At 39.9% G+C, this 144,179-nt stretch overlaps 1 non-coding gene across 1 annotated transcript; it reads left to right on the forward strand.

Moving 5' to 3' along the window:
* Positions 1-72,945: 72,945 nt before the first annotated feature.
* On the forward strand, positions 72,946-73,019 carry Trnat-ugu (transfer RNA threonine (anticodon UGU)). The gene has a single exon. It is a non-coding gene; the product is annotated as a tRNA-Thr (tRNA).
* The last annotated feature ends 71,160 nt before the right edge of the window (positions 73,020-144,179 follow it).

The following is a 144,179-nucleotide window of genomic DNA, read 5'->3' on the forward strand; positions in this document are numbered from 1 at the left end:
ACATGTTTCTTCCCTCTCAACAGGAGGATTCCGTTTTATGCCTGCTATGTTTGTTCTACTTTTGAGTGTGATTTTGTTGGATGGGAAGCACTAATTCGTGCATTCTGACAATTGGAGTTATTAGGAAAGACTTCTTTCTTTTGATGAGTCCTTGTTTTGATTGTTACTCTCATCACATATATTCATCAATTTCACAGTATAGTAATATATTTGAATCGTGAAATGTGGGTAAATGTTTGTTGATTACAGCAGGGTCATCTGGCTGTATGGCCAGAAAGCAGATTCCCCATTCAATCGTCTTTTGGTGCATATTTGACAGCACATGCACAAATTGTGGTACATGTTTCTTGCCTCTCAACAGGGAGATACTGTTTCATGACTGCTATGTTTGTTCAAACATCGAGTGTGATTTTGTTGGATGGGAACTACCACTCCAAGCAATCTGAGTATTGGAGTTATTAGGACAGACCTCTTTCGTTTCCTAGGTGCTTCTTTTGATTGTTACCCTTATAACTTATATTCATCTGTTTCGCAGTGGAGTAATGTATTTGAATTATTAAAAGTGTATAAATGTTTTTTGTTTAGAGCAGGGTCATCTGGTTGTATGACCAGAAAGCAGATTCTCCATTCAATGGGTTTTTGTGCAGATTGGACACCACTTGCATTTTACTGAATAACAATTGTTAGGAATTTTATAAATATTCTTGTTTTCATAACTCCATCAATTGCTTTAAATTTTTAAAAATCATATTGCAATGGTCACTAAAAATAATCAATGTGCTGCACAAATTGTGGTACATGTTCCTTCTCTCTCAACAGGGAGATTGCGTTTCATGACTGCTATGTTTATTCAAACATCGAGTCTGATTATGTCAGATGGAAATCACCATTCCAAGCGTTCTGACGATTGGAGTTATTAGAAATTCTGTTTTCTTTTGCTAGGTGCTTCCTTTGATTAATACCTTTATCACTTATATTCGTCAAATTCACAGTGGAGTAATGTATTTGATTCGTGAAATGTGGGTAAATGTTTGTTGTTTACAGCAGGGTCATCTGGTTGTATGGCCAGAAAGCAGATTCTCTATTCAATGGTCTTTTGGTGCAGATTGGACACCACATGCACTTTACCGAATAACGAATGTTCGGAATTTGATAAATCTTCTTGTTGAGGTATCTCCTTCTTTTGCTTTATATTTTTAAAAATATTATTGCAATGGTCACTAAAAATAATAAATGTGCTGCACAAATTGTGGTACATGTTTCTCCCCTCTCAACATGGAGATTCGGTTTAATGCCTGCTATGTTTGTTCTACTTTTGAGTGTGATTTTGTTGGATGGGAAGCACTACTTTGAGCATTCTGAAAATTGGAGTTATTATGAAAGATTTCTTTCTTTTGCTGAGTCCTTGTTTTGATTGTTACCGTCATCACGTATATTCATCAATTTCACAGTGGAGTAATATATTTGAATAGTGAAATGTGGGTAAATGTTTGTTGATTACAGCACGGTCATCTGGTTGTATGGCCAGAAAGCATATTCCCAATTCAATCGTCTTTTGGTGCATATTTGACACCACATGCACAAATTGTGGTACATGTTTCTTGCCTCTGAACAGGGAGATACTGTTTCAGGATTGCTATGTTTGTTCAAACATCGAGTGTGATATTGTTGGATGGGAACTACCACTCCAAGCAATCTGAGTATTGGAGTTATTAGGAAAGACCTCTTTATTTTGCTAGGTGCTTCTTTTGATTGTTACCCTTGTACCTTGTATTCATCTGTTTCGCAGTGGAGTAATGTATTTGAATCGTTAAATGTGTGTAAATGTTTTTTGTTTAGAGCAGGGTCATCTGGTTGTATGACCAGAAAGCAGATTCTCCATTCAATGGGTTTTAGTGCAGATTGGACACCACTTGCATTTTACTGAATAACAAATGTTAGGAATTTGATAAATATTCTTGTTTTTGTATCTCCTTCAATTGCTTTAATTTTTAAATATCTTATTGCAATGGTCACTAAAAATAATCAATGTACTGCACAAATTGTGGTACATGGTTCTTCTCTCTCAACAGGGAGATTCCGTTTCATGACTGCTATGTTTATTCAAACATCGAGTGTGATTATGTTGGATGGAAATCACCACTCCGAGCGTTCTGACGATTGGAGTTATCAGAAATACTGTTTTCTTTTGCTAGGTGCTTCCTTTGAATGATACCTTTATCACTTATACTCGTCAATTTTACAGTGGAGTAATGTATTTGATTCGTGAAATGTGGGTAAATGTTTGTTGTTTACAGCAGGGTCATCTGGTTGTATGGCCAGAAAGCAGATTATCTATTCAATGGTCATTTAGTGCAGATTGGACACCACATGCACTTTACTAAATAACGAATGTTCGGAATTTGATAAATCTTCTTGTTGAGGTATCTCCTTCTTTTGCTTTATATTTTTAAAAATAGTATTGCAATGGTCACTAAAAATAATAAATGTGCTGCACAAATTGTGGTACATGTTTCTCCCCTCTCAACAGGGAGATTCCGTTTAATGCCTGCTATGTTTGTTCTACTTTTGAGTGTGATTTTGTTGGATGGGAAGCACTACTTCGAGCAGTCTGACAATTGGAGTTATTAGTAAAGACTTCTTTGTTTTGCTGAGTCCTTGTTTTGATTGTTACCCTCATCACATATATTCATCAATTTCACAGTGGAGTAATATATTTGAATAGTGAAAATGTCGGTCAATGTTTGTTGATTACAGCAGGGTCATCTGGTTGTATGGCCAGAAAGCAGGTTCCCCATAAAATCGTATTTTGCTGCATATTTGACACCACATGCACAAATTGTGGTACATGTTTCTTGCCTCTCAACAGGGAGATACTGTTTCATGACTGCTATGTTTGTTCAAACATCGAGTGTGATATTGTTGGATGGGAACTACCACTCCTAGCAATCTGAGTATTGGAGTTATTAGGACAGACGTCTTTCGTTTCCTAGGTGCTTCTTTTGATTGTTACCCTTATAAGTTATATTCATCTGTTTCGCAGTGGTGTAATGTATTTGAATTGTTAAAAGTGTGTAAATGTTTTTCGTTTAGAGCAGGGTCATCTGGTTGTTTGACCAGAAAGCAGATTTTCCATTCAAAGGGTTTTTAGTGCAGATTGGACACCACTTGCATTTTACTGAATAACAAATGTTAGGAATTTGATAAATATTCTTGTTTTTGTATCTCCTTCAATTGCTTTAATTTTTAAATATCTTATTGCAATGGTCACTAAAAATAATCAATGTACTGCACAAATTGTGGTACATGGTTCTTCTCTCTCAACAGGGAGATTCCGTTTCATGACTGCTATGTTTATTCAAACATCGAGTGTGATTATGTTGGATGGAAATCACAACTCCGAGCGTTCTGACGATTGGAGTTATCAGAAATGCTGTTTTCTTTTGCTAGGTGCTTCCTTTGATTGATACCTTTATCACTTATACTCGTCAATTTTACAGTGGAGTAATGTATTTGATTCGTGAAATGTGGGTAAATGTTTGTTGTTTACAGCAGGGTCATCTGGTTGTATGGCCAGAAAGCAGATTATCTATTCAATGGTCTTTTGGTGCAGATTGGAAACCACATGCACTTTACTATATAACGAATGTTCGGAATTTGATAAATCTTCTTGTTGAGGTATCTCCTTCATTTGCTTTATATTTTTAAAAATAATATTGCAATGGTCACTAAAAATAATAAATGTGCTGCACAAATTGTAGTACATGTTTCTTCCCTCTCAACAGGAGGATTCCGTTTTATGCCTGCTATGTTTGTTCTACTTTTGAGTGTGATTTTGTTGGATGGGAAGCACTAATTCGTGCATTCTGACAATTGGAGTTATTAGGAAAGACTTCTTTCTTTTGATGAGTCCTTGTTTTGATTGTTACTCTCATTACATATATTCATCAATTTCACAGTATAGTAATATATTTGAATCGTGAAATGTGGGTAAATGTTTGTCGATTACAGCAGGGTCATCTGGCTGTATGGCCAGAAAGCAGATTCCCCATTCAATCGTCTTTTGGTGCATATTTGACAGCACATGCACAAATTGTGGTACATGTTTCTTGCCTCTCAACAGGGAGATACTGTTTCATGACTGCTATGTTTGTTCAAACATCGAGTGTGATTTTGTTGGATGGGAACTACCACTCCAAGCAATCTGAGTATTGGAGTTATTAGGACAGACCTCTTTCGTTTCCTAGGTGCTTCTTTTGATTGTTACCCTTATAACTTATATTCATCTGTTTCGCAGTGGAGTAATGTATTTGAATTATTAAAAGTGTATAAATGTTTTTAGTTTAGAGCAGGGTCATCTGGTTGTATGACCAGAAAGCAGATTCTCCATTCAATGGGTTTTTGTGCAGATTGGACACCACTTGCATTTTACTGAATAACAATTGTTAGGAATTTTATAAATATTCTTGTTTTCATAACTCCATCAATTGCTTTAAATTTTTAAAAATCATATTGCAATGGTCACTAAAAATAATCAATGTGCTGCACAAATTGTGGTACATGTTCCTTCTCTCTCAACAGGGAGATTGCGTTTCATGACTGCTATGTTTATTCAAACATCGAGTCTGATTATGTCAGATGGAAATCACCATTCCAAGCGTTCTGACGATTGGAGTTATTAGAAATACTGTTTTCTTTTGCTAGGTGCTTCCTTTGATTAATACCTTTATCACTTATATTCGTCAAATTCACAGTGGAGTAATGTATTTGATTCGTGAAATGTGGGTAAATGTTTGTTGTTTACAGCAGGGTCATCTGGTTGTATGGCCAGAAAGCAGATTCTCTATTCAATGGTCTTTTGGTGCAGATTGGACACCACATGCACTTTACTGAATAACGAATGTTCGGAATTTGATAAATCTTCTTGTTGAGGTATCTCCTTCTTTTGCTTTATATTTTTAAAAATATAATTGCAATGGTCACTAAAAATAATAAATGTGCTGCACAAATTGTGGTACATGTTTCTCCCCTCTCAACAGGGAGATTCGGTTTAATGCCTGCTATGTTTGTTCTACTTTTGAGTGTGATTTTGTTGGATGGGAAGCACTACTTTGAGCATTCTGAAAATTGGAGTTATTATGAAAGATTTCTTTCTTTTGCTGAGTCCTTGTTTTGATTGTTACCGTCATCACGTATATTCATCAATTTCACAGTGGAGTAATATATTTGAATAGTGAAATGTGGGTAAATGTTTGTTGATTACAGCACGGTCATCTGGTTGTATGGCCAGAAAGCATATTCCCAATTCAATCGTCTTTTGGTGCATATTTGACACCACATGCACAAATTGTGGTACATGTTTCTTGCCTCTGAACAGGGAGATACTGTTTCAGGATTGCTATGTTTGTTCAAACATCGAGTGTGATATTGTTGGATGGGAACTACCACTCCAAGCAATCTGAGTATTGGAGTTATTAGGAAAGACCTCTTTATTTTGCTAGGTGCTTCTTTTGATTGTTACCCTTGTACCTTGTATTCATCTGTTTCGCAGTGGAGTAATGTATTTGAATCGTTAAATGTGTGTAAATGTTTTTTGTTTAGAGCAGGGTCATCTGGTTGTATGACCAGAAAGCAGATTCTCCATTCAATGGGTTTTAGTGCAGATTGGACACCACTTGCATTTTACTGAATAACAAATGTTAGGAATTTGATAAATATTCTTGTTTTTGTATCTCCTTCAATTGCTTTAATTTTTAAATATCTTATTGCAATGGTCACTAAAAATAATCAATGTACTGCACAAATTGTGGTACATGGTTCTTCTCTCTCAACAGGGAGATTCCGTTTCATGACTGCTATGTTTATTCAAACATCGAGTGTGATTATGTTGGATGGAAATCACCACTCCGAGCGTTGTGACGATTGGAGTTATCAGAAATACTGTTTTCTTTTGCTAGGTGCTTCCTTTGAATGATACCTTTATCACTTATACTCGTCAATTTTACAGTGGAGTAATGTATTTGATTCGTGAAATGTGGGTAAATGTTTGTTGTTTACAGCAGGGTCATCTGGTTGTATGGCCAGAAAGCAGATTATCTATTCAATGGTCATTTGGTGCAGATTGGACACCACATGCACTTTACTAAATAACGAATGTTCGGAATTTGATAAATCTTCTTGTTGAGGTATCTCCTTCTTTTGCTTTATATTTTTAAAAATAGTATTGCAATGGTCACTAAAAATAATAAATGTGCTGCACAAATTGTGGTACATGTTTCTCCCCTCTCAACAGGGAGATTCCGTTTAATGCCTGCTATGTTTGTTCTACTTTTGAGTGTGATTTTGTTGGATGGGAAGCACTACTTCGAGCAGTCTGACAATTGGAGTTATTAGTAAAGACTTCTTTGTTTTGCTGAGTCCTTGTTTTGATTGTTACCCTCATCACATATATTCATCAATTTCACAGTGGAGTAATATATTTGAATAGTGAAAATGTCGGTCAATGTTTGTTGATTACAGCAGGGTCATCTGGTTGTATGGCCAGAAAGCAGGTTCCCCATAAAATCGTATATTGCTGCATATTTGACACCACATGCACAAATTGTGGTACATGTTTCTTGCCTCTCAACAGGGAGATACTGTTTCATGACTGCTATGTTTGTTCAAACATCGAGTGTGATATTGTTGGATGGGAACTACCACTCCTAGCAATCTGAGTATTGGAGTTATTAGGACAGACGTCTTTCGTTTCCTAGGTGCTTCTTTTGATTGTTACCCTTATAAGTTATATTCATTTGTTTCGCAGTGGTGTAATGTATTTGAATTGTTAAAAGTGTGTAAATGTTTTTCGTTTAGAGCAGGGTCATCTGGTTGTTTGACCAGAAAGCAGATTTTCCATTCAAAGGGTTTTTAGTGCAGATTGGACACCACTTGCATTTTACTGAATAACAAATGTTAGGAATTTGATAAATATTCTTGTTTTTGTATCTCCTTCAATTGCTTTAATTTTTAAATATCTTATTGCAATGGTCACTAAAAATAATCAATGTACTGCACAAATTGTGGTACATGGTTCTTCTCTCTCAACAGGGAGATTCCGTTTCATGACTGCTATGTTTATTCAAACATCGAGTGTGATTATGTTGGATGGAAATTACCACTCCGAGCGTTCTGACGATTGGAGTTATCAGAAATGCTGTTTTCTTTTGCTAGGTGCTTCCTTTGATTGATACCTTTATCACTTATACTCGTCAATTTTACAGTGGAGTAATGTATTTGATTCGTGAAATGTGGGTAAATGTTTGTTGTTTACAGCAGGGTCATCTGGTTGTATGGCCAGAAAGCAGATTATCTATTCAATGGTCTTTTGGTGCAGATTGGAAACCACATGCACTTTACTAAATAACGAATATTCGGAATTTGATAAATCTTCTTGTTGAGGTATCTGCATCTTTTGCTTTATATTTTTAAAATTAGTATTGCAATGGTCACTAAAAATAATAAATGTGCTGCACAAATTGTGGTAGATGTTTCTCCCCTCTCAACAGGGAGATTCAGTTTAATGCCTGCTATGTTTGTTCTACTTTTGAGTGTGATTTTGTTGGATGGGAAGCACTACTTCGAGCATTCTGACAATTGGAGTTATTAGGAAAGACCTCTTTCTTTTGCTGAGTCCTTGTTTTGATTGTTACCGTCATCACATATATTCATCAATTTCACAGTGGAGTAATATATTTGAATAGTGAAAATGTCGGTCAATGTTTGTTGATTACAGCAGGGTCATCTGGTTGTATGGCCAGAAAGCAGGTTCCCCATTCAATCGTATTTTGCTGCATATTTGACACCTCATGCACAAATTGTGGTACATGTTTCTTGCCTCTCAACAGGGAGATACTGTTTCAGGATTGCTATGTTTGTTCAAACATCGAGTGTGATATTGTTGGATGGGAACTACCACTCCAAGCAATCTGAGTATTGGAGTTATTAGGAAAGACCTCTTTATTTTGCTAGGTGCTTCTTTTGATTGTTACCCTTGTACCTTGTATTCATCTGTTTCGCAGTGGAGTAATGTATTTGAATCGTTAAATGTGTGTAAATGTTTTTTGTTTAGAGCAGGGTCATCTGGTTGTATGACCAGAAAGCAGATTCTCCATTCAATGGGTTTTAGTGCAGATTGGACACCACTTGCATTTTACTGAATAACAAATGTTAGGAATTTGATAAATATTCTTGTTTTTGTATCTCCTTCAATTGCTTTAATTTTTAAATATCTTATTGCAATGGTCACTAAAAATAATCAATGTACTGCACAAATTGTGGTACATGGTTCTTCTCTCTCAACAGGGAGATTCCGTTTCATGACTGCTATGTTTATTCAAACATCGAGTGTGATTATGTTGGATGGAAATCACCACTCCGAGCGTTGTGACGATTGGAGTTATCAGAAATACTGTTTTCTTTTGCTAGGTGCTTCCTTTGAATGATACCTTTATCACTTATACTCGTCAATTTTACAGTGGAGTAATGTATTTGATTCGTGAAATGTGGGTAAATGTTTGTTGTTTACAGCAGGGTCATCTGGTTGTATGGCCAGAAAGCAGATTATCTATTCAATGGTCATTTGGTGCAGATTGGACACCACATGCACTTTACTAAATAACGAATGTTCGGAATTTGATAAATCTTCTTGTTGAGGTATCTCCTTCTTTTGCTTTATATTTTTAAAAATAGTATTGCAATGGTCACTAAAAATAATAAATGTGCTGCACAAATTGTGGTACATGTTTCTCCCCTCTCAACAGGGAGATTCCGTTTAATGCCTGCTATGTTTGTTCTACTTTTGAGTGTGATTTTGTTGGATGGGAAGCACTACTTCGAGCAGTCTGACAATTGGAGTTATTAGTAAAGACTTCTTTGTTTTGCTGAGTCCTTGTTTTGATTGTTACCCTCATCACATATATTCATCAATTTCACAGTGGAGTAATATATTTGAATAGTGAAAATGTCGGTCAATGTTTGTTGATTACAGCAGGGTCATCTGGTTGTATGGCCAGAAAGCAGGTTCCCCATAAAATCGTATATTGCTGCATATTTGACACCACATGCACAAATTGTGGTACATGTTTCTTGCCTCTCAACAGGGAGATACTGTTTCATGACTGCTATGTTTGTTCAAACATCGAGTGTGATATTGTTGGATGGGAACTACCACTCCTAGCAATCTGAGTATTGGAGTTATTAGGACAGACGTCTTTCGTTTCCTAGGTGCTTCTTTTGATTGTTACCCTTATAAGTTATATTCATTTGTTTCGCAGTGGTGTAATGTATTTGAATTGTTAAAAGTGTGTAAATGTTTTTCGTTTAGAGCAGGGTCATCTGGTTGTTTGACCAGAAAGCAGATTTTCCATTCAAAGGGTTTTTAGTGCAGATTGGACACCACTTGCATTTTACTGAATAACAAATGTTAGGAATTTGATAAATATTCTTGTTTTTGTATCTCCTTCAATTGCTTTAATTTTTAAATATCTTATTGCAATGGTCACTAAAAATAATCAATGTACTGCACAAATTGTGGTACATGGTTCTTCTCTCTCAACAGGGAGATTCCGTTTCATGACTGCTATGTTTATTCAAACATCGAGTGTGATTATGTTGGATGGAAATTACCACTCCGAGCGTTCTGACGATTGGAGTTATCAGAAATGCTGTTTTCTTTTGCTAGGTGCTTCCTTTGATTGATACCTTTATCACTTATACTCGTCAATTTTACAGTGGAGTAATGTATTTGATTCGTGAAATGTGGGTAAATGTTTGTTGTTTACAGCAGGGTCATCTGGTTGTATGGCCAGAAAGCAGATTATCTATTCAATGGTCTTTTGGTGCAGATTGGAAACCACATGCACTTTACTAAATAACGAATGTTCGGAATTTGATAAATCTTCTTGTTGAGGTATCTGCATCTTTTGCTTTATATTTTTAAAATTAGTATTGCAATGGTCACTAAAAATAATAAATGTGCTGCACAAATTGTGGTAGATGTTTCTCCCCTCTCAACAGGGAGATTCAGTTTAATGCCTGCTATGTTTGTTCTACTTTTGAGTGTGATTTTGTTGGATGGGAAGCACTACTTCGAGCATTCTGACAATTGGAGTTATTAGGAAAGACCTCTTTCTTTTGCTGAGTCCTTGTTTTGATTGTTACCGTCATCACATATATTCATCAATTTCACAGTGGAGTAATATATTTGAATAGTGAAAATGTCGGTCAATGTTTGTTGATTACAGCAGGGTCATCTGGTTGTATGGCCAGAAAGCAGGTTCCCCATTCAATCGTATTTTGCTGCATATTTGACACCTCATGCACAAATTGTGGTACATGTTTCTTGCCTCTCAACAGGGAGATACTGTTTCAGGATTGCTATGTTTGTTCAAACATCGAGTGTGATATTGTTGGATGGGAACTACCACTCCAAGCAATCTGAGTATTGGAGTTATTAGGAAAGACCTCTTTATTTTGCTAGGTGCTTCTTTTGATTGTTACCCTTGTACCTTGTATTCATCTGTTTCGCAGTGGAGTAATGTATTTGAATCGTTAAATGTGTGTAAATGTTTTTTGTTTAGAGCAGGGTCATCTGGTTGTATGACCAGAAAGCAGATTCTCCATTCAATGGGTTTTAGTGCAGATTGGACACCACTTGCATTTTACTGAATAACAAATGTTAGGAATTTGATAAATATTCTTGTTTTTGTATCTCCTTCAATTGCTTTAATTTTTAAATATCTTATTGCAATGGTCACTAAAAATAATCAATGTACTGCACAAATTGTGGTACATGGTTCTTCTCTCTCAACAGGGAGATTCCGTTTCATGACTGCTATGTTTATTCAAACATCGAGTGTGATTATGTTGGATGGAAATCACCACTCCGAGCGTTGTGACGATTGGAGTTATCAGAAATACTGTTTTCTTTTGCTAGGTGCTTCCTTTGAATGATACCTTTATCACTTATACTCGTCAATTTTACAGTGGAGTAATGTATTTGATTCGTGAAATGTGGGTAAATGTTTGTTGTTTACAGCAGGGTCATCTGGTTGTATGGCCAGAAAGCAGATTATCTATTCAATGGTCATTTGGTGCAGATTGGACACCACATGCACTTTACTAAATAACGAATGTTCGGAATTTGATAAATCTTCTTGTTGAGGTATCTCCTTCTTTTGCTTTATATTTTTAAAAATAGTATTGCAATGGTCACTAAAAATAATAAATGTGCTGCACAAATTGTGGTACATGTTTCTCCCCTCTCAACAGGGAGATTCCGTTTAATGCCTGCTATGTTTGTTCTACTTTTGAGTGTGATTTTGTTGGATGGGAAGCACTACTTCGAGCAGTCTGACAATTGGAGTTATTAGTAAAGACTTCTTTGTTTTGCTGAGTCCTTGTTTTGATTGTTACCCTCATCACATATATTCATCAATTTCACAGTGGAGTAATATATTTGAATAGTGAAAATGTCGGTCAATGTTTGTTGATTACAGCAGGGTCATCTGGTTGTATGGCCAGAAAGCAGGTTCCCCATAAAATCGTATATTGCTGCATATTTGACACCACATGCACAAATTGTGGTACATGTTTCTTGCCTCTCAACAGGGAGATACTGTTTCATGACTGCTATGTTTGTTCAAACATCGAGTGTGATATTGTTGGATGGGAACTACCACTCCTAGCAATCTGAGTATTGGAGTTATTAGGACAGACGTCTTTCGTTTCCTAGGTGCTTCTTTTGATTGTTACCCTTATAAGTTATATTCATCTGTTTCGCAGTGGTGTAATGTATTTGAATTGTTAAAAGTGTGTAAATGTTTTTCGTTTAGAGCAGGGTCATCTGGTTGTTTGACCAGAAAGCAGATTTTCCATTCAAAGGGTTTTTAGTGCAGATTGGACACCACTTGCATTTTACTGAATAACAAATGTTAGGAATTTGATAAATATTCTTGTTTTTGTATCTCCTTCAATTGCTTTAATTTTTAAATATCTTATTGCAATGGTCACTAAAAATAATCAATGTACTGCACAAATTGTGGTACATGGTTCTTCTCTCTCAACAGGGAGATTCCGTTTCATGACTGCTATGTTTATTCAAACATCGAGTGTGATTATGTTGGATGGAAATTACCACTCCGAGCGTTCTGACGATTGGAGTTATCAGAAATGCTGTTTTCTTTTGCTAGGTGCTTCCTTTGATTGATACCTTTATCACTTATACTCGTCAATTTTACAGTGGAGTAATGTATTTGATTCGTGAAATGTGGGTAAATGTTTGTTGTTTACAGCAGGGTCATCTGGTTGTATGGCCAGAAAGCAGATTATCTATTCAATGGTCTTTTGGTGCAGATTGGAAACCACATGCACTTTACTAAATAACGAATGTTCGGAATTTGATAAATCTTCTTGTTGAGGTATCTGCATCTTTTGCTTTATATTTTTAAAATTAGTATTGCAATGGTCACTAAAAATAATAAATGTGCTGCACAAATTGTGGTAGATGTTTCTCCCCTCTCAACAGGGAGATTCAGTTTAATGCCTGCTATGTTTGTTCTACTTTTGAGTGTGATTTTGTTGGATGGGAAGCACTACTTCGAGCATTCTGACAATTGGAGTTATTAGGAAAGACCTCTTTCTTTTGCTGAGTCCTTGTTTTGATTGTTACCGTCATCACATATATTCATCAATTTCACAGTGGAGTAATATATTTGAATAGTGAAAATGTCGGTCAATGTTTGTTGATTACAGCAGGGTCATCTGGTTGTATGGCCAGAAAGCAGGTTCCCCATTCAATCGTATTTTGCTGCATATTTGACACCTCATGCACAAATTGTGGTACATGTTTCTTGCCTCTCAACAGGGAGATACTGTTTCATGACTGCTATGTTTGTTCAAACATCGAGTGTGATTTTGTTGTATGGGAACTACCACTCCAAGCAATCTGAGTATTCGAGTTATTAGGGCAGACCTCTTTCGTTTCCTAGGTGCTTCTTTTCATTGTTACCCTTATAAGTTACATTCATCTGTTTCGCAGTGGAGTAATGTATTTGAATCGTTAAATTTGTGTAAATGGTTTTTGTTTATAGCAGTGTAATCTGGTTGTATGACCAGAAAGCAGATTCTCCATTCAAATGGTTTTTAGTGCAGATTGGACACCACTTGCATTTTACTGAATAACAAATGTTAGGAATTTGATAAATATTCTTGTTTTTGTATCTCCTTCAATTGCTTTAAATTTTTAAAAATCTTATTGCAATGGTCACTAAAAATAATCAATGTACTGCACAAATTGTGGTACATGGTTCTTCTCTCTCAACAGGGAGATTCCATTTCATGACTGCTATGTTTATTCAAACATCGAGTGTGATTATGTTGGATGGAAATCACCACTCCGAGCATTCTGACGATTAGAGTTATCAGAAATACTGTTTTCTTTTGCTAGGTGTTTCCTTTGATTGGTACCTTTATCACTTACATTCGTCAATTTCATAGTGGAGTAATGTATTTGGTCCGTGAAATGTGGGTAAATGTTTGTTGTTTACAGCAGGGTCATCTGGTTGTATGGCCAGGAAGCAGATTCTCTATTCAATGGTCTTTTGGTGCAGATTGGACACAACATGCACTTTACTATATAACGAATGTTCGGAATTTGATAAATCTTCTTGTTGAGGTATCTCCTTCATTTGCTTTATATTTTTAAAAATAATATTGCAATGGTCACTAAAAATAATAAATGTGCTGCACAAATTGTAGTACATGTTTCTTCCCTCTCAACAGGAGGATTCCGTTTTATGCCTGCTATGTTTGTTCTACTTTTGAGTGTGATTTTGTTGGATGGGAAGCACTAATTCGTGCATTCTGACAATTGGAGTTATTAGGAAAGACTTCTTTCTTTTGATGAGTCCTTGTTTTGATTGTTACTCTCATCACATATATTCATCAATTTCACAGTATAGTAATATATTTGAATCGTGAAATGTGGGTAAATGTTTGTTGATTACAGCAGGGTCATCTGGCTGTATGGCCAGAAAGCAGATTCCCCATTCAATCGTCTTTTGGTGCATATTTGACACCACATGCACAAATTGTGGTACATGTTTCTTGCCTCTGAACAGGGAGATACTGTTTCAGGATTGCTATGTTTGTTCAAACATCGAGTGTGATATTGTTGGATGGGAACTACCACTCCAAGCAATCTGAGTATTGGAGTTATTAGGAAAGACCTCTTTATTTTGCTAGGTGCTTCTTTTGATTGTTACCCTTGTACCTTGTATTCATCTGTTTCGCAGTGGAGTAATGTATTTGAATCGTTGAATGTGTGTAAATGTTTTTTGTTTAGAGCAGGGTCATCTGGTTGTATGACCAGAAAGCAGATTCTCCATTCAATGGGTTTTAGTGCAGATTGGACACCACTTGCATTTTACTGAATAACAAATGTTAGGAATTTGATAAATATTCTTGTTTTTGTATCTCCTTCAATTGCTTTAATTTTTAAATATCTTATTGCAATGGTCACTAAAAATAATCAATGTACTGCACAAATTGTGGTACATGGTTCTTCTCTCTCAACAGGGAGATTCCGTTTCATGACTGCTATGTTTATTCAAACATCGAGTGTGATTATGTTGGATGGAAATCACCACTCCGAGCGTTCTGACGATTGGAGTTATCAGAAATACTGTTTTCTTTTGCTAGGTGCTTCCTTTGAATGATACCTTTATCACTTATACTCGTCAATTTTACAGTGGAGTAATGTATTTGATTCGTGAAATGTGGGTAAATGTTTGTTGTTTACAGCAGGGTCATCTGGTTGTATGGCCAGAAAGCAGATTATCTATTCAATGGTCATTTGGTGCAGATTGGACACCACATGCACTTTACTAAATAACGAATGTTCGGAATTTGATAAATCTTCTTGTTGAGGTATCTCCTTCTTTTGCTTTATATTTTTAAAAATAGTATTGCAATGGTCACTAAAAATAATAAATGTGCTGCACAAATTGTGGTACATGTTTCTCCCCTCTCAACAGGGAGATTCCGTTTAATGCCTGCTATGTTTGTTCTACTTTTGAGTGTGATTTTGTTGGATGGGAAGCACTACTTCGAGCAGTCTGACAATTGGAGTTATTAGTAAAGACTTCTTTGTTTTGCTGAGTCCTTGTTTTGATTGTTACCCTCATCACATATATTCATCAATTTCACAGTGGAGTAATATATTTGAATAGTGAAAATGTCGGTCAATGTTTGTTGATTACAGCAGGGTCATCTGGTTGTATGGCCAGAAAGCAGGTTCCCCATAAAATCGTATTTTGCTGCATATTTGACACCACATGCACAAATTGTGGTACATGTTTCTTGCCTCTCAACAGGGAGATACTGTTTCATGACTGCTATGTTTGTTCAAACATCGAGTGTGATTTTGTTGGATGGGAACTACCACTCCAAGCAATCTGAGTATTCGAATTATTAGGACAGACCTCTTTCGTTTCCTAGGTGCTTCTATTCAATGTTACCCTTATAAGTTACATTCATCTGTTTCGCAGTGGAGTAATGTATTTGAATCGTCAAATTTGTGTAAATGGTTTTTGTTTAGAGCAGTGTCATCTGGTTGTATGACCAGAAAGCAGATTCTCCATTCAAATGGTTTTTAGTGCAGATTGGACACCACTTGCATTTTACTGAATAACAAATGTTAGGAATTTGATAAATATTCTTGTTTTTGTATCTCCTTCAATTGCTTTAAATTTTTAAAAATCTTATTGCAATGGTCACTAAAAATAATCAATGTACTGCACAAATTGTGGTACATGGTTCTTCTCTCTCAACAGGGAGATTCCATTTTATGACTGCTATGTTTATTCAAACATCGAGTGTGATTATGTTGGATGGAAATCACCACTCCGAGCATTTTTACGATTAGAGTTATCAGAAATACTGTTTTCTTTTGCTAGGTGTTTCCTTTGATTGGTACCTTTATCACTTACATTCGTCAATTTCATAGTGGAGTAATGTATTTGGTCCGTGAAATGTGGGTAAATGTTTGTTGTTTACAGCAGGGTCATCTGGTTGTATGGCCAGGAAGCAGATTCTCTATTCAATGGTCTTTTGGTGCAGATTGGACACAACATGCACTTTACTAAATAACGAATGTTCGGAATTTGATAAATCTTCTTGTTGAGTTATCTCCTTCATTTGCTTTATATTTTTAAAAATAATATTGCAATGGTCACTAAAAATAATAAATGTGCTGCACAAATTGTAGTACATGTTTATTCCCTCTCAACAGGAGGATTCCGTTTTATGCCTGCTATGTTTGTTCTACTTTTGAGTGTGATTTTGTTGGATGGGAAGCACTAATTCGAGCATTCTGACAATTGGAGTTATTAGGAAAGACTTCTTTCTTTTGATGAGTCCTTGTTTTGATTGTTACTCTCATCACATATATTCATCAATTTCACAGTATAGTAATATATTTGAATCGTGAAATGTGGGTAAATGTTTGTTGATTACAGCAGGGTCATCTGGTTGTATGGCCACAAAGCAGATTCCCCATTCAATGGTCTTTTGGTGCATATTTGACAGCACATGCACAAATTGTGGTACATGTTTCTTGCCTCTCAACAGGGAGAATCTGTTTCGTGACTGCTATGTTTGTTCAAAAATGGTTTGTGATTTTGTTGGATGGGAACTACCACTCCAAGCATCCTGAGTATTGGAGTTATTAGGAAAGAACTCTTCCTTTCCTAGGTGCTTCTTTTGATTGTTACCCTTATAACTTATATTCACCTGTTTTGCAGTGGAGTAATGTATTTGAATCGTTAAATGTTTGTAAATGTTTTTTGTTTAGAGCAGGGTCATCTGGTTGTATCACCAGAAAGCAGATTCTCTATTCAATGGTCTTTTGGTGCAGATTGAACACCACATGCACTTTACTAAATAACGAATGTTCAGAATTTGATAAATCTTCTTGTTGAGGTATCTCTTTCATTTGCTTTATATTTTTTAAAAAAATATTGCAATGGTCACTAAGAATAATCAATGTGCTACACTAATTGTGGTACATGTTTCTTCCCTCTCAATGGGGAGATTCCGTTTAATGCCTGATATGTTCTAGTTTCGAGTGTGATTTTGTTGTATGGGAAGCACTACTTCGAGCATTCTGACAATTGGAGTTATTAGTAAAGACTTCATTCTTTTGCTGAGTCCTTGTTTTGATTGTTACCCTCATCACATATATTCATCAATTTCACAGTGGAGTAATATATTTGAATCGTGAAATGTGGGTAAATGTTTGTTGATTACAGCAGGGTCATCTGGCTGTATGGCCAGAAAGCAGATTCCCCATTCAATCGTCTTTTGGTGCATATTTGACACAACATGCACAAATTGTGGTACATGTTTATTGCTTTCAACAGGGAGATACTGTTTCAGGATTGCTATGTTTGTTCAAACATCGAGTGTGATTTTGTTGGATGGGAACTACCACTCCAAGCAATCTGAGTATTGGAGTTATTAGGAAAGACCTCTTTATTTTGCTGGGTGCTTCTTTTGATTGTTACCCTTATAACTTATATTCATCTGTTTCGCAGTGGAGTAATGTATTTGAATCGTTAAATGTGTGTAAATGTTTTTTGTTTAGAGCAGGGTCATCTGGTTGTATGACCAGAAAGCAGATTCTCCATTCAAAGGGTTTTTAGTGCAGATTGGACACCACTTGCATTTTACTGAATAACAAATGTTAGGAATTTGATAAATATTCTTGTTTTCGTATCTCCTTCAATTGCTTTAAATTTTTAAAAATCTTATTGCAATGGTCACTAAAAATAATCTATGTACTGCACAAATTGTGGTACATGGTTCTTCTCTCTCAACAGGGAAATTCCGTTTCATGACTGCTATGTTTATTCAAACATCGAGTGTGATTATGTCGGATGAAAATCACCACTCCAAGCGTTGTGACGATTGGAGTTATCAGAAATACTGTTTTCTTTTGCTAGGTGCTTCCTTTGAATGATACCTTTATCACTTATACTCGTCAATTTTACAGTGGAGTAATGTATTTGATTCGTGAAATGTGGGTAAATGTTTGTTGTTTACAGCAGGATCATCTGGTTGTATGGCCAGAAAGCAGATTCTCTATTCAATGGTCTTTTGGTGCAGATTGGACACCACATGCACTTTACTGAGTAAGGAGTGTTCGGAATTTGATAAATCTTCTTGTTGAGGTATCTCCTTCATTTGCTTTATATTTTTAAAAATACTGTTGCAATGGTCACTAAAAATAATAAATGTGCTGCACAAATTGTGGTACATGTTTCTCCCCTCTCAACATGGAGATTACGTTTAATGCCTGCTATGTTTGTTCTACTTTTGAGTGTGATTTTGTTGGATGGGAAGCACTACTTCGAGCATTCTGACAATTGGAGTTATTAGTACAGACTTCTTTCTTTTGCTGAGTCCTTGTTTTGATTGTTACCCTCATCACATATATTCATCAATTTCACAGTGGAGTAATATATTTGAATAGTGAAAATGTCGGTCAATGTTTGTTGATTACAGCAGGGTCATCTGGTTGTATGGCCAGAAAGCAGGTTCCCCATTCAATCGTATTTTGCTGCATATTTGACACCACATGCACAAATTGTGGTACATGTTTCTTGCCTCTCAACAGGGAGATACTGTTTCATGACTGCTATGTTTGTTCAAACATCGAGTGTGATTTTGTTGGATGGGAACTACCACTCCAAGCAATCTGAGTATTCGAGTTATTAGGACAGACCTCTTTCGTTTCCTAGGTGCTTCTATTCATTGTTACCCTTATCAGTTACATTCATCTGTTTCGCAGTGGAGTAATGTATTTGAATCGTTACATTTGTGTAAATGGTTTTTGTTTAGAGCAGCGTCATCTGGTTGTATGACCAGAAAGCAGATTCTCCATTCAAATGGTTTTTAGTGCAGATTGGACACCACTTGCATTTTACTGAATAACAGATGTTAGGAATTTGATAAATATTCTTGTTTTTGTATCTCCTTCAATTGCTTTCAATTTTTAAATATCTTATAGCAATGGTCACTAAAAAGAATCAATGTACTGCACAAATTGTGGTACATGGTTCTTCTCTCTCAACAGGGAAATTCCGTTTCATGACTGCTATGTTTATTCAAACATCGAGTGTGATTATGTCAGATGGAAATCACCATTCCAAGCGTTCTGACGATTGGAGTTATTAGAAATACTGTTTTCTTTTGCTAGGTGCTTCCTTCGATTAATACCTTTATCACTTATATTCGTCAATTTCACAGTGGAGTAATGTATTTGATTCGTGAATTGTGGGTAAATGTTTGTTGTTTACAGCAGGGTCATCTGGTTGTATGGCCAGAAAGCAGATTCTCTATTCAATGGTCTTTTGGTGCAGATTGGACACCACATGCACTTTACTGTATAACGAATGTTCGGAATTTGGTAAATATTCTTGTTTTCGTATCTCCTTCAATTGCTTTAAATTTTTAAAAATCTTATTGCAATGGTCACTCAAAATAATAAATGTGCTGCACAAATTGTGGTACATGTTTCTCCCCTCTCAACAGGGAGATTCCCTTTAATGCCTGCTATGTTTGTTCTACTTTTGAGTGTGATTTTGTTGGATGGGAAGCACTACCTCGAGCATTCTGACAATTCGACTTATTAGGAAAGACTTCTTTCTTTTATTGAGTCCTTGTTTTGATTGTTACCCTCATCACATATATTCATCAATTTCACAGTATAGTAATATATTTGAATTGTGAAATGTGGGTAAATGTTTGTTTTTTACAGCAGGGTCATCTGGTTGTATGGCCACAAAGCAGATTTCCCATTCAATGGTCTTTTGGTGCATATTTGAGACCACATGCACAAATTGTGGTACATGTTTCTTGCCTCTCAACAGGGAGATTCTGTTTCATGACTGCTATGTTTGTTCAAACATGGAGTGTGATTTTGTTGGATGGGAACTACCACTCCAAGCATCCTGAGTATTGGAGTTATTAGGAAAGAACTCTTCCTTTCCTAAGTGCTTCTTTTGATTGTTACCCTTATGACTTATATTCACCTGTTTTGCAGTGGAGTAATGTATTTGAATCGTTAAATGTGTGTAAATGTTTTTTGTTTAGAGGAGGGTCATCTGGTTGTATCACCAGAAAGCAGATTCTCTATTCAATGGTCTTTTGGTGCAGATTGAACACCACATGCACTTTACTAAATAACGAATGTTCAGAATTTGATAAATCTTCTTGTTGAGGTATCTCTTTCATTTTCTTTATATTTTTTAAAAAAATATTGCAATGGTCACTAAGAATAATCAATGTGCTGCACTAATTGTGGTACATGTTTCTTCCCTCTCAACAGGGAGATACCGTTTAATGCCTGATATATTCTAGTTTCGAGTGTGATTTTGTTGGATGGGAAGCATTACTCGGAGCATTCTGACAGTAGGAGTTATTAGTAAAGACTTCATTCTTTTGCTGAGTCCTTGTTTTGATTGTTACCCTCATCACATATATTCATCAATTTCACAGTGGAGTAATATATTTGAATCGTGAAATGTGGGTAAATGTTTGTTGATTACAGCAGGGTCATCTGGCTGTATGGCCAGAAAGCAGATTCCCCATTCAATCGTCTTTTGGTGCATATTTGACACAACATGCACAAATTGTGGTACATGTTTATTGCTTTCAACAGGGAGATACTGTTTCAGGATTGCTATGTTTGTTCAAACATCGAGTGTGATTTTGTTGGATGGGAACTACCACTCCAAGCAATCTGAGTATTGGAGTTATTAGGAAAGACCTCTTTATTTTGCTGGGTGCTTCTTTTGATTGTTACCCTTATAACTTATATTCATCTGTTTCGCAGTGGAGTAATGTATTTGAATCGTTAAATGTGTGTAAATGTTTTTTGTTTAGAGCAGGGTCATCTGGTTGTATGACCAGAAAGCAGATTCTCCATTCAAAGGGTTTTTAGTGCAGATTGGACACCACTTGCATTTTACTGAATAACAAATGTTAGGAATTTGATAAATATTCTTGTTTTCGTATCTCCTTCAATTGCTTTAAATTTTTAAAAATCTTATTGCAATGGTCACTAAAAATAATCTATGTACTGCACAAATTGTGGTACATGGTTCTTCTCTCTCAACAGGGAAATTCCGTTTCATGACTGCTATGTTTATTCAAACATCGAGTGTGATTATGTCGGATGAAAATCACCACTCCAAGCGTTGTGACGATTGGAGTTATCAGAAATACTGTTTTCTTTTGCTAGGTGCTTCCTTTGAATGATACCTTTATCACTTATACTCGTCAATTTTACAGTGGAGTAATGTATTTGATTCGTGAAATGTGGGTAAATGTTTGTTGTTTACAGCAGGATCATCTGGTTGTATGGCCAGAAAGCAGATTCTCTATTCAATGGTCTTTTGGTGCAGATTGGACACCACATGCACTTTACTGAGTAAGGAGTGTTCGGAATTTGATAAATCTTCTTGTTGAGGTATCTCCTTCATTTGCTTTATATTTTTAAAAATACTGTTGCAATGGTCACTAAAAATAATAAATGTGCTGCACAAATTGTGGTACATGTTTCTTTCCTCTCAACAGGGAGATTACGTTTAATGCCTGCTATGTTTGTTCTACTTTTGAGTGTGATTTTGTTGGATGGGAAGCACTACTTCGAGCATTCTGACAATTGGAGTTATTAGTACAGACTTCTTTCTTTTGCTGAGTCCTTGTTTTGATTGTTACCCTCATCACATATATTCATCAATTTCACAGTGGAGTAATATATTTGAATAGTGAAAATGTCGGTCAATGTTTGTTGATTACAGCAGGGTCATCTGGTTGTATGGCCAGAAAGCAGGTTCCCCATTCAATCGTATTTTGCTGCATATTTGACACCACATGCACAAATTGTGGTACATGTTTCTTGCCTCTCAACAGGGAGATACTGTTTCATGACTGCTATGTTTGTTCAAACATCGAGTGTGATTTTGTTGGATGGGAACTACCACTCCAAGCAATCTGAGTATTCGAGTTATTAGGACAGACCTCTTTCGTTTCCTAGGTGCTTCTATTCATTGTTACCCTTATCAGTTACATTCATCTGTTTCGCAGTGGAGTAATGTATTTGAATCGTTACATTTGTGTAAATGGTTTTTGTTTAGAGCAGCGTCATCTGGTTGTATGACCAGAAAGCAGATTCTCCATTCAAATGGTTTTTAGTGCAGATTGGACACCACTTGCATTTTACTGAATAACAGATGTTAGGAATTTGATAAATATTCTTGTTTTTGTATCTCCTTCAATTGCTTTCAATTTTTAAATATCTTATAGCAATGGTCACTAAAAATAATCAATGTACTGCACAAATTGTGGTACATGGTTCTTCTCTCTCAACAGGGAAATTCCGTTTCATGACTGCTATGTTTATTCAAACATCGAGTGTGATTATGTCAGATGGAAATCACCATTCCAAGCGTTCTGACGATTGGAGTTATTAGAAATACTGTTTTCTTTTGCTAGGTGCTTCCTTCGATTAATACCTTTATCACTTATATTCGTCAATTTCACAGTGGAGTAATGTATTTGATTCGTGAATTGTGGGTAAATGTTTGTTGTTTACAGCAGGGTCATCTGGTTGTATGGCCAGAAAGCAGATTCTCTATTCAATGGTCTTTTGGTGCAGATTGGACACCACATGCACTTTACTGTATAACGAATGTTCGGAATTTGGTAAATATTCTTGTTTTCGTATCTCCTTCAATTGCTTTAAATTTTTAAAAATCTTATTGCAATGGTCACTCAAAATAATAAATGTGCTGCACAAATTGTGGTACATGTTTCTCCCCTCTCAACAGGGAGATTCCCTTTAATGCCTGCTATGTTTGTTCTACTTTTGAGTGTGATTTTGTTGGATGGGAAGCACTACCTCGAGCATTCTGACAATTCGACTTATTAGGAAAGACTTCTTTCTTTTATTGAGTCCTTGTTTTGATTGTTACCCTCATCACATATATTCATCAATTTCACAGTATAGTAATATATTTGAATTGTGAAATGTGGGTAAATGTTTGTTTTTTACAGCAGGGTCATCTGGTTGTATGGCCACAAAGCAGATTTCCCATTCAATGGTCTTTTGGTGCATATTTGAGACCACATGCACAAATTGTGGTACATGTTTCTTGCCTCTCAACAGGGAGATTCTGTTTCATGACTGCTATGTTTGTTCAAACATGGAGTGTGATTTTGTTGGATGGGAACTACCACTCCAAGCATCCTGAGTATTGGAGTTATTAGGAAAGAACTCTTCCTTTCCTAAGTGCTTCTTTTGATTGTTACCCTTATGACTTATATTCACCTGTTTTGCAGTGGAGTAATGTATTTGAATCGTTAAATGTGTGTAAATGTTTTTTGTTTAGAGGAGGGTCATCTGGTTGTATCACCAGAAAGCAGATTCTCTATTCAATGGTCTTTTGGTGCAGATTGAACACCACATGCACTTTACTAAATAACGAATGTTCAGAATTTGATAAATCTTCTTGTTGAGGTATCTCTTTCATTTTCTTTATATTTTTTAAAAAAATATTGCAATGGTCACTAAGAATAATCAATGTGCTGCACTAATTGTGGTACATGTTTCTTCCCTCTCAACAGGGAGATACCGTTTAATGCCTGATATATTCTAGTTTCGAGTGTGATTTTGTTGGATGGGAAGCATTACTCGGAGCATTCTGACAGTAGGAGTTATTAGGAAAGACTACTTTCTTTTTCTGAGTCCTTGTTTTGATTGTTACCCTCATCACATATATTCATCAATTTCACAGTGGAGTAATATATTTGAATCGTGAAATGTGGGTAAATGTTTGTTGATTACAGCAGGGTCATCTGGCTGTATGGCCAGAAAGCAGATTCCCCATTCAATCGTCTTTTGGTGCAATTTTGACACCACATGCACAAATTGTGGTACATGTTTATTTCTTTCAACAGGGACATACTGTTTCAGGATTGCTATGTTTGTTCAAACATCGAGTGTGATTTTGTTGGATGGGAACTACCACTCCAAGCAATCTGACTATTGGAGTTATTAGGAAAGACCTCTTCATTTTGCTAGGTGCTTCTTTTGATTGTTACCCTTATAACTTATATTCATCTGTTTTGCAGTGGAGTAATGTATTTGAATCGTTAAATGTGTGTAAATGTTTTTTGTTTAGAGCAGGGTCATCTGGTTGTATGACCAGAAAGCAGATTCCCCAATCAAAGGGTTTTTAGTGCAGATTGGTCACCACTTGCATTTTACTGAATAACAAATGTTAGGAATTTGATAAATATTCTTGTTTTTGTATCTCCTTCAATTGCTTTAAATTTTTAAATATCTTATTGCAATGGTCACTAAAAATAATCAATGTACTGCACAAATTGTGGTACATGGTTCTTCTCTCTCAACAGGGAGATTCCGTTTCATGACTGCTATGTTTATTCAAACATCGAGTGTGATTATGTTGGATGGAAATCACCACTCCTAGCGTTCTGACGATTGGAGTTATCAGAAATACTGTTTTCTTTTGCTAGGTGCTTCCTTTGATTGATACCTTTATCACTTATATTCGTCAATTTTACAGTGGAGTAATGTATTTGATTCGTGAAATGTGGGTAAATGTTTGTTGTTTACAGCAGGGTCATCTGGTTGTATGGCCAGAAAGCAGATTCTCTATTCAATGGTCTTTTGGTGCAGACTGGACACCACATGCACTTTACTAAATAACGAATGTTCGGAATTTGATAAATCTTCTTGTTGAGGTATCTCCTTCTTTTGCTTTATATTTTTAAAAATCGTATTGCAATGGTCGCTAAAAATAACAAATGTGCTGCACAAATTGTGGTACATGTTTCTCCCCTCTCAACAGGGAGATTCGGTTTAATGCCTGCTATGTTTGTTCTACTTTTGAGTGTGATTTTGTTGCATGGGAAGCACTACTTCGAGCATTCTGACAATTGGAGTTATTAGTAAAGACTTCATTCTTTTGCTGAGTCCTTGTTTTGATTGTTACCCTCATCACATATATTCATCAATTTCACAGTGGAGTAATATATTTGAATAGTGAAAATGTGGGTAAATGTTTGTTGATTACAGCAGGGTCATCTGGTTGTATGGCCAGAAAGCAGGTTCCCCATTCAATCGTCTTTTGGTGCATATTTGACACCACATGCACAAATTGTGGTACATGTTTCTTGCCTCTCAACAGGGAGATACTGTTTTATGACTGCTATGTTTGTTCAAACATGGAGTGTGATTTTGTTGGATGGGAACTACCACTCCTAGCAATCTGAGTGTTGGAGTTATTAGGAAAGACCTCTTTATTTTGCTAGGTGCTTCTTTTGATTGTTACCCTTATAACTTATATTCATCTGTTTCGCAGTGGAGTAATGTATTTGAATTGTTAAAAGTGTGTAAATGTTTTTTGCTTACAGCAGGGTCATCTGGTTGTATGACCAGAAAGCAGATTCTCCATTCAAAGGGTTTTTAGTGCAGATTGGACACCACTTGCATTTTACTGAATAACAAATGTTAGGAGTTTTATAAATATTCTTGTTTTCATATATCCATCAATTGCTTTAAATTTTTAAAAATCTTATTGCAATAGTCACTAAAAATAATCAATGTGCTGCACAAATTGTGGTACATGTTTCTTCTCTCTCAACAGGGAGATTGCGTTTCATGACTGCTATGTTTATTCAAACATCGAGTCTGATTATGTCGGATGGAAATCATCATTCCAAGCGTTCTGACGATTGGAGTTATTAGAAATAATGTTCTCTTTTGCTAAGTGCTTCCTTTGATTGATACCTTTATCACTTATATTCGTCAAATTCACAGTGGAGTAATGTATTTGATTCGTGAAATGTGGGTAAATGTTTGTTGTTTACAGCAGGGTCATCTGGTTGTATGGCCAGAAAGCAGATTCTCTATTCAATGGTCTTTTGGTGCAGATTGGACACCACATGCACTTTACTGAATAACGAATGTTCAGAATTTGATAAATATTCTTGTTTTCGTATCTCCTTCAATTGCTTTAAATTTTTAAAAATCTTATTGCAATGGTCACTAAAAATAATAAATGTACTGCTCAAATTGTGGTACATGGTCCTTCCCTCTCAACAGGAGGATTCCCTTTTATGCCTGCTATGTTTGTTCTACTTTTGTGTGTGATTTTGTTGGATGGGAAGCACTACTTCGAGCATTGTGACAATTGGAGTTATTAGGAAAGACTTCTTTCTTTTGATGAGTCCTTGTTTTGATTGTTACCCTCATCACTTATATTCATCAGTTTTACAGTATAATAATACATTTGAATCGTGAAATGTGGGTAAATGTTTGTTGATTACAGCAGGGTCATCTGGTTGTATGGCCAGAAAGCAGATTCTCTATTCAATGGTCTTTTGGTGCAGATTGGACACCACTTGCACTTTACTAAATAACGAATGTTCGGAATTTGATAAATCTTCTTGTTGTGGTATCTCCTTCTTTTGCTTTATATTTTTAAAAATCGTATTGCAATGGTCACTAAAAATAACAAATGTGCTGCACAAATTGTGGTACATGTTTCTCCCCTCTCAACAGGGGGATTCGGTTTAATGCCTGCTATGTTTGTTCTACTTTTGAGTGTGATTTTGTTGTATGGGAAGCACTACTTCGAGCATTCTGACAATTGGAGTTATTAGTAAAGACTTCATTCTTTTGCTGAGTCCTTGTTTTGATTGTTACCCTCATCACATATATTCATCAATTTCACAGTGGAGTAATATATTTGAATAGTGAAAATGTGGGTAAATGTTTGTTGATTACAGCAGGGTCATCTGGTTGTATGGCCAGAAAGCAGGTTCCCCATTCAATCGTCTTTTGGTGCATATTTGACACCACATGCACAAATTGTGGTACATGTTTCTTGCCTCTCAACAGGGAGATACTGTTTTATGACTGCTATGTTTGTTCGAACATCAAGTGTGATTTTGTTGGATGGGAACTACCACTCCTAGCAATCTGAGTATTGGAGTTATTAGGAAAGACCTCTTTATTTTGCTAGGTGCTTCTTTTGATTGTTACCCTTATAACTTATATTCATCTGTTTCGCAGTGGAGTAATGTATTTGAATTGTTAAAAGTGTGTAAATGTTTTTTGTTTACAGCAGGGTCATCTGGTTGTATGACCAGAAAGCAGATTCTCCATTCAAAGGGTTTTTAGTGCAGATTGGACACCACTTGCATTTTACTGAATAACAAATGTTAGGAATTTTATAAATATTCTTGTTTTCATATATCCATCAATTGCTTTAAATTTTTAAAAATCTTATTGCAATAGTCACTAAAAATAATCAATGTGCTGCACAAATTGTGGTACATGTTTCTTCTCTCTCAACAGGGAGATTGCGTTTCATGACTGCTATGTTTATTCAAACATCGAGTGTGATTATGTTGGATGGAAATCACCACTCCTAGCGTTCTGACGATTGGAGTTATCAGAAATACTGTTTTCTTTTGCTAGGTGCTTCCTTTGATTGATACCTTTATCACTTATATTCGTCAAATTCACAGTGGAGTAATGTATTTGATTCGTGAAATGTGGGTAAATGTTTGTTGTTTACAGCAGGGTCATCTGGTTGTATGGCCAGAAAGCTGATTCTCTATTCAATGGTCTCTTGGTGCAGATTGGACACCACATGCACTTTACTGAATAACGAATGTTCGGAATTTGATAAATCTTCTTGTTGTGGTATCTCCTTCTTTTGCTTTATATTTTTAAAAATAGTATTGCAATGGTCGCTAAAAATAACAAATGTGCTGCACAAATTCTGGTACATGTTTCTCCCCTCTCAACAGGGAGATTCGGTTTAATGCCTGCTATGTTTGTTCTACTTTTGAGTGTGATTTTGTTGTATGGGAAGCACTACTTCGAGCATTCTGACAATTGTAGTTATTAGTAAAGACTTCATTCTTTTGCTGAGTCCTTGTTTTGATTGTTACCCTCATCACATATATTCATCAATTTCACAGTGAAGTAATATATTTGAATAGTGAAAATGTGGGTAAATGTTTGTTGATTACAGCAGGGTCATCTGGTTGTATGGCCAGAAAGCAGGTTCCCCATTCAATCGTCTTTTGGTGCATATTTGACACCACATGCACAAATTGTGGTACATGTTTCTTGCCTCTCAACAGGGAGATACTGTTTTATGACTGCTATGTTTGTTCGAACATCGAGTGTGATTTTGTTGGATGGGAACTACCACTCCTAGCAATCTGAGTATTGGAGTTATTAGGAAAGACCTCTTTATTTTGCTAGGTGCTTCTTTTGATTGTTACCCTTATAACTTATATTCACCTGTTTTGCAGTGGAGTAATGTATTTGAATCGTTAAATGTGTGTAAATGTTTTTTTTTTATAGCAGGGTCATCTGGTTGTATCACCAGAAAGCAGATACTCTATTCAATGGTCTTTTGGTGCAGATTGAACACCACATGCACTTTACTAAATAACGAATGTTCAGAATTTGATAAATCTTCTTGTTGAGGTATCTTTACATTTGCTTTATATTTTTTAAAAAAATATTGCAATGGTCACTAAAAATAATCAATGTGCTGCACTAATTGTGGTACATGTTTCTTCCCTCTCAACAGGGTGATTCCGTTTAATGCCTGATATGTTCTAGTTTCGAGTGTGATTTTGTTGGATGGGAAGCATTACTCGGAGCATTCTGACAGTAGGAGTTATTAGGAAAGACTACTTTCTTTTGCTGAGTCCTTGTTTTGATTGTTACCCTCATCACACATATTCATCAATTTTACAGTATAGTAATATATTTGAATCGTGAAATGTGGGTAAATGTTTGTTGATTACAGCAGGGTCATCTGGCTGTATGGCCAGAAAGCAGATTCCCCATTAAATCGTCTTTTGGTGCATATTTGACACCACATGCACAAATTGTGGCACATGTTTCTTGCCTCTCAACAGGGAGATTCTGTTTCATGACTGCTATGTTTGATCAAACATCGAGTGTGATTTTGTTGGATGGGAACTACCACTCCAAGCAATCTGAGTATTGGAGTTATTAGGAACGTCCTCTTTCTTTTCCTAGGTGCTTCTTTTGATTGTTACCCTTATAAGTTATATTCATCTGTTTCGCAGTGGAGTAATGTATTTGAATTGTTAAAAGTGTGTAAATGTTTTTTGTTTAGAGCAGGGTCATCTGGTTGTATGACCAGAAAGCAGATTCTCCATTCAAATGGTTTTTAGTGCAGATTGGACACCACATGCATTTTACTGAATAACAAATGTTAGGAACTTGATAAATATTCTTGTTTTCGTATCTCCATCAATTGCTTTAAATTTTTAAAAATCTTATTGCAATGGTCACAAAAATAATCAATGTGCTGCACAAATTGTGGTACATGTTTCTTCTCTCTCAACAGGGAGATTCCGTTTCATGACTGCTAAGTTCATTCAAACATCGAGTGTGATTATGTTGGATGGAGATCACCACTCCGAGCGTTCTGACGATTGGAGTTATCAGAAATACTGTTTTCTTTTGCTACGTGCTTCCTTTGATTGATACCTTTATCACTTATATTCGTCAATTTCACAGTGGAGTAATGTATTTGATTCGTGAAATGTGGGTAAATGTTTGTTGTTTACAGCAGGGTCATCTGGTTGTATCGCCAGAAAGCATATTCTCTATTCAATGGTCTTTTGGTGCAGATTGGACACCACATGCACTTTACTGAATAACGAATGTTCGGAATTTGATAAATCTTCTTGTTTAGGTATCTCCTTCATGTGCTTTTTATTTTTACAAATCTTATTGCAATGGTCACTAAAAATAATCAAGGTCTGCGAAAATTGTGGTACATGTTTCTTCCCTCTCAACAGGGAGATTCCGTTTAATGCCTGCTATGTTCGTTCTTCATTTGAGTGTGATTTTGTTGGTTGGGAAGCACTACTTCAAGCATTCTGACAATTGGAGATATTAGGAAAGAATTCTTTCTTTTGCTGAGTCCTTGTATTGATTGTTACCCTCATCACATATATTTATCAATTTCACGTTGGAGTAATATATTTGAATCGTGAGATGTGGGAAAATGTTTGTTGGTTACAGCAGGGTCATCTGGGTGCATGGCCAGAAAGCAGATTCCCCATTCAATCGTCTTTTGGTGCATGTTTGACACCACATGCACAAATTGTGGTACATGTTTCTTGTTTCTCAACAGGTAGATTCTGTTTCATGACTGCTATGTTTGTTCAAAAATGGGGTGTGATTTTGTTGGATGGGAACTACGACTCCAAGCAAGGAAAGAACTCTTTCTTTTCCTAGGTGCTTCTTTTGATTGTTACCCTTATAACTTATATTCATCTGTTTCGCAGTGGAGTGATGTATTTGAATCGTTAAATGTGTGTAAATGTTTTTCGTTTAGAGCAGGGTAATCTTGTTGTATGAGCAGAAAGCAGATTCTCCATTCAAAGGGTTTTTAGGGCATATTGGACACCACTTGCATTTTACTGAACAACAAATGTTAGGAATATGATAAAATATTCTTGTTTTCGTATCTCCTTCAATTGCTTTAAATTTTTAAAAATCTTATTGCAATGGTCACTAAAAATAATCAATGTGATGCACAAATTGTGGTACATGTTTCTTCTCTCTAAACAGGGAGATTCCGTTTCATGACTGCTATGTTCATTCAAACATCGAGTGTGATTATGTTGGATGGAGATCACCACTCCGAGCGTTCTGACGATTGGAGTTATCAGAAATACTGTTTTCTTTCGCTAGGTGCTTCCTTTGATTGATACCTTTATCACTTATATTCGTCAATTTCACAATGGAGTAATCTATTTGATTCGTAAAATGTGGGTAAATGTTTGTTGTTTACAACAGGGTCATCTGGTTGTACGGCCAGAAAGCAGATTCTCTATTCAATGGTCTTTTGGTGAAGATTGCACACCACATGCACTTTACTGAATAACGAATGTTCGGAATTTGATAAATCTTCTTGTTTAGGTATCTCCTTCATGTGCTTTTTATTTTTACAAATCTTATTGCAATGGTCACTAAAAATAATCAAGGTCTGAAAAAATTGTGGTACATGTTTCTTCCCTCTCAACAGGGAGATTCTGTTAAATGCCTGCTATGTTCGTTCTACATTTGAGTGTAATTTTTTGGGTGGGAAGCACTACTTCAAGCATTCTGACAATTGGAGTTATTAGGAAAGATATTTTTCATTTGCCGAGTCCATGTTTTGATTGTTACCCTCATCAGATATATTCATCAATTTCACAGTATAGTAATATATTTGAATCGTGAAATGTGGGTAAATGTTTGTTGATTACAGCAGGGTCATCTGGCTGTATGGCCAGAATGCAGATTTCCCATTCATTCGTCTTTTGGTGCAGATTGAACACCACATGCACTTTGCTGAATAACAAATGTTGAGAATTTGATAAATCTTCTTGTTGAGGTATCTCTTTCATTTGCTTTATATTTTTTAAAAAAGTATTGCAATGGTCACTAAAAATAATCAATGTGCTGCACTAATTGTGGTACATGTTTCTTCCCTCTCAACAGGGAGATTCCGTTTCATGACTGCTATGTTTATTCAAACATCGAGTGTGATTATGTTGGATGGAAATCACCACTCGGAGCATTCTAACGATTAGAGTTATCAGAAATACTGTTTTCTTTTGCTAGGTGTTTCCTTTCATTGGTACCTTTATCACTTACATTCGTCAATTTCATAGTGGAGTAATGTATTTGATCCGTGAAATGTTTGTAAATGTTTGTTGTTTACAGCAGGGTCATCTGGTTGTATGGCCAGGAAGCAGATTCTCTATTCAATGGTCTTTTGGTGCAGATTGGACACAACATGCACTTTACTAAATAACGAATTTTCGGAATTTGATAAATCTTCTTGTTGAGGTATCTCCTTCATTTGCTTTATATTTTTAAAAATATTATTGCAATGGTCACTAAAAATAATCAATGTGCTGCACAAATTGTGGTACATGTTTCCTCCCTCTCAACAGGAGGATTCCATTTTATGCCTGCTATGTTTGTTCTACATTTGAGTGTGATTTTGTTGGATGGGAAGCACTACTTCGAGCATTCTGACAATTGGAGTTATTAGGAAAGACTTCTTTCTTTTGTTGAGTCCTTGTTTTGATTGTTACCCTCATCACATATATTCATCAATTTCACAGTATAGTAATATATTTGAATCGTGAAATGTGGGTAAATGTTTGTTGATTACAGCAGGGTCATCTGGCTGTATGGCCAGAAAGCAGGTTGCCCATTCAATCATCTTTTGGTGCATATTTGACACCACATGCACAAATTGTGGTACATGTTTCTTGCCTCTCAACAGGGAGATACTGTTTCATGACTGCTATGTTTGTTCAAACGTAGAGTGTGATTTTGTTGGATGGGAACTACCACTCCAAGCAATCTGAGTATTGGAGTTATTAGGACATACCTCTTTCGTTTCCTAGGTGCTTCTTTTGATTGTTACCTTTATAACTTATATTCATCTGTTTCGCAGTGGAGTAATGTATTTGAATCGTTAAATGTGTGTAAATGTTTTTTGTTTAGAGCAGGGTCATCTGGTTGTATGACCAGAAAGCAGATTCTCCATTCAAAGGGTTTTTAGTGCAGATTGGACACCACTTGCATTTTACTGAATAACAAATGTTAGGAATTTGATAAATATTCTTGTTTTCGTATCTCCTTCAATTGCTTTAGATTTTTAAAAATCTTATTGCAATGGTCACTAAAAATAATCTATGTACTGCACAAATTGTGGTACATGGTTCTTCTCTCTCAGCAGGGAGATTCCGTTTAATGACTGCTATGTTTATTCAAACATCGAGTGTGATTATGGTGGATGGAAATCACCACTCTGAGCATTCTGACAATTGGAGTTATTAGAAATACTGTTTTCTTTTGCTAGGTGCTTCCTTTGATTGATACCGTTATCACTTATATTCGTCAATTTCACTGTGGAGTAAAGTATTTGGTTCGTGAAATATGGGTAAATGTTTGTTTTTTACAGCAGGGTCATCTGGTTGTATGGCCACAAAGCAGATTCTCTATTCAATGGTCTTTTGGTGCAGATTGGACACCACATGCACTTTACTGAATAAGGAGTGTTCGGAATTTGATAAATCTTCTTGTTGAGGAATCTCCTTCATTTGCTTTATATTTTTAAACATACTGTTGCAATGGTCACTAAAAATAATAAATGTGCTTCACAAATTGTGGTACATGTTTCTTTCCTCTCAACAGGGAGTTTCCGTTTAATGCCTGCTATGTTCGTTCTACATTTGGGTGTGATTTTGTTGGATGGGAAGCACTACTTCAAGCATTCTGATAATTGGAGTTATTAGGAAAGATTTCTTTCTTTTGCTGAGTCCCTGTTTTGATTGTTACCCTCATCACATATATTCATCAATTTCACAGTGGAATAATATATTTGACTAGTGAAATGTGGGTATATGTTTGTTGATTACAGCAGGGTCAACTGGCTGTATGGCCAGAAAGCAGATTCCCCATTCAATCGTTTTTTGGGTGCATATTTGACACCACATGCACAAATTGTTGTACATGTTTCTTGCCTCTCAACAGGGAGATTCTGTTTCATGACTGCTATTATTTGTTCAAACATCGAGTTTGTTTTTGTTGGATGGGAACTACCACTCCAAGCGTCGTGATGATTGGAGTTATTAGGAAAGACCTCTTTCTTTTGCTAGGTGCTTCTTTTGATTGTTACCCTTATAACTTATATTCATATGTTTCGCTGTGGAGTAATATATTTAAATCGTTAAATGTGTGTAAATGTTTTTTGTTTAGAGCACGGTCATCTTGTTTTATGAGCAGAAAGCAGATTCTCCATTCAAAGGGTTTTTAGTGCCGATTGGACACCACTTGCATTTTACTGAACAACAAATGTTAGGAATATGATAAATATTCTTGTTTTTGTATCTCCGTCAATTGCTTTAAATTTTAAAAAATCTTATTGCAATGGTCACTAAAAATAATCAGTGTACTGCACAAATTGTGGTACATGGTTCTTCTCTCTCAACAGGGAGATTCCATTTCATGACTGCTATGTTTATTCAACCATCGAGTGTGATTATGTTGGATGGAAATCACCACTCCGAGCATTCTGACGATTACCGAGTTATCAGAAATACTGTTTTCTTTTGCTAGGTGTTTCCTTTGATTGGTACCTTTATCACTTACATTCGTCAATTTCACAGTGGAGTAATGTATTTGATTTGTGAAATGTGGGTAAATGTTTGTTGTTTACAGCAGGGTCATCTGGTTGTATGGCCAGGAAGCAGATTCTCTATTCAATGGTCTTTCGGTGCAGATTGGACACAACATGCACTTTACTAAATAACGAATGTTCGGAATTTGATAAATCTTCTTGTTGACGTATCTCCTTCATTTGCTTTATATTTTTAAAAATAATATTCCAATGGTCACTAAAAATAATAAATATGCTGCATAAATTGTAGTACATGTTTCTTCCCTCTCAACAGGATTATTCCGTTTTATGCCTGCTATGTTTGTTCTACTTTTGAGTGTGATTTTGTTGGATAGGAAGCACTACTTTGAGCATTCTGACAATTGGAGTTATTAGGAAAGACTTCTTTCTTTTGATGAGTCCTTGTTTTGATTGTTACTCTCATCACATATATTCATCAATTTCACAGTATAGTAATGTATTTGAATCGTGAAATGTGGGTAAATGTTTGTTGATTACAGCAGGGTCATCTGGCTGTATAACCAGAAAGCAGGTTCCCCATTCAATCGTCTTTTGGTGCATATTTGACAGCACATGCACAAATTGTGGTACATGTTTCCTGCCTCTCAACAGGGAGATACTGTTTCATGACTGCTATGTTTGTTCAAACATCGAGTGTGATTTTGTTGGATGGGAACTACCACTCCAAGCAATCTGAGTATTGGAGTTATTAGGAAAGACCTCTTTATTTTGCTAGGTGCTTCTTTTGATTGTTACCCTTGTAACTTATATTCATCTGTTTCGCAGTGGAGTAATGTATTTGAATCGTTAAATGTGTGTAAATGTTTTTTGTTTAGAGCAGGGTCATCTGGTTGTATGACCAGAAAGCAGATTCTCCATTCAATGGGTTTTAGTGCAGATTGGACACCACTTGCATTTTACTGAATAACAAATGTTAGGAATTTGATAAATATTCTTGTTTTTGTATCTCCTTCAATTGCTTTAATTTTTAAATATCTTATTGCAATGGTCACTAAAAATAATCATTGTACTGCACAAATTGTGGTACATGGTTCTTCTCTCTCAACAGGGAGATTCCGTTTCATGACTGCTATGTTTATTCAAACATCGAGTGTGATTATGTTGGATGGAAATCACCACTCCGTGCGTTCTGACGATTGGAGTTATCAGAAATACTGATTTCTTTTGCTAGGTGCTTCCTTTGATTGCTACCTTTATCACTTATATTCGTCAATTTTACAGTGGAGTAATGTATTTGATTCGTGAAATGTGGGTAAATGTTTGTTGTTTACAGCAGGGTCATCTGGTTGTATGGCCAGAAAGCAGATTATCTATTCAATGGTCTTTTGGTGCAGATTGGACACCACATGCACTTTACTAAATAACGAATTTTCGGAATTTGATAAATCTTCTTGTTGAGGTATCTCCTTCTTTTGCTTTATATTTTTAAAAATAGTATTGCAATGGTCACTAAAAATAATAAATGTGCTGCACAAATTGTGGTACATGTTTCTCCCCTCTCAACAGGGAGATTCCGTTTAATGCCTGCTATGTTTGTTCTACTTTTGAGTGTGATTTTGTTGGATGGGAAGCACTACTTCGAGCATTCTGACAATTGGAGTTATTAGTAAAGACCTCTTTCTTTTGCTGAGTCCTTGTTTTGATTGTTACCCTCATCACATATATTCATCAATTTCACAGTGGAGTAATATATTTGAATAGTGAAAATGTCGGTCAATGTTTGTTGATTACAGCAGGGTCATCTGGTTGTATGGCCAGAAAGCAGGTTCCCCATTCAATCGTATTTTGCTGCATATTTGACACCACATGCACAAATTGTGGTACATGTTTCTTGCCTCTCAACAGGGAGATACTGTTTCATGACTGCTATGTTTGTTCAGACATCGAGTGTGATTTTGTTGGATGGGAACTACCACTCCAAGCAATCTGAGTATTGGAGTTATTAGGAAAGACCTCTTTATTTTGCTAGGTGCTTCTTTTGATTGTTACCCTTGTACCTTGTATTCATCTGTTTCGCAGTGGAGTAATGTATTTGAATCGTTGAATGTGTGTAAATGTTTTTTGTTTAGAGCAGGGTCATCTGGTTGTATGACCAGAAAGCAGATTCTCCATTCAATGGGTTTTAGTGCAGATTGGACACCACTTGCATTTTACTGAATAACAAATGTTAGGAATTTTGATAAATATTCTTGTTTTTGTATCTCCTTCAATTGCTTTAATTTTTAAATATCTTATTGCAATGGTCACTAAAAATAATCAATGTACTGCACAAATTGTGGTACATGGTTCTTCTCTCTCAACAGGGAGATTCCGTTTCATGACTGCTATGTTTATTGAAACATCGAGTGTGATTATGTCAGAGATAAATCACCATTCCAAGCGTTCTGACGATTGGAGTTATTAGAAATACTGTATTCTTTTGCTAGGTGCTTCCTTCGATTAATACCTTTATCACTTATATTCGTCAATTTCACAGTGGAGTAATGTATTTGATTCGTGAAATGTGGGTAAATGTTTGTTGTTTACTGCAGGGTCATCTGGTTGTATGGCCAGAAAGCAGATTTTCTATTCAATGGTCTTTTGGTGCAGATTGGACACCACATGCACTTTACCGAATAACGAATGTTCGGAATTTGGTAAATATTCTTGTTTTCGTATCTCCTTCAATTGCTTTAATTTTTTAAAAATCTTATTGCAATGGTCACTCAAAATAATAAATGTGCTGCACAAATTGTGGTACATGTTTCTCCCCTCTCAACAGGGAGATTCGGTTTAATGCCTGCTATGTTTGTTCTACTTTTGAGTGTGATTTTGTTGGATGGGAAGCACTACTTCGAGCATTCTGGCAGTTGGGCTTATTAGGAAAGACTTCTTTCTTTTATTGAGTCCTTGTTTTGATTGTTACCCTCATCACATATATTCATCAATTTCACAGTATAGTAATATATTTGAATTGTGAAATGTGGGTAAATGTTTGTTGATTACAGCAGGGTCATCTGGCTGTATGGCCAGAAAGCAGGTTCCCCATTCAATCGTCTTTTGGTGCATATTTGACGCCACATGCACAAATTGTGGTACATGTTTGTTGCCTCTCAACAGGGAGATACTGTTTTATGACTGCTATGTTTGTTCAAACATTGAGTGTGATTTTGTTGGATGGGAACTACCACTCCAACCAATCTGAGTATTGGAGTTATTAGGACATACCTCTTTCGTTTCCTAGGTGCTTCTTTTGATTGTTACCCTTATATATTATATTCATCTGTTTCGCAGTGGAGAATTGTATTTGAATCGTTAAATGTGTGTAAATGTTTTTTGTTTAGAGCAGGGTCATCTTGTTGTATGACCGGAAAGCAGATTCTTCATTCAAAGGGTTTTTAGTGCAGATTGGTCACCACTTGCATTTTACTGAATAACAAATGTTAGGAATATGATAATTATTCTTGTTTTTGTACCTCCTTCAATGGCTTTAAATTTTTAAAAATCTTATTGCAATGGTCACTAAAAATAATCAATGTACTCCACAAATTGTGGTACATGGTTCTTCTCTCTCAGCAGGGAGATTCCGTTTCATGACTGCTATGTTTATTCAAACGTTGAGTGTGATTATGTTAGATGGAAATCACCACTCAAAGCGTTCTGACGATTGGAGTTATCGGGCATACTGCTTTCTTTTGCTAGGTGCTTCCTTTGATTGATACCGTTATCACTTATATTCGTCAATTTCACTGTGGAGTAATGTATTTGATTCGTGAAATATGGGTAAATGTTTGTTTTTTACAGCAGGGTCATCTGGTTGTATGGCCACAAAGCAGATTCCCCATTCAATGTTCTTTTGGTGCATATTTGACACCACATGCACAAATTGTGGTACATGTTTCTTGCCTCTCAACAGGGAGAATCTGTTTCATGACTGCTATGTTTGTTCAAAAATGGTTTGTGATTTTGTTGGATGGGAACTACCACTCCAAGCATCCTGAGTATTGGAGATATTAGGAAAGAACTCTTCTTTTCCTAGGTGCTTCTTTTGATTGTTACCCTTATAACTTATATTCACCTGTTTAGCAGTGGAGTAATGTATTTGAATCGTTAAATGTGTGTAAATGTTTTTTGGTTAGAGCAGGGTCATCTGGTTGTATCACAAGGAAGCAGATTCTCTATTCAATGGTCTTTTGGTGCAGATTGAACACCACATGCACTTTACTAAATAACGAATGTTCAGAATTTGATAAATCTTCTTGGTGAGGTATCTCTTTCATTTGCTTTATATTTTTTAAAAAAATATTGCAATGGTCACTAAAAATAATCAATGTGCTGCACTAATTGTGGTACATGTTTCTTCCCTCTCAACAGGGAGATTCTGTTTAATGCCTGATATGTTCTAGTTTCGAGTTTGATTTTGTTGGATGGGAAGCATTACTCGGAGCATTCTGACAGTAGGAGTTATTAGGAAAGACTACTTTCTTTTGCTGAGTCCTTGTTTTGATTGTTACCCTCATCACATATATCCATCAATTTCACAGTATAGTAAAATATTTGAATCGTGAAATGTGGGTAAATGTTTGTTGGTTCCAGCAGGGTCATCTGGCTGTATGTCCAGAAAGCAGGTTCCCCATTCAATCGTCTTTTGGTGCATATTTGACACCACATGCCCAAATTGTGGTACATGTTTCTTGCCTCTCAACAGGGAGATACTGTTTCATGACTGCTATGTTTGTTCAAACATCGAGTGTGATTTTGTTGGATGGGAACTACCACTTCAAGCAATCTGAGAATTGGAGTTATTAGGACAGACCGCTTTCGTTTCCTAGGTGCTTCTTTTGATTGTTACCCTTATAAGTTATATTCATCTGTTTCGCAGTGGAGTAATGTATTTGAATCGTTAAATGTGTGTAAATGTTTTTTTGTTTAGAGCAGGGTCATCTGGTTGTATGACCAGAAAGCAGATTCTCCATTCAAAGGGTTTTTAGTGCAGATTGGACACCACTTGCATTTTACTGAATAACAAATGTTAGGAATTTGATAAATATTCTTGTTTTTGTATCTCCTTCAATTGCTTTAATTTTTTAAAAATCTTATTGCAATGGTCACTAAAAATAATCAATGTACTGCACAAATTGTGGTACATGGTTCTTCTCTCTCAACAGGGAGATTCCGTTTCATGACTGCTATGTTTACTCAAACATCGAGTGTGATTATGTTGGATGGAAATCACCACTCCGAGCCTTCTGACAATTAGAGTTATCAGAAATACTGTTTTCTTTTGCTAGGTGTTTCCTTTGATTGGTACCTTTATCACTTACATTCGTCAATTTCATAGTGGAGTAATGTATTTGATCCACGAAATGTGGGTAAATGTTTGTTGTTTACAGCAGGGTCATCTGGTTGTATGGCCAGGAAGCAGATTCTCTATTCAATGGTCTTTTGGCGCAGATTGGACACAACATGCACTTTACTAAATAACGAATGATCGGAATTTGATAAATCTTCTTGTTGAGGTATCTCCTTCATTTGCTTTATATTTTTAAAAATATTATTGCAATGGTCACTAAAAATAATAAATGCGTTGCACAAATTGTGCTACATGTTTCTTTCCTCTCTCAATAGGAGGAATCCGTTTCATGCCTGCTATGTTTGTTCTACTTTTGAGTGTGGTTTTGTTGGATGGGAAGCACTACTTCGAGCATTCTGACAATTGGAGTTATTAGGAAAGACTTCTTTCTTTTGTTGAGTCCTTGTTTTGATTGTTACCCTCATCACATATATTCATCAATTTTACAGTATAGTAATATATTTGAATCGTGAAATGTGGGTAAATGTTTGTTGATTACAGCAGAGTCATCTGGCTGTATGGCCAGAAAGCAGATTCACAATTTAATCGTCTTTTGGTGCATATTTGACACCACATGCACTAATTGTGGTATATGTTTCTTGCCTCTCAACAGGGAGATTCTGTTTCATGACTGATATGTTTGTTCAAACATCGAGTGTGATTTTGTTGGATGCGAACTACCACTCCAAGCATCCTGAGTATTGGAGTTATTAGGAAAGACCTCTTTCTTTTCCTAGGTGCTTCTTTTGATTGTTACCCTTATAAGTTATATTCATCTGTTTCGCAGTGGAGTAATGTATTTGAATCGTTAAATGTGTGTAAATGTTTTTTGTTTAGAGCAGGGTCATCTGGTTGTATAACCAGAAAGCAGATTCTCCATTCAAAGGGTTTTTAGTGCAGATTGGACACCACTTGCATTTTACTGAATAACAAATGTTAGGAATTCGATAAATATTCTTGTTTTTGTATCTCCTTCAATTGCTTTAAACTTTTAAAAATCTTATTGCAATGGTCACTAAAAATAATAAATGTGCTGCACAAATTGTGGTACATGTTTCTTCCCTCTCAACAGGAGGATTCCGTTTTATGCCTGCTATGTTTGTTCTACTTTTTAGTGTGATTTTGTTGATTGGGAAGCACTACTTCGAGCATTCTGACAATTGGAGTTATTAGGGAAAGATTTCTTTCTTTTGTTGAGTCCTTGTTTTGATTGTTACCCTCATCACACATATTCATCAATTTTACAGTATAGTAATATATTTGAATCGTGGAATGTGGGTAAATGTTTGTTGATTACAGCAGGGTCACCTGGCTGTATGGCCAGAGAGCAGATTCCCCATTAAATCGTCTTTTGGTGCATATTTGACACCACATGCACAAATTGTGGCACATGTTTCTTGCCTCTCAACAGGGACATTCTGTTTCATGACTGCTATGTTTGATCAAACATCGAGTGTGATTTTGTTGGATGGGAACTACCACTCCAAGCAATCTGAGTATTGGAGTTATTAGGAAAGTCCTCTTTCTTTTACTAGGTGCTTCTTTTGATTGTTACCCTTATAACTTATATTCATGTGTTTCGCAGTGGAGTGATGTATTTGAATCGTTAAATGTGTGTAAATGTTTTTCGTTTAGAGCAGGGTAATCTTGTTGTGTGAGCAGAAAGCAGATTCTCCATTCAAAGGGTTTTTAGTGCATATTGGACACCACTTGCATTTTACTGAACAACAAATGTTAGGAATATGATAAAATATTCTTGTTTTCATATCTCCTTCAATTGCTTTAAATTTTTAAAAATCTTATTGCAATGGTCACTAAAAATAATCAATGTGATGCACAAATTGTGGTACATGTTTCTTCTCTCTCAACAGGGAGATTCCGTTTCATGACTGCTATGTTCATTCAAACATCGAGTGTGATTATGTTGGATGGAGATCACCACTCCGAGCATTCTGACGATTGGAGTTATCAGAAATACTGTTTTGTTTTTGGTAGGTGCTTCCTTTGATTGATACCTTTATCACTTATATTCGTCAATTTCACAATGGAGTAATGTATTTGATTCTTGAAATGTGGGTAAATGTTTGTTGTTTACAACAGGGTCATCTGGTTGTATGGCCAGAAAGCAGGTTCTCTATTCAATGGTCTTTTGGTGAAGATTGCACACCACATGCACTTTACTGAATAACGAATGTTCGGAATTTGATAAATCTTCTTGTTTAGGTATCTCCTTCATGTGCTTTTTATTTTTACAAATCTTATTGCAATGGTCACTAAAAATAATCAAGGTCTGTAAAAATTGTGGTACATGTTTCTTCCCTCTCAACAGGGAGATTCCGTTTAATGCCTGATATGTACTAGTTTCGAGTGTGATTTTGTTGGATCGGAAGCACTACTCCGAGCATTCTGACAATTGGAGTTATTAGGAAAGACTTCTTTCTTTTGCTGAGTCCTTGTTTTGATTGTTACCCTCATCACATATATTCATCAATTTCACAGTGGAGTAATATATTTGTATAGTGAAATGTGGGTAAATATTTCTTGATTACAGCAGGGTCATCTCTTTGTATGGCCAGAAAGCAGATTCCCCATTCAATCGTCTTTTGGTGCATATTTGACACCACATGCACAAATTGTGGTACATGTTTATTGCTTTCAACAGGGAGATACTGTTTCAGGATTGCTATGTTTGTTCAAACATCGAGTGTGATTATGTTGGTTGGGAACTACCACTCCAAGCAATCTGAGTATTGGAGTTATTAATAAAGACCTCTTTATTTTGCTAGGTGCTTCCTTTGATTGTTACCCTTATAAGTTATATTCATCTGTTTCGCAGTGTAGTAATGTATTTGAATCATTAAATGTGTGTAAATGTTTTTTGTTTAGAGCAGGGTCATCTGGTTGTATGACCAGAAAGCAGATTCTCCATTCAAATGGTTTTTAGTGCAGATTGGACACCACTTGCATTTTACTGAATAACAAATGTTAGGAATTTGATAAATATTCTTGTTTTTGTATCTCCTTCAAATGCTTTAAATTTTTAAAAATCTTATTGCAATGGTCACTAAAAATAATCAATGTACTGCACAAATTGTGGTACATGGTTCTTCTCTCTCAACAGGGAGATTCCGTTTCATGACTGCTATGTTTATTCAAACATCGAGTGTGATTATGTTGGATGGAAATCACCACTCGGAGCATTCTGACGATTAGAGTTATCAGAAATACTGTTTTCTTTTGCTAGGTGTTTCCTTTGATTGGTACCTTTATCACTTACATTCGTCAATTTCATAGTGGAGTAATGTATTTGATCCGTGAAATGTGGGTAAATGTATTTGAATCGTGAAATGTGGGTAAATGTTTGTTGATTACAGCAGAGTCATCTGGCTGTATGGCCAGAAGGCAGATTCCCCATTTAATCGTCTTTTGGTGTATATTTGACACCACATGCACAAATTGTGGTACATGTTTCTTGCCTCTCAACAGGGAGATTCTGTTTCATGACTGATTTGTTTGTTCAAACATCGAGTGTGATTTTGTTGGATGGGAACTACCACTCCAAGCATCTTGAGTATTGGAGTTATTAGGAGAGACCTCTTTCTTTTCCTAGGTGCTTCTTTTGATTGTTACCCTTTTAAGTTATATTCATCTGTTTCGCAGTGGAGTAATGTATTTGAATCGTTAAATGTGTGTAAATGTTTTTTGTTTAGAGCAGGGTCATCTGGTTGTATAACCAGAAAGCAGATTCTCCATTCAAAGGGTTTTTAGTGCAGATTGGACACCACTTGCATTTTACTGAATAACAAATGTTAGGAATTCGATAAATATTCTTGTTTTTGTATCTCCTTCAATTGCTTTAAACTTTTAAAAATCTTATTGCAATGGTCACTAAAAATAATCAATGTGCTGCACAAATTGTGGTACATGTTTCCTCCCTCTCAACAGGAGGATTCCGTTTTATGCCTGCTATGTTTATTCAAACATCGAGTGTGATTATGTTGGATGGAAATCACCACTCCAAGCCTTCTGAATATTGGAGTTATTAGAAATACTGTTTCCTTTTGCTAGGTGCTTCGTTTGATTGATACTTTTATCACTTATATTCGTCAATTTCACAGTGGAGTAATGTATTTGATTCGTGAAATGTGGGTAAATGTTTGTTGTTTACAGCAGGGTCATCTGGCTGCATGGCCAGAAAGCAGATTCCCCATTTAATCGTCTTTTGGTGTATATTTGACACCACATGCACAAATTGTGGTACATGTTTCTTGCCTCTCAACAGGGAGATTCTGTTTCATGACTGCTATGTTTGTTCAAACATCGAGTGTGATTTTGTTGGATGGGAACTACCACCTCAAGCATCCTGAGTATTTGAGTTATTAGGAAAGACTTCTTTCTTTTCCTAGGTGCTTCCTTTTGATTGTTACCCTTATAACTTATATTTATCTGTTTCACAGTGGAGTACTGTATTAGAATCGTTAAATGTGTGTAATTGTTTTTGTATATAGCAGGGTCATCTGGTTGTATGGCCAGAAAGCAGATTCTCTATTCAATGGTCTTTTGGTTCAGATTGGACACCACATGCACTTTACTAAATAACGAATGTTCGGAATTTGATAAATCTTCTTGTTGAGGTATCTCCTTCATTTGCTTAATATTTTTAAAAATATTATTGCAATGGTCACTAAAAATAATAAATGTGCTGCACAAATTGTTTTACATGTTTCTTCCCTCTCAACAGGAGGATTCCGTTTTATGCCTGCTATGTTTGTTATACTTTTGAGTGTGATTTTGTTGGATGGGAAACACTACTTCGAGCATTCTGACAATTGGAGTTATTAGGAAAGACTTCTTTCTTTTGTTGAGTCCTTGTTTTGATTGTACCCTCATCACATATATTCATCAATTTCACAGTGGAGTTATATATTTGAATCGTGAAATGATGGTAAATGTTTGTTAATTACAGCAGGGTCATCTGGCTGTATGGCCAGAAAGCAGATTCCCTATTTAATCGTCTTTTGGTGCATATTTGACACCACATGCACAAATTGTGGTACATGTTTCTTGCCTCTCAACAGGGAGATTCTGTTTCATGACTGCTATGTTTGTTCAAACATCGAGTGTGATTTTTTTGGATGGGAACTACCACTCTTTCTTTTCCTAGGTGCTTCTTTTGATTGTTACCCTTAAAACTTATATTCATCTGTTTCGCAGTGGAGTAATGTATTTGAATTGTTAAAAGTGTGTAAATGTTTTTTGTTTAGAGCAGGGTCATCTGGTTGTATGACCAGAAAGCAGATTCTCATTTCAATGGGTTTTTAGTGCAGATTGGACACCACTTGCAATTTACTGAATAACAAATGTTAGGAATTTTATAAATATTCTTGTTTTCATATCTCCATCAATTGCTTTAAATTTTTAAAAATCTTATTGCAATGGTCACTAAAAATAATCAATGTGCTACACAAATTGTGGTACATGTTTCTTCTCTCTCTCAACACGGAGATTCCGTTACATGACTGCTATGTTTATTCAAACATCGAGTGTGATTGTCAGATGGAAATCACCATTCCAAGCGTTCTGATGATTGGAGTTATTGGAAATACTGTTTTCCTTTGCTAGGTGCTTCCTTTGATTGATATCTTTATCACTTATATTCGTCAAATTCACAGTGGTGTAATGTATTTGATTCGTGAAATGTGGGTAAATGTTTGTTGTTTACAACAGGGTCATCTGTTTTTTATGGCCAGAAAGCAGATTCTCTATTCAATGGTCTTTTGGTGCAGATTGGACACCACATGCACTTTACTGAATAACGAATGTTCGGAATTTGATAAATGTTCTTGTTTTCGTATCTCCTTCATTTGCTTTTTATTTTTACAAATCTTATTGCAACGGTCACTAAAAATAATGAAGGTCTGCAAAAATTGTGGTACATGTTTCTCCCCTCTCAACAGGGAGATTCCGTTTAATGTCTGCTATGGTTGTTCTACTTTTGACTGGATTTTGTTGGATGGGAAGCACTACTTCAAGCATTCTGACAATTGGAGTTATTAGGAAAGACTTCTTTCTTTTGCTGAGTCCTTGTTTTGATTGTTACCCTCATCACATATATTCATCAATTTCACAGTGGAGTAGTATATTTGAATCGTGAAATGTGGGTAAATGTTTGTTGGTTACAGCAGGGTCATCTGGGTGCATGGCCAGAAGGCAGATTCCCCATTCAATCGACTTTTGGTGCATGTTTGACACTACATGCACAAATTGTGGTACATTTTTCTTGCCTCTCAACAGGGATATTTTGTTTCATGACTGCTATGTTTGTTCAAACTTTGAGTGTGATTTTGTTGGATGGAAACTACCACTCCAAGCATCCTGATTATTGGAGTTATTAGGAAAGACCTCTTTCTTTTCCTAGGTGCTTCTTTTGATCGTTACCCTTATAACTTATATTCATCTGTTTCGCAGTGGAGTAATGTATTTGAATCGTTAAATGTGTGTAAATGTTCTTTTGTTTGGAGCAGTGTCATCTGGTTGTATGACCAGAAAGCAGATTCTCCATTCGATGGGTTTTTAGTTCAGACTGGACACCACTTGCATTTTACTGAATAACAAATGTTAGGAATTTTATAAATATTCTTGTTTTCGTATCTCCATCAATTGCTTTAAATTTTTAAAAATCTTATTGCAATGGTCACTAAAAATAATCAATGTGCTGCACAAATTGTGGTACATGTTTCTTCTCTCTCAACAGGGAGATTCCGTTTCATAACTGCTATGTTTATTCAAAGATCGAGTGTTATTATGTTGGATGGAAATCACCACTCCAAGCCTTCTGAATAATGGAGTTATTAGAAATACTGTTTCCTTTTGCTAGGTGCTTCGTTTGATTGATACCTTTATCACTTATATTCGTCAATTTCACAGTGGAGTAATGTATTTGATTCGTGAAATGTGGGTAAATGTTTGTTGTTTACAGCAGCGTCATCTGGTTGTATGGCCAGAAAGCAGATTCTCTATTCAATGGTCTTTTGGTGCAGATTGGACACCACATGCACTTTACTGAATAACGAATGTTCGGAATTTGATAAATGTTCTTGTTTAGGTATCTCCTTCACTTGCTTTATATTTTTAAAAGTATTATTGCAATGGTCACTAAAAATAATAAATGTGCTGTACAAATTGGGTACATGTTTCTTCCCTCTCAACAGGGAGATTCCATTTAATGCCTGCTATGTTTGTTCTACTTTTGAGTGTGATTTTGTTGGATGGGAAGCAATAATCCGAGCATTCTGACAATTGGAGTTATTAGGAAAGACTTCTTTCTTTTGATGAGTCCTTGTTTTGATTGTTACCCTCATCACATATATTCGTCAATTTCACAGTGGAATAATATATTTGAATCGTGAAATGTGGGTAAATGTTTGTTGATTACAGCAGGGTCATCTGGTTGTATGGCCAGAAAGCAGATTCCCTATTCAATCGCCTTTTGGTGCATATTTGAAACCACATGCACTTTACTGAACACCGGATGTTCAGAATTTGAAAAATCTTCTTGTTTTGGTATCTCCTTCATTTGCTATATATTTTTAAATATATTATTTCAATATTCACTAAAAATAGACAATGTGCTGCACAGATTGTAAATGTTTCCTGTCCTACATCTTAGCAACAACTATAACGGTACATATTCTCAGAGGTAACAGAAAGGTTTTCTGTTATAATTTTGCGTTAGAAGTTTGTAGCATCTTCGTGGGATCCCTCTATTTTTGATGGCACTGGTGCCTATACCTTTGACGCTCTGTAGCGTCGCTAGATGACGTTTTGAGAAGTAGATTCCTATGTAAAACTTCATCAGTTACGTCCCCTGTACAGCCCCGAGTAGTGTGAAGCATGACTTGTGAAACACCCTGTATAAAGAATGAATAACATCAAGGAATGGACTAGAACGCTGTCTCACTCACTTCTCACATATTTCGTTTCTTGTATGTCATTCAACTCGTACAGCTGCTGTCTTTTTCTGGTGGCGTTCTAAGTAACGTTTCGCTCACTATATTTTATTCGTGGTTGCATCTTAAATTCAAACTGTATATTACGGTCAACAATGTCAAAAAAATTTTCTGTATCGAAAGATGTTATAAATATGGGTTCTGTTCCCTCCAAATTGATTCTCCTCTAGATCAGCTTCTGTAAGGTGCTCCATTCCTCCGCAAATAGTTTGTATCAGTATTTTCAGCTAGGAGTTATCATAGTGGTGGTTTGGAAATATTCGCACTGACCCCAATTTGCCTTATTTGGTATTGCTGCTATTACGCTTCTCGTTTATTGTGAGGATTTAGCTGTTATTTCAGCTGGCTTAGACGTTCAGAAGCGAAGCAGCAAATCCTGGCAGAGTGAGTCGTCGCCAGCTCCTCTAGAGCCCTCTGGTAGCGAAGCCCTGCGCTACAGATAACTGACTGTGTGAGGGACCAGTAGCGACACCTAGCAGTGATGCGGTGAACAGGAAAATAGTATTGCTAAAAGTTTTATCCACGCCTTTTAGCATTTAGAATGGAGATATGGCACGGAATTCAATAGCAAAAGAAAACAGCCATAGTAGCAGTCTCTCTCTTGCAGTGCAACGTCAATGATACAATAGTACGACAACAGTAGACCAACTGAATCTATTGAGGTAGTAATATAATTTCTTTTCTGACCTGCAAGATACTTACATATAAAGCTGAGCCTGAGAGGATGTCAGGTAACTACCAACAGAAATGTTATATGAAACATGTCAGTGCAATCAGTGCAAACGTCAAGAAATTCGTTTTTTAAATGTTATCTGTTTAATTTAGCATTCAGCTCACATAAAACCAGGAGAATTATCCTCTTTCATACAAAGAAAGAGTTTATCTCATTAGTGACCTGTGTCATATCATAATCTCATTTAGGCACTTGAATAATTAAAAAAAAAGGCCTGTGTTCGTTTTGAAAATACAATTAGTGACAATATGCACTTATAAAAGGCATTGAGTGTGAACTGTTGTGAAACGATTTCTGATACAGAATTTATTTATCATCATATAATCAATCAGGATACTAAAATGAAAAGGTAGACTGAGACACCTGAAAATATTTATTTCTTTTACTGTTCACTTGTGTGATGGTATTGATATAATATTTTGCATTTCTTTTGACATTGAAATAATTTATCTGTTTCAACACTGAGAATGTGATAAGTAAATATGTAATATATGTTACAGTATAATAGGCAAATTTATTTTTCTAATTACTGATTGTTAAATACCAAAACAGCTTTCAATTTCTTGTAGTTATCTTAGCAGCATTTAGAACAAAAACGAAAATAAAACGTATTAGTTTTTTTAGTAAGGATTTTATTTCATTGTTGTAATCCTACAAATGTTCATGATACTATGCAGTTTCTTTTGACAGTGAGATTTATTATGTAAAAAGTACCTCGAAAATATATGTAGATGTGGTCTGATGAAGAAAGTGTGCGTATTAAAATTTAAAATGTTTGCAGCAGCATAATGAGGTTTAGTTTGTAGTGTGGTAGTGTGCTCCACGTGGGATCCGAAGCACGGACCCCACGGGGGTGCCCGGCATGCACCACATGCCAGGGCAGAGGTGGAGGCTAGTGTTCGGAAGTCTTAAAACTCCGGCGCCGGCTGGGGATTGAACCCCGGCCCGGCTGGGGCGAATAGCCCCAGCCGAGGCGCTGGAACGTTCCAGACCCTTTACCACTAGACCACCGGGGACCCCGGCTGTTTCCTGCTCTGAACTCGGTCTGGTAGTCTAGTCACAGTTCCTGTTGTCGGCTGTGTTTACATCGGACGCTGAGTGGCGGAGTCTAGGCGGCAACATTAGATCGCAGTGAGGGGAAGTGTTTACCTCCGACTGCTCGCTGATCCCCTTAGCCAGCTGTTGTTTTATTCCGTGGCTGTAGTTGCTTTAAAGTTATAAAAGACATTTGAAATCAGCCTTTGCGACTGTATGCAGTCGACAGGTGTTAATCGTTTGTTTCAACCTTTTCCCAAATGGCTCGAGAAAACCGAAGAAACTTCTTCACTAATCGAAGCGACTGTCATAGCAGAACGACCCGCAGACATTCTATAATTACAAGTCAACGTCTAGCTTACACTGGATAATTCTATTTGTTTCATCTGTTGTTTTAATAATGCACGAAATACCACAGCATATTAATCATTTGCAAATAAATATCTGTGTGTGCAGTTCAGGTCTGCACCTTAAATTTTTCGTGAAAACGTCGTAATAAATCGTAACATGTGTTCCATATTAATATGTAATTTAATTATCAATATCTTTAATACAGTGGTCACACGATTACTCTCCATTTTTGACTTTCAGTGGCCGGTGTACGATATAGCCTTGAATACGTTATCGCGTTGCGCCGTTTCTTCCTTTTTTTCCGACTCTGCGGGAGCTGACGCATTCGCTCAGCGCTGCACTTTTTAGGCTTCTGGGAGGGCTTTTCTCGCGCTTTCTGTAATTTAGAGCATATTTTCAAGTCCTACGAGACGAACTCTTCCTCTGTGTCATAGCGTTAAACTCAACATAGATTTTCGTTTATATTCCGGAGAATATTTTTATGTTCTCTCTATGACTCCTAGCGGCGCTCAATAAGCTGTTCATCGCAATGACACCCAAATCAGCATCCAAGCTTACAGCTGCACCAGTTTATAACTTTACACAAAGCTGATTTGTAACAATGACGCGCGTATGTTTACACTGGTACGATGACAACACAGGCAATAAGCGACAACCACGTACAGACGGCGTGGACTTAATCTTTGTTTGCACACTGTCGGTCTCGTAGTTATTAGAAATTCCAATCTGACGCCATTTTGTCACTCAAGAAACTTCGACCAAGGAGAAAGTAGACGTTTTCACTTCAGAATAACTTCCATGAAGTTTTCCACTTTCGTAAAACAAAAACGAGTTTCGACGCTGTGGTATGCAACGAGAAGTAGCAGGTAACGAATTGTTTAGGGATTCCAGCATCCATGCTGCAAACGATCATCGAGCGGAAAGATAATGTTGCTGATAAGTATTAAAAAGCGGGAGCAAGCAGACCGGGCGAGGCGAAAGCTTATGGTATTGCCTTACTCAATACAGGGTACAAAAGGCATTTGTCAGAGGTTATAGCTTAACGGAACGCTAAGTCATTAACGGTTAGTCTGGGAACCGAAGTCTCAGATAGAAATAAGGAGTGACACGCTAACTCCAAAGACGTAAGGTCCTTTATAAGAAACTTAATTGACAAAAAGCAACCATTCGTGACAGTTTGTTCAGCATTTAAAAATGAATGAAATTGAATTTATATATTTACGAACATTTGTGTGTGCCTTCCGTTTCAAATGCTAAAGCAAATAACATGTAAGGAAACTGGAAATACATTACTAGAAAAACAAATCAAAATTTTATTTCGATTTTTCCTGATTTCATCTAGAATAAAATCGAGTTAAATAGAACTCTTCATTATTCGAACTTTTTCTTAGATCCTTTGCACTTCCAATTATGCAGACTCGATTATAACGGTCCCTTGAGCTTCGAATTTTCTAGAGTCTGCAGTAACGTCTAAAAAGTAAAAACAAATCTTTTCGTGCTATTATCCACGTTGCAGTGGATGCTGATTTGGTTGTCCTTTTTGGTATATCAGTATGATTATGGAGTCCTAATCAATGTACAAAACGCTGTTACGGTATAAACGTACGTTTATTTTTACCAAATTTGCGTAAGACTGCGCTTCTGCCATGCATCCTCACTCCCTAAATCCGCCATCAGGCAAAATAAAGTGAATACTCTTTCCTTTGTTTTTCACCCTTCATCGATGACAAGTGATAATGACTTGGCAGCAGAGACCTGTTTAGCTTGAGTGAGTGCATAAACTAAAGGCATGGACCAATAAAAATACAAAACAGATATATACGTATCATCACGTAGCCATGAAGAATACCAGACTTCTTTTCTCATTTCGTTTAATTCGTTTAAAACACCGTAAGTGGAATTTACAATTTTGGTCGCTTTCTACATCTAGGAACCTTCTTTACAATAGATAAGTTTCTGATATTTACTTACAGCATTCTTGTGGCTTTTCCCCTTGTATTTGGTATTGTCTTCTCTGACTGCAGATTTTTGAGCAGCAGTGATGTCATTATCCTAAATTTATGTTGGTCTGCAGCGCTGAGGTTCATCCCTCACCTGTGGTCGAGTGAGAGATCATTCCAAAGTCTGGCAGGCAGCGAAAGACTTTTCGAGGGGCCGATCGGAGGGCCTCCAGAGGAAGCTTGTTGGAATGCAAATTCTGGGCGTTCACAGAAAGTGCGTTTGCTGGTGGTTCGGAACTCCAACAATAGGCGCGTAATTGGGCCCCTTTAGTAACATGGCTGCCAAGGAGGGGAAGGACGGCTGTGTGCAAAAGGTGGGGGAGTCAGTCCTGATTTGTGAAGAGTGCTGCCGGATGCCATGAAGAGTACAGGGCGCAGCCAGCTGCAGGTGGTGGCCGCAGTCGGTGCCAATGGCCTGTGTCGCTTTGGATTGGAGGAGATTCTCTCTGGTTTTGGTTAGGGGATATGGCAAAGACTGCCACTCTTGCTTGCGAGATTAAGGCGGAGCTCACCGTCTGCACCACCATCGACAGAACCGACTGTGGTCCTTCGGTACAGAGCCGAGTGGAAGGTATGAATCATGGGCGGTTACGTGACTGTGTAGGCATCAGATTCCTTGACTTGTGCCATAGGGTGGTGGGTTTCTGGATTCCGCGTAATAGGTCGGGAGTCCACTACACACAGAAAGCGGCTACATGGGTACTGGGGGTGGCGAGGGTGGATTTTAAGGTTAGAGGATCTCAGGAAACCATAGAAATGGCGTACGTCTAAAGGGGGACAGGTAACACACAGTAAGGTGGTTGTAGAAACGATCGGTGTTGTAAATTATCGTAGCTGTGTTGGGAAAGAACCAGAGCTCCAGGCCCTAATAGAAAGCACTGAAGCTCAAACAGTTATAGTTACGGAAAGCTGGCTAAAGCCGGAAATAAGTTACGCCGAATTTTTTTGAAACGATCTAACAACGTTCAGAATGGATAGATTAAATACAGTTAGTGCTGGAGTATTTATTTCAGTCTACCCTCGATACGCTGGAAAATTTATACCTTTAAAGTCGGCGGTACGCATAAAACGTCAGCCGAAGTTGTACTGAATGCTTTCTCAAAAAATTATTTTGAACAATTAGTTTGTGAGCCCACTCGAAGCATAAATGATTGTGAAAGCGTACGTGACCTCTTAGCAGCAAATATTCCTGGATGAATAGGTAGTATCATTACAATACAGGGATTAGCGACCACAAGGCAGTTGCTGCTACACTGAATACTGTAACACCTACAACCATCAAAAAGAAACTTAAAGTACATCTATTTAAAAAAAGCTAATAATGCTCTTAACGATTTTTAAGGAGACAGACTCCTCTCCTTCCGATCTGATCATGTAAGCGTAGAAAAGATGTGGAATGATTTCAGAGAAATAATATCAATTGCAATTGAGAAATATATATACCACATAAATTAATAAGTGATGGTACTGATGCCCCATGGACAAAACGGGTCAAATCGCTGTTGCAGAAGTAACGAAAAAGCATGCCAAATCTAAAAGAATCCAAAATCCCCAAGACTGGCGAAGTTTTGCAGCAGTTTTAAATATAGCGGTTACCGCAGTTCGAGATGCTCTTGATAATTTCCGCAACAAAACTCTGTTTCGAAATCTGGCGAAAAACCCAAAGAGGTTCTGGTCATGCATAAAGTGCACCAGCGTCAAGACGCAATCAGTACCTTCACTGCGCGAAAGTAACGGTGGAGTCACTGATGACTGCGCCACTAAACTAGAGTTAAGAAACATGGTTTTCCGAAACTCCTTCAGCAAAGAATACGAAGTAAGTATTCCCGAAGCCCAGTCAACAGAAAGTGCCAAGATTAGAAGCATAGAAGTGAATATCCTCAGTGTAGCAAAGCAGCTTAAATCACTTATTAAAGGCAAGGTTTCCGTTCCAGATTGTATACCAGTCAAGTTCCTCTGAGTGTGCTGATACAATAGCTCCATATTTAGCAATTATATACAACCACTCTCAGAAAGATCCGCACCTAAAGACTAAGAAATTGGTGTGACCTGAGCAATTTTCCAAAGTACTGGCTTTTGTGATGTTTAACAAAATTGTTAGCAAGCGTACTTGTTATACAAATGGGCACGGCAAAGGCTTCCGGTCGTTAAAAAAAAAAAAAAAAAAAAAAAAAAAAAAAAAAAAAAAAAATCTGCGTTAAACTGGAAATAGTTATAGGAGAGTACCAGAAGTAGTAACCTAATGACATCTTTAATTTCTTGTACATTAGGTTTTTGTGTTGGGGAAGATTCTCTTCAGTAATTTTAACAGTCTGATAAATGTGAATGTTAGCAAGTAAATTAAATACGTTAAAGGATATGAAATTACCATCATCAGAAATGGAAAAATTTTTAATTTTAGCTGTTAATTAAAGGGAATTTTTGACAGTGTAGTTTTCTTCAAAAACATAATATTCTTTAAATGGTGTATCTAATTTTTTGCCGATTTCGTAGAAGGGCCGTCTGTATAGTTAAAACTGTGGACAGGAAGAGAAGGCGGCCTCCAGGCGGAGGCGATGTTGGGCACCAATTGTCGGCTACGACGGGACTGCCCGGGATGCACACTTACACTCCAGTGGCCGCACGAGTCACGGTGGATGCACCGAAAGGTCCGCAGCAGCAGTGATACTGTCGCGGTTCTGTGCACCACCTGTTATAGTGTCTCGTGTGCACGAAGGACCTCTGTGGACCGAGGTGCAACTTTCTTAGCTTGCTGGACTGAGCAGTTACTGTTTTACAGGGGCTGTGCTCGATGCAGCCTACCTGGCAGAGGTGTGTTGCAGGGTGGCGTCAGCTCCTGACGGCTTCCGCAACTGGACAAATGAACTGCCGGTAAGAAAAAGTCACAGCAACTTTCGTTTTCTGACAAAGGCTGTGGCCAAAAATTTAGTTATAGAGTGTGATGGTCTTTTCTATGTGCCTTGGCGATCATCCTTACGGTGAGTTGCTGACTACTCTCAGAGTATTTGCTCGAGTTACCTGTTGCGTGTGTGATCACCGCGGTCTGATTTCACTGACGTGGTCTGTGACACGTGAATGGCTGGCCACATGAATGGACTTACGTGGCGGGCAAAAATTGCAGGCCATTTCTGTGGGTATCTCTAACGGATCGGGCCTGCCGATCTAAAGCCCATAGTTTGGCACTAATGTGCGGGTACTACCATGGACCTAGGACTGTGGTGCCCCTCCTCGGCCCCAGGCGATGTATTTCGGGAATCGTGACTGTCTCACAGCAAGTACATTGTACAGTGCGGCGTTTGATACAAATTTTATTTATTATAGTATATTTTGGCACTTCGAAAGTAGTCTATATGTTTGAAAGAATGGACGATAAGAAAAAAAATTGTGGCAATCGCAGGCAGTTTGTACACTATGAAGTCATGTATTTCTTGAAAAGAAAAATCACACAATACCTGTATGTAATAGACATAACGCAGTCGATAATTACCGACAATTACAAACATAGTAGAAGCATAATTTTATTTGCAGTCACCTACAGTGTTGATTGACACACCTCTTCCCCACCTTGTACATTTCTTTCGAGAGGCCTGCTTTTTATCTGAGGTTATTTTAAATACCTTCGCTGCTTTCAGGAACGTGTCTCGCACCTCCAAGAAAATGCATAATTTTGTCACCAAATGGGTTTCGCTTTATGAAAATAAAATCAGTGATCTTAATGAAACATATCTACCATTGGGCTTTCTTTCTCCATCTACAAGCAGTTCATTACCCAACATTTTGATATTAAGTACTAAGATTTTTGTTCACACGTTTAGAAATACAGAAGTCATTACTTTTTTTACGTCTTAGGTCTGGACTTAGACTTGATACCTCAAAATTTGTCAGAGAAAAATGCTAAAACTTGTCTGGAAAAAGGGAATTTCACTTGGGGGACAGTTGTGGCAATCCTGTAATAGGTTTCAATTTTCAGTCTCATTGCAGCATTATTATTTAAGATGAGGTATAAGAATGTAATGGGTTTGAATCATTGCATGTCAGTCATCCATGAACTGCAAATTCTTACACGTCATTAAGACACATTTTCAAAAGAGAAAAAAGGTACATTGCATAATATAAGAAAACGAAAAAATGGACTCGGTCAGTGAGGATGTTATACAAACTTAATTATGTATGTAGACAGTTCATACGTTCCGGGAATAGAGAATCTCGACTATTTTCACCCGTTATCGACATTGATCTTGGCAAGATACCGATCCCAGGGATTAAAAGATTTTCGAGAATGTTTTCATTTTAATAGTATAAATGTGACAAAGTCATGCAGGAAGCAGGCGACCAGTATTATTGTTTTAATAATGAACAGCCTCAGTTGCACCGCTTACCTAGACTTTACCCAGGTTTCAGTAGGTATAACTCAACCTTCTTCAGAATAACAGTGTCTACTGTTTGTTCATAGTGGAGATCCAGTACAGCACTCGTGGCTGCCATATCGCGGTCGCGAAGTGGGGCCGAGGCAGTGCCTGATAAGTTTTACAGTCTGGCGATAGTTTATGAATTTGTAGTATTAACTTGGCGATGTCCACTATGGACAGACAGTAGATACTGTTATTGTGAAGAAGGTTAGGTTATCCCGACTGAAACATAGGTAAATTCTAGATAAACGGTGCAACTGAGACTGTTCATTATTAAAATTAATGTTTATACAGTTGGTGACAGGACCGCGAAATGTTGAAGATATTTAAGTATTACTATTATTAGAGTAATTAGAAGTTCTGCATTGAGGCTAACTGCGTCTATTCTGCGAATTTTTGCTTCACATGCAACTTTGAACGACATACTCACATGCAGTAATCGCATATGGATATCTGATGACGGCTAAATTCCGAAACACAATACTGCCATTCCTTGCGCGATATTTGACGTTTAGTATTGCGACCCAGTCAACATGAACGCAGAACTACTGATGTTGTAATTTGAAGTTCGATGTTGGATAACAATTTCCGTGTGATATAATTACAAATTGCCAGTTTTCGGATTTTTCCTTTACGTGTACTGTAAAACCTTGCTCCTTGCTAATTTTCATTAGCGTAGGTCAACAGAAAGTGCCCTCTACGTTTGTATATTTTACACCGTGAAGGGAACACGACCTCAGTATGTGAAAAAAATTTCAACTTGATACATCTCCCCGTTCCTGAAGCAAAGGATTTGCAACAGACAGACGAAAACAAGGGTAAAAGATTAAGTGGTATATTTAGCCAAAAACATGGCACACTGCACTTGAACATACAAAAAAGAAAGGCACCGAGATTCGAACTCGCGACTTCTGCTCTTCCTGCACGCTCATTATCGCTAGACTACCAAGCCCGACATTTGCTTTTTTATGCTTATGGGGGGGAGGGGAGGAGCATTTATTTTAATTGGTTGTGATGCCCATATAACATACACGTAAAGGCGATCCTGTTGCCTGTTACAGAGCAGTAAAACGCCCAACTCACATCAGAAACTCAGTATATTGCTTTATTTGTATCACATATTCGAGCAAAACTTCCACCTGTACTTGTGTAAATTTTTAAGAAGCTAATCGCCATAACTGCGCTTACGTCTTTGGTCACGAGATATTTTTTGTACGCCTACTGACTTTGGGTCCTTATTACAGCCTGTAAGTGGAGATCTGTACATTGCCGTGTATGGTAATCTGTATTGGTTTTTCATTTTGTCATGATTTCGTTTGATCACCGACAGACGTTTCCAAATGTATAATGATGGAATTGCTAAAATTTCCAATGCTTTAAAAAGGGGCCTACAACGTGTTTGATGTGGGCTCTGGGTCATTATCTGAATAGGGCGTTTTTGTAATTTGAAAATCTCATTTAGACGACAATTTGTTTTTCCCCAAGGATACTATCCCATAGGCCTCAATTGACTGAAAATAGCCAAAATATTCTAATCTGGTACAGTCATTACTACAAACTCTTGAAATTATTCCAAGTACAAACATGCTGAATTTGGTTTTAGTGCTAAGCTCACCACATGGTCCTTCCAGTTTATCTTCTCATCAATGTGCATACCCAGGAATTTTGCTCACTGAACTCTTTCAAGTTGTTTCCCTTGATAGTGAGATGTAGGTCGTCATGTTCACTTATTCTTCCATATTGCACATAATTTGTTTTTTTGCATTCAGTGTTAGCTTGTTTGCACTGAGCCATTTTTGTGTATCTTGTAGGACATGGTCCACAGTAGTGTGCAATAACTGCTTCATATAACAAACAATTAAACTAGTATCATCAGCAAAATAAATTGATTCTAGCTTTTCTCTCTAACACATGAATATAATTAATGTAAATGGGGAACAGCAAGGGGCCTAATACACTTCTTTTGGTGCTGTAATTTCAACCACCTGCATCCTCTTTTCCAGATGCGACTCATGCCACTTTTTTCTGGTCCTCTGATACCTATAGCTTCAAGCTTTTCCAAAAGTATGCTGTTGTCAACAGTGTCAAAGGCTTTTGACAGCTCTTGATTTATCCTGACAACATTTTTTCCCTCTCCCAATTTACTAATTATTTCTTTTGTGTTTCCCAGTACAGCTGTTTCGGTACTCCTCCCAGCTAGAAATCCATGGCTATTACTGTTCATCAGATTCCACAATTAAGATAATGTGTGACTCTATATTTCATTAGTATCGCCAAAACCTTAGAGAAAGTTGGGAGAAGTGAGACAGGTCTGCAGTTTTCTGTTTCAAGATTATCACTCTTTTTCAACAGGGGAACGAATTTAGAAATTTTCAGTTTCTATAGAAAAAACTTGCATATTTTTAAACAGAATACGGGTGATATGCTACACTGGGTTTTTTCTTTATTGTGTAGATACACGGTCTGGTCCATAATATTAATGTGACCACTGCCTGCAATCAAAATCGATATGCAGTAACCACTCACAGACAACACCACTAGCAGTGAAGGGTATACAAAGCATGTTGGGAGCCACAGAAAACAGTGCAGTTGTCACTGTAAGGAGGAGACAAAATGTGCACGGTCATTGGCTTTTGGGGAAAGGGTGGAAGCATTTGGGAATGACTAAGTCTGTAACTGTTCGCATGTCAGTGTGGTTCAAGTATACTGTGCTCAGCAAAATGGCGCTATTCACAATTGGTGCCGAGGATAATGGGGTGTAGTCGTGGGCCACAGATGACAGGGGTGAATGTCTGCTGCAGAGACGTGCATGTGTTAAACAACTGACCACCCAGATGAACCGAGAGGCTTTTCAAATGACAGATGGCCATTGGCATGCACATTGTTAAATGTCTGAAAGCAAAACACACTGCAACAACTGTAAGAATGGAGCACAACAGGGGAGGGAGTCTGTGGCATTCCCTGGGTGGTGATGCTATTGTGGGAGGCACAATGGAGAAACAGATGTATCCACCTGACCTTGAGGGCCGTGTCCACCCGTAGACACAGTTTGTTTTTATTCAGCATAGTGACATTTACCAGCAGTACAATGCAACACAGCTTGCAGTGTACATGTGTGGTTCAAACAGCAACAGGACGAGTTTATCATATGCCTCTAGCCACTGAAGTCCTCGGATTTAAACCAACTGAGAATCTGTGGAAAACCCTCTGCCAGTCTGTATTGTCCGTGGATCCTCACATGAAAAACCTAGAACAGCTGGTCTTGGCAATGAAATCGTCATGGCTCCACACCCCTGTTAATACAGAACCTCACAGCCACGTGGGGGAGCCCAGTTTGATTCCCAGCTGGATACGGGATTTTTGTGTCCTCTGAAAGTGGGCATTGTATTGTTCTTGTCATCAACAAGCATGTCTCAAAAGCAGCATAAAATGAAAAGAATTGCAGTAGGCAACTGATCGAGAGTGGATGGGGTCTGCCAGTCATTAATGCCATATGATCATTTCCTTGAATCTCTTCCCGCATGTGTCGCAACGGTGTGCACTGCTAAAAGAGGTTATTCTAGGTCTTGATGTGTAGTGCCATTAACGTGTCTGGACAGTGTATTTTCAGAAGAAATGAAGGTAACAAACTAAATAAATCATAATTACATTATTACTTCGCAGTGAGCCACAGGAGACCAAGGTCCATTGTACCAAAGTACTCATAAAACATCTTTGAACCATCACCTGAATTTTATCAGTGGAGTTCATCTCATCCTTTATCTAGGAGAAAATGAAAAACCTCCATACACAATTTCAGAGGAGCCTCATATCTTATCAGTGTACTATAAGATATCTTTTCAGTTGCTACTTTGGACTTCTGATCACTGTATGTTTCTGAGGAAAGGTTATAATGTTCAGACTTTGGTGACCAATGTAGACAAAAGCTTTTAAATTTTGTAATAGTATCCTTGTTTGTTTATAGCCCAACACATTTAGCATACTTGGTCACTGTTCCTCTTTGGTACGTTTCCCTTTCTAATGCTCTAGGTGGAATGAAGTCATCATATGGACATTGATACCTGGGAGTCACTTGCTGGGTAAGTTTGGCTGACAAGTTGCAGGTCTTTTATGTTGACACCACAGTGGGTGACTTTCATGCTGGCAATGATGAATCAATAATAAGGACAACATATCACCCACTCCCTGACCAGAGAGAAGATGTGACATGGCTGGAAATGAACTGCATGGCAGTCAGATATGCTGACCACCCAGTGAAGTGGGTCGATAGATGCTACTCCACGTTATTTGCCTCCCCTCATCACATACACTCCTGGAAATGGAAAAAAAGAACACATTGATACCGGTGTGTCAGACCCACCATACTTGCTCCGGACACTGCGAGAGGGCTGTACAAGCAATGATCACACGCACTGCACAGTGGACACACCAGGAACCGCGGTGTTGGCCGTCGAATGGCGATAGCTGCGCAGCATTTGTGCACCGCCGCCGTCAGTGTCAGCCAGTTTGCCGTGGCATACGGAGCTCCATCGGAGTCTTTAACACTGGTAGCATGCCGCGACAGCGTGGACGTGAACCGTATGTGCAGTTGACGGACTTTGAGCGAGGGCGTATAGTGGGCATGCGGGAGGCCGGGTGGACGTACCGCCATATTTCTCAACATGTGGGGCGTGAGGTCTCCACAGTACATCGATGTTGTCGCCAGTGGTCGGCGGAAGGTGCACGTGCCCGTCGACCTGGGACCGGACCACAGCGACGCACGGATGCACGCCAAGACCGTAGGATCCTACGCAGTGCCGTAAGGGACCTCACCGCCACTTCCCAGCAAATTAGGGACACTGTTGCTCCTGGGGTATCGGCGTGGACCATTCGCAACCATCTCCATGAAGCTGGGCTACGGTCCCGCACACCGTTAGGCTGTCTTCCGCTCACGCCCCAACATTGTGCAGCCCGCCTCCAGTGGTGTCGCGACAGGGGTGAATGGAGGGACGAATGGAGACGTGTCGTCTTCAGCGATGAGAGTCGCTTCTGCCTTGGTGCCAATGATGGTCGTATGTGTGTTTGGCGCCGTGCAGGTGAGCGCCACAATCAGGACTGCATACGACCGAGGCACACAGGGCCAACGCCCGGCATCATGGTGTGGGGAGCGATCTCCTACACTGGACGTACACCTCTGGTGATCGTCGAGGGGACACTGAATAGTGCACGGTACATCCAAACTGTCATCGAACCCATCGTTCTACCATTCCTAGACCGGCAAGGGAACTTGCTGTTCCAACAGGACAATGCACGTCCGCATGTATCCCGTGCCACCCAGCGTGCTGTAGAAGGTGTAAGTTAACTACCCTGGCCAGCAAGATCTCCGAATCTGTCCCCCATTGAGCATGTTTGGGACTGGATGAAGCGTCATCTCACGTGGTCTGCACGTCCAGCATGAACGCTGGTCCAACTGAGGCGCCAGGTGGAAATGGCATGGCAAGCCGTTCCACAGGACTACATCCAGCATCTCTACGATCGTCTCCATGGGAGAATAGCAGCCTGCATTGCTGCGAAAGTTGGATATACACTGTACTAGTGCCGACATTTTGCATGCTCTGTTGCCTGTGTCTATGTGCCTGTGGTTCTGTCAGTGTGATCATGTGATGTATCTGACCCCAGGTATGTGTCAATAAAGTTTCCCCTTCCTGGGACAATGAATTCACGGTGTTCTTATTGCAATTTCCAGGAGTGTATTTTATAATGTGCCTTTTACATGCTCTTTCCTCAATCCTCCTCGTATGGGATTATTCTCTCCCAAATGCTTGTCTACAAGGAATGTTGTACCACATAATGTGGCATAATAATAAAAGTGGCCACATTAAGATCCTAACTCGTAGTTAGTCATCCAGATGAACATTGTAAGTTGCCATTGACAGTCAGTCTCAAACACAACAGGAATCACTGCAGACCCATGTCTATTAGTTTTCAGCCAAGTATTGTGATCGCAAGTTGCATGCAGTGGGACCCGTACAGAAGACTACTGAGGCATAATAATGTACATGTTGTCAGTGGAGCAAACACCACATAACCTGGACAGTAGGTGACTTGAAATGTGTGGTTGTTTAGCCTCTTTCTGAGAACATATCAAGGGCTCTGACAGGACAATAAGGTTTTTAACCTGCAATGGGCAGAGGATATACAGAGTGTCTCAAAAGTTACAGAACAGTTCTGTTGTGTAACAGCATGCAAAAAAATTAGACCTAAGGTATTGTCACAAAGTTTTATGCAGTTTAATCAATTTCAACATGTGTTCACCAGTGGTGGTGGGCACAATTTCCAGTCTGTTATCAGGATCTATCCACATTCAGCACATTATATTTGCATCACCTGTGGCAAGGACAGAAATGATTTTGTTCATTAAATTTTCGATGCGGTTGACAGCTGCTTGGTAGACTCTGTACTTGGTATATGCTGTAGAAACAAGCCCACCTTTCAAATGGAAGGTGGCCTAGAACACCTGGGAATAGGACCACCCCTTCCAATTGAGCATACCTCATAACATCTGGTCCGCAACATCTGCCACAGTGCACCATATTGCTGGAAAAAGACTGTGTCTCGGGAGTCAGCCAGTCATAGTAACAGCCTGAGCATATCAAGGTAACTGTTTCTTTTCTGAGGATAAAATGGTCCCAGAATACCATCAACCATCAAACAACACAACACATTCCCTGTCATGTACCTCTTCCATCACAGTATGTGGATTGGTAACATATCATTATCTTCTCACAGGATATGTATATACTCTGAATTGCCAACAAAACTGGCTTAGGCATGCGTATTCAAATACAGGGATTTGTAAACATACAGATTATGGCACTGCAGTCGGCAATGCCTATATGAGACAACATTTTTCTATCACAGATGCTAAATTGCTTACTGCTGCTAAAATGGCAGCTTATCAAGATTTACGTGAATTTGAATGTGGTGTTATAGTTAGCATATGAGCAATGGGACAAAGCATCTCCAACGTAAGAATGAAGTGGTTATTTTCACGAGCATGTAGTGAATATCAGGAATCTGGTAAAACATAAGATCTCCGACATCGTTGCAGCCGAAGTAAGATCATGCAAAAACAGGACCAACAACTGAAGAGAATCATTCATAGTGACAGAAGTGCAACCCTTCTGCAAATTGCTGAATATTTCAATGTTGGGCCATCGACAAGTGTCAGAGTGTGAACCATCATCGATATGAACTTTTGTAGCTGAAGGTCCACTTGTGTACCCTTGATGACTGAACGACACAAAGCTTTATGCCTCACCTGAGTCCATCAACTGCGATATTGGACTGTTAATGAGTGTAAACGCATTGCCTGGTTGGACAAGTCTCATTTCAAACTGTGTCTTGCAGGCATGGAGACACCCTCTTGAATCTATGGACACTGCATGTCAGTAGGGGACAGTTGTAGCTGGTGGAGGCTCTATAATGGTGTAGGAGGCATGCAGTTGGAGTATGTGGCTAGGTATGACCCTGAAAGGTGACACATACATAAGCATCCTGTCCATTGGGGATTCCGATGGAGTCGGTCAATTCCAGCAGGACAATGATACACTTGGCATGTCCATAATTGCTACAAAGTGGCTCCTGGAACACTCTTCTAAATTTAAACACTTCCACTGTCCACCAAACTCCCCAGATTTGATCATTGAGCATATCTGGGATGATTTGCAATGTGGTGCTCAGGAAAGATCCTCACATAGCCCTGCATGCAGCATTCACAGTGTCAATTCCCTCCATCACTACTTCAGACAGTAGTCAAGCCCATGACACACAATCGATTACTAAACTTAGCCAGCATCCAGCATGCACTGTACAACTGATGCATGTTATGAAGATCTTACATACTTCGCTCAGAGACAATTTTATTGTGTTCCTTTGCATATAATAAAAGTAATGTGTGGGTAAATAATTTAATCAAAACTGAACATGAATGCCCAAAAATAGAGTGAAGTTCCAATATTTGCAGCTATTCATTTGTACAAAAACTTTACTTTTAAAAACAACTTTTCACATTCTCCCGTACAACGTGGCTGGCATACGTCGTTTCATGCAAAATCTTAAAGTCGTCGGTCATGTCCAAGGCACCAAAGCCGGCTAACAACTCAATAATCGATAGCTAAAACTTGAATTGTACTGCTTCTTACTGGCCGATTACATCAACGTCGAAGCTTCTTCTGTGTTCTACTATGTTGCTTTTAGTAGTGTCTCCGGATACCGCAGCACACGACATAACTTAGCAGATGATGAAGGTAACCGTTTTAGAGAGAAATGTCAAATTCTTTGTCTGTGTTTACTGCCTGCTCATTTTGTTTAAAGCAGATTGCTCTAAATGCCCAGTGGATTTTCTTCCCTTGATACCCATTCTAAACAAACTCGGAATGGGAAAGACCAAGCTCTGCTTATACTTATAGTCTGGAAAGTTGACATATCTTAGACAGTAAAATATGATGGTTAAAGATGTCCACTGAGTATTCCCATATACACTGAAATTAGCTTTGAAAAACAAATTAATAAATGGCCACCTACTCTTGGCTCAATAACTACTAAGAACTTTCACTGGTGAAGGAGGTGACGACGTTGTTACGTCCATTAGAGGCTTCTGTAGTTTGCTGAGAATGATGTGAAATAATTGTGCCTTGTGATTTTCTGTGGAGTTCCAGAATAAGTTCTATACTGGTGCAGGATGTTCTCATTCGAGGCAATCCTGGATTCTGAATCACAAGAACCGGAGGATTAGAAACAGCAATGCAACCTCTGTCTTCTTGGCTGTGCACTATTTCAAAGTGCTGAGGTTGACAGTCTCTTCTCATTGTGCAGTACTTGTAGATTATTGTAAATGGATTATCTTTAATATTTTGAACATCTCATTCTAAACTTTCCAAAGAATGAGACTTTTCTGTCATGACCACTTTTTGTGTGAGGTGATAAATACCAGAAATTTGGTTGCATTTTGAGGAACTAATGGTGACTGAGATTAGTGTCTGTTTAAATTAATGGAAGTGGATTTTCCCGAGGTCGGCTTTTTTCCCGAGGTCGCCGTTTCCGGGAGGTCAGCGTTTTTCCCCGAGGTCGGATGGGTCTATAAATCTATCGATATATTGAAAATCAAAAGTATTTTCATGTATATCGAACTATACTGATTTGTCATGTCTACTTGAAACATATATCTGACCACTAGATATCGATATTTTTTCGAGTTACCGATTAATACGATATATCGAATATTACGATATAACGATTTATTTCGATATATCGATTTATTTGGAGATGTTGTTTTCCTCGAGACAGAGTTTTCTTTCGGGATATCGATACATATATAGTTTTCATTTATTCCGATATATCGATTTATTTTGTGGCATAGATTTATTTCGTTGTCATCTTATTTCGAAGTCCCGCTATATTTCGAGGTAACGATTTATTTCGAGGTGTCGATTGATTTTGAAGTATGTGTTTACGTCGGGGTATCGATATATTTCGATATACCGACATATAACGGTTTATCTGCATATTTCAGAGTATCGAGATATTTCGTGATATCGGTATACATCAGATACCGACATATTTTGAGACATAGATATATTTCGCGAAATCTTCATATTTCGCGAAATTTCGAAATATCGTTATATTTCGAGAAGTCGATTTATTTCGAGCTGTCGACTAATTTATATTTGTCGGAATACATCAAGATGTTTATATATTTCGAGATATCAATATGTTTCGAGGTGTCGGTTGATGTAAATATGTCGTTTTATTTCGAGTTTTCGATTTAATTGTGGTGTCGATTTATTTCGATGCACCTACTTATTTCGAGGTGTCGATTTATTTAGAGGTGACGATATATTTCGACGTAACTTGTCGACTGCATCAGCTTAGAAGCTTCTATTTCATACAGAGTGGTGCAACTGCATACCTGAGCACGGGACATTAATTGCCAGATGATTTATGTAAACGTTTCCGAATGAAAAGCGTCCATTGTGACGATTTGCCATTACGTCATTACAAAATCAAATGACGAATAGGTAAAGTTTTCTCCGGTTTTTACTATACATTAACACTTCTTGCATTTTCTCGTGTAATGTGGCTGCCAGACCTCGGGGGATGCAAAATATTAAAGTCCTAGGTCAACTACTAGGCAGAAAATGCAACCAATAATTGAATTTTCGATGACTAAAACATGAATTGCTCTGTTCCTTACTCCTTGACTCCATCAACTTAAGTTTCTATCTCGTACAGAGTCGTGCGACTGCATACCTCAGCAGGCGTCATCGATTGCCAGACGATGAATGTAAACGTTTCCGAGAGAAAAGCGTCCGATGTGACGAATTGGCACTACGTCATTATGAAAACAGATGACGAAAACATTAGGTTTTCTTCGGTTTTTCTGCCACTCAAAGTGCTGCCAACTTTCACCCCACCTCCTCCTCACTCTCCCCAGTCGTTGCGATCAGCTGGTGTGATAAAAATGGACACAGGAAAGTAATAACGTTCCATGAAATCCCATTCCACGGACGTTCAAGGGTAAATGTTCCAGACGGTTTATTTCATTTAAGACACGCATATTGGGCATCTACAATGTCATATCTGCCTGATCGTTACTATTGTCAGCAGTGGAAAACAAAACACCATACTGAAGAAGCCACAGTGAGACGCGGTTTTTGGTAGACGAAATAATAGGAATATTCTAGCCACTGATAATGATGATCTAATAAGAATTCTGTTATTGTTTTGAAAGATGCATTGAACGTAGCTCCAAATTATTTTGAGAATTATAATTGCGGTATGATGTATCTACATTGGAGATTTTGTAATGCACGACATTTCGATCTGAGAATACTTTACGTGATAGAACGGCATTGACCTTGTGTCTTTAGGGTAAAGTTAATTTGCCGCCATTAACATAAAATTTATCCGCCATTAACCTAAAATCTATTTTTGAGAGCACTGTAGTAAGGAGTCACTTCAGATGATTGGACAATTAAAAAGAACTCAAACCGTTATTTTAATAGCATTCGTAGGTCCAATGCAGCATTTACCGTGGACAGCCCCTGAGCCTAGACTGTCAGTTTTATGTAGGGAGCAGTACTTTAGAAAAGCACTCCGTCTTCAGGCCACAAGTGCCTAATAAGGACCATCCGACCGCCACGTCATCCTCACTGAGGGTGGAGGAGGAGCTGGCTCTCCCACTCGTTGTGGTAGTTTCCTTTGACTGGAGCCGCAACTATTCGGTCGAGTAGTTCCTCAATTGGCATCGCAAGGCTGAGTGCAGCCCGAAAAATTGCAACATCGCATGGCGGCCCGGATGGTCATCCATCCAAGTGCCGACCACGCCCGAAAGTGCTAAACTTCAGTGATCTGACGGGAAGCAGTGTATCCACTGCGGCAAGGCCGTTGCCCCTACCACTTTTCCATGACATTTTTGATCGTACATCAGGTCCGATGGCTGGAAAGAATGTACGTTTACCATGTTATGCACATTTATATTTTCACTACGTCGACACAGCTGGTCCAATTTCGACCACAGGTGATGGTAGCCATAATGATCGTGCCAAGCATCCCGTGTACATTAGTTGTACCCAAGTGTGTGGGCATCACAGCATTCGTGACATTCAAATTTGTCACTTCTTTGCCACTATATTCGCAATAAATTTTGCAGACAGTATCCGCATATGGTGCTGAATGTACCTACAAAATTATATCATTGTACGACACATGTTTCAGGAGATACGTCATAAAATATCAGGACAAGACCAGACGCTGTATAGTACGGACGTGGACGAACAGCTGTAAATAAATGCCTGGTCAACGCCAAGCTTTTCCGCTAGTCATCTATAAAGATAAAAAAAAAATTCCCAATATTGTCCGCCAGCGTATTTTTCCAAAACCTTTATTTTGTCATCCATTTCTTCCTGTAAAAATCGTAAATACCGTGCACCATTGTGTTTTTAAAAATCGTCTCGTACTGTCATCCCTTTTTATGTATTTTAAACCATCGATCGAATTTGTGTAAGCTGTGGCTGCCAGTCCCCTCCCTTTGTGGGGGAATCGAAATAATAAACAACGGAAAAAAAGGTGTGGGTCAATGTGTTCCTCATTTTTCGGAACTTCTGATAATAGTAAATCGTTGCCTTTTTGTGGGTGAGATTAGCGTAAGATTAGAATTTGGGTCAGATACAGTGCCAGGAGGTTCTGTTTCTATCTGGCTCGCTTCAGAGTACTTCACCATCTACTAAGTGATGCGTTTCAATGTGAATGGTGTGTTTTGTGCTAGGTCTACCCTTTATTCCACAATGCTGTTCCTTCGATGCTATTAAAACCAGGATGTTATCACAATATATATTCACAGTGGTAGACGGGAGACTGCAGAAATATTTCCAGTGGAGGGGAGGGTGGGAGGCGCGTCGGGGCTGGAGTGCATGATTCTGAAACTGGCACTCTGTGTACAAATCAGCTGGTCAGTTACGAGGTGCATCAAGCTACAAGACCCTAACTCTATAAGCGCTACAACTGGTCAAAGATAAGGTTACTGTGACGAATAAAAACTCTTTACACCAGATTCCAGGGAGGGTTATGGGCGATGGGTGAAAGTGCCCTTTTGCCTCTCCTCCCCTCCCCACCTCCTCCCGACCCCTCCCCCTCCCCCTCGCGGACGCCAATGGCTGCCCCGTTCATTTTGAGAACATCAGAGCTGCAGTAACCTTTCTGAGAAACTGTTCTAGATGTCCTTGCGCGTCAATCTTACCACTCAGAACTCCAGTGGGAATGTCGGTTATCGCTGAAACAACTGGTTTTAGGCTCTTATCAGTTTCTCCAGCCTCACTTTAACCTAATTGTTAAAGCCTGTCACAATACAATACAAAAGTCGAGTGACAGACAAGACTGAATCACTGTAATAGAAATTATATTGAAAGCTGTGCAAAGGAAAATTTCCAGTTCTTTCGTGGATTCCAAAATTGAAGCAAATTCCGGGACATCAAGGTGACATAGTCTTATAAGGATAGTGTTCCATGACTAACCTAATTGACCCACATACTGTATTGGTATATGGATAATATTACACGACTAACGTAATTTACCTGAAATAATTTACAAACATGTTACTGTAACATTCGCTACTACTCATTACGCTAATTCACCTTCAGCCATTAAGTTCAACCGCGGATCACAGTTATGATACGTGCGCCACCCAAAAATTTATCAAGGTAGTAACTCAACACAACTACAAACGATCATTGTGTGCAAAATAAATAGAACACCTCATAAGAAGAACATGACGGGTTTGAATCATTCCCACCGCAAAGGATGAAAAATTCAGGCTCGCACACAAGACCACTTGATAACTAACCAGAAATTCAGATTAGTTGTAGCTTCGGTGACATTCGCCTTTTTTTACATTTTCCCCGTAAATTAGATAATTATGAAACGTAACAACTACTCTAAAATATCTGCAGCAACGGCCTTGCCGCGGAGGTTGCATCGGTTCACGTGAGATCACCGAAGTTGAGTGCGTTGTCGGGCGTGGTCGGCACTTGGATGGGTGATCATCCAGGCCGCCATGCGCTCTTGCCATTTTTCGGGGTGCACTGAGCCTCATGATGCCAATCGAGGAGCTACTCGACCCAATAGTAGCGGCTCCGGTCAAAGAAAACCATCATAACGACCGGGAGAGCAGTGTGCTTACCCCATGCCCCTCCTGATCGCATCCTACACGGATGATGACACGGCGGTCGGATGGTGCTGTCCCAGTAGGCCACTCGTGGCCTGAAGACGGACTGCTTACAAAGCAACTACTCTCCAGTGGATGGCCGTACTACTGAGACCTTGATGCCTGGCATCAACAACAGATGGCAGCACACGAGGTTGGCTTACGCCTACTGCCGGATTTTGCGATCTGTCGTAAGCCTCCCGAAACACGTGGGGCCTTCTGTGTTAAGTGCAAGCATATCCATAGCGTTTTCTGCCACGCGACTTGAGTGGAATGTTTCATTATTTCTGAAATTTTATAGAAATGTTTTTCGTTGTATATCCTCACCATCGGTACTGAATGTACTGTAAAATTACTTGCTCACTTTTCGGAACTTCCGTTCATAGTAAATCGATACTATTTGAAGCCGTGGTATACACGAGTCTAGTGTGCTTCACCTTCAGCACCTTCTGTGTCAGTCTCGGTTCCAATGTCGCTGATTTCACAACGAACAGTTCGTTGTCTACTGAGTATACTGTCTGTTGCACGACACTATCCCTCCCACGCTGCTAAATGTAGGTCGTCGGCAAAATATGACTGCAGTGGAACAAGGGCGTCTGCAGAAATTTCCCCAGGAGGTGGTGGTGGCATTGTTAGTGGTGTGTGTGTGTGTGTGTGTGTGTGTGTGTGTGTGTGTGTGTGTGTGTGTGCGCGCGCGCGCGCGCGTGTGTGTGTGTGTGTGTGTGTGTGTGTGTGTGTGCGTGTGTGTGTGTGGAGGCCTATTACTATGAAATTCACAAAGTCCAGACAGCCAATGAAAAGAAACCTTGAGATTTGGAAAGGGCGTTGATCTTATACTGCATATATTTCGAAATTCCACCTCTAAGCGGGAGACACAGGAAATGAAACGATTTATGAAACATATAGCTATTAAGGTAACTTTGAAGCTAGACGTACGAAAATTTGTATCTGGTTTCTAGGTCAGAATGAAAGAAATATGTGTTCCAGTATTATTGGAAATTTAAACTCTATGAGGTGAAACAGTGGGTGAACCTTTTATTTTGAGATAAATAACTGTGGAAGAACTATTAATGGAATTTTAAGGCTACATCTACGAAAATTGGTATTTGACTTCAAAGTTACAAATAAGAAAATACGTGTTTCAGTGTTTTTGGAAATTCAACCCCTAAGGGGATGATATAGAGTGAGCTGGTGCGTTTCTGGCGCCAGTTTCCGTCGATCGTTGTTTCGATCTTTGAGTCGCTGTCCAGAGGACACTGCTCCCTAAGCGACTGTAGTAGTACTCTGCGCGGTCCCACATCGGGCTTACCGCGCTTACACTGGACACAGTTACCAACAAATCGCCTGCCATCGCGATATAGGTTGGGCCAAAACATGTGTTCCCGAACTCGGTTCAAGTTCTTGTAGAACCCCAAATAACCCCCGTCCGCCGAATCGTGGAAATATCTGAGTGCCATGCTAACTCGTTCCTGTGGAATACATACCTTCACTTGACCACGGTTGGCTCCCCCTTTACACAAGAGGCCCCCTCGAAGGCAGTAGCCAGTAACGACCTCGCCATCCGCCAGCTGCTGCCGAATCGATTCCCATCTAGGGTCCTGAGCCTGTTTGTCAGCTAAGTCGCAGAAGAAACCGGGTGTCTCGGAGAGAAGGAAATTCACCCCAAGATCCGGCTCCACGTGGCCCTTGCCTTCCCCAGACTCTGCCGCTAACATACGGGTAAGAGCGTCGCCATTTCAATGTCTCTGCCACTAATATGCCGAACCTGGAGATAAATCTTGTCATCTTAACTTTATGGCATGATTTTTAGCGAACTTATTAATCAAAGTTTAAGGGCTGGCACTGGCCAAGTAACTCACGGAGGCTCATTGGTTTCAGTCCAGTTGTAGTGTTCACCTGTTCTCCAGATAAGGTTGTGTAGTTTATGTCTCAGAGTACTGTCTGCCGTTTATGTGTGTTGTGTTAGAGATAATTGGCTGCGGTCGACGCTAGCATACTGGGAGCAGAGAGAGATTTAAGGCCATGTCCTCTCCTTTACACCCTGGGTTATGTTGTGACTTTAGCGTGACTCCATCTTTCCGGTGGAGGATTACAGCATCCGAAATTCAGTTGCATTGCAAAGTTGAGTATATTTCTATGTCATTCCCTGTCTCGTGGATCTCCAATATTGATTTGAATCCTTGGTCTGCTCGCGTCTATCGCCAATTCACACGAAATATTGAAGTAAGCTCATTTTAAGGGTATTGTTGTATGATCATGTTCTAATTGTAATCATTCTAAGAATATTGTTGATTAATCAACTGAGTAAGCAAATTTGAAGATCGGTTTGGTCAAAATTGAAGCACCCCCTTAATTGTTTTAGTCATTTGTATATGGTTTTGTTTAGGAAAGTTGGCTGTCGGCAGGCGAGGGTTTCAATTAATTATTCATGTATTGGTTCAAATGGCTCTTTGCACTATGGGACTTAACATCTGAGGTCATCAGTCCCGTAGAACTTGGAACGACTTAAACCTAACTAACCTATGGACATCACACTCATCCATGCCCGAGGCAGGCGTTGAACCTGCAACCGTACCGGTCGCGCGGTTCCCGACTGATGAGCCTAGAACCGCTCGGCCTCTTCGGCCGGTCTATCATGTATTCTAGAGAAGCTGCACGGTCATCAGTGGAGGCTGTTCTTTCGAGAGCAGTTACTATCTTCATATATATGGTTAAACACTACCCAGCCATTGACCTACGTCTGTGCGAACGCGCACAGGTTGCCCGAACTCTTACGGGAATCGTCACCTCAGTGTGCGCCAGTAATGAGTGGATGGGCAAATACATATTAGGTACATTACGTATGTAGATTGTGGACAGTTGGAAATGTGGGTCTCACGGGAAGCGTGCAAGGGATAAGTCCTTGCAGTCGCGCTATTCATCTGTGTCCTCGGTGGCTTAGATGGATAGAGCGTCTGCCATGTAAGCAGGAGATCCCGGGTTCGAGTCCCGGTCGGGGCACACATTTTCACTGTCCCCATCGAGGTATATCAACAACACCTGTCGCCACCTGAGGTTGGGTTGGGTTGTTTGGGGGAAGAGACCAAAAAGCGAGGTCATCGGTCTCATCGGATTAGGGAAGGACGGGGAAGGAAGTCGGCCGTGACCTTTCAAAGAACCATCCCGGAATTTTCCTGGAGCGATTTAGGTAAATCACGGAAAATCTAAATCAGGATGGCCGGACGCGGGATTGAACCGTCGTCCTCCCGAATGCGAGTCCAGGGCAGCTGAGGGTTTCAATTAATTATCAGTTGTGAAGGTAATTCGATGTACCCTCTGCCACCACTTAAATGTGATTTGCAGCGTATCGATGCAAATGAAAACTCGTCGCGTGACGCACGTGCACAAAGTTATTCATACTGCAGAATTCATGCAAACATACTCGCCGAAAATACTGACGAATAACGAGTGCTGCATATCCAGGTTAGACAGATCGGCTTTTCCTGCCATGAACAACAGGGAGTCGCTATCTAGGAACAATTCGAGCTAGAGGAAGGGTTGATAAGTACTCCTTGAATTGCAGACTAAACGTAAATAACGAAAATGCATTTTTGGTAAAAATTGGTCAAAACATAATCCTGAGTACCTCCGTATTGGATTAGCCGTTTTGAATATTAAAAATCTGACTTCAGATTCGTGTTCAGCGACATTAAAAATATATATGTAACACTAAGTTCATGCAAAGCGAAGTAATAATATAACTAAAGTAATAATATAACTAAAAGTTTTCTCAAAATTTTGAACACTTTTTGTTCTCGAGAAACGATTTTCTCAGAACGGCATGCTGCATGAATTAAAAGTGGTTCAATCTCTTAACTTCTACCTCGGACCCTGAAAAGTAAACACTTTTCTTAGGAGCCTATAGCTATAATATGACATTTGTTAAAATTAACTAATTTTTGTGTAGCCATAAGGAGTGAAACAAACCCCCAAAAATCAAACTCAAAGTTCGAATTAGCACTGTATCGTTAAATTTAAGGTTGTTTCGTTGCGGTTAGGTATGCTCTCCCATAAATTTTATGTAATATCGACTGATATTATCCATTTCAAATTTCAGTGAAATAATGTGGTACCAACTGATGTTATCCATTTTTGATTTCAGGTAACATCTGAGGGCCACAATTCACACACTCTGCGTACTTCAGACTCGCAGGCCCTTGACCAAATCATAATTACGGGCGCCATTTTTTTTACTGAAAATCTAAAGTAAAGCTCATAGTATGATCACTCGTAATTCCCAAACAGATCCTACGAATGTATTTTCATTGGCTCAAAAATATTTCCAAATGTACCATTTTTTGCTAATTTGAATGAGATTTTTTTTCTGAGGCGTTGTACGTTCGCGAGAAGAATTTCGTTCTGCGCGTGTCGAGGGACATTCCACAGATATTAGTGTGTGTGTGTGTGTGTGTGTGTGTGTGTGTGTGTGTGTGTGTGTGTTTTCTACTCAGTCGTGCCATTCGAGTGTACATCTTTGCATAGTTTTCCTTTCACGATGTAAACAGTGTTCCGCTCAGTTGCTAACTGGCCAGTGAGTGCTTCCGAAGGTGTCGGGTGTGCGGTGCGTTCGGTCTGCTATGACAACAGACTGGCTTGGTGCGATGGCAGAAGCAGACACTGAGGGAGCTGGGACGCCAGCGAAAATTTTATGCCAAGTAAGTCTAAGAGGACTATTCTAAAATTATGAGCCGTCTGAAAAGTGTTTACCATTGCTAAATCTTCTAGTTGAGACTGACAAAACTGGCAGTTTTGCCTAGAGAGACATTAGAGAGAGATACAAGAAATCCCCCCCCCCCCCCCCCTCTCAATGAAATTTTGGTTGTGATGACTGGCCGATTGGTAGTGTTGCCCGAGATCTAAGTTAGGTTGGAAGGGGGTAATTTGATTGAGAGTTGTTTACCCCAACGATTATGAATGCCGAGTAAACGTTGTGCGAGCAGATTGCCCTGTAGCGTAGCCTAGTGTTTCCTTCGGCGCCACATTTAACACACTTTCTCTAGCTGTGTACAAAAGTCTCACAACAGCCACGATATCTACGTTTCTGGGGGGGGGGGGGGGGGGGGGGAGGTGGGAGGTGGGAGGTGGGAGGTGAGAGTCCACTATGTAACTTTCACTACAAATTTTAGTAACCGCCGAAACTAACCGAAATAGAAGCGTAATTTTTAATATATTTACTTTTGTGGGAAAATAATGGTTCTCCTCTTTCGGCAGCAACTGTAATATGTAGGCGACTTATTAGTTTTTTTTTTTTTTTTTTTTAAGCTCTGAATCATGATCTCAATAGACGCAGTGCTTTTTTTACGTTACTTGATTTGTGGTCTATAGTAAACAATGCAACGAATTGGTAAATTCTTTGAAGTTTGACGTGTGTTACATAGACGACGTCTGCAATGTTCGTATGGCCAAGTTTGCATATATTCGGTGTCTGTTTTTTTGGCCATTTACTGTATAATTAAGGGGAGGAGGATTATGTTCAAGGATCAGTGCATTAGCAGTCTATGAAGAAATTGAGAATTTGGATCTGACGAACGGCATGCTCGGGCAGTTCGTGCTATTATGTTGACCACTGCGTAATTAGGACACAGTGATCATTGCCTCTCCCTAGTAACGAAGGGACTCGGGTGCTAATCCTGGTCTGTGATCATTGCCTCTCCCTAGTAACGAAGGGACTCGGGTGCTAATCCTGGTCTGGCACAAATTTTCAACAGTGCCCATTGACTAAAGTCTGTGCCCATTGTCAGCTAATGCCATTGTTTCGGTGTTAAATTGTATTTTGTTCACGATACGTCGTTTAGCTTTTTCATGGATAACAGCTTTGAAAAGCGTACAGGTTATATTGATATTCGCTCGTCGTTAGTCCAAGGCAACTATAGCGATTTATAAACACATTTGTAGTGCGTATTAAGCCTACATACGTATTTGTGTCCTGTGTTTCTTTACCAAGAACTACTTCTTAGGTAATTTCCCTATAGTGGTATTTTGTTTTAGTATTTTGTTTAAATATTTATAGACTGCAGGATTAGATGAAATATGAAACACATGTCCGAAGTTCCTGTTGATACTGCAGATACTGTTTCATCCGTTCTATGGGCCAAAACACTTCATCCAATACAGAAGGACGCAATTTGTCTCGAGATTTAGCAATTTTTCGTAATAAAGGCCTTGCTTCGTATATTTTTCTCTAATTCTTGTTTGGATTTAATCTAAAAACATATTAACTCTTCCACCAGTATTCGATATGTGGTTTCATCCCTTTAGTAGCCTAGAGTTCCTAAACGGTCGATAATATTAATAATTTCCTTAATTTTATTTTCTGTAAAATCTCCTGTTTATGGTTATTGCTAACATGTTTGACGTTCTCACTTTTATTATTTTTATGTTTCTAGTTTTGTGACTGGTAGCCAAATTTTCTTTGAATTTGGTTTTTAATTCTGAAATAGTAACAGATTGCGATCTATTTGAGGAGGGTGGATCGGAGATTTTTTATAATAGACCTACACAGGTCATGGGGATCCTTACCTATATAAATTTACTTCGAGTGTGATGTAGCCCATTCTCTTGTCATGATCTCGGCTGTATCGTAGCGCATTGTCTCGGTTAGGTTGGAGATTTTTGTTGGGAGTTGCCGAAGTCAACGAAAGTGATTACAAAGTAAAGACTGTGCTAACAGAACGATCTGTAGCGTAGTCCAACACGTTCTTTCTGTTCTTTTAAAGCCTCTTTTAATTAAAAATAACTAAAGTTACAAGATACAATCACAAAAACTGTGTTACGTAATAGAGTGATCCCAGACTATTGTGGTGTAAGTTGTGTGCGTACACTTTTTTTTTTGTCAGTGAATAAACATTTTTTTACTCATTTGCTAGGTTTCAGTTTTCCGCGTTTTCCGGCGAAAAACCTTTTCCTGTGAAGGGCCCATTAGCTTGTCGGTTATATTCGTGACTTTCTCGACGGTCAGTAATTTCGTGATAGTCCAACCACCGGCGTCATTGTTAACATCAAATATAGATTTAGTATTAGGAAGGCTAATATGAAGCTAATGCATGAGTAGGTCTAATAATTAATAAAAATAGGAATGCGGGTAAGCTACTACAAACAGCATAGTGAACGCATTGTTGTGGCCAAGATAGCCACGAATCCCACGCCTACCAAAGTCGTAAAAGTAGTCCGCAGATGACGAAGAAATTGATGGAATGTGTGATGAGATAAAAGAAATCATTCAGATAGTGATGGGAGATGAAAATTTAATATTAATGGGTGACTGAAGTTCGACAGTAGGAAATGGAAGAAAAGGAAACGTAGAATTTAATATTAATGGGTGACTGAAGTTCGACAGTAGGAAATGGAAGAAAAGGAAACGTAGTACGTGAATATGGAATGGGGGTAAAAAATGAAAGAGGAAGCCGCCTGGTAGGTTTTTGCACAGAGCATAACTTAATCATAGCTAACACTTGGTTCAAGAATCATGAAAGAAGGTTGTATACATGGAAGAGACCTGGAGATACTGCAATATTTCAGATAGATTATATAATGGTAAGACAGAGATTTAGGAACCAGATTATAAATTGTAAGACATTTCCAGGGGCAAATGTGGACTCTGACCACAATATATTGATTATGAACTGTAGATTAAAACTGAAGAAACTGGAAAAAGGTGGGAATTTAAGGAGACGGGACCTGAAAGAACTGACAGAATCAGAAGTTGTAGAGTGTTTCAGGAAGAGCATTAGGGAACGATCTACAGGAATGGGGGAAAGTAATACAGTGTGATGGGGGATCTGAGTGGTGTACTGTCAAGGGGGAGGGGGTTCCTCAGGGATCAGTGTTGGGGCCGCTCCAGTTCCTTATTTATATAAATGATATGCCCTCAAGTACTACGGGTAACTCTAAAATATTTCTGTTTGCTGATGACACTAGCTTGGTAGTAAAGGATGTTGTGTGCAACAATGACTCCGTTTCAAGTAGTGCTGTACATGACCTCAGTTCATGGCTTGTAGAAAATAAACTAACATTAAATCACAGAAAGATTCAGTTTTTACAGTTTCTAACACACAATTGAACAAAACCTGACGTTTTAATGTCACAGAATGGGCATATGATTAGTGAAACTGAACGGTTCAAATTCCTAGGTGTTCAAATAAATAGTAAGGTGTGGAAAGCCCACGTTCAGGATCTTGTTCAAAGACTTAATACTGCCATTTTCACTATTCGAACGGTATCGAAAGTGAGTGATACTTCGACAAGTAAATTAGTCTTCTTTGCTTATTTCCATTCACTTATGTCGTATGGTATTATGTTTTTGGGTAACTCTTCCCATTCTAGGAGGATATTTTGGCTCAGAAACGGGAGGTTCGGACAAAAAGTGGTGTTAGTTCACGAACCTCTAGTCGACCTCTGTTCAGGGAGTCTGGGTATTTTGACATTGGCCTCTCAATATGTATATTCCTTATTGTCGTTTGTTGTTACCAATATTAGTTTATTTCCAACAATAAGCAGCTTTCACTCGGTTAATACTCGGCAGAAATCAAACCTCCATTTGGATCGGACTTCCTTAACTCTTGTGCAAAAATGTGTGCAGTATACTGCTGCATCCATTTTCAATAAGCTGCCACTCGAATTCAAAAATCTTAGCAGTAATCCACGCGCTTTCAAATCGAAACTGGAGCGTTTCATCATGGGTCACTCCTTCTATTCTGTCGAGGAGTTAATTGAAAAATTAAGCTGATTCTCATTGTACTGCTGATAGCGTTTGCTTAAACTTATCCACTGATTTTCTCTCAGGTTCATGAACATTTATTTTTATCTGTTATTACTTTTATGTTGTAAGTTCATGTGTCGCCCTAACCGCCGTCTGCTTCACGTCTACTGTGCAGCGAGCTACCTTAATTTAAGTATTAACTGTATTTTTCTTACTTGTCACTTCTTCTTCGGTGTGTTTTTGCTTTTAGGAAGCTTTAATTGTCGAGTGCTATTAATAGTGTTCCATAGATTTCGTGTTCGTTTTGAATACAGTCAGAGAGAGAGTCCCTGTAGTCAGCCATAGTGCTAGTAGTGCTAGTGTTTGTTTTGAATACAGTCCAGAGACAGGTAGTGCTATTTTCATTGTTTTCTACAAGAAGTGGTTAGCAATCACAGTTTAGTCAGTAATCAGCCGCCTTTAGTGAATTAGCAGTCTACTTAAAAGTTGATTAAGTCTCTTTAGTATATTGATTCCTTAGGATGGATAGGATGTGTGACTGCTGTGTACGGACGCTGGCCACTCTTCGCGAACAGCTGAGCGTGTTGATGGCCGCGGTCAGCCGTCTTCAGGCTGCTGCCTCGGAGGGTAGCGGCAGTGTGGAGTCTGGTGCGTCGCATGGTGCACCCCAGGTGTTAGATGCTTCACCCACTGTCCCTGCTGTCGAGACATTTTCGCGGGTACCGGGCGCGGCTGGCCACCCTCTCCCCAAGGGGAGTGGCGGGTTCAGCGGCGTTCGCGGCGCACGAGGCGGAGGGTCAATGTGGAGGCTGGCCGTGTGGCATCGCCCGCTCTGCCTGTGAGTGGACATGTGGCTGCTCCTTCAGCAAGGTCCGAGCAGGCACACGGGGGAGGGGTTTGTTAGTTATTGAGAGCTCCAACGTTAGGCGGGTGATGGAGCCCCTTATGGAAATAGCGGAAAGGCCGGGGAAGAAGGCCAGTGTTCACTCTGTCTGCTCGCCGGGGGGTCTCATCCGAGATGTGGAGGAGGCCCTACCGGCGGCGATAGAGAGCACTGGTGCACCCGACTGCAAATTGTTGCTCATGTCGGCACCAACGACTCTTGCCGTCTGGGTTCAGAGGTCATCCTCAGTTCGTACAGGCGGTTGGCGGAGTTGGTGAAGGCGGAAAGCCTCGCTCGCGGGGTGGAATCAGACCTAACTATTTGTAGTATCGTTCCCAGAACCGATCGCGGTCCTCTGGTTTGGAGCCGAGTGGAAGGCTTAAACCAGAGGCTCAGACGATTCTGCGGAGAGCTGGGGTGCAAATTTCTCGACCTCCGCTATCGGGTGGAGAAATGTAGGGTCCTCCTGAATAGGTCAGGCGTGCAATACACGCCGGAAGCGGCTACGAGGGTAGCGGAGTACGTGTGGAGTGCACATGGGGTTTTTTAGGTTAGAGAATTCCCTTCCTAGGCCCGACAAGACGCCTCCTGAGACGCGGCAAGGCAGAAGTAGGCAAAATGCAACAGGGAATAACAATATTAATGTGCTAATAGTATACTGGAGGAGAGTCTATAGAAAAGTCCCAGAATTGCTCTCATTAATAAACGGTCAAAACGCCCATATAGAACTAGGGACAGAAAGTTGGCTGAAACCACATGTAAACAGTAATGAAATCCTAAACTCAGATTAGAATGTATATCGCAGAGACAGGCTGGACAGTGAAGGGGGAGGCGTGTTTATAGCGATAAGAAGTGCAATAGTATCGAAGGAAATTGACGGAGATTCGAATTGTGAAATGATTTGGGTGAAGATCACGGTTAAAGCAGGCTCAGACATGGTAAATGGATGTCTCTATAGGCCCTCGGGCTCAGCAGCTGTTGTGGCTCAGCACCTGAAGAATAATTTGGAAAATATTTCGAGTACATTTCCCCACCATGTTATAGTTCTGGGTGGAGATTTTAATTTGCCGGATATAGACTGGGAGACTCAAACGTTCATAACGGGTGGCAGGGACAAAGAATCCAGTGAAATATTTTTAAGTGCTTTATCTGAAAACTACCTTGAACAGTTAAACAGAGAACCGACTCGTGGCGATAACATATTAGACCTTCTGGTGACAAACAGACCCGAACTATTTGAATCAGTTAATGCAGAACAGGGAATCAGCGATCATAAAGCGGTTACTGCATCGATGATTTCAGCCGTAAATAGAAATATTAAAAAGGTACGAAGATTTTTCTGTTTAGCAAAAGTGACAAAGCAGATTACAGAGTACCTGACGCTTCAACACAAAAGTTTTGTCTCAAGTACAGATAGTGTTGAGGATCAGTGGACAAAGTTCAAAACCATCGTACAATATGCGTTAGATGAGTATGTGCCACGCAAGATCGTAAGAGATGGGAAAGAGCCACCGTGGTACAACAACCGGGTTAGAAAACTGCTGCGGAAGCAAAGGGAACTTCACAGCAAACATAAATATAGCCAAAGCCTTGCAGACAAACAAAAATTACGCGAAGCGAAATGTAGTGTGAGGAGGGCTATGCGAGAGGCTTTCAATGAAATCGAAAGTAAAGTTCTATGTACTGACTTGGCAGAAAATCCTAAGAAATTTTGGTCCTATGTCAAAACGGTAGGTGGATCAAAACAAAATGTCCAGACACTCTGTGACCAAAATGGTACTGAAACAGAGGATGACAGACTAAAGGCCGAAATACTAAATGTCTTCTTCCAAAGCTGTTTCACAGAGGAAGACTGCACTGTGCTTCCTTCTCTAGATTGTCGCACAGTTGACAAAATGGTAGATATCGAAATAGACGACAGAGGGATAGAGAAACAATTAAAATCACTCAAAAGAGGAAAGGCCTCTGGTCCTGATGGGATACCAGTTCGATTTTACACAGAGTACGCGAAGGAACTTGCCCCCCTTCTTGCAGCGGTGTACCGTAGGTCTCTAGAAGAGTGAAGCGTTCCAAAGGATTGGAAAATGGCACAGGTCATCCCCGTTTTCAAGAAGGGACGTCGAACAGATGTGCAGAACTATAGACCTATATCTCTAACGTCGATTAGTTGTAGAATTTTGGAACACGTATTATGTTCGAGTATAATGTCTTTTCTGGAGACTAGAAATCTACTCTGTAGGAATCAGCATGGGTTTCGAAAAAGACGGTCGTGTGAAACCCAGCTCGCGCTATTCGTCCACGAGACTCAGAGGGCCTTAGACACGGGTTCACAGGTAGAAGCCGTGTTTCTTGACTTCCACAAGGCGTTTGACACAGTTCCCCACAGTCGTTTAATGAACAAAGTAAGAGCATACGGACTATCAGATCAGTTGTGTGCTTGGATTGAGGAGTTCCTAGATAACAGAACGCAGTAAGTGTGATTTCAGGTGTGCCGCAGGGGAGTGTCATAACACCGTTGCTATTCACAATATTCATAAGTGACCTGGTGGATGACATCGGAAGTTCTCTGAGGCTTTTTGCAGATGATGCTGTGGTGTATCGAGAGGTTGCAACAATGGAAAATTCTACTGAAATGCAGGAGGATCTGCAGCGAATTGACGCATGGTGCACGGAATTGCAATTGAATCTCAATGTAGACTAGTGTAATGTGATGCGAATACATAGAAAGATAGGTCCCTTATCATTTAGCTACAAAATAGCAGGTCAGCAACTGGAAGCAGTTAATTCCATAAATTAACTGGGAGTACGCATTAGGAGTGATTTAAAATGGAATGATCATATAAAGTTGATCGTCGGTAAAGCAGATGCCAGACTGAGATTCATTGGAAGAATCCTAAGGAAATGCAATCCGACAACAAAGGAAGTAGGTTACAGTACGCTTGTTCGCCCACTGCTTCAATACTGCTCAGCAGTGTGGGATCCGCACCAGATAGGGTTGATAGAAGAGATAGAGAAGATCCACCGGAGAGCCGCGCGCTTCGTTACAGGACGATTTAGTAATCGCGAAAGCGTTACAGAGATGACAGATAAACTCGAAGACTCTGCAGGAGAGACGCTCAGTAGCTCGGTACGGGCTTTTGTTAAAGTTTCGAGAACATACCTTCACCGAAGAGTCAAGCAGTATATTGCTCCCTCCTACGTATGTCTCGCGAAGAGACATGAGGATAAAATCAGAGAGATTAGAGGCCACACAGAGGCATACCGACAATCCTTCTTTCCACGAACAATACGAGACTGGAATAGAAGGGACAACTGATAGAGGTACTCAAGGTACCCTCCGCCACACACCGTGAGGTGGCTTGCGGAGTATGGATGTAGATGTAGATACTGACACGTTCCATGACCTTGAAGATTTGCTTCTCAATTTGGGCCTACAGAACTTGACATGCGCGAAAAAAGAGGGTAACAGAAGATATATTGAATTTAATTTATGAAAGGAGAAAATACAAAAATGCAGTAAATTAAGCCGGCAAAAAGAAATACAAACGTCTCAAAAATGAGATCGACAGGAAGTGCAAAATGGCTAAGCAGGGATATCTAGAGGACAAACGTAAGGATGTAGAGGCGCATATCACTAGGGGCAATATAGATACTGCCTACGGGAAAATTAAAGAGACCTTTAGAGAAAAGAGATTCACTTGTATGCATATCAAGAGCTCAGATGGAAACCCTGTTATCAGCAAAGAAGGGAATGCAGAAAGGTGAAAGGTGTATATAGAGGATCTATACAAGGGCAATGTTCTTGAGGACAATATAATGGAAATGGAAGAGGATGTAGATGAAGAAAAGTTAGAAAAGTTACGGAAAATTGAAAGTTGTATTGCACTTAACGACGTACATGCACTCATTTAAATTCATAGTTTCTTTCACTTGCCAATAGTACGCATGTTGTACAAAAACATAACATTTGTTTCAGGATATTTACTATTTTATTTCTTGCAAGTCTTCTAGAACTTCTCTCGAAAACTTTGTTGGTAGAGCTTGGCATTTGTTTTGTTCAGAAACGATAAACACCTCTTATACGTTATTACTGTAGCAAACAACTGATTACGAGACAAGAAAAAATGTATTCAATAGGTGAAAGCTCAAAGCAACGGGTAAAATTTCCCTAGGCTTATCATCTCAAAGAAGAGCTGGCACAGAGAAACAAGTGGGCATGTCTTACATAGCAAGCTGCCATTTAAACCGACATCAGGACCTTCAATTAAGGATTTGGACTAAAATATTTTCATATTCGCACTAAGTGTAAATCAAACTGGAACAATCAACAATAAACAAAATTATTTTCATTGTTTTCGGGGTACCTTTTGCCTTTCGGAATAAATAGATTGCGAATCAGTAGTTAACATGCCTGGATCCCCAAACAGGAGACGAATAGAAACTTGCAAAATGTGGTGGTGTAGAAGAATGCTAAAAAAGTTTTGATCGAATAGCTGATGGGGAGAAACGAAAGCAGATTAGGGAGCAGAGAAATTAATGGCACAAATTGACAAAAAGAAGCGATCGTGGGTAAATGTCATATTTCGATTCCACCCATCCGCTGTGGCCCATGACGTTCTGCATGCCGGTGATTAGTTTACATTTCGAAGGATACCAGTGGCCTTATTAAATGTTAACTGTGATTGCCTTCGTTTCTAGAGCAATTTATAATGTTCGTTAACTATGATTTTTTCGGACTATATCGTGATGAACTCTGGGAGGAACCAGAGAACACAGCTTAAATTGTCTTTGAAGAAACGAGTAGTGATTGTATTTTTATCTTTCTTATCCGACACGTTGGGGAATCCATGGTATAATGGGGTACACAGTTGAAAACTTTGATTAAATGTACAAAATTGATAAATAAGTGTGTTACAAATTTTTATATGAACACATTATGATTTATTAATCACAAAAATTCCAGAGCATTGCCATAAAATAAAACAACAATATTTTCTCACTCAAAAACAGAAATTTATATCATTTGCACGCGGCAGATTGGGGTGGTAAATACAAGTGATTACAAAAACGTATAAAATTATCGGAAATGCAGAAAATATTGGCTTGCTCGGTATTTTTTTTTAGTTTAAAGTGAGTATTAATGTCAAACTACAGTTTTCATGTATCGTATCCTTTTCTTGAGGCTGTTTACAAAATTCACACACGAGGAGACACTCATCATCTTCGCTATCTATTCCTGCACAAGAATCGTGTGTCCATTTTTTGCACGTGGAACAAGCGACCCAACCTTCAACTGATTTTGAATATAACCCACCACAATATACACATTGACAGTCAGAACTTTCCTCATAATCACTCTCGTTAGTATTGTATTCTCTATCCTTTTTTCCATTTATCTTCAGGCTCTTTCTCTCTTTTTTGAATTCTTAATTTTATTCTCTTTCGCAAAACGTTTTCTCTTTGCTCTTTCTTCTTTGTCAAAGTTCTTTCCTATTTTTCCCATTAATGTCTTTCAACTCTTTTTTTTTTTTTTGTACGGCGAATCAGTTTAAACAACGGTCTTCCCCCTTTTCAGTCTCGCTCTTTTCTTGCTTTCGTTAACTTTTGGCAAGAAAATCAGAATTTCAGGTGAAATATGAAATGAGGAGGTAGTGTTGTCAGTAGTCATCCAAGAGCACCCAAGAGTAGAACAATTAGCCCCAATAACTTTGTTATTCTTAGGCGGCAGTTCATTTGTAACAATTCGCTGAAACCTCGTCCGCTTGATTATCCAGTCCGTTTGAGTCGTCTTTTTCAGCTGGTGTGCTAGGTAGAGGCAATTCCAATTGTTCAGATATAATAACCTCTTTATCTGACGGCCTATCTAGTCCGATGTCAGTTGTGTCTGCCGGGAGGCATTCTGCATCGGTGAATATGGATGAGTCCGTGGGCCATCTTGCAGTAGCTTCGAAACCTTTAATAGAGGTTTTCATTGTTGCACTTTAGACGAAAGCTGAACCAAAAAGTGTTGAAATTTGAAAGATAGTTACGACTTTCGCTGCGTGGTTCCGTAGCCACTTTCGAAGCTGATCACTATAACGAGGATTTATAAAACAAACATCAAGCGGCTGAAGTCTGTGAGAGCAATGTGGTGGTAAAGAAACGCCACTCTCCCTCGCGTAATCCATAACGTCAATGTTCGTGGTATGTGCTGAGTGACCATCTGATATAAGGAGAACTGGGACGTGCTTTGATGCCTTAGAAAATACCACAAATTGTGGAAACCATACAAAGAATGACTCTGTGGCCATCCATGCGGTGCTGTGGACCTCAGCGCAACCTCCTGCTGCCAGTCCTAACTCAAATTCTTTCTGCTTCTTCTTTCGTGGAAAAATAATCGTAGGAAGAATGTCAGCTCCGCTTGCTGACGTACTAATGAGGCAGGCTGCAGTTTCGCCCCTTTCTGCACATGTTAACGATCCTACTTGCCGTTTCCCCTTCCAAGCTGTGATCTTCGATTGGTTTTTAGGATTAACCGAAACGACTGTTTCATCACAATTAGGTATTTGAGAAGTCATTAGTTTGTGATTGTCAGTTACATTTGTTAGCAACGAAAAAAACCATCGACAGCTGCTTTATTAAAATCCATGATTCTTGTACCAGATGTTGCTTCGGGCATGCGAACAAACCCGCATTTTCTTCTTCATTGTTTCATGATGTAATAAACATTTCGATTTGTTTTGCTCGAAATTTTCGAAAGGGTATCCGGGAAACGTGCAAAAATTGAAAAGGTAAAACTGTGCACCTGCCGAAATACGAGTGCGTATACTCATTTGAAAAAATTTTCCTAATCCGCTTCTGATACGCTAGAGGTTACCGCACAGTAAACAGCAATTGTAGTTGACCGTTTGCCTGCACCGTATAAAGTACGGCCAGTAAAATATTTTTGTAGGGAGGACACATCATCTCATCCTGAATGGGGAATTCATCTATACGTGTAAAAGTAACCACTTGTGCCAGAGGGAAGTGTGTTGGGAGCCTTATTGTTCCTGTTGTATATTAACATTACAGATAATATAAGTAAGCTCACATATTTCGAAAATGATGCAGATATCGACATTGAGGTAACGAAGGTCGTGTGAAGCTATATGCACATACAGGGGATAGTAAAAATGTGACCACCTATACTTGCATCTACATGGATACTCTGCAAATCACCTTTAAGTGCCTGGCAGATTGTTCATCGAACCACCTTCACAAGTCTCTATTATTCCAATCTCGCACAGCACACGGAAAGAATGATCACCTGTGTCTTTCCATACGAGCTCTGACTTCCCTTATTTTGTCGTTGTGATCGTTTCTCCCTACCTAGGTTGGTGTCAACAAAATATTTTCGCATCGGAGGAAAAAGTTGGTGATTGGAATTTCGTGAGAAGATTCCGTCGCAACGAAAAACGCTTTTCTTTTAATGATGTCTAGCCCAAATCCTGTATCATTTGTATGACACACTCTCTCATATTTCGCGATAATAGAAAACGTCCTGCCTTTCTTTGGACTTTTTAGATCTACTCCGTCAGTCCTGTCTTGTAAGGATCCCACATTTCCCAGCAGTATTCTAAAAGAGGACAGACAAGCGTAGTGTAGGCAGTCTCCTTTGTAGGTCTGTTACGTTTTCTAAGTGTCGTGCCAATAAAACGCAGTCTTTGGTTAGCCTTAACCGCAACATTTTCTATGTGTTCTTTCCAATTTAAGTTGTTCGTTATTTTATAATAATAATGGCGTGTGACGAGGGCCTCCCATCGGGTAGACCGTTCGCCTGGTGCAAGTTTTTCGATTTGACGCCACTTCGGCGACTTGCGCGTCGATGGGATGAAATGATGATCAGTACAAAACAACACCCAGTACCTGAGCGGAGAAAATCTCCGACCCAGCTGGGAATCGAACCCGGTCTCTTAGGATTGACAGTCTGTTGTGCTGACCACTCAGTTACTGGGGGCGGACGTTAGTTATTGTAATACCTAGTTATTTAGTTGACTTTACGGCTTTTAGATTAGACTGCAACTTCTCTGAAAGTGATTCGTCCATTCTGCTTCACCAGGAATATTGCGGGATCAGTAACGACCTGATTTGCGGATATCGCGGGCGTACCTTAACTGTCTTCTGTCTTCATTGATTAGCGGCTACCTTTGAAATGGTTGTACCACTCCTTTAGCCCTGCAGTACCCATTACTTTGTCCACAAACACACGATGGTTTGAACTTGAGAATCGCCAAGCTTGGAGCCAAATGTGATGTAAAGACGTAATTTTCTCAGAATACTAAATCCAACGTGTACCACTTGCAAGTGTTCCGAAGTAGTGGAGAAAATTAGGTATGTGTGCTATGTATGCCTGAAAACATGAGCGCATGCGCGCCGTGATACCATTGTTGATTTCAACAATTAAAAAAGGTCGGATATTTTTTGAACAGCTCATGTATATAAGCCATCGCCAGAGATGTCGAAAGAGCAAGATACCCCTAACTACGCCAGTTGTATAGATAGTTCGAATGGAGCGGTATATTGTCTGACGTATCTCCATAACAGCTCCGAACCGAATACCCCAAAGTTCGACAAATGGTTCAAATGGCTCTGAGCACTATGGTACTTAACATCTATGGTCATCAGTCCCCTAGAACTTAGAACTACTTAAACCTAACTAACCTAAGGACATCACACAACACCCAGCCATCACGAAGCAGACAAAATCCCTGACCCCGCCGTGAATCGAACCCGGGAACCCAGACGCGGAAAGCGAGAATGCTACCTTCACGTCAGGAATGAAGCTGAGCTCACAAGGGCGTAAGTCCGGGTCTGTCTCAGGCTGATACTGATCTTCGGCCTGACGTGGCTGCTTGTCCTGTTCCAGGGGTTGCCCCTCAGTCTGCAAGATCCGAGCAGTCGCAGAGGGTGGGCTTACTGGTAGTTGGGAGCTCCGTCAGGCGCGTAATGGGGCCCCTTAGGGATATGGCAGCAAGAGAGGGGAAGAAAACCAATGTGCAATCCGTGTGCATACCGGGGGGGAGTCATTCCAGATGTGGAAAGGGTCCTTCCGGATGCCATGAAGGGTACAGGGTGCACCCATCTGCAGGTGGTCGCTCATGTCGGCACCAATGATGTGTGTCGTTATGGATCGGAGGGAACTCTCCCTGGCTATCTGATTAGGGGAAGGCTGCCAGTCTCGCTAGCGGGATGAAAGCAGAGCTCACTATCTGCAACATCGTCGACAGGACTGACTGCTGACCTTTGGTACAGAGCTGAGTGAAGGGTCTGAATCAGAGGCTGAGATTTTTCTGCGACCGTGTGGGCTGCAGATTCCTCGACTGGAGCCATAGGATGGTGGGGTTTCGGGTTCCGCTGGATAGGTCAGGAGTCCACTACACGCAACAAGCGGCTACACAGGTAGCAGGGGTTGTGTGGCGTGGGCTGGGCGGTTTTTTAGGTTAGATGGCCTTAGGCAAGCCTCAACGGGTGCGGGGCAAAGTCAGGACATGCGGGGACCAGGCAGCGGTCGGTATTGTAATGGTAAACTGTCGAAGCTGCGTTGGTAAAGTACCGGAACTTCAAGCGCTGATAGAAAGCACCGAAGCTGAAATCGTTATAGGTACAGAAAGCTGGCTGAAGCCAGAGATAAATTCTGCCGAAATTTTTACAAAGGTACAGACAGGTAGAAAGGATAGATTGCATGCAACCGGTGGTGGAGAGTTGGTCGCTGTTAGTAGAAGTTTATCCTGTAGTGAAGTAGAAGTGGATAGTTCCTGTGAATTGTTATGGGTGGAGGTTTCACGCGACAGCCGAGCTAGGTTAATACACTCCTGGAAATGGAAAAAAGAACACATTGACACCGGTGTGTCAGACCCACCATACTTGCTCCGGACATTGCGAGAGGGCTGTACAAGCAATGATCACACGCACGGCACAGTGGACACACCAGGAACCGCGGTGTTGACCGTCGAATGGCAATAGCTGCGCAGCATTTGTGGACCGCCGCCGTCAGTGTCAGCCAGTTTGCCGTGGCATACGGAGCTCCATCGCAGTCTTTAACACTGGTAGCATGCCGCGACAGCGTGGACGTGAACCGTATGTGCAGTTGACGGACTTTGAGCGAGGGCGTATAGTGGGCATGCGGGAGGCCGGATGGACTTACCGCCAAACTGCTCAACACGTGGGGCGTGAGGTCTCCACAGTACATCGATGTTGTCGCCAGTGGTCGGCGGAAGGTGCACGTGCCCGTCGACCTGGAACCGGACCGCAGCGACACACGGATGCACGCCAAGACCGTAGGATCCTACGCAGTGCCGTAGGGGACCGCACCACCACTTCCCAGCAAATTAGGGACACTGTTGCTCCTGGGGTATCGGCGAGAACCATTCGCAACCGTCTCCATGAAGCTGGGCTATGGTCCCGCACACCGTTAGACCATCTTCCGCTCACGCACCAACATCGTGCAGCCCGCCTCCAGTGGTGTCGCGACAGGCGTGAATGGAGGGACGAATGGAGACGTGTCGTCTTCAGCGATGAGAGTCGCTTCTGCCTTGGTGCCAATGATTGTCGTATGCGTGTTTGGCGCCGTGCAGGTGAGCGCCACAATCAGGACTGCATACGACCGAGGTACACAGGGCCAACACCCGGCATCATGGTGTGGGGAGCGATCTCCTACACTGGCCGTACACCTCTGGTGATCGTCGAGGGGACACTGAATAGTGCACGGTACATCCAAACCGTCATCGAACCCATCGTTCTAGCATTCCTAGACCGACAAGGGAACTTGCTGTTCCAACAGGACAATGCACGTCCGCATGTATCCCGTGCCACCCAACGTGCTCTAGAAGGTGTAAGTCAACTACCCTGGCCAGCAAGATCTCCGGATCTGTCTCCCAGTGAGCATGTTTGGGACTGGATGAAGCGTCGTCTCACGCGGTCTGCACGTCCAGCACGAACGCTGGTCCAACTGAGGCGCCAGGTGGAAATGGCATGGCAAGCCGTTCCACAGGACTACATCCAACATCTCCATGATCGTCTCCATGGGAGAATAGCAGCCTGCATTGCTGCGAAAGGTGGATATACACTGTACTAGTGCCGACATTGTGCATGCTCTGTTGCCTGTGTCTATGTGCCTGTGGTTCTGTCAGTGTGATCATGTGATGTATCTGACCCCAGAAATGTGTCAATAAAGTTTCCCCTTCCTGGGACAATGAATTCACGGTGTTCTTATTTCAATTTCCAGTAGTGTAATTGGCTCCTTTTACCGACCTCCCGACCCAGCAGCATTAGTGGCAGAACAACTGAGAGAAAATTTGGAATACATTTCACATAAATTTTCTCAGCATGTTATAGTCTTAGGTGGAGATTTCAATTTACCAGATATTGACTGGGACACTCAGATGTTTAGGACGGGTGGTAGGAACAGAGCGTCGAGTGACGTTATACTGAGTGCACTATCCGAAAATTACCTCGAGCAATTAAACAGAGAACCGACTCGTGGAGATAACATCTTGGACCTACTGATAACAAACAGACTCCAACTTTTCGACTCTGTATGTGCAGAACAGGGAATCAGTGATCATAAGGCTGTTGCAACATCCCTGAATATGGAAGTTAATAGGAATATAAAAAGAGGGAGAAAGGTTTACGTGTTTAGCAAGAGTAATAGAAGGCAGATTTCAGTCTACCTAACAGATCAAAACGAAAATTTCTGTTCTGACACTGACAATGTTGAGTATTTAGGGAAAAAGTTCAAGGCAATCGTAAAATGCGTTTAGACAGGTACGTGCAGAGTAAAACTGTGAGGGACGGGAAAAACCCACCGTGGTTCAACAACAAAGTTAGGAAACTACTGCGAAAGCAAAGAGAGCTTCACTCCAAGTATAAACGCAGCCAAAACCTCTCAGACAAACGGAAGCTAAACGATGTCAACACACAGTACGCGAAAGAACTTGCCCTCCCTTCTAACAGCCGTGTACCGCAAGTCTCTAGGGGAACGGAAGGTTCCAAATGATTGGAAAAGAGCACAGGTAGTCCCAGTCTTCAAGAAGGGTCGTCGAGCAAATGCGCAAAACTATAGACCTATATCTCTGACGTCGATCTGTTGTAGAATTTTAGAACATGTTTTTTCCTCGAGTATCAAGTCCTTTTTGGAAACCCAGAATCTACTCTGTAGGAATCAACATGGATTCCGGAAACAGCTATCATGTGAGACCCAACTCGCTTTATTTGTTCATGAGACCCAGAAAATATTAGATACAGGCTCCCAGGTAGATGCTATTTTTCTTGACTTCCGGAAGGCGTTCGATACAGTTCCGCACTGTCGCCTGATAAATAAAGTAAGAGCCTAAGGAATATCAGACCAGCTGTGCGGCTGGATTGAAGAGTTTTAACAAACAGAACACGGCATGTTGTTATCACTGGAGAGACGTCTACAGACGTTAAAGTAACCTCTGGCGTGCCACAGGGAAGTGTTATGGGACCATTGCTTTTCACAATATATATATATAAATGACCTAGTAGATAGTGTCGGAAGTTCCATGCGGTTTTTCGCGGATGATTCTGTAGCATACAGAGAAGTTGCAGCATTAGAAAATTGTAGCGCAACTGACCCTTAACATAGACAAATGTAACGAATTGCGAATACATAGAAAGAAGGATCCTTTATTGTATGATTATATGATAGCGGAAAAACACTGGTAGCAGTTACTTTTGTAAAATATCTGGGAGTATGCGTACGGAACGATTTGAAGTGGAATGATCATATAAAATTAACTGTCGGTAAGGCGGGTACCAGGTTGAGATCCATTGGAAGAGTCCTTAGAAAATGTAGTCCATCAACAAAGGAGGTGGCTTACAAAACTCTCGTTCGACCTATACTTGAGTATTGCTCATCAGTGTGAGATCCGTACCAGATCGGGTTTGCGGAGGAGATAGAGAAGATCCAAAGAAGAGCGGCGCGTTTCGTCACATGGTTATTTGGTAACCGTGATAGCGTTACGGAGATGTTTGACAAACTCAAGTGACAGACTCTGCAAGAGAGCCGCTCTTCATCGCGGTGTAGCTTGCTTGCCAGATTTCGAGAGGGTGCGTTTCTGGATGAGGTATCGAATATATTGCTTCCCCCTACTTATACCTCCCGAGGAGATCACGAATGTGAAATTAGAGAGATTAGAGAGAGCACGGGGGCTTTCAGACAGTCTTTCCTCCCGCGAACCATACGCGACTGGAACAGGAAAGGGAGGTAATGACAGTGGCACGTAAAGTGCCCTCCGCCACACACCATTGGGTGGCTTGCGGAGTATAAATGTAGATGTAGATGAGTGTGGTGCGTGGTGCGGCGCTCCCCATCCCCATATACCGATCAAATCAGTCACGACTTGAACCGAGCGTGCCCGAACATTGTCCTGCAAAATGATGGCCGCCTCCTGCAGAAAGTGACGCCGCTTCTTTCTCTCGGTTGCTTTTCTACTTTATAACACAGTATGTTTCGTTTTCGAGTCTAAACCGCTTAACAGATATTGTTCAAATTTGGCATGGAGACAGTTTGAACCCTGAAAAAGAACATAGCCCACTTTAAAAAGCAAGAAATATTTTTTTGCACCAGTGAACGTAAACTACATTAAAACTTACTTATTTTGGTGTATAACTTAAGAATTCTATAATGTATAAGTACTTCAGTAGTCCTCGCGCGGGATAGTCTCTCAAACGAAATTGCTCCCACGTCCGAGGCCTTTCAATATCACGTCTCCCCTTACGCTTGTAGTTCAGAATATTTTGGGGAAGTCTGGGACGTAGCATTCTCACCAGTCTTCACGATATTTTTGAATTTTTTAGTTTCTGTTGAAAATATAACCGTAGGCTTCCGCGGCCGTTGTCAATGTCAATAAAATTCTTCTGGGTTAGAGACCGCATTGTCATTTATAAAATTCCAACGTTTCGGCGTCTGTTGCAAGACGCCTTCCTCAGGGTGTGTTGCTAACTGCTGAATGCGCGCAAGTGTGGGTACATATATACTATGGAAGAGTGTTGTGATTGGATGTGAGGATGAGGAGGAAGGGTAGTAGGAGTTCATTTTATTGGCTTTTGCATTGCGTCTTGTTATTGGCGGAAATAGGCGTTTTCCATTGGAGCTTCCTTTACTGCCTGCCATTGGTGGAAATCGGCGAATAGGAGACTTAGCCGCGACTGCAGCGTAACGTTGTTTACTAACTGCCTAGTATCGACTAGGCCGCGTCAGCGCTCTGTGTACCATCCTCCGCTGTGGCCTACCGCACGCCTGTTGCTTTGCGCGAGCTGTCCTTCCTCAAAGCTGTCACAGCAGGCAGCCAAGACGCTCGAAGTCTGTACCCGTCTTCTCTGTTCATATTATCGGGTCGCTTGGCTATTTCTATAGCCTCTCTAATCTTCCTCCTCAAACTAAACGGCTGTTTCGCCAGTACTCGGGCCTCTCGAAATTCGATGTTCATCCTGCACTGCTCATGATGTTCTGACACCGCTGATTTGCTATATTGTTTGAGGCGGATATATCTCTCATGTTCAGTTAGCCTCGTGCTTATTGGACGCCCAGTCTCACCTACATACACCAGTCCACATTCACACTCGATTTCATAAACTCCGGCGGCATGAAACTTGTCAATTGTATCTTTTGTCGAGCCCAGAATGTATTTTATTTTGTTGTTGCTACGAAAAATCGGCTTAATACCTGCCCCGCGGAGAATTTTGCCCAGACGTTCAGTAACCCCTTGTACATACGGTAGCACGGCGGTGTTCTGTGCTTCGTTCTGTATTTCCCTGTTGCCCTCCTCCTTCGGCGCCATGGTTTTGCGTATCAGCCTCATGTCGTAGCCATTAGCTCCAAAAATGGTCCTGAGGTTCTGCAGTTCAGCTTGTAATAAACCAGGACTCCCTAACAAGACCCTTTCGTCCCTGTTAACTAACCACGAAAGATGTCTGATATACCTCCATGCTGAAGTAACAAAGTGCGCATGCATTTAAAGATTATGTGCATGATGTGAAGTTATGTGACGGAGATACGACCCCAACACGTAATCGTATTGTTAACTAAGTAAAATCAAATGTTACGTATCGGTTTTTCTTGCCAGATGCTAGGTGTTTGAATCTAAACTAAGGATACAAACTTTTGTACCTAAGCGACAATCTAACTTCTCGCCTACCGTGCATCCACAAATATAGCTTAAATATCAGTTGCTTACTCACCAACGGTAAGGTGTGTGCGTGTTTGACCAGAAATAATGACACCTATTGCGATTGTTGGCAAGACATGAACAGACATTAAAAGCGCACGTTGGTTTTCACTAGCGGGATGGTGTGCACGTTATGGGGCTGGAACTGAAACTATGAATATTTTTGTATTGGATCAGGATTCGGACCGACATACTTACCTTTGGAGGAGACCTAGAGAAGGTTGCAGTCTTGCGAAAAGGAACGAAATGATTGAACTATACTGTTCCGAGAGATTCAGATCCTCGAAAGAGGAGATACGAATTCGAATCACAGTCCAGCACCAAATTTTTCAACGTCTCTAGTTCAATCAGTTACATGTAAAATAAGAGCCCCATCCTTTAAATGGCTATCGGTTCATAAAATAAAATAAAATTTTCTAATGTAAGTAAGTTTACTGGCGACTGTATTTCTGTTTACGATGACTTCCGCTATGTCATTTCCCAACGTAACCTGGCTCTGCCCAGTTGGTAATGATGGAACGTGATTTGTATTGCGAATTCTGGATTATAACATCTTTCTCTTGAGGTTACCAGAGGCAAAGTAAATATGTTTGTGCCTCTTAAAAGTAAATGTCTGAACCCACGCATTGCTCCTGTGATAGTTCCACCAGACCATTGTGCCCACATTTCCCAGCCCCAGGAGTGAGCTGCAACGGATGATGTGCTGAGCTTACAAAAGTAGTCACGGTGGAAAAACGCGAGTCTATTAAATGGTTAAGTAGAAACAAGCTTCTGACGCGGAGATTATGCTATTCTCATGTCAGCACGATGTAAAGACCCTTGTAGGCATCATAGGCTCGATGTGAAGCCATTTTGAAATGTTCACAAATTCAGCAATTTTCTTAGTTCGTGAAGATCCACTGGGAAGTGTGAAGTTACCGGCTAATTGGATTATTACCGTCATTATTACTATCATTTTCTTCATGCCGCTGCTGGAACACTGTACTTGAATATCAGTTCGTGCCTTTTGGTCACTATACAAGTAGTTTCCCAATAAGAGGTTCTTTCTCTGTCTACAGAATTCTTTTCATGTTAATATCAAACACCAGCAATTACTCATAGATTACATTAAAACTAAAGTAATCGATGAAGACGTTACTTGATAACAAAAACGCGCTGCCTTTCTTCTGTTACTTGCGCCTAGAAATGGCTGTCGAGTACTGCCAAACCAAAAGCCAAGAGATCTTACTGCCTGCCGATATACGTTGCTGTCATTTTTTCCATATGATTTGGTCGACGTGACCTGTTTCAAGTTGAGTGTGACAGAGAATGTTTTAGAAAATCAATTGTTTTCCTTTGCAATAAAGAAAAATATTTTCATTCTAAGCTATCTAAGTTCAAAATTTTTGGAATATTAGATCAAATTTAATATCCACTTCTGTAATGTGGGAAAGTATTTCGCACTTGCAAACCTCGGATCCGGCCCACTGACCTTACACTCAGTCGCCGACCATAAATTCTGGCTCAGAGTGACACCAGATTAAGTAGCCTAATATAGTGAAGACTATTTGCCAGTGCTCTCTCTCACCGGAAAATACGCAGATCTCTCATTAATTGGGCTCCATTAGTACACTGTAACAGTAATTTCTGTGTGTCTGCAATGCATACGGATTGTGGAATTTAGCGGTGCTCTCTCTTCCACTTCTTTATACAATATGACTTACCTAAACGGGCCCTTTATCGTTACAGGCCGTGGGCTGTGCTACATCATACTGACAACAGTAAGGTTCTTATACTGACAATCTGACTGTTCGTTTTACCTGATTTTGTAATCATTTAAATAAGACAACATGACCTTCCAGTGGGAGACATTTCGTTCCGCCTTTTGCTTCTGTGACATTTTCCCGTAAGCTATTTGCCTTCCAATCAGCGAAATGCGGCAGAGTACGGCCGGTAAACGATTCACAAACCACGATTTAGTCCCGTTAAGACGATTTCTTCAAACATTGTCGTTGCTGAAGGAATTTACTTTCGTCTTAAATCGTCTCAAGCAGCAACGTTCACAGACATCCCAAATACGTAAAAGCTCATTATCCTGGTACGAAGTTTGTAAAACAAACTGCCCACAGTTTGTCTCAGGTTGATCTTTTCGTCTGATAGCACTGCCTAAGTATCACAAGTAGTGTCCCTGTAGCTGTGGGAATCATTGGTTAATAACGAGTTTAACACCAATGGTTATAGTATTGCTAAATATTCAAATTAATTATCAACCTAAGTCTGAGTTCATCCGCAGACTGTAGCGAATTTATAATACTGAAGATAGACCTTGTATCCTTGTCCTCCTTGAGTGGGCATTGGAAGGCGTTTGCACCCACATACACAACACTATGAATACTTCGAACGCCATAGTTAACGTTGCTCTCATAAACTACTTTTGTTTTTTTAGTTCTTCTGGGTGTTCAGCATGCAACATGTGTTGTAGATACAGCCTTAGAGCAAAACATTGACCGGCGAGCCGTCCACATAAGGTGGACAACACAGTCGTGCTCCTCTCAGGATCCTGTGTCCGGCAGTAAGCTCGATCTGGCAATATTGTAGACTGCGGCACTTCCCAGAGGAAGTCTTGAGGTCAGTCTTAGTACATTATTCTTGACTAAGGCCGTAGTCTTGAGGTAAAACGCGAGACTAGCTAATATGACGTCTGGCGACCGGAAGCAGACGACAAAATTTTTATCGCCCCTTTCCTCTCGGTGCTGAAGCTATGCGTGTAATTCAAGCGAATCTACAATATATTTCGCTTTGTGTCACACTGGTAATAATAGTTTGGTTCGACAATGTTTTAGCGAAATATTTCTTTACCGAGCATCTGCCTCTGAACACCGCATGCGTCTGAGTTCTCTGGGACCCGTTTGCTGCCTACCGGCGGGGGCTGAGGCACTGCGCTGCCTTCTGCCGACAACATCTGCTCCACTCCACACTCTCAACCATGTAAAATGCTTTAATGTTGTTGAGTAGTGACCCATAAAATCTGTCTACGATTTGTGTTTCACTCTTGATAGCAAAGGAGGCACAAAACCGTTTTTATTTGATGATTATTTTATTACATTAGAATGCAGTACATCAGTGTGACACAGAATTAATTTTATTGTTTCTGATCCAGTGCACTATAATTAAAGCGTCACATTCTGTTCCTTTCCTTGCACAGGAGATCCTTCAAATAATTTATTATTGTCATCGATTCATATGTGTTACTCAAGGCACAGGGAGTAAATGCAATGTAATGTGTTTGGTTTCTTTCTTTGATTTTCTATAGTAAATGGATGCAAAAGATTGCGTCAATACCTATCAGAACCTGCTCTATAGCTACTAAGGGAAATTGCTTGTTTTGAGGTCCATATATTATTTAATGGAGAAGTGAACAATGTTCACAAATGATATTTAGAAAATTCAATTGGATTTAAGGCGACAAAATTGCCCATATTTGAAGCTACCCAGAGAAAAAGTAAGTTGCTAGAGACACTGTCAGCACATGTTTGAATGGAAGTTGAGCATAAAATAATCAAGAGGCTCATTTCCTTCATACTTATCACCCTGGCATGTGAGTCTTAAGTGAAGAACAATATTGAAATTCGTATCGTTGATGGTCGATTCGAATTTCTTCAGAGACGCTCGTATTGCGAAGCAGCTTGGCAGTCAGAACGCCATGATCTATGACGATTAACACAACTTACTGAGTCGAGCTACCAAGAGGATTTGATGTGTAAAGGTTTTCTTCCGATTTCGATACAGAATTTTTTCTGGAAATTCGCAGCTCCATAAAAAAAAGCTCGCACACGATGGTCCCTACCTCAGTTGGAACTGACGACTGATTGAGCCGTTCTGACACGAGACATGGGCGGTACCACCGGGTTACAGACACACTGCTACCTTTACACCACTCTCATCATGGTATTGGTCGCTCAGCCTGATAACGCATCGTGAAAGATAATAAAAGTTGTCACTTATGTGAAGAATAGCATTTCTTTAGCCAAAAAATTGAATTTTCTGCCTCAGTATCTTAGTTTACATAAGGATTATACAGCATGAGCCATTCAAATGGAAAGGTAATATCAAGTGAATTTAGTGAGTCAATTCAGTGCCATAGGCGGAAGTGATTGCACTGTCACAGTGTTGCCTAATGTTTGTGACGATGTTGCCAAATCTCAGGTGTGCTAGGAACAGCTCTGTAGCGGTATGCGTGGAGAATCCCGTGCTCGTGTCTTAGGGGGATATGGAGGGGAACCGCGGTGTTTGGTTAGGATGCAGCGTTTTCTCCTAGCAGTTGTGTCAAACATTACAGTTTCCTACAAAATATATACGAATAAAACACTTACCTTGTTTCTTTCCGACAAAAGATTATTTCAGTACGATAAAAAGTTTTTGGAAATCACTTATGCCCACCTGTCACCAAAGTAATATAAACACTTTGCACCTTGAAATCGATTGCATCTATGTGCAGTCTTGTGATGCTTAAATAAGGCTCACAGGACATTTAGTCCATCTTTTATCTGAGCTTCTGTATGTCGATAAAATCGGTTCTGAACTGGGAATGCAACTTAGACCGTACTTAACGCTGAATTTGATCCCTTCATGACAATACAGCTCGGCTAGAATTTGTTGCTTGTTCAAAACTGCAGATTCCTCAACATCTCCACATACTGCGCGTGAATGGGTTCGAATCCTGGCCCGGCACTATAGATTTTATTATGTATTATCAAGCTCTAGCATGAGAACACCTATCTGCTGGTGGATAATTATTTTAATGTTTAATGTATTTTCATTCGTTGTCAACACTAACGATATGTGACGTTTTTGACACCCAGTGGGACACAGAACTATTTGCGAGATCACTGTAAGTTCAAGATGTTAGTCCGAGCTGGACAAAAATTCGGAAGCTGACGTATCTTCGTGTGTAGTCGAAAGCGATATGATGTGTGGAGCTGTATTCCCAGTGAGCACTGAACTCTTCGTCATATTATTTCTAGTTCAAACACGCTCACACGTCGCTGCTGGTGCAACAAACCCATATTTAACGTTCGTTTTCTGTAGAATATAACAGCGATAGGTGCCAGGTTGGGGTCCTGGGAAGGAAAAAAATTAATGTTTCGTCTCGTCATTTCAGTTAAAACATCTAGCTACTGCCGAGAAAATCCGAAATGTCACAGTTGATTGTGCGTCGATATCTATCCGATTAAGTTCTGAGTTCGAATCCCTGCCCAATACAAAGCCTTACCTCACGGCAATTCAAGTAAGTTACTTGTTAAGAACCAAGATTCAACATCTCTCGTCGTTCGTTAACAGGGACAATAGGTGCTGGGTAGGAATTCGCGTCCGGCAAAAATGCTTGCGCTATGTAATTTAAAGTTGGTATTTGCAAACTGCCTCTGTCTAAAATCGAGGTATATCACTCTCTGTATGCTTAATCAGGAGTGACTGTTAGTTTCCGTCAGGCACGAAATCTTTGCTTAGTCTGCATGACCTGGGTTTGAATCCATATGCAGAACGAGACGGTTGGTCGTGTCATTTGAAGTTGTTACATATTCTCAACTAGCTCCTCGTGAATAACTTCAATTTTAATCTCATTTTGTGTTAAATAATAAGTACGGTATGTTACTTTGAAGAGGAAATCATGAATACGACGAATTTACTACGTGCATTACCTATCTGACGTAATAATGAGAGTGGTAAAATGTCAGGTATGTCATTTATTGTAATAAATGTGAGCTACAAGCCTTAAGGGCAGTCTTATCTGTGATAAGGTGTTCCGTGATATTTGTAGTATCGTGGTATTACTTTACATCTTGAGTTATTGCGATACAGAACAGTTTTCTCGTGGTGACTTGTTGGAAGCACTTTCAATAGTCAAACGACTGTACCAAGGAGCGATAAGGGGAACTGCTAGACAGTTGCGTTATGTGGGTTGCATGTGAATCAGGCGAAATTCAATTCGGTCGTTAGGATAGTCTTGAGCATGACTGTACGTGTAGGGGCAAATGAATGATTAGAGTTGAAGAAAAACTGGATGATTAATTCAAGACAAAGAGCTTCACAAATTGATAAGTCGGTAACGTGTTGGGCCACCTCTGGCCTTCACGCAGGCAGTTACTAGGCTTGACATTGAGTGATAAAGTTAGTGGATACCCTCCTGATGGATATGGTACCAAATTCAGTTCAGTTGGTTCATTACATCGTGAAAATCGCGACCTGCTTTAGAGAACCTGCCCATTGTGCTCCAAATGTTCAAAATTGGTGAGAGATATGGCGATCTTGCTGAGCGATGTATTGCCTTGCATGTACAAACACGTAGATACGATCTCCGTGTGTGGTGCGTAAATTGTCGGTAGGCACCTCACTTAGTGTCCCGAGCAGAGTTCAAGCGGCCATAGAGACAAAGGGTGGACATACTGCTATTAATGTCCACTAATAGGTGTCTGTACACTCACTGATAGGATAGTGTATTTCGAAATGTTAGCAGAGGCCAGAAGTTGGAGCATTTGGTCTTCCTGTTAAAGGTTACGTGGGGCGAGTCGTAGAATCTCTAAAAAGAGACACCTCTGGCAACACTAGTTGAAAGTGGCCTTCAAACTAGCCGTGCTGCGCTCTCTACCTCCGGCTATTCTCGTGGCCGTCAGAGCTGCCGTAGCCGAGACGCCCCCTGGGTAAACTCTACGGACGTCTGCAGTCGCGCATCACGATCTGTCACGAATTATGGAATGTATTCGCAGATACCGATTGTAATACGACAACGGCTATACAGTTTGCTGGAAACGTACAGGATGTTCTGAAATTCCCATCACTACCTGCTAGAACTTGTAGAGGGGACTGAGTACATAATACTCATATTTTAAATTGTAACCCGTCTCCCGAGACGTACCGTATACTAGAACCATTTGAAAACATGTTGGTAACGCTGTCACTTTTACAAGTAATTTGTTACACTGAGGAGCCAAAGAAATATCGTTCATGGCCCCCGCGAGCACGCAGAAGTGCCTCAACACGCCGTGGCATGGACTCTACTGATGGCTGAAGTCGCGCTGCAGGGAACTGACACCATGAAACCTGCAGAGCTGCCCATAAATCCGAAACAGTAAAAGGGAGCAGAGATCTCCTCTGATCAACACGTTGCAAGGCATTCCAGATATGCTAGATAATGCTATAAAATTTACTGGAAACGTACAGTATGTTTGGGGAGTTCGGTGGCCAGCGAAAGTGTTTAAGCTCGGAAGAGTGTTCCTGCAGCCACTCTGTAGCAATAGTGGTTGTGTGGGCCGCTGCATCGTCCTGCTGGAATTACCCACTTCCGTCGGAATCCACAATGGACACGAATGGATGCAAGTGATCAGACAGGATGTATCTAGACGTGTCAGGGATCCCACATCACTCCAAAGCGCACGCTCTACAACGTCACAGAGCCTCCACCAGACTGAACAGTTTCCAGCTGACATGCAGGGTCCATGGAGTCATGATGTCGTATTCATACCCATACACTTCCATACTGTGTATACATTTTGAAATGAGACACGTCCAACCAGGCAATATGTTTCGAGTCATCAACAGTCCATTGTTCGTACCGATGGGCCCAAATGAGGCGTAAAGCGTTGTGCTGTGCAGCGAGCAAGGGTACACGAGTGGGCCTTCGGCTCTGAAAGCCCATGTAGATATATTGAATATTTCGCATGCTGATACTTGTTGATGGTCAAGCATTGAAATTTTCAGTAATTTGTGGAAGCGTTGCACTTTCGCCACGCTGAACGGTTCTCTTCAGATTCCATTCTTGCAGGATTTTTTTCCGGCCGCAGAGATGTCGGAGATTTGTTGTTTTACTGGATTGCTGATATTCACGGTGCCCTCGTGAAATGGTCGTACAGGAAAATCCCCACTTCATCGCTACCTCGTAGATGCTGTGTCCCATCGGCCTTGCGCCGAGTATAAAACCACGTTCAAAGTCATTTAAATCTTGATAACCTGCCATTGTAGCAGCAGTAACCGATCTAACAACTGCGCCAGACACACGTCTTACATAGGCGTTGCCGGCCGCAGCACCATATTAAGCCTGTTTACATACCTCTCTGTTTGAATATGCGTTATTATACTAGTTTCTTTGGCATTTCAGTGTAAATGTGATCTAGTACATCTATTGTTCTACAGTTTCACTCGTTAATAATCAAAGAAACAAAGAAATCGGTCTTCAGAGACACTGTTTTTAAAGGAGGACCTTTTCCAGTTTGAAATTAGAATGATATTATTTCCTTCAGCTGCTGACGGGCGTTGATATACATCAACGAAGACAGGTGAAAATGTGTGCCCCGACCGGAACTTGAACCATGGATCTCCTGCTTACATGGCTGTCGCTCTATCCATCTGAGCCACCGACGGCACAGAGGATAGTGAGACTACAGGGACTATCTCGCGCACGCCTCCCGCGAGACCCACTCTCTCACCTTTGTATGTCCACACACTACATTCGTAGCGTCCTTTCGGACATGTCCGAAAGGATACCATATCCATATAAATATATTTTCCAATTCGCGTGCGCTGCGTCTCCACGGGGCACCACAGACGCACCTGCTGACGGTGAAGGCACCCTTACTCGAAGACGTTGCGCAATGGTAACGAAAAGCGTGGGGGGAGGAGTCAGACGCTGTGGACAACGATCTTGATAAAGGCGACCAGCAGCTCTTCCAGTACTCTGAGCTTCGCCACACAGAATACTCGTGTCGGTGTATTCGGCAAAAGTGTACTCAGAAATGTTGCTCTAACTCTCACAGACACATGAACGAGACTCGATCCAGGTCAGAGAGGAGACAGCCGTCAAATGACATCATACGATCCGACGTAAGTAACCCCCCCCCTCCCAGTGATTATAATAACCCTGTTGCATACCACATTACCGAAGGTGTGTTTATACGGCTGTAGCGCTGATATCTACATCTACATCTACATGACTACTCTGCAATTCACATTTAAGTGCTTGGCAGAGGGTTCATCGAACCACAATCATACTATCTCACTACTATTCCACTCCCGAACAGCGAGCGGGAAAAACGAACACCTAAACCTTTCTGTTCGAACTCTGATTTCTCTTATTTTATTTTGATGATCATTCCTACCTATGTAGGTTGGGCTCAACAAAATATTTTCGCATTCGGAAGAGAAAGTTGGTGACTGAAATTTCGTAAAAAGCTCTCGCCGCGACGAAAAACGTCTATGCTGTAATGACTTCCATCCCAACTCGTGTATCATATCTGCCACACTCTCTCCCCTATAACGCGATAATACAAAACGAGCTGCCCTTCTTTGCACCCTCTCGATGTCCTCCGTCAATCCCACCTGGTAAGGATCCCACACCGCGCAGCAATATTCTAACAGAGGACGAACGAGTGTAGTGTAAGCTGTCTCTTTAGTGGACTTGTTGCATCTTCTAAGTGTCCTGCCAATGAAACGCAACCTTTGGCTCGCCTTCCCGACAATATTATCTATGTGGTCCTTCCAACTGAAGTTGTTCGTAATTTTAACACCCAGGTACTTAGTTGAATTGACAGCCTTGAGAATTGTACTATTTATCGAGTAATCGAATTCCAACGGATTTCTTTTAGAACTCATGTGGATCATCTCACACTTTTCGTTATTTAGCGTCAACTGCCACCTGACACACCATACAGCAATCTTTTCTAAATCGCTTTGCAGCTGATACTGGTCTTCGGATGACCTTACTAGACGGTAAATTACAGCATCATCTGCGAACAACCTAAGAGAACTGCTCAGATTGTCACCCAGGTCATTTATATAGATCAGGAACAGTAGAGGTCCCAGGACGCTTCCCTGGGGAACACCTGATATCACTTCAGTTTTACTCGATGATTTGCCGTCTATTACTACGAACTGCGACCTTCCTGACAGGAAATCACGAATCCAGTCGCACAACTGAGACGATACCCCATAGCTCCGCAGCTTGATTAGAAGTCGCTTGTGAGGAACGGTGTCAAAAGCTTTCCGGAAATCTAGAAATACGGAATCAACTTGAGATCCCCTGTCGATAGCGGCCATTACTTCGTGCGAATAAAGAGCTAGCTGCGTTGCACAAGAGCGATGTTTTCTGAACCCATGCTGATTACGTGTCAATAGATCGTTCCCTTCGAGGTGATTCATAATGTTTGAATACAGTATATGCTCCAAAACCCTACTGCAAACCGACGTCAATGATATAGGTCTGTAGTTAAATGGATTACTCCTACTACCCTTCTTGAACACTGGTGCGACCTGCGCAATTTTCCAATCTGTAGGTACAGATCTATCGGTGAGCGAGCGGTTGTATATGAGTGCTAAGTAGGGAGCTATAGTATCAGCGTAATCTGAAAGGAACCTAATCGGTATACAATCTGGACCTGAAGACTTGCCCGTATCAAGCGATTTGCGTTGCTTCGTAACCCCTAAGGTATCTACTTCTAAGAAACTCATGCTAGCAGATGTTCGTGTTTCAAATTCTGGAATATTCCATTCGTCTTCCCTGGTGAAGGAATTTCGGAAAACTGCGTTCAATAACTCCGCTTTAGCGGCACAGTCGTCGATAACAGTACCATCGGCACTGCGCAGCGAAGGTATTGACTGCGTCTTGCCGCTTGTGTACTTTACATACGACCAGAATTTCTTCGGATTTTCTACCAAATTTCGAGACAATGTTTCGTTGTGGAACCTATTAAAGGCATCTCGCATCGAAGTACGTGCCAAATTTCGCGCGTCTGTAAATTTTAGCCCATCTTCAGGATTTCGCGTTCTTCTGAACTTCGCATGCTTTTTCCGTTGCCTCTGCAACAGCGTTCGGACCTTTTTTGTGTACCACGGGGGATCCGTTCCATCTCTTACCAATTTATGAGGTATGAATATCTCAATTGCTGTTGCTACTATATCTTTGAATTTGAGCCACATCTCGTCTACATTCGCATAGTCAGTTCGGAAGGAATGGAAATTGTCTTTTAGGAAGGCTTCTAGTGGCACTTTATCCGCTTTTTTAACTAAAATTATTTTGCGTTTGTTTCTGATGGATTTGGAAGAAATGGTATTGAGCCTAGCTACAATGACCTTGTGATCACTAATCAGGGTATCAGTCATGATGCTCTCTATCAGCTCTGGATTGTTTGTGGCCAAGAGGTCAAGTGTGTTTTCGCAACCATTTACAATTCGCGTGGGTTCGTGGACTAACTGCTCTAAATAATTTTCGGAGAATGCATTTAGGACAATCTCGGAAGACGTTTTCTGCCTACCACCGGTTTTGAACAAGTATTTTTGCCAACATACCGAGGGTAGGTTGAAGTCCCCACCAACTATAACCGTATGAGTGGGGTATTTATTTGTTACGAGACTCAAACTTTCTCTGAACTGTTCCGCAACTGTATCATCGGAGTCTGGGGGACGGTAGAAGGAGCCAATTATTAACTTCATTCGGCTGTTAAGTATAACCTCCACCCACACCAATTCGCATGGAGTATCTACTTCGACTTCACTACAAGATAAACCACTACTGACAGACACCAACACTCCACCACCAATTCTGCCTAATCTATCTTTCCTGAACACCGTCTGAGACTTCGTAAAAATTTCTGCAGAACTTATTTCAGGCTTTAGCCAGCTTTCTGTACCTATAACGATATCAGCTTCTGTGCTTTCTATTAGCGCTTGAAGCTCAGGGACTTTTCCAGCGCAACTACAACAATTTACAACTATAATTCCGACTGTTCCTTGATCCAAGCACGTCCTGTAATTGCCAAGCACCCTTTGACATTGCAGCCCATCCCGCACTTTCCCGAGGCCTTCTAACCTAAAAAACCGCCCAGTCCATGCCACATAGCCTCCGCTACCCGTGTAGCCGCCAGCTGAGTGTAGTGAACTCCTGACCTATTCAGCGGAACCCGAAACCCTACCACCCTATGGCGCAAGTCAAGGAATCTGCAGCCAACACGGTCGCAAAACCGTCTGAGCCTCTGATTCAGACCCTCCACCCGGCTCTGCACCAAAGGTCCGCAGTCGGTTCTGTCAACGATGCTGCAGATGGTGAGCTCTGCCTTCATCTCGTAAGCAAGACCGGCAGCCTTCACCAAATCAGATAGCCGCTGGAATCCAGAGAGAATTTCCTCAGATCCAAAGCGACACAATTCATTAGTGCCGACATGTGCCACCACCTGCAGCTGGCTGCACCCTGTGCTCTTCATGGCATCCGGAAGGACCCTTTCCACATCAGGAATGACTCCTCCCGGAATGCACACGGAGTGCACACTGGATTTCTTCCCCTCCTTAGCCGCCATATCCCTAAGGGGCCCCATTACGCGCCTAACATTGGAGCTCCCAACTACCAATAAGCCCACCCTCTGCGATTGCCCGGACCTTGAAGGCTGAGAATGATCCTCTGAAACAGGGCAGGCAGCTGCATCTGGCTCAGCCAGAGACAGAGCCTGAAACCGGTTTGTCAGACGCACCGGGGAGGCTTTCTGATCAGCCTCCGGGGACGCCTTTCGCTGCCTGCCACGCCTTGGAACGACCTCCCAATCAACCACAGGCGAGGGCTCAGCCCCACTGCGGGCAGCAACCGGGGCAACCACAGCGGCAGACCGATCTGGGGACAGACGGGATGAGGTTGACATCCCCGTGATACCCGAGTCCGGCTCCCCACAGTGGTGCCCATTGGCAACAGCCTCAAGCTGCGCGACCGAAGTCAGCGCCGATTGCAGCTGTGAGCGAAGGGATGCCAAGTCAGCCCTCATCCGAACACAGCAATCGCAGCCCCTGTCCATTCTAATTGATGTTTAACAACAGTTACTGAAACACGAGTCCGTGCCTAGATAACGCAAGCGGAACACACAAAGAATGTATCAACTAACCTGTACAAATGCCTAACGACTGCGCTACAATCTGCTGAATTTACGATTACAGTAACTAAAACTCGAAATTTCACCTCCTATACGAAACTCACACGCAATTTAAATAAGAATCTACGAAGTAAACACTAAAGCGCGATGCTACAACTGTCAAATACTATAATACGCGCGAAATATATGAATTAAACAATGCAAATACCCAAAAACACGCAAAGAAATTAATTAAACTATCTAACAAATAAGTAAGCTAGGGTTATACGACTTGCTGCAGCAGCTGCTTATCCAACGGCGGCAGGGAGCACACTGACTGACTGACCAACCGACACTGGCCGTTCAAAACAAAAACAGAAGACAGACGACTACGCGAATTTACACTATTCAGGTACTAAGGCGCGATGCTACAACCCTCAAATACTATAATACGCCCGAAATATATGAATTAAACAATGCAAGTACCCAAAAACACGCAAAGAAATTAATTAAACTATCTAACAAATAAGTAAGCTAGGGTTATACGACTTGCTGCAGCAGCTGCTTATCCAACGGCGGCAGGGAGCACACATATACCTTTCCATACATGGGCTCCTCGTCAAAATATCGTCACTCAGTTCCCTAGAAGTTTTTAACGTGATTTTGGAACATCCTGTATCTCTCCAGTAACTATACAGCTGTTTCCAGAATTAGTTCCCTCTGGAGCGGATTGTGCGCCGATATGAAACTTCGTGGCAGATTAAAACTCTGTGCGGGACCGAGACTCGAACTCGGGACCTTTACCTTTCATGGGCGAGTGCTCTACCATCTGAGCTACCCAAACACGACTCACGCCCCGTCTAACACCTTTACTTCTGCAGTACCTCGTCTCCTACCTACAGCTGTTGTACGACATTCGAAATATACGGATGTATTTCAGAATTTCGGCGTAATGCAACTTCGCAGAAACATGGCTGAATTTTCCTGTATATTGTTATCATTAAAACCAAGCACCGTCTCAGTACCTAATACTTTTTGATATGGAGACAATTTTCATCATTTCAAGCACTATTAAAGTTGGTAGGTGTAGGAAAAAAAATACCAGTACCATACTGAAAATATCGGTGAGAAGCGATAGAATTCCTACAAACAACTTGGAGAAAATCATTTTGGGTTCTAGGCCATGTCATTATAAAACAGTGAAACAACTAAAATAACTACATTCCCGACCATCGTTTGAACGATCCTCTTCAGAGCGAATAAATGCCACGAAATTTCAAATCAGCAGCAGTGAAATGAAAGGTCGATTTGGAAACAGTTTCTATTTCTTCTTTCTTATCTTCGATTAATTTCCCAAATATCTCGTTCGTTTCGTATGTTGCTTTCTTTATACAAGGTGTTTCACATTTCTAGAGCTTGCAATTTTACCTAGTAACTCATGCATGCAAACGCCATCTAACGAGGCTACAGAGCATCAAAATACAGACGCCAGCTCCGGCAAATGTATGTAAGTAGAGAGTGATGCCGTGATCATGTATCAATTTGATCATGTATCATGTTCCGGAAACGAATGAGTCGAAAGTTACAAGGGAACATCGTTACCATACCTCTGACGGCGGAATACAAGTACTGGTACTGTTGTTGCTAACTTTCAAAGGTGGCAGTATGGATCAAAGTAAGAAAAAATGTCCGGTAAACATGGGCTACAAAATGCATACCTGAGGATCTATGAGCACTTGTTCAGCAGTGGAGATATGTTTTATGCTAGCGAAGATGAACAAGTCCTCACAGCTCTTAAGGTATGCAGTTTACAGCTCATGTGTACTGGACATTCGGTCCATACTACCACCTCTGAAAGTTTCCTGCCCTACATCTTAGCTACAACACTACCGGTACATACTGTCACACGTAACAGGAATGTCTTCTCTTCCTATTTTCCGTTATAGGGACATAACCTCAAATTTATACATTTATCCATCTCCATCATCATACAAAATTGCTAACATCTTCATTGGATCTCTCTGTGTACACATATTTTACAGACTCCAGCGCCTGTAACTTTGATACCCTGTAGCGTCGCTGGATGACGTTTCCAGACATCGATTCCTATGTAAAACTTCATCTGGTAGGTCCCCTCTACGGACGCGATAAGTGTGAAACTTTCTGTATGCAAACTCACTCTCTCTCTCTCTCTCTCTCTCTCTCTCTCTCTCTCTCTCTCTCTCTCTCTCTCTCTCTAATCAACTATCAACTACCAGCTTCCTTATAAGTCTTACAACTGCTGGCTGATTTTTGGCAGAGCTCTAGATAACATGCCGCTCACTGTATTTTATAGCTGGTTGCATCTTAAATTCAAACTGTATATTTTGGTCAAAACTGTGAAAAGTTACTTTCTACATCTATAGATGTTATAAATATGGGTTGAATTTCTTCAACCGATCTCTAGCGGCTAGTGTGTTCTCTGAAAATCGATTTTCCTCTAGCTCGTCTCCTCTAATGTGTTCCATTCCTCTGTAAATATTTTGGATCAGTATTTTCAGCCAGGACGTATGAAAGTGATGGTTCAGTAGTATTCGCAATTATTACTATTTGCCATATTTGGTGTTGGTGTTATTTTTTTCGTTTATTCTGAAGGTTTAGCAGCATATCAGCGAGCATAGATGTTGAGCAGTGAAGCAGCAAACGCCGACAGAGTGAGTCCTCGCCGATGCTGATAGAGCCCTCTGGTAGCGAAGCCCTGCGCTACAGACAACTGAGTGTGTGAGGTACTAGTAGCGACACCTAGCAGCGAAGTGATGAACCGCAAAATGGCCGCGAAAATCGAGTGACTTAAATGTCTAGTTGCTGTTTATTTCTTCCTTTACACTATTATTACAAAGCAGACCATGGCATCACTGCTCGGTTTCTCTGTTACCGTATTTTTGTGTATTTCACACATTACAAAATAATTCTGTTCTCGTAACATATAATGCAAAATACATCTCCAGCGATATTAATGTACGCAGCATGTTACATTCATCATTCCCTCTTCGTAATTTAGTATTACTAATAGTTTTGTCCACACTTTTAAGCATTAAAAATGGATATGTGGCTCGGAACAGGGCTACTGTTACATTAAATGTTAACAAAATAATCGCACGGTATAGTGAGTTAAAGAATATTGAACAGCAACGAGAACTGTAAGTAAGTTTCTTGCAATGCAACGTTAGTGATATAATAGTACAACAGTAATAGGCGTTTGTCATCCCTTTTTCCTATTTTACAGTTTCACTCATTACTGATGGCAAATGCCTTGCAGAGAAGGTAACATTCTGCATCTTCGGCTAGGGCCTTTACAATCTCTTTCTTTCAACCAGACTTAACCCGTAGAGGTAGTAATATAATTCCTTTTCTGATCCAAAAGATACTTTTACATAAAGTAGAGGCAGAGAGGTTGTCATATAACTATTAATCGAAATATTATATAAAATATATGGGCGTGTTAGTGAACTCGCCAAGAAATTCCTCTTGTTAACGTTAAGTGTTATCTGTTTGATTCAGCATTCAGCTCACATAAAACCACGAGATATAACGTTTTTCATACAAAAAAAAGAGTTTATCTCTTTAGTGACCTGCGTCATATCAAACATCTCATTTTGATACTAGAATAATTTGAGAAAAAAACGCCTTTGTTCGTTTTTGAAACAATTTTTTTTTATGTTCGTGCGTATAACACGACGGCGTGCTCGGTCTGTTTTATTTGATGGAATCAGTAACATTCTACATCTTTACTATGGATATCTGCAGCCCTCTGCTCCTAGAGGCCTACGATTTTGCGTAAGGAGCGTTTTGTAACAAGTGTTTATCCTTATTTTGGATATTTACCTCTCTTATCTGAGTGACTATGTTGGTGGGTGAGAAAGAGCTCACAAAACTAAAAGCACGAATTCGAAGACTTCGTCCGCATGTGGAGCACACTCTTCTTAAGAATGGCAGTGCCAAACTACACACGAACGCTGCGGCATCTGCAGCAAGCCGACGTCCTTGGTTCACTGCCGTCGATCATCCTACACACAGTCTCGATTTTTGTCATCGTGCAAAACTAAGAACACCTTCGAGCACTTTAGTTGTTTCAAGCGGTACAAGCAGAGGTAAGGTTTTGGCTCTGTTAACATAGTCAAACAATACACTGTGATGGTGTCAACAAAATAGTATCTAGTTGGGGAAATTGTGCTGGTTCCGAGGGTGAGTGTGTTGAAAACTAAATTTATTGACGTGAAGAATGCCGATGCAAGAAGTTCATGAAGTTTGTTTTATTTAAAAATCGTTGTGAGTTTTCACTCAAAACATGTCAACATTACTTTTCTGTACGTCCTCGTACAATGGATGTCTCAAAAAATACGTACATTGATAAAAATAAGTGTTAACGTGAATGCTGTTAACAGCACTAGGTTCAAAAAATTTTAACTGTGTGCCAATTGCAGATTAATTTTAATGGCAGCTAGCGCGATTATATGAGTGGAGTATTAGATTTAATGGTTAGCATTTATGTAATTTTTAATCTTTGTCATTATTCCTCTCTTAAGAGCCTCGTCCTCCAGTAACACTGCTGATCGATAGCATGATCTGTTGTCCGTCCATGGTTTTTCAGAACATTGATTCAGTGCTGAACCCAAACTGCTGGTTTGAGTTATTTAGCCTGGGTAATCCTGTGCGTCGTGGATCACATATTCCATTAATCTTTCAAAAAAATGGTTCATATGGCTCTGAGCACTATGGGAATTAACATCGGAGTTCATCAGTCCCCTAGAACCTAGAACTACTTAAACCTAACTAACCTTAGGACATCACACACACCCATTCCCGGGGCAGGATTCGAACCTGCGACCGTAGCGGTCGCGCGGTTCCAGACTGAAGCGCCTAGAAACGCTCGTACAGACTGCCGGCCATTAATGTTTCCTTGAATTATTAATTTCAACAGGTTTTATTTGTTGTTGCGGAATTGCGCTACCAAAACAATCGAGTTTTGCTCTCTGGATGCTGTTGAGAACTTCTGCATTTTCGTACCGCCGTACTTTTGACTAAATCTGTCGATGGTATCCTTAATATTTTTCCATACGATCGCATTTAAAATGCCTAATACAGTCCATGACTCAGCTCCATAGAGTAGGACACCGAACGTGTAACATCGAAGTAGTTGAGTGCGAATCCTAATGACTGGTCTGAAGGTTCTCAGCAGTCGCCGCGGACTAAATGACTGCAGGGGACTCGGTGCATTGGCCATAAGTTTTCTAGTAATTCTGGAGATTTTCCTTTGGACTAAGTACGAGGTCGTTCCTCGTTGCTTAGATCGTGCAGTTTTCAGACCGTTTGTGTTACTATGGCTACACTACTAACTGTGTGTCCACCACCGTATCAGTAGATATAATGAAACGGCCGCACTCTTTCGTTATGTCTTACAAGGAGATTTCTCCAGCGGTAGGATCGACTTTCTGAAACCATCTACACGGTTATGTAGGTTAAGCACCCAAGTATCACACAGTGCAGCCGTTCATCCTGGTGGGTAGACGTTTTCGAGGAACTGACGAGAAAAGAAATTCGGAATTTTGTATGAGACTCGATAGCATGAAGAAAGCCGAATGACTTAAGTTGGTTGTGAGGGTATTGGAAAGGATACTAGCTTCACATGCATGAGGTTGTGGGTTCGAATCTCACCAGAGAAAGAAATCTATGTTAGGTGTTTATCGAAGTGATATTGATAATCATTTTCATTCAACTGATGTAAATATAATTTTTTTTTTATTTCCGCTCCTCGGTCACGTGATTCAATAGTGATATGAACTTCTTCATTTGGTCTCATTTTTCTTCTTATCATCCCTTTTCCACTGGAAATATTTGTTCGTGAACTTTTAATTATCTTCATGTACTAATTCCGATTTAATTTCTCCTATTTTTATGGCCCTGTATTTTCGTTATTGTGTTCATTATATCGATTTCTGACATTGCTTGAATTTTGTTTTACTTAGAAAACCTTCTCTCATTTATATCCTCATCTACACTATTATTTCCATAGTACACAAAGAATTTAGGTTATGTTTCAAATATTTGTATGTCGATTACCATGCAAAAAAGGCACGTCTTGTAATGAAAAATACGTTTTTCACGTTAATGCACAGTCAATATAAATAGATTATTTCGTCTTTTGTTTTTTAATTAATATATCGGAGTTTGGAAGTAATTGAATAGTCAAACAGATAGGTACAATAAAATACACATTCAAAAAAATTCCGATTGGAAGAAGAATGATGTAAAGAAAAATGAAAGAAATGGAAAAGTTCATACGGTGATTAAAACGATGTGACAAAGGAATAGAACGAAAGAAATTACATTTAAACCAATAAATTGAGTAAAAACAAACATCAAAGTCATTTCGATAAAGATTAAAAAAATTTACTGCATCTGACGAGGCATGGTTAAGCTTCTGTCCTAACCATTATGACACGCAACCAGACTATGGAATACGACTTCCTTAACACTATATAGCATGACGCAAAATTCCGAACTCTTCTGCGTCAGTTACTTGCAAACGGAGGCCCGATACTGGGGGCTTGAGTTACACTACCGCTTATTTGGTTTCAAAATGTCGACCCCACCGCTAGGGAGCTCTCCATGTTGGTTTTAAGAGTAACAAACGGCACATTTCCAAAGAACAGTAATGTCGCCGTCTCATAGAAGCAACTACCGGTGGCTCCTGCAAACTTGAAAGACGGCTCTAGCAAAGGCAAAAAAAAAAATTACTGTAGCAAGTAACCTGGCAACGCTACTCACACGTTTAACCAGCAGAACAACAACGAAATAATAATAATACCAAGCAACAAACCTAGCAACCAATACAACTGGATACAGATCACAAGTATACACAACGTTTATTACCAGATACCCATAATTAAAATTTTTAACAGAACAACGACTAGCTGATCAGATCCGTGTAATAATCAGAATTAGAAAACATCAAACAACGAGTACAACAAATACTGGAACAAAATAATGCCCAATCAGAAGAAGAAGAAAATAATACAGTAATGGACTCACACATCCCAGAGCAAACAAACAAAGAACAACACGCATCAATTAAACAATCAAAGGAAAACGAAATCTTAAGACTGCCACCAGAACAAGTACAAATAGAACACGAAGTGACACACATGTTAGATATAGAAGAAAAATTTCAGCTGACATATATAGATACAAAGACACAAATACAGACATTAGACCATTCTTGCATACACCGCCAAATAACCCACTAGTCGAAACAACAATAAAAACTATCAACACAATCATACACAACAAAATAAATGAAAACACAAGTATGGAAGAGTTACAACTACTGGTTTATATAGGAGCACTCTCTACACTAAATATACACACTAGGCAGACATCAGAACCAACCAACACACAGAAGAAACCCACAAAACCTGCATGGCAACACAGGCTACAGATCGGAATAGAAAAACTGAGAGAAGACATCATACAGCTAACACAATTTCTAAGAAAAGAAAAAAAACGAAAAAGGATAGGTAAAATCTCACAACAAGAAGCGATAGGGCAATTAGATGAAAAGAAGCAGAAATTATAAGCATTGGCCAAACGACTTAGAAGATACAAAAAAAGTGAAAATAGAAGGAAACAAAACCAAACATTCAACACAAACCAAAAGAAATTTTACCAGACAATAGATAACACACGCATTAAAATAGACAGTCCACCAAACATAACAGACATGGAACAGGAGCAACATACAGTCAAACCCAGTACAACATAAAAGACATGCACCGTGGATACAAGCGGAAACAGAGACATAAAAGATGATACCACAAATGCCTGAAGTGATAATTTTGCAACATGAAGCCACCAAAGCAATTAATTCTACACACAATTGGAAAGCCACTGGAAAAGATAAAATAGCAAATTTCTGGCTAAAGAAGTTCACCTCCACACATTCATATCTAACTAAATTATTTAACAACTACATTGCAGACCCATACACAGTCTCTGATACACATACACAAGGAATAACTTATCTGAAACCTAAAGATCAAGCACACACAGCAAACCCAGCAAATTATTGCCCCATGACATGCCTACCAACAATATACAAAATATTAACTTCAGTCATTACACAGAAAATTACGACACATACAACACAGAAGAAAATTATAAATGAAGAACAAAAAGGCTGTTGCAAAGGAGCACGAGGATGTAAAGAGCACCTGATAATAGATGCAGAGGTAACATATCAATCTAAAACTAAACAAAGGTCGCTACACTACACATACATTGATTACCGAAAAGTTTTTGATACTGTACCCCACTCATGGTTACCATAAATATTGGAAATACACAAAGTAGATCCTAAATTGATACAGTTCCTAAACATAGTAATGAAAAACCACACTTAATATCCAAACAAATTCAAATAATATCACATCACAGCGAATACAGATTAAGCGTGGAACATACCAAGGAGACTCATTAAGTCCTTTCTGGTTCTGCCTTGCTCTGAACCCACCATCCAACATGCTAAATAATACAAATTATGGATACAATATTACTGGAACATACCCACACAAAATCACACATTTGCTATACATGGATGAACTAAAGCTACTGGCAGCAACAAATCAACAACTCAACCAATTACTAAAGATAACAGAAGTATTCAGCAATGATATAAATATTGCTTTTGGAACAGACAAATGTAAGAAAAATAGCATAGGCAAGGGAAAACACACTAAACAAGAAGATTACATATTGGATAACCACAGCGACTGCATAGAAGCGCTGGAATAATCAGATGCCTATAAATATCTAGGATGCAGACAAAAAATAGGAATACATAATACAAATATTAAATTTAGGAGAGTCTATTTTATGTTGTACAACTTTATGTGGTTGTCCCGTACCTCATATTGTCACATTATGACAGTTCACCTCTCTGTATAAATGGAATGTTGCCTCCTCACTAAACACAAACTGTGGGAGAAAACAGCCATGCTCCACTTTGCCAAGAGTGAAATTACGGAACTTCACACGATGTTATCACCCTCACGAACAGCTCGCAGTAGCTGAATTTAACATTGTTTGATGCAGAAACGTCGGCGCATAGACGCCAGACGGACATCGGAGGCGTGCTGAGCTGTCGAGCTGCACGGCGAACGGATTTCTGCGGACCCCTCGTGAAACTGTGGCGGATGCCTTCGACGTCTGTGTCATTCACTCGGGGACAGCCTGGCGGTTTGCCTTTGCGCAAACATTCTGTTTCTCTTAACGCTAGGATGCATGGTGCCGAAAACATAGAATGCATATGCAGGGCCTCCAAGGCCCTGACCTAATTTAAAATTTTCCTCTTTCCACATATTCATTCTTTGAAGTTAAATTTCGTTCAGTCAAATTTTTTGTCATATTGAAAGATTCCTAAGATACAGTGACAGGATCTGGTGGGCCTGATTAACATTTTATTCATAAAACTCTAAGAGTGAATTTTTATTAGTTACTTTCCTTTACAAACAACATATACAAATAATTTTATTAATTCACTTATTAGTTGCAGTTTACATTTTAAAACACTTATTACAACCAATTTCTTCAATTAAAACATACTCATTATTCATAATATTATGTATATAGGCAATATTTTTACAAAAAGTTATTATTCATTGTTCACATAAAATTGCATTTTTCTTAGTTTTCAACATGTGACAAACAAGAAGCACAAAGAACGCCACTATGTTCCTTACAAATGTTGGGTTTGCACTTAATGCATGTCATAGCACTTTTCCTGTGTTTATTATATGGACAATAATTGCATCTTCTTCTTTTTCCTGAAACATGTAGTTGGTTCGGCAATATGACATCTATTTGAGCACCACATCTCCGCATATCATCAACGATTTTCTTTGGAAGATTAGGGATCTGAATATGAAGTTCCATTAGAGGTCTTACCATTTCCTCTGCTAAATCTCTTAGGAACAAATGCCATTTATTACTTCTTCCACTATGGTATGTCAGATGTTGGGCGGAAAATAAAATTTCAGTGGTCATTGCTGCGATGTCCATCATATTCATCCATAATGCAAACGGACATCTTCTCGTTTGTGTCTTGCAAGTGTAATAACGAATATTCTGGTCCATTTATCTACTCCACCCTTCGTAGAGTTATAGAAGTTTATTGCATCTGGTTTCTTTTTTGCATGAGTTTCATCAATGTTTCTGTCGTATTGCATTGTGCTAATGAGAACTACAGACTTTTTCTTTTTGGGAAGATAACTCACCATTGTAATGTCTCCTATAAATGCAAACAAAAAGGAATGAATTGCTCTTGAGACAGATGGTTTCATCTCATTAGGAATTTCTGGTTTATTGTTCCCACCACTGTAATTTGCTTCTGAAGCACACTAGTAAAGAAGTTGTCAACGGTAATATTTTTTTATGATCCTTCAATACTTTTAGCAAGATCTTTCACTACATTCAATCCAAGATTTTTCTGAATAAGTTCATGGGGCTTCCTTCTCGTGTAAACAATTCCCTCTAAAGCATATGATCACATAACGAAAATATTTTTATGCCACACTTGGCTGGTTCAGAGGGCATATACTGGGTGAAGCTGCATCTTCCACGGATTAGGACTAGCTGTTCGTCAACTGTGAGCGAATGATTGGAATTCATTCTATTTCTACACTTGTCAAGAAATAGTTCCCTTACATAGCGAACAGCTGCAAGTTCGTCATCTGCAGATCGAGCTTCACGGGTACGCCTGTCATCAAATCTAATCATTCTCCTTATATCCTCGAATCTATTTACTGACAAGGTGACCTTCTATGTAGGATTTGCCTTTTCATCCTAGAATAATTCTCTAATAAGGACATCCCAAGTCTTTTCAACACCAGAAAGCAGTAAAAGACCAAGAAAACCCACCATTCCAGCAAGCAAAACGTTTTTCCACGTAACGCAGCCACTCTTCTGCCTTCAATATTTGTGCAGATGATCATTTCCTTGGAGATGAAATAGTCTCAGGCATCCTTAGGTTTACAGGTATTCAAACCAAGGGATGGACCAGGTGCCTTCTTTACGATGTTATGGACACGCGTACGAAAAGTTGCAGGAGGATCTAATTTCCAAATCGCTCCATTCCGACTGATGTATGTGCGGTCTTCTATACCTTTTTGTGGTGGTTCTCCATTTTCAGGCTCTGATGAAGTAATATTATCGGAAGGACTGCCATTTGCCTCAATATTCACATCTGCAGGTTCATTGGCTGATTCTTCACTACTTGCATCTTCAAATATATTTCCTTCCTCACAAGAATCATCTTCTTCAGACCACTGAGCCACAACACTTCTAGAGCTTGCAGTTTTACTTAGAAACTCATGCCTGCAAACGTCACCCAACGACGCTGTGGAGCATCAAAGTCACAGGCGCCAGCTCCGGTAAATGTATGTATATGCAGGATGATCCGTGATTGTGTTACAAACTTCCTAGTATGATGGAAACAGACAAATGTATCGATTTGAGGTAAGGGCCCCTGTACCGGAAACAAACGTGTCGAAAGTTGTAAGTGAAAACCGTTATCCTGCCTCTGACAGTGGAATACAAGTACTGGTTTTGTTGTTGCTAGGATTGTAGGGTAGGCAACGTTCAGAGGCGGCAGTATAGACCGAAACAAGAAAAAAAGTGCAGTAAACATGGACTCTAAACTGCATAATTCTGGACCTGTAAGCACTTGTTCAGTAGTGGAGATGGCTTTCACGCAAGCGATGATGAACAAGTGCTCATGGTTCATGATGTATGCATCTTACAGCCTATGTGTACAGCACATTGTTTTCTTCTTTCGTTCCATACCACCGCCTCTGCAAGTTTCCTGTCCTACATCTTAGCAACAGCAATAACGGTACATACTGTCAGAGGTAACAGAAAGGTTTTCTGTTACAATTTTCCGGTACAAGGACATAATCACAAATGTATGCATTTATCCATCTGCATCATCTTAGAAAGTTTGTAACATCTTCGTGGGATCCATCTATTTTTGTAGGCGCCGGTTCCTATAACTTTGACGTTCTGTAGCACCACAAGATGACGTTTTCAGAAGTAGATTCCTATGTAAAACTTGATCAGTTAAATCCCCTGTACAGTCCCGAGTAGTGTGAAACACTGTGCATATAGAATGAATAACATCAGGCAATGGACTAGAACGCTGTCTCACTCACTTCTCACGTATTGCCTTACTTTTATGTCCTTCGACTTGTACAGCCGCTGTCTCATTTCTGGTGGAGTTCTAAGTAATGTTTCGCTCGCTATATTTTATTCCTGGTTGCATCTTAAATTCAAACTGTATATTCTGGTCAACATTGTCAAAAGTTTCTGTATCTAAAGATGTTATAGATATGGGTTCTGTTCCCTCCAAATGGATTTTCCTCTAGATCGGTTTCGGTAAGGTGCTCCCTTCCTCTCTAAATAGTTTGTATCAGTATTTTCAGCAAGGAGTTATCATAGTGGTGGTTTCGCTGATCACGATTTGTCTTATGTAGTATTGGTGCTATTACGCTTCTCGTTTAGTGTGAGGATTTAGCGGGTATTTCGGCTGGCGTACTCGTTCAGGAGTGAAGCAGCAAATCCCGGCAGAGTGAGTCGTCGCCAGCTCCGCTAGAGCCCTCTGGTAGCGAAGCCCTGCGCTACAGACAACTGACTGTGTGAGGGACCTGTAGCGACACCTAGCAGCGATGTGGTGAAAAGGAAATAGTATTGCTAAAAGTTTTATCCACGCTTTTAGCATTTAGTATGGAGATATGGCACGGAATTTAATAGCAAAAGAAAACAACTATAGTAGCAGTCTCTCTCTCTCGCAATGCAACAATAGTGCAACAACAATAGACCAACTGAATCTGTAGAGGTAGTAATAAAATTTCTTTTCTGACCTGCAAGTTACTTTCATATAAAGCTGAGCCTGAGAGGTTGTCGTGAAACTACCAACAGAAATATTATAGGAAACATGTAGACCTGTCAGTAAAATTCGTTTTTTAAATGTTAACTGTTTAATTTAGCATTCAGCTCACATAAGACCAGGAGAATTATCCTGTATCATACAAAAAAGAGTTTATCTCATTAGTTACCTGTGTCCTATTATAATCTCATTTTGACACTTGAATAATTTGAAAAAAAAACCTGTGTTCGTTTTGAAACTACAATTACTGACAATATACACTTATAAATGGCATTGAGTGTGAACTGTTACGAAACGATTTCTGATACAGAATTTATTTATTATCGTATAATCAATCAGGATACTAAAAAGAAAAGGCAGACTGAGACACCTGAAAATATCTTGTGTGATGGTATTGATATAATATTTTGCATTTCTTAGACATTGAGATAATTTATTCTGTTTCAGCACTGGGAATGTGCTAAGTAAATATCTATCAGTATTATAGCGAAACTTACTTTCCTAATTACTGATAGTTACCTACAAGAAAATGAAAGCTGTTTTGGTATTTATCTTAGCAGCATTTAGCACAAAAACGAAAATAAAACTTATTAGTGTTTTAGTGAGGATTTTATTTCATTGTTGTAATCCTACAAATGTTCATGATGCTATGCAGTTTCTTGTGACAGTGAGATGTCTTACGTAGAAAGTACCTGGAAAATATATGTAGATGTGGTCTGGTGAAGAAAGTGTGCGTATTAAAATTTGAAATGTTTGCAGCAGTATAATCAGGTACAGTTTGTAGTGTGGGAGTGAGCTCCACGTGGGATCCGAAGCACGGACCCCACGGGGGTGCCCAGCATGCGCCACATGCCAGGACAGAGGTGGAGGCTAGTGTTCGGAAGTCTGAAAATTCCAGCGCCGGCCGGGGATTGAACCTCAGCCCGGCTGGGACGAATAGCCCTAGCCGAGGCGCTGGATCGTTCCAGACCCCTTACCACTAGACCACCGAGGACCCTGGCCGTTTCCTGCTCTGAACTCGGTCTGGTAGTCCTGTCACAGTTCCTGTTATCAGCTGTGTTTACATCGGACGCTGAGTGGCATAGTGTAGCCGGCAACATTAGAACGCTGTGAGGGGGAAGTGTTTACCTCCGACTGGTAGCTGTTCCCCCTACCCAGGTGAAGTAGCTTTACAGTTACCAAAGACATTTGAAATCAGCCTTTGCGACTGTATGCAGTCGATGGTTGTTAATCGTTTGTTTCAACCTGTTCCCAAATGCCTCGAGAAAACCGAAGCAACTTCTTCACTAATCGAGGCGACTGTCATATCAAAACGACCCGCAGACATTCTATAATTACAAGTCAACGCCTAGCTCACATCGGATAATTCTGTTTGTTTCATCACTTGTTTTAACAATGCACGAAATACCACAGTTGCAAATAAATTTCTGTGTGTGCAGTTCAGGACTGCGCCGTAGATTTTTCGTGAAAACTTCGAGATAAAATCGTAACATGTGTTTCATATTAATAAGTAGTTCATTTATGAATATCTTTAATACAGTGGTCACACGGTTACTCAGCATTTTGGACTTTCAGTGGCCGGTGTACGATATAGCCTTTGAGTACGTTATCGCGTTGCGCCGTTTCTCCCGACTCTGCGGGAGTTGTCGCATTCTCTCCGCACTGCACTTTTTAGGCTTCTGGGAGGGCTTTTGTCGCGTTTTCTGTAATTTAGAGCATATTTACAAGTCCTATGAGACGAACTCTCCATTTGTGTCATAGGTTTAAACTCAATATAGATTTTCGTTTATATCCCGCAAGTAGTTTTATTTTATATGAGTCCTAGTGGCGCTCCCTAAGCTGTTCATCGCAATGACACACAAATGAGAATCCTAGCTTACAGCTACACCAGTTTATAACTTTAGACAAAGATGATTCCTAACAATGACCGGCATATGCCAACACAGGCAATAAGCGGCAACCACGTGGACTTAACCTTTGTTGGCACACTATCGGTCTCGTAGTTATTAGTGATTCAAATCTAACGCCATTTTGTCATATAAGAAACTCCGACCAAGGAGAAACTAGACGTTTTCACGTCAGAATACCTTCCAGGAAGTTTTCGACTTTCGTAAAACAGAAACGAGTTTCGACGCTGTGGAATGCTTCGAGAAGTAGCAGGTGACGAATTGTTTCGGGATTCCACCATCCATGTTGCAAACGATCATCGAGCGGAAAGATAATGTTGCTGATAAGTATTAAAAAGCGGAAGCAAGCAGACCGGGCGAGGCGAAAGCTTATGGTATTGCCTTACTCAATGCAAGGTACAAAAGGTATTTGTCGGAGGTTATAGCTTAACGGAACGCTAAGTCATTAACGGTTAGTCGCGTAACAATGCGCTTCTGCCATGCATCCTCACTCACTACATCCGCCATCAGGCAAAAGAAAGTGAATACTCTTTCCTTTGTTTTTCACCCTTCATCGATGACAAGTGATAATGACTTGGCAGCAGAGACCTGTTTAGCTTGAGTGAGTGCTTAAACGAAAGGCATTGACGAATAAAAATACAAAACAGATATATACGTAACGCCACGTAACCATGAAGAAAAGCAGACTTGGTTTATTTTACCATATAAGTTAATTCTTTTAAAACCTCGTAAGTGGAAATTACAATTTTGGTAGCTTTCAACATCTAGGAATGTTCTTTATAATAGATAAGTTTCTGATAATTACTTACAGCATTCTTGTGTCTTTTCCCCCTTGCATTTGGTGTTTTCTTCTCTGACTGCAGATTTTTGAGCAGCAGTGATGTCATTATCCTACATTTATGTTGGTCTGCAGCGCTGAGGTTGATCCCTCACCTGTGGTCGAGTGAGAGATCATTCCAAAGTGTGGCAGGCAGCGAAAGACTTTGCGAGGGGCCGATCGTAGGGCCTCCAGAGGAAGCTTCTTGGAACGCAAATTCTGCGTGTTCACAGAAGGTGAGTTTGCTGGTAGTTCGGAACTCCAATGATAGGCGCGTAATTGGGCCCCCTTAGTAACATGGCTGCCAAGGAGTGGAAGGATGGCAGTGTGAACAAGGTGGGGGAGTCAGTCCTGATTTCTAAAGAGTGCTTCCGGATGTCATGAAGAGTACAGGGTGCACCCAACTGCAGGTGGTGGCCCCAGTCGGTGCCAATGGCGTGTGTCGCTTTGGATTGGAGGAGATTCTCTCTCCTTTTGTTTAGCGGAAATGGTAAAGACTGCCAGTCTTGCTTGCGAGATTAAAGCGGAGCTCACCATCATCGACAGAACCGACTGTGGTCCTTCGGTGCAGAGCCGAGTGGAAGGTATGAATCATAGGCTCAGGCGGTTATGTGACTGTGTAGGCCTCAGATTCCTTGACTTGAACCATAGGGAGGTGGGTTTCCGGATTCCGCTTAATAGGTCAGGAGTCCACTACACCGGTAGCGGGGGCGGCTGGGGTGCATTTTTAGGTTAGAGGGTCTCAGGAAACCATAGCAATGGCTCGCGTCGAAAAGGGGGCAAGTAACACACAGTAAGGTGGTTGTAGAAACGATCGGTGTTGTAAATTATCGTAGCTGTGTTGGGAAAGAACCAGAGCTCCAGGCCCTCATAGAAAGCACTGAAGCTCAAACAGTTATAGCTACGGAAAGCTGGCTAAAGCCAGAAATAAGTTAAGCCGAAATTTTTTCAAACGATCTAACAACGTTCAGAAGGGATAGATTAAACATAGTTGGTGCTGGAGTATTTTATTGCTGTCAGAAGTAGTTTACCTTGTAGTGAAACTGAAGTAGATAGTTCCTGCGAAATAGTATGGGTAGAGGCTATACTTGTCAATCGGAGTAAACTGTATCGTTTTACCGACCCCGACTGAGAGGATATAGTTGCTGAACAGTTCAAAGAAAACGTGAGTCTCATTTCAAATCGTTACCCCACTCACACAATTATAGTCGGTGGTGATTTCAATCTAACCTCGATATGCTGGAAAATTTATACCTTTAAAGGCGGCGGTACGCATAAAACGTCAGCCGAAATTGTACTGAATGCTTTCTCAAAAAAGTATTTTGAACAATTAGTTCGTGAGCCCACTCGAAGCATAAATGATTGCGAAAGCGTACTTGACCTCTTAGCAGCAAAAATTGCTGGATGAATAGGTAGTATCATGACGAATACAGGGATTAGCGACCACAAGGCAGTTGCTGCTACACTGAATACTGTAACACCTACAACCATCAAAAAGGAACTCAAAGTACATCTATTTAAAAAAAGCTAATAATGCTCTTAACGATTTTTAAGGAGACAGCCTCCAGACCTTCCGATCTGATCATGTAAGCGTAGAAAAGATGTAGAATGATTTCAGAGAAATAGTATCGATTGCAATTGAGAGATATATATACCACATAAATTAATAAGTGATGGTACTGATCCCCCATGGACAAAACGGGTCAAATCGCTGTTGCAGAAGTAACGAAAAAGCATGCCAAATCTAAAAGAATCCAAAATCTGCAAGACTGGCGATGTTTTTGCAGAAGTTCTAAATATAGCGGTTACTACAGTGCGAGATGCTCTTGATAATTTCCGCAACAAAACTCTGTTTCGAAATCTGGCGAAAAACCCAAAGAGGTTCTGGTCATGCATAAAGTGCACCAGCGTCAAGACGCAATCAGTACCTTCACTGCGCGAAAGTAACGGTGGAGTCACTGATGACAGTGCCACTCAAGTAGAGTTAAGAAACGTGGTTTTCCGAAACTCCTTCAGCAAAGAATACGAAGTAAGCATTCCCGAAGCCCAGTCAACAGAAAGTGCCAAGATTAGAAGCATAGAAGTGAATATCCTCGGTGTAGCAAAGCTGCTTAAATCACTTATTAAAGGCAAGGTTTCCGTTCCAGATTGTATACCAGTCAAGTTCCTCTGAGTGTGCTGATACAATAGCTCCATATTTAGCAATTATATACAACCACTCTCAGAAAGATCCGCACCTAAAGACTAAGAAATTGGTGTGACCTGAGAAATTTTCCATAGTACTGCCTTATGTGATGTTTAACAAAACTGTTAGCAAGCGTAATTGTTATACAAATGGGCACAGCAAAGGCTTCCGGCCGTAAAAAAGAAATTCAGCGTTAAACTGGAAATAGTTACAGGAGAGTATCAGAAGTAATAACCATATGACATCTTTAATTTCTTGTACATTAGGTTTTTGTGTTGGAGAAGATTCTCTTCAGTAATTTTAATAGTCTCATAAATGTGAATGTTAGCAAGGAAATTAAATACGTTAAAGGATACGAAATTACCATCATCAGGAATGGAAAAGTTTTTAATTTTAGCTGTTAATTAAAGGGAATTTTTGACAGTGTAGTTTTCTTCAAAAACATAATATTCTTTAAATGGTGTATCTAATTTTTTGCCGATTTCGTAGAAGGGCCGTCTGTATAGTTAAAACTGTGGACAGGAAGAGAAGGCGGCCTCCAGGCGGAGGCGATGTTGGGCACCAATTGTCGGCTACGACGGGACTGCCCGGGATGCACACTTACACTCCAGTGGCCGCACGAGTCACGGTGGATGCACCGAAAGGTCCGCAGCAGCAGTGATACTGTCGCGGTTCTGTGCACCACCTGTTATAGTGTCTCGTGTGCACGAAGGACCTCTGCGGACCGAGGTGCAACTTTCTTAGCTTGCTGGACTGTGCAGTTGCTGATTTACAGGGGCTGTGCTCGATGCAGCCTGCCTGGCAGAGGTGTGTTGCAGGGTGGCGTCAGCGCCTGATGGCTTCCGCAACTGGACAAATGAACTGGCGGTAAGAAAAAGTCACAGCAACTTTCGTTTTCTGACACAGTCTGCAGCCAAAAATTTAGTTATAGAGTGTGATGGTCTTTTCTATGTGCCTGAGCGATCATCCTTACGGTGAGTTGCTGACTACTCTGAGTATTTGCTCGAGTTACTTGTTGCGTGTGTTATTTCATCGACGTGGTGTCTCTGACACGTGAATGGCTGGCCACATGAATGGACTTTCGTGGCAGGCAAAAATTGCAGGCTATTTCTGTGGGTCTCTCTAACAGATCGGGCGTGCCGATCCAAAGCCCATAGTTTGCCACTAATGTGCGGGTACTACCATGGACCTAGAACTGTGGTGCCCCTCCTCGGCCCCAGGCGATGTATTTCGGGAATCGTGACTGTCTCACAGCAAGTACATTGTACAGTGCGGCGTTTGATACAAATTTTATTTATTATAGTATATTTTGGCACTTCGAAAGTAGTTTATATATTTGAAAGAATGGATGATAAGAAAAAAAAAAAAATTGTGGCAATCGCAGGCAGTTTGTACACTATGAAGTCATGTATTTATTGAAAGAAAAAAAAATCACACAATACCTGTAGATAATAGACATAACTCAGTGGGTAATAACCGACAATTACGAACATAGTAGAAGCATAATTTTATTTGCAGTCACCTACAGTGTTGATTGACACAACTCTTCCCCACCTTGTACATTTCTTTCGAGAGGCCTGCTTTTTATCTGAGGTTATTTTAAATACCTTCGCTGCTTTCAGGAATGTGTCTCGCAACTCCAAGAAAATGCATAATTTTGTCACCAAATGGGTTTCGCTTTATGAAAATAAATTCGGTGATCTTAATGAAACATATCTACCATTGGGCTTCCTTTCTCCATCTACAAGCAGTTCATTACACAACATTTTGATATTAAGTACTTAAGATTTTTGTTCACACGTTTAGAAATACAGAAGTCATTACTTTTTTTACTTCTTAGGTCTGCACTTAGACTTGATACCTCAAAATTTGTCAGAGAAAAATGCTAAAACTTGTCTGGAAAAAGGGAATTTCCCTTGGGGGACAGTTGTGGCAATCCTGTAATAGGTTTCAATTTTCAGTCTCATTGCAGCATTATTATTTAAGATGAGGTATAAGAATGTAATGGGTTTGAATCATTGCATGTCAGTCATCCATGAACTGCAAATTCTTACACGTCATTAAGACACATTTTCAGAAGAGAAAAAAGGTACATTGCATAATATACAAAAAAAACAACGAAAAAATGGACTCGCTCGGTGAGGATGTTATACAAACTTAATTATGTATGTAGACAGTTCATACGTTCCGGGAATAGAGAATCTCGACTTTTTTCACCCGTTATCGACATTTATCCTGGCAAGATACCGATCCCACGGATTAAAAGATTTTCGAGAATGTTTTCATTTTAATAGTATAAATGTGACAAAGTCAAGCAGGAAGCAGGCGACCAGTATTATTAGTTTAATAATGAACAGCCTCAGTTGCACCGCTTACCTAGACTTTACCCAGGTTTCAGTAGGGATAACTCAACCTTCTTCAGAATAACAGTGTTTACTGTGTGTTGATAGTGGAGATCCAGTACAGCACTCGTGGCTGCCGTATCGCGGTCGCGAAGTGGGGCCGAGGCAGTGCCAGATAAGTTTTACAGTCTGGCGATAGTTTATGAATTTGTAGTATTAACTTGGCGATGTCCACTATGTACAGACAGTAGATACTGTTATTGTGAAGAAGGTTGGGTTATCCCGACTGAAACACAGGTAAATTCTAGATAAACGGTGCAACTGAGACTGTTCATTATTAAAATTAATGTTTATACAGTTGGTGACAGGACCGCGAAATGTTGAAGATATTTAAGTATTACTGTTATTAGAGTAATTAGAAGTTCTGCATTGAGGCTAACTGCGTCTATTCTGCTTCACATGCAACTTTGAACGACATATGCAGATGCAGTAATCGCATATGGATATCTGATGACGGCTACATTCCGAAACACAATACTGCCATTCCTTGCGCGATATTTGACGTTTAGTATTGCAACCCAGTCAACATGAACGCAGAACTACTGATGTTGTAATTTGAAGTTCGATGTTGGATAACAATTTCCGTGTGATATAATTACAAATTGCCAGTTTTCGGATTTTTCCTTTACGTGTACTGTAAAACCTTGCTCCTTGCTAATTTTCATTAGTGTAGGTCAACAGAAAGTGCACTCTAGGTCTGTATATTTTACACCGTGAAGGGAACACGACCTCAGTATGTGAAAAAAATTTCAACTTGATACATCTCCCCGTTCCTGAAGCAAAGGATCTGCAACAGACAGACGAAAACAAGGGTAAAAGATTAAGTGGTATATTTAGCCAAAAACATGGCACACTGCACTTAAAAATACAAAAAAGAAAGACACCGAGATTCGAACTCGCGACTTCTACTGTTCCTGCACGCTCATTATCGCTAGACTACCAAGCCCGACATTTGCTTTTTTATGCTTATGGGGGGGGGGGGGGGGGGATGATTTATTTTAATTGGTTGTGATGCCCGGATAACATACACGTAAATGCGAACCTGTTGCCAGTTACAGAGCAGTAAAACGCCCAACTCACATCAGTATATTGCTTTATTTGTATCACATATTCGAGCACAATTTCCATCTGTACTTGTGTAAACTTTTAAGAAGCTAATCGCCATAACTACGCTTACGTCTTTGGTCACGAGATATTTTTTGTACGCCTACTGTCAAACTCTGTGTTACCTTTTGCGTCGGTAATCACGTGCTGATTATCCAAGTAGCAGCCGACAGTTAATAAATGTTTTAGTTTTTATCAGCGCACCTTGTATTCACGCATACGACTGTGTACAGTTCTCAGAGATTATCAGCATTAACTTCCACGCCATCCACAAGGAATCAAGAGTGGCATTAGAGCCAACCTGAAGTCTAGGCTAGTCTTCACGGTGGCACGAAATCTTGGTCAAGCAGAAAATTTATAATTCTGAACTCAGGCGTAACGAGTTACCTCAGACTGAATGAGCTCCCCCCCTGCTAAGCAGCATGGATTCCGAAAACATCGACTACGTGCAACCCGACTCGAACGACAGTCTGAAAACCAGAGATCAAGGCAGACGGGGGAAAACGGTGTTTACTGATTTCCGAAACGCATTTCACTCACCAGGACAACTGTGCTTTTTAAGTGATTTGGGATTCGCATGATCTATATTCTCGAAATACATGCTAGCTCGCGTTGAGGTCGTTCTGTTTGACCTCAGAATCTGTTCCAAGGTACTACAGCAAATCGATTGCGAAAAATAAAACTGTGCAGTTAAACAAGCGAAGAAATGCCGTACCCTTTTACCGTGATGCCAAAGAGTCGCAGTTGTAACAGCTGAAATCATACAAATACATTGTTGCAACACTTAATAGGTATAAGAAATGTCACGACCACAATAGTCTGAGTTGTAGGTAAAGCAGCAAAACAGTGCAGCTGACGATCCCCGCGAATTTCCGCCAGCAAGCGGGCTGCCGCTTCTTGTGGTCGAACAGCCAACCCCTTACTGCATTCCACGGTTACGCCGATGGCGAAGGCTGTGATACTGAGATGAGAAGAATTTAGTGCACGAAGGCTGAGGGCTTACACATCCACACTATGTTCGTTTAGGACTTAAGCTCACGTTCTCTAAACACTTCCATAGTGGAAAATGATGAAACGTTTCTGTTCCAGTAGTGTGCTGCAGCGTTGGCTCTTGCTATACCGTGCCCAGTTGGCTGTGTTTTGCCTTGCAATGCATAACGCACTCATCCACTCGCAGCTGCAACTTTTATTTATTATCATCCCAATGAACCATGGACCTTGCCGTTGGTGGAGAGGCCTGCGTGCCTAATAGACGTACCATAGGTCAACCAAAACGGAGGAGTATCTGTTGAGAGGCCAGACAAACGTGTGGTTCCTAAAGAGGAGCAGCAGCCTTTTTAGTAGTTGCAGGGCAACATTCTGGATGATTGACTGATCTGGCCATGTGACACTAACCGAAACGGCCCTGTTGTGCTGGTACTGCGAATGGCTGAAAGCGAGGGGAAACTATGGCCGTAATTTTTCCCGAGGGCATGCACATTTACTGTATGGTTAAATGATGATGGCGTCCTCTTCTGTAAAACATTTCGGAGGTAAAATAATCCCCCATTCAGATCTCCGGGCGGGCTCTACTCAGTAGGATGTCGTTATCAGGAGAAAGAAAACTGACGTTCTACAGATCGGAGCGTGGAATTTCAGATCCCTTAATCGGGCAGGTAGGTTAGAAAATTTAAAAAGGGAAATGGATAAGTTAAAGTAAGATATAGCGGGAATTGGTGAAGTTCGGTGGCAGGAGGAACAAGACTTTTGGTCAGGTGACTATAGGGTTATAAACACAAAATCAATTAAGGGTAACCAGGAGTAGGTTAAATAATGAATAAAAAAATAGGAGTGTGGGTAAGCTACTACAAACAGCATAGTAAACGCATTATTGTGGCCAAGATAGACACGAAGCCCACGCCTACCACAGTAGTAGAAGTTTATATGCCAACTAGCTCTGTAGATGACGAAGAAATTGAAGAAATGTATGATGAAATAAAAGAAAGGAGACGAAAATTTAATAGTCATTGGTGACTGCAATTCGGTAGTAGGAAAAGGGAAATAAGGAAACGTGGTAGGTGAATATGGATTGGGGAAGGAGGGGGGGGGGGGGGAAGAAATGAAAGAGGAAGCCATCTGGTAGAATTTTGCATCGAGCATAACTTAGCTATGATTAACACTTGGTTCAAGAATCATGAAAGAAGGTTGTATATGTGGAAGAGACCTGGAGATACTGCAATATTTCAGATTATGTAATGGTAAGACAGAGATTTAGGAACCAGGTTTTAAATTGTAAGACATTTCCAGGGGCAGATGTGGACTCTGACCACAATCTATTGGTTATGACCTGTAGATTAAAACTGAAGAAACTGAAAAAAGGTGGGAATTTAAGGAGATGGGACCTGGATAAACTGAAAGAACCAGTGGTTGTACAGAGTTTCAAGGAGACCATAAGGGAACAAATGACAGGAATGGGGGAAAGTAATACAGTAGAAGAAGAATGGGTAGGAACGAAGTAGTGAAGGCAGCAGAGGATAAAGTAGGAAAAAAGATGAGGGCTGCTAGAAATCCTTGGGTAACAGAAGAGATATTGAACCTAACTGATGAAAGGAGAAAATATAAAAATGCAGTAAATGAAGAAGGCAAAAAGGTATACAAATGTCTCAAAAATGAGATCGACAGGATGTGCAAAATGGCTTAGCAGGGATGGGTAGAGGACAAATGTAAGGATGTAGAGGCTTGTCTCACCAGGGGTAATATAGATACTGCCTAATGGAAAATTAAAGAGAACCACTTGTATGAATATCAAGAGCTCAGATGGAAACTCAGTTCTAAGCAAAGAAGGGAAAGCTGAAAGTTGGAAGGAGTATATAGAGGGTCTATACAAGTGTGATGTACTTGAGGACAATATTGTGGAAATGAAAGAGGATGTAGATGAAGATGAAATGGGAGATATGATACTGCATGAAAACTTCAAGACAATCCATTACTAAACTTAGTCAGCATCCAGCACGCACTGTACAACTGATGCGTGTTATGAAGATATAAAATACTTTGCTCAGAGACAATAAAATTGTGTGGGTAAATACTTTAATCAGAACTGAACATGAATGCCCAAAAATAGAGTTAAGTTCCAATATTTGCAGCTCTTGCTATGTACATGAACTTTACTTTTAAAAACAAGAGTAGAAGGCTTAGATATATCATGCAAGATTATTTATAGTGATATCAATGTAGGTAAGATGTTAAGAGAGATTGAGGGGGGGGGGGGGGGCGCAGGTTTTTTTTTTATTTAATTATTTTTGAAATAGAAAGTCTACATAGTTGTGAAGGCAAGATTTGTCATTGAGTAAGTAGACTGGTGCTGTATCTGTGTTGAAAGATATTTCAGTTCCTTCGAGAAAGTCAAATTTAGTGCCTGGTTCTTTTCTACACTGTTTGCCACAATTCTTGCCCAGTAACTCATTCTGCAAAGTCGGATTTTATCTGGATGTTAAGAGAGAGTGCATCCCTGTGCTTCTAATAGTTTGTTTATTGCAGAAGTTTGGACATACCTGACTTCTGATATTCTTGCTTAGTGCTTTCAGCATTGTGGATGATATTATTCTGTATTGTGTTGCTTGTGAAGAAGCTTATTTTTATGTCATACAGCTTGAAGAGGTTGGCAGTTTGGTATGAAATCTTCCTTGAGGAAGGTCAGCTTATTACAAAGATGGTCTTCCTGATTGTGGGTGGTTGTCCAGAAACTGGTTGGTTTAATTTATGTATTACAGCGGGATTGTATCCATAACTGGAGGCAGCTGATTTTACAATTTGTGTTTCTTTTTATCTTCACTTGTATCCATTGGATCTTTAAGCATGTGATTAAAGATTCTTCTGAAGAACACATTTTTATATTGATATGGATGGTAACACTGGTAATTGTTGGCTTCCTGGAAATTTCAGCATTTTATATAAAAGTTTTCTGATGTTTCATTCCTACAGTGAATTGAATTGTGTGGTGTAATTTATTAATTTCTTATTTCTTTGGTTGTTCTGTTGAAAAAAATGAAATGAGATTGTCGCAATTTACTGTATTCACACTGAATAAACAGTCGTAAACATCCTCAATGAATAAACTTATTCTAGGTCCCTACAGCTGTTGTGCGATAATCTAGTGTAAATTCCTGCAGATAAGAAAGGGATTTAGAACTCATGTCCATATAGTTTCCATAAGCTGCACTCATATGCAATACTTATAGAAATGATTCTGGTTGTTATTGAGTACAGTGGTTCTACCTGACAGTAGTTCTTAGTGATTTACTGTCCCAATAGTAATTTTTGCCACACTGTGTGTGTGTGTTTCAGGACCTGCCAAGAATAACACTGCTGCCTTCCGACAGTTCTCTCAAAACCCTGTGATGTAAGCACGGGCATTAGAATGCTTTTGAGTCTCGCAGCCAGACCACTAACAAGGTTTTGTCTCGTGCTGAACACCAAACCCACAGACAGTCTGGTTTTCTTTTTGTGAAAGTGAAAATTGAACCATTGTGGGTGATATGATTGTCAGTTTCTATTAACATGACACAAGCAGAGTGGCAGGTATTATAAAAAACGGTGCCATATCTTGGCTAACTTCTTTGATTTGTTAAGCATTGCACTAATAACAGCAGAATGCCAAAGTTATAAATTGTATGAGGTGATGTGAGATATTATGCTTGATATCATTACAGCCCACTATAAACTAGAGATTGCTTCTCCCAAGTGATCAAAATGTGGTCCATAAAGAAACTTTGTTATTCCAGTAGGCAGCGGGTCATTGATGTTTAGTATGGTTGAGAGCTGTTCTTTGTTCACACAGTGTTACTCATGAAAAATGACATCTTAGGCATGTATTGACCTAACCAATGACAACTGGCTTTGGCGAAACTTATTACTAGTCAGTACCTGTTACGTGTTCAGTTAATGAATTTACACATTTCTCTATCTGGCATAGCAGTTCACAATATTTTTCCCTTTCTTCTGTGGTGAAGGGGTGGTTTGTTGTCTCGCACCCCTAGTGAAGAGGACCAACTGTCATGGTCTTAAATAGTCCTTGATTGGCATACATAACCCTTCCTAGTGACACTAGTCTTTCAAAGGAACATAAACAGCTCACTTCATTTCTCTGTCTCTTCTCAGCCTTCAGAACCCAGTTCCGTGCACCACCAAGATTATATAGCCACTGGCCTAATTGGAGTGATTCTCACACATTCTAATTTCTCATTTCATTGCCTTTTAGTTTTTTCTTTGCTTTCTACTAAATCACAAGTTCTAGAAAACTTGTCTATTAAGCACTACTTTATAAAATTAAGTAAAACATATGCTCCCAACATAAAGGAACTTGCAGACCACACAGAAGACCTGAAAATTTAGTTTGATTTTGGAGCAGAACAACTGGTGTCGGCAGTAAAAAAATTTATAATTTCGGTGTGGAGCAACCTTACTTACCTTCTATTGTTGTGACAGAAATACTAATAAACATTTAACATGTATTTGGTCCAAAGAAGTTTATTTCTACAGTGTCTGCTAGGATACCATTGTTTATCAGTGAACAATGTAAACCACAAAAAAGTAAATGAGAACAATAGGGTTTAGGAGCATACTTGTCACAACCATTGTAGTGGAAGTGCTTCTGCTGTGACTAACATTGTGTGAATGTTTCTAACTGGATGATAGTAAGACCATGGTCAGTACTGGAACCTGAAAGTACCTTATCTTGCTCCTGCCCTTCTGCAGTAATATAAAAATGAAACAGAGTGTCTTCCAGTGTAGGGCCTCTTGTAGAATTTTAACATTTTAAAGTAGTTCCTAGAACATGTTTCAGTATTCAGGTTGCAAAAGAAATTTTAGGAGCATCTGTCAACATTTTCAATTGTATAACTGTGTCGAAATGTACATACGTGTTGTTCAGCAGTATTCAGTTTGTAAATATTTCAAGAGAGATGCTCTTTCTAATTTATTAAATGCCACATCAGTAAAGTGGCAATCTATGGGATCAAATTGAGGCAGTTATAATATTGGAACTGGTAAGGCCTACAGATGCACGATTGGTTATTTATACTAAACACAAGCCTTAGAACAAAATGAATAGCACTGAATGTAAACAAAATTTGGAAAAGGTTTTGTTTTAATGGTTAAGTGCTGGCACAGATTGCATTGACTTGTTTATCGAGTTTTGTATTGTCATCAGAGCTAATAAAGTTATTGCCAATAACAATGAACATGAAGGAGTTATAAGTCTGTCTTGTATCAATTGGCCAAAATTGAAAACTAATTGGTTAGTGTGAGAACAAGGGGACATAAGTGACAACATAATCTGGATCTTGGTGAAACAAACTCAAATGAATACAGATATTATTTAGTTACATTTACTAGCTATTCTAGTTCCCCACAACAATGTACAACTGCCTTTGGCTATGAGATTTATCTTTATTGCAGCAAGAGAGAATGGATGCAAGGTATTTCAGTGTGTACTAGAAGTATTTTGGTGAATTTTCATTTTCAACAAGTAGTACATTCTGGCTGTAGGCATACAATTTTAAATGTATTGGGCCTAATTATTGTTTCTATTGTAAACATGACTAGTGCTAGTGGTCATGTAAAAACAGTAGCACATATTATGTAGCTCTATTTGCTGAAGAGCTACTCAGGTCAATATTACAACCTATTTGTAGCCCACCTTATTGGTGAAATTACTGTAGCTGTGAAGTTTCATTTAAGTTGTCATTAGGAACAGAAGCGCACAATAAAGTTTTTTGAGACCAGCAGAACTGCTTTTCACCAATGTATGTAGGTAGTTCTAAGAATTTTTCGTCCAGTGAGTCTTCCACCTAACACTATGTAGCAGTGACAGACTGCAGGGAGATAACAGATGACCACCAAGTGACCATCGGCATGATTAAATGTTTCTTAACCTAACTGTTTCTGTAAGTTGATAAAATTAACCCATAAGTAATAAAAATAGTCATGTATAATGCCGCACATTAAATAGTGTTCCATGGAACTGAAGTCCCAAATTATATATATAATGTATAGTCACAAATTATAATGCAGTGTTTGTTAATGTTGTAACGTGCCTACGGAACATTTATGATTGAAATTTACTGTTCTTTTCTGTAAAAGATAGATGAATTAAAAAAAAAATGCTAATGGTCTTCTTAATTTTGTTGGTTCCATTGTTCCCATTACCAATTACATATGTAAGAAATATTATCAGTGAGGCTGTTTTGTTTTTTTTGTATGGCATCGAGTAATTACTTCGTAGCTTATCCCAGAGGTTAAAAATGTTGTACTGCATGAAAGACATGGTAATTTTACAGAGTTGCAGTTGCACTACCTTTGAGCTGTGTACATTTTTAAAATACAAGCAGGTATCGGTTTTATGCTGTAAATGTCTTGGTAAGCTTTCCAGTGGAACAACCAGAAATCTGTGTGCAAATTAACACCATGTAAGCAGTGTAGGTAATGGTGACAGCTCTTTTCATATACAGGGTGTATTAAAACAAACTACATACACACAATTTTCGAGTGTTTAGGAGAGGAAAAGAAGCTTTTTTTTATGGGACTGCCTCTAAATTTCTTTTTTTTTTATAGGGGGAGACGATGTTGGTATATGAAGCACTGGTTACCAGTTCAGCTGAATGCATTGTCACTATTTGAGCAAGCATATTCCAGTTGTACCATAATGTAGACAGGCGATATTTTCTGAATTGCCCCTATACCAATAGTCACACCATATCTTGAGCATTACTAACATCTCTGTCTCCTCTGACCCCACAAATTCTTTGTAAATGTAGATTTTTTTACACACTGTATGCAATTTTTTAGGAGCACCTGCTGGCCAGAGAGTAACAACCTCAGGATAAAAGCAAGTAGCTGTACAGGACAGAAGGGTTGGAGCTTGACTAAGGTAACTCAGAAAGTACCTTTGTCCTTGATTGACATTACCTGTAATGACTAGAGAGAGATAAACAAAACAAAGATAGTTCAACTGTTAATTACCCCCCTTGCGACACACACTGCTTAAACATAGTTTCCATCATAAGCAAAAATTTACATTAAAAGGTGACTGGCCCTTCCATCGAAGTCCTAAGTATGAGGTGCATCCTGAAAGTAATTACCAAATCATTCTACTGCCACTGCAGCACTTGTGTTGTAGGTTCACACATTTCTCTGGTTCATTGTCTTGACACTGCAGCTCAATTTTGTGGTATTTATATTTGTTAGTGATCAGTCAAAATCTTTAGGACAACCTCTGAGCCCAGTGACTGTGAAGTGTGCTCCGTTATGTTTAGTTCCAACACACAGAACATTAAGCCAGCTGAAATTCATCAACTTGTAGACATTTATGGTCAGAAAGTGGATGAGACAGTTGAAGAAACACTCATGATGAAGCGTGTGTTGGACAGCCTTCTGTTGTCACTGATGGTATGGGTGAGAAAACACATGGTTCACAATGAGAATGTATTTCAAAAAGTGTTTTGCATGACTCAGTCATAAATTGCTTAAATTTTTGTGTATTGTGTTTGAAAAATGCTTACAAAATTATGTAGCTTGGCAGAGTTTTGACATTTCAGCACTGAATACAGTGATAAGGAAGATTAATTCCTAAATAGAATCGTGACTGGTGATGAAACTTGGGATCTTCATGACACTCCAAAATAAAAACAACAATCTATGGAGTGAAGAATCTGACAGTCCGACAATCCTCCACCCCCCCTCCCCCCCCCCCAAAAAAAAAAAAGAAATCATAATGAAGTTGCAAGTGCAAAAAGTCAGGTGAAATGGATTCTACGACCAACAAGGCATTCTGCTTGTTGAGTTCCTTCTCAGAGCTGAAACCATGAAAGCGGTACGATACTGCAAAACACCGAGAGAACTCCATCGCACTATTCAAAACAAAAGATGCAAAACTCTCAATCGAATCATTATGATGCTTCATTTCTGCTGGTGGCACTAAAAACCTTACTAAATAATTCAGTTGGGAACAGTGTGACCACCTGCCAATCAGTGCTGATCTCACATCTTCGGACTACCACTTTTACTTCATCATCAGTCAGGATGAAGGTGCTTCAACACCTATGATGATGTAAGAAAGTGTGATCAGTATTGGAGGTCTTAACTGGTATTATCTTTCTATGAAAAGGGCATAGAAAAGTTGGATTACTGCTATGACAAATGTCTGAACAGTGGTGGCTGTTACGGTCTGAAGAAAAGTTTTCATGAGTCCTTTCCCACAATGGTACTTATTTTTCTGGCATGCCTTGTATATTTTAATGCCTTTTGGCATACCAGTGTCGGTATAAAAGTTGACAGAGAACACCCCACATCCTCTTCTTTATAGCAGTCACATAATGGGGATACGGAAAGCCAATATGAACCACCTATTTTCTATCAGCAGCAATGTTTGACCATGAGGTTTGATCAGCATGTTGTTGAATCTTCTGGATCATACACAGGGTTATTCAGCTGCCCCTGCCATAAAGTTTTATGGAACCTGCAACATCTTCAAGAACCACACCCATGATTTTAATCTTCTCTCCTCCCTACATGCTCACTGTTAGTTCTGCAAAAACAATGAACAGAACCTTTTTGTATCAAAATTAACTACATTACATTTTGTACTTTGTTGGAGCCCCCAGTTTCTGTGGCATTCAAGAAAAATGCATTTGAATGCCTGTTTTGTACTTTTTGAATTATTTAACAAAAACTATGGCCTCTAGCAAAAGTGTATCCCCTCCCCTCCCAAAAAGAAATGACTACATTAAATTTACCACAAAAAGATCCTGTTCATTTTTTATGTAGGACTAGTAATTTGCATGTAGTGGGTGAGAGAAATGAAAATCTTGCCAATGTCATTTGTAGGCATTGCAAGTTGCATAAAACCCATGGGTAGGTGTAGTTTAATCATCATGTACAGGTTTTTCATGCCAAAGGAACTAATATAAGATTTCTCTGGCTTCATAAACAGCTCAAGAAACATTTTACACCACATTAATGCATAGTGTTTGCACTTTCCTTTATCAAAAAATCGTTTCTCATTGCTTTCCTGACCACAGAAAATTCCTACACACAGCCAACTGTTTTTGTTGTTGTGGTCTTCAGTCCAAAGACTGGTTTGATGCAGCTCTCTATGCTAGTCTATCATATGCAAGCCTACATCTATTTGAACCTGCTTACTGTATTTTCCCCCTCAACAGTTTTTCCTCCTCTCACTCAAATCCCACCAACACCAAATTGATGATTCCTTGATGCTTCAGGGTATGTCTTATCAACCAGTTCCTTCCTTTACTCATGTTGTGCTGAAAATTTCTTTCAGTACTATGTCCCTGGTAATTTGATCAGCAACTGCATAATTATTCCATTAGCCACCTCTAGGTGCAGTGCAGAGGGTGTCGAGTGCCAGTAGTAGTCATCTATCCACTTATTGACTACCTCTGTAACTTAGTATTCACTGCTGGTGCCTATCATGGCGAGGATGCAGGTTTAGATTCCCTGTACTGCCAGGGATTTTTCTGGGTGAGAGGATTGGGACGGTGTACATTCACCCTTGTGATGCCAACTGAGGAGCTCGAGGTCAAGAAAACTGACACAGGCAGGATAGTGGTGTGCTGGACGTCATTGGGAAACGATGACACGGTGGTCGGCCAGTACCGATGGACAGAGTTTACCTTATGTTTTATCCACGAAATCATCAAAATTTCTTCCTAGAAACACATTTCTAAAGATACCATCCTTTTCTAGCTTCAACTGCTTGTTGTTCACATCTTGTTTCGGAGCAAGGCTACACTTCAGGCAGATACCTCCAGAAAAGACTCCGTAACATTTACATTTATATCCACTCCTAACATATTCCTCTTTCTCAGATATTCTGTCCATCAGACAGTCCAGCCTGCATTTTATATCCTCTCTCTGTCAGCCATCATCAATTATTTTGTTACCCAAATAACAAAACACTTCTATTATCTCCAGTGTCTCATTTCCTAATCTGTGAGGTTTGTCCAAAAAATTCGTATAAAAGTTGCATAATAACTTTATTTTGCAATTATTCAGGTGTTACAATATGGTCTCCTTCAAAGTGCTCACCCTGAGATGTGATACACTTCTGCCAACACCGTTTCCACTGTTGATAACATTGCTGAAAGTCTTCAGTTGTGATGTTGTTTAGTTGCCGTGTCGTTTCCACATCTCCCAAGTGCCACCCCTGAAACACCATTATGCATTTTTTGGAACATGAAGAACTCACACGGGACTAAATCCGGTGGTCTGTCATGGTGATTGAGCTTCGGGCCAAAAACTGGTGCACAACGAGCGACATGTGAGCGGGCGCATTCTTGTGATGAAGGATCCAACTCTGGTCGAACTCTTGCCGCAAGAGCTCCGAGACGTGTCAGAACTTAAACGTAAAAATTTCCGTTCACTCTCTGGCTGGGAGGGACAAATTCCTTGTGAACAATGCTCCAAGAATCAACACTGCCATCACATTGGACCTTGATTTTCGTGACTTTTTTGTTCTCTGTTCTCCTGCTAGTTTCCATTCCTTGCTTTGAGATTTGAGCTCCACATCGAATTTCTAAAACCACGACACGTCTCCAGTGATGACTCGGTTGAGAAAGTCCCCTCGTTCCTCTGCTTCCAACCAATCCTTACAGCACTCAACCCTCTTTGCTTTCTGGTCTGGTGTCAAGAGCTTAGGTACAATTTTCGCACACAATTTCTTCATTTCAAGTTTTTGTGAACAATTGTTTTGAGAGTTGACAGCTCGTCAGCAATCATTCTGTCAATCTACGGTCTTTAAGAACACAGGCTGCTGCACATCCCCACCTTCACGCAGAGTGCTCTGACTCGAACTGAGCATTGATTTGATTGATTACAGCAGCAGTCCCACCTGATGGTGACTGCAACCTGTAACATAAAGACATTATTCAACTTTCATACGTATTTTCTGAACAAACCTCGTGTAATGGACAATCAAAAACTTCCCATTCAAGGCTGTTGCCACAGAGTAAAAGCAAAGTAGCATGACTCCAGTGTAGTTCCAGAAGTACAGACATGTAAGCAATGTGTGGCATTTGTGCCTTTCTGAAGTGCATGTACAAATTTGAACTACGGCAGTGTTATTACCAAATAGGGTCACATACTGTTTTTCTTTTCTGAGCTGCTGGAGGCCAAACACTGGTCGACATCCATCATTGATTGAACAATGTGTATGAAGCAGCATATCTGTTGAAAACCACCATTGTGCAATGGTGCATCAACTTGGATAATACACATCCTCATAATGCAGACACCAGCTAAAGTGGGAGACATTTGAGTAGCCACCCTACAGTCCTGATCTCTACCTGTGTGCTTACCATGCCTTTGGTCCCTTAGAAAGGCCTTGAAGGATCAGTGACTCCTGTTGCAAGAGGGTGTGCAGCAAGCAGTGACGGATTTCCTGACAAAGCAGGACACAGTGTTCTACCAAATGTGCGTCTTCAACCTGGTGCACTGGTAGGATGGTTGCCTCAGTTCTCATCATAATTTTTCCCGATTGGCATATGACGGGTGGCTGAAAAGTTTCTAGCCCCAGATAGTTACTGTAATGTGTCACATAACCACCACCACCTACTTTTATGGGTACGCAAGTCAAATGTTGCAGCTCCACCTTCATTAATGTAGCCACTAAGATGCATTGTATACTGTAGTGTATATTGGGAGAATCAAGAACTGTGTAGTGGTTGAATTCCTTCATTGCCTTCAAATGATGTCCAAAGAAATTGTGGAGGACACGCAGAATACACTTACGAACAGTGTTCCGTCTTGTGCAACAGTGAAAAACTGGGCATCTGACTTCAAACACAGAAGAATGAGTGTGAGAGGAGGAATGGAAAGCCTGCCACTGATGAAACAGTGACTACAATTCACGATACAGTTTTGCAGGATCATTGAAACCACATTTGGAATCTCCCATAGGCGTGCTCATGACACTGTTGTGGTTATTTTGGGAATGCTGAAAGTTTCATCTCAGTGGGTCCACAAAGACTCGAGTGCAGATCAGATAGAGGAACACGTGCAGTGTTGTGAAGAAATCATCCACCAATTTGAAGTGAATGGAGATGGCTTTCTTGCAAGGTATGTCACAATAGACAAAATGTGGGTTCACCACTTTGATCCTGAGACAAAACAATGAAAACATCCTTCACACAATAAAATTCCACATGCAAAAGTCAGCTGGTACGGTGATGGCACTGGTCTTCTGTGGTGCAAAAGGGGTAATTATGGTGGATTACTTGCTAACGGTTGCTACTATCAATGATTTATACTATTGCATCCTCCTGTGCCATTTGAGAGAAGAGATAAGGAAAACGAGGTGTGGAAAATTGGCTCACTGAACTCTTTAGCATCAGGACATTCCACCAGTGCAGAAATTCCTCGCATAATTGGAAACTCCACGTGACTGTGGGTTCGAATTCTTACATCACCTGCCATATTCTCCAGATCTGACTGTGTCAGACTTTTTCCTTTTCCCAAACCGAAAAAAATACATCAAAGGATGATGATGATGCAGTGACTGATGCTTTGTTGCAATTGAAATCAAAGATCTTTTATTTGAATGGTTTGCAGAAGTTATCTGAGCATGCCTTCAAGTGTATTAGTGTACACAGGTATTATATATACAAATAAATTGACATTATGAAATTTCTTTCATTCTTTATTTGTTAGGGTAGAAGCGTTTTGACCCCTCCTCATACAGCTTTGAAATGGAAACTCGCTGATCATCCCTCGTAATTCATTCCGCATCTCCTGATTGAACTTGACTACATTCCATTATTCTTGTCTTATGTTCATCTTACAACTGCTCTTTAACACACTATCCATTCCACTGTCTGCCTCCTTAGCTGTGCCATTCGACTAACTGCCAGCGATTTTTCCTCGGTGGGGGCTGACTGGTACAGAATGCAGTCAGTCTTGTGAGGAGCTGCTTGACCGAGTAGTAGTGGTTCCACAGTCAAAAAATCCCAGGAGAGAGGTGTGCTGACCAGCTGCCCCTCCATGTTGCATCACACCACACCACTGGCAGGGGGCAATATGTCGATTGGTGGAATTTTAGCATTTTTAAAACAACCAACGGAAATTCCAGGTAGGAATGTCAAAAATTTATGATTTTTAACCCTTCCATTCCATTCAACTTATCTTCCAACACCCTTCCTGCCTCTGATATCAAGAGCTTTATTTCCTCTCTCTTCCTGTGTCTTATAAGAGTCCTGTTACTCAATCCAAACAACAAGAAAAAATTGAAACGATGTAATTAAAGCTGTAACATTTGTTTGTCAGAACTGTCTGAAGTGTAATGTTGGGATATGACACTGTAGGATAGAGTTCCAATGACATTTGTTGCATAACCTAGAAAACAGTATCAACAATCATCGACATGATTTGAAGTATTTTGTGGCTCAGCTCACCATCCAAATATATTTAGAAGTACAATTCATGTGGGCTCTAGGTCATATAGTTTCAGTTAATATCTTGACTTGCTGATGAAACAACATTGTAGCTTTTGCTAAGCACAATTCTCCAAATGTAATCAACAACTAACAACACATTTCTAAAGCTTTGGCATCTGGCTAAAAAGAGTCACTGATTTCAAAGTTGCAGAAGTATAAAAACAAATTACAGTTCATGATATACACTGAGTTCACATTACTCAGTCCAAGACTTGGTCCAACGCAACTACTCTCATTCAGTAACCTCACTAAAACTATTGAGAAAGTTAACAACGATAGCACAACTCAACTCAATGGTGCAAAGCATCAAAGGTACATTTTTACAATATTAACTTCAGGAACTCTTATAGTGTTTATGAAAAATTATAACAGTTTCTACTTGATACAGAAGTGCTATGAGGCATTTTCATAACCAAATAATTAGGAAATGTGAAACACATGAAATTTATAATGTCAAACATCAAAGAAATTTCAAACAAAATATCAATCCAAAAGGCTTCCATTTTTGAACAGCAGATTTGCAATTATTGAAAAAACATAGCTGAAAATTTAATGGAATCAGATACTTTGTTGGCCAGAATATTTATCATAATCTACTAT

The sequence above is a fragment of the Schistocerca gregaria genome, chromosome 11, assembly GCF_023897955.1.
Source record: "Schistocerca gregaria isolate iqSchGreg1 chromosome 11, iqSchGreg1.2, whole genome shotgun sequence".
Classification (NCBI taxonomy): domain Eukaryota; kingdom Metazoa; phylum Arthropoda; class Insecta; order Orthoptera; family Acrididae; genus Schistocerca; species Schistocerca gregaria.